Source organism: Chlamydotis macqueenii, chromosome W (genome assembly GCF_036417535.1).
Source record: "Chlamydotis macqueenii isolate bChlMac1 chromosome W, bChlMac1.mat, whole genome shotgun sequence".
Taxonomy (NCBI): domain Eukaryota; kingdom Metazoa; phylum Chordata; class Aves; order Otidiformes; family Otididae; genus Chlamydotis; species Chlamydotis macqueenii.
Window position 1 is genome coordinate 48,025,566 of NC_141592.1, and position 144,179 is coordinate 48,169,744.

A 144,179-nucleotide genomic window follows, 5' to 3' on the forward strand; every position below is an offset into this window, starting at 1 on the left:
GAAGACATGGATAGCATACGTCATGATATTTTTGCAGAATCTAGCAGTCATTGATTTTTTGTTATTAGTGCATGGACATGGATGTGAAGATTTTGAAGGTATGTGTTGCATGAATGTTTCTGATCACTCTAAGTCGATACAATATCAGTTGGCAGAGTTATGATGCAACATGCATGCAATACAAGTGGAAAGCAGGTTAACAGACTGGTTGAAATCCTTGGGGGTCACAGGCTGGCTAAAAGATTTGATAGTTTATGGGTTGGTATTATTGATGGGTTTGCTGTTGACACTGATGATTTTGGGGTGTATTTTAAAATGCTTTGTGAAAGCTATGGAACATATGATGAAAGTGGGTCTGGATTGTTCAAAACAAAAAGGGGGATTTGTTGGATACCTGGAGTACCAGGGGCACTTAGTGAACAATCCAGACCGAATGGAATTGTTATGTTTGTGAGCAGCAGGCCTCAAGGACATCACTGAAGCTGCTTGTGAGAAAGTACTGAAGCTGCCTGTAAGAAAGTACTGAAGCCACCTGTGAGAAAATAATGAGGCCGCCTGTGAGAAAGTAATGAAGCTTCCTGTGAGAAAGTAAACGAAGCAACCTTGAGAAGAAGGAAAACAGCTGGCATACGTGACTGGGGGGGGCTGAACATGAAGCAGGGTGCAGGTGGAGAGAGCCGTGCGCGTGAACATAGAGACTTAACGAATCATATTTTAGCTAGGAGCGCGTGCATGATATAGTTAACCAATTAGTAGAGAGCTTGCGCATGATACGGAATTAGAAGGGCTATATTAACCGGGATGTATCAACAATAAATTGGCATTTGCTTGATCATATTGGTCATCAGCAGTGTCCGTTACTTCCGCGTCAACAGACAGCTGTTTATTCTCCTCCGTCTCCACAGTGGCTATACCAAAAGCCAACTGGTACCCTTTTGGTTCTTTAAAATATCCACTCCTGAGGTAATCTATGCCAAGAATGCATGGAGCATCTGGGCCAGTCACTATGGGGTGCTTTTGCCACTCATTCCCATTCAGACTCGCTTCGGCCTCCAGTGCAGTCAGCTGTTGGGATCCTCCTGTCACTCCAGAAATGCAAATGGGTTTTGCCCCTTTATAGCTTGATGGCATCAAGGTACACTGTGCACCGGTGTCTACTAGAGCTTTATACTTTAGTGGGTCTGATGTGCCAGGCCATTGTATCCATACAGTCCAGTAAACTCAGTTGTCCTTCTCCTCCGCCTGGCTGGAGGCAGGGCCCCTCTAGTCCTGCTTATAATATTTTCTATTCACTTTCTGTGAATATGAATCAGAAGTCCCTTCCATAGGATCAGAGGTGAGATCAGCCCTTCTACGCTGTCTGGGGAACTGCCCACTGAAGACTGGAGTAGCAGTTTTCCTCGAAGAACCTCCCTTTGCAATTTTTTTACCTTGCAACTCACGTACCCATGCCTCTAGGGCCAAGGTTTTCCATCCCACCTCCTCATATCCTCTCCTCGGTCATGCAAGGTAAACCACAGGGTACCTCAACGTGTGTACTGTCTCCCTTGAGCAGCAGCAGGAGGAGGAGGTCATCTTCTAATAGCTGAGATATTGGTCCGTGCAGGTAGGGAAGTAAGACCTATCCTCTTTGATTTTCTGAAACCCCTTGGATAGATTTTCAAACAGTTTTTCAAACAGGCTTTTGGATTTTTCAGTCAGTCTTTCCACAGTTGAGACACAGACCTGTAGGGTGCAAGAGATATTGTCTTCATATTGGCAGAGTTGGTTAGCTACTGCATGAACCAGTGGTGCCTCATCATGCCAATGAGTCGGCATACGAGGATGGTGCGCTCTGTACAAACTTCCGCCACGTGGGTCAGGTACATGCAATTTCATCTGGATCTACGGATGTCTGCGAGTCATAAAGGTTACAATAAATCAGCTCCTGAACAGCTAATTCCCTCAGAAACTGGATACCTCTCTCCATGGTGGTCCACTTGCTTGGGTGGCACATGATATCTTCCTTAAAGAAATACCTGTCCCTCACGCCTGACAGGAGTCGCCTCCAGAGAATGTGAGCTTCTGACTCTCTTCCAATCACCCTGTCAATGGCTGCTTCCCTAGACAGGGATCCCAGCTGCCTGGCTTCCCTGCCTTCTAATTCCAGGCTTCTAGCCCCACTGTCCCAGCATCGGAGCAACCAGGTGACAAGTTGCTCACCTTGATTACAACTGAAATCTTTTCGCATATCTCACAGCACACTCAGGGATAGGGATCGGGTGACTGCCTCTGCTTCTGCCTCTCCCTGTTCTTGTGATGTCCCTGGTTCATCACCATCTTTCACTATGCAAACTGATTTATTTTTGTGTATTTCTTCTGTACAGGGACAACTGATACCGATGTGAGTTGGTTTTTTTTTTGTTTCTCTTTGGTACTGCTTGCCGAGGTTTGAGTAGCCACAGTGCCTGTTGTGGGGGTTGAAGCAATTGTAGTGCCTGTGGCAGGGATAGGGGTAGTGTTGGATACCTGGAGTACCAGGGGCACTTAGTGAACAATCCAGACCGAATGGAATTGTTATGTTTGTGAGCAGCAGGCCTCAAGGACATCACTGAAGCCGCTTGTGAGAAAGTACTGAAGCTGCCTGTAAGAAAGTACTGAAGCCACCTGTGAGAAAATAATGAGGCCGCCTGTGAGAAAGTAATGAAGCTTCCTGTGAGAAAGTAAACGAAGCAACCTTGAGAAGAAGGAAAACAGCTGGCATACGTGACTGGGGGCTGAACATGAAGCAGGGTGCAGGTGGAGAGAGCCGTGCGCGTGAACATAGAGACTTAACGAATCATATTTTAGCTAGGAGCGTGTGCATTAACCAATTAGTAGAGAGCTTGCGCATGATACGGAATTAGAAGGGCTATATTAACCGGGATGTATCAACAATAAACTGGCATTTGCTTGATCATATTGGTCATCAGCAGTGTCCGTTACTTCCGCGTCAACAGGTGGCACCCGAACAGGGACCCTCAGATCGGCGTTGGACATCCCGACGGAACCGAAATAGGAAAAGAAGAGGGGGCGGAAGCCGGTCGAAGGCGAGTGCTGCCCCGGCACTCGGGAAGTTGCTATAGCGCAAAAAGGTACAAAAGGTACGGAGGGAATCTCGTCTTGGCCAGGCGAGCGGTCGGGGAGGAGATGGGGTCCACACTGACCAAAGAGGAGTCAGCAGTGGTTAAGCTCCTCCAACATATGCTCTCTATGAGAGGACTGAGTTATGACTCGGCCGTCCTAGAAGTTTTGCTGCAGTGGGCAAAGAAAAGGGAATTAATCTCCACAGTTGATGATGCTTTTGAACTCCCGACATGGGAAAATATAGGAAAAGAACTGTGGGATGAAATAAGTAAGGGCTCAAAGGAGGCGATCAAACTCTCCACCGTGTGGAGGCTAATTAACGAAACATTGATAAGCATGAAAGCCAAGCATTCAGTTGCCACATCTGCTTTTGCGGCCTTAACTCCAGCCGACGGGTTCACCTCCGCTACTAGCATGCTGTTCTCGGGTTTAACGAGCCCTGCCGCCGCCCCAGCTCGTGCTGAGGGTGGGGGGGTTCGAGCCCCAGCAAGGACTCCAGGAAATGCAGCCACAGCCCCTATAACTATAGATATGTGGGCACCAGAGGGAAAAACTGCCAAAGGCTTTTCACCACCATCAGATGTACCACTGCCAGGCACCCCGCCACGCTGCGCCAGTGCAGGCTCAGTCACGAGCCTTTTCGCCGGCGCCAACAGCTCCGGTTTATCCCCCGTTACCACCTTCTTCCCTGCCACCACGGCGTGAGGAAGAGGGGGATGAACATTCATCCGGCTTGAAGGATGCACAGCTGCAAGAGACACTAAAAAGGCTGGAAGCCCTAGAGGTTCACCTAGAAGCGTCGCTGGGAAACTTGTCAACTCCTTCGCCTGTGCCACATCGAGACCTGCCAGCATCCAACCTATTCGTTCCGAACGGACCATCGGGTGAGATCAGTCTTTTTGCACCTTTGCAAGGGACGCCGGCGGGAGGGGCCGGGGATTTGAATCCGATAGTGCAGTGGAAAGAGGTGATTCGAGATGCTTTGATAGAAGGAGAGCCTTTTCCCATGGCATTTCCAGTTGTGACTGATAATACTGGGAAAAGTGTGTTGAAAACATTAGACTGGAAAATATTGAAGGAACCTAAAAGTGCAGTTACTCAGTATGGGCTAAAATCATCATATACTCAGTCTGTGTTGCAGCATATTTTTTTTGTCACCGTTGTTAGCTCCTTATGATATTAGAATGAATGTCCAGATGCTTTTGCTACTGTCACAGCAGCTGCAGTTTTTTCAGTACTGGCAGACTGCTTGTGATAGGGCAGCTGCAACGCCTCGACAACAGGGTGATCCATTATTCGGGGTGCAAACTCAAATGCTGATGGGAGCGGGACCCTACACACGATCTGATTGGCAAGCGCAATTTGCTACTGAAGTGTTACAACTGGGCCAAGATTTGGCTTATAGAGCGCTTGCTAGTGTGCACGATGAAAAGTCCAGACCTGCCTTTACGTCAGTAAGGCAAGGTCCCACAGAACCACATGGGAAATTTATTGATCGGTTGCACACTGCAATTATGGCTCACCCTGATCTGGATGATGACATGAAAGCAAAGTTCTTAGATATGCTTGCCTTGAATAATGCTAATGAAAAAACTAAGAGAGCCCTTAGTGTGCTGCCAAAAGGATCTAGTACAGGGCAACTGCTGGAAGCTGCCAAGCGAATGTTAGAACAAGAAAAGGCTACAGTCATGGCTGCTGCTGTAGGTGCAGCAGTTAAACCGTTGATATCAATAAAGCGGCGCGTGATTAACTGTCTGTAACCCCCATTCCCTCTTCCCGCCCCCCCGCCCCCCATCCCTGTCCCGCTCAGGGGGCAGGGGAGGGAGGTGGAGATGGTGTTAAGCCTGGGAAGAGGGAGGGGTGGGGGGAGGTTGTCTTGTTCCTTTTTTCCTTATCCTGCTTTGGTTTTAGTGATGGTCTGTTTTGCTTGTAGCGGTGGCTTTAAGGATCCCTCCCTATTCTTGTCTTAAACCTCGGGTTTTACTTTTCTTTTCTCCTATATGCCCGGGGCCACAGCCGCCGCCAGGCGCCCCCACCCCCCCGCCCCTGACATGGTTAACAGATACTCCTGTCTGAGTTGAGCTTTGTATAAGTGGAAGGACCGTTCCCTCTTATAACACGGGGGAAGGGATACGCTTATGTCTTTACAGGAGCAGTAAACAAGTGGATCCCTGTCTGTATCATCTGCGGGTATTTCAGAACATGTTTGGTTGACCTGCCAGATACCGGTAGGACGGCAACTCTGTGTAAAACAGCAGCAGCCACGAGTGCTGAGTGCTAAAACTACAAAAGATGGAACTTTTTGGGATCAGTAAAGATGGACTTTGCCTATTTTTTTTAACTATTCAAGAGCTAATGTTTCTAGAGGGGTAATGATTGTAAATGCTTTAAGATTTATACATTGCAACGACACAGCATGACGTAATCATGCGAGCACATATCAAAATCCAGACAGCATAAAAGACCTAAACGAAGCATACATAGCATTGAATCTGGTTGCCAAGATAATACAGAGTTTTGGAAACTAAGTAAAATTATTGCTGCTTCAGTCTTTACACCTGGTGTGGCAAGTGCCTAGGCGTTAACTACGCTAAATAAATTGGACTGCTGGCTTGCTAAGCAAATAAATACAACTGCATCAGCACTATTAACGCTGTTAACTGATGTAGATTCTATATACTATGCTACTTTACAAAACAGAACCGCTGTTAGCCTGCAGAGCACATATTTTGACAGGCCTTGTTGCATGTGCTGGCCACGCATGCAGCAACGTCTAGTCAGGCCTTGTTGTATGCGCTGGCCACGCATGCAGCAACACCTAGTCAGTACTCTTTCACTGAATCTGCTGAGGGGATAAACAGAGGTGGCTCGGAGCTGGGGGGGAGAGGACGGACCCAGAGCACACTTTATTTACAACAGGGGACGCCCTGAAGGTGCTGCGCCTGCCTCCCTTCTCTGCTCTGACCCGGCTGATAATCATCCTCTTGCTCAGCGGTGTCTTTGGCGTAGTTGGGTTAGTAACAGAATAGATCAGCAATAGATTTTTTTTATTATTAGCACAAAATCATGATTGTCAGGATTTTGATGGGCTTTGCTGCATGAATCTGTCTGATCATTCGGAATCTATTCACAAAAGTATTCAAAACTTGCAAAAAGGAGTACAAAAACAGCAACAAAGTGATGGTTTTGATATATTCAGAAATCTTTTGGTGACTTGATATAAGCTTGTTACTAATAGCTGTAGGATGCTTATTCATTCCTTCTATATATGTATTTTGATCTATATTCTGTGTCTTAAAATGTGTGCAGACTTTAATAGATAAAGCGTTGAAACAAGCCTCTTCTCATAAACAAAGAAGGGGGAGATGTGGTATTTCGCTGAGCCAGTATGGTATCAGTGAAAGCACACCGACCTTGGGGGAGGAATGCAATCATGCTCTCAGGAAGAAAGCCATGGAATGAGAAGAGAAGCTTTAAGATACAAAGCATTGTTAGCAGAATTTATGGCTTGTTTCAACAGAGGCCTGCAGAAAACTAGTAATTGCTCTTGTAGATAAGAAAGTTACTGGAGTTGTTATATCTATAATAGTAGAAAAATGTTATAGTAGAAAATTACTAGAAGGTAGCGAAACGTAGCTTTGTTTCGTAATCATGAATATGTATAACGTGTGATCAGTAATTTTATTAACTAAGCTTGTGTGTGGCATAACTGGGTGGTTGCTGTCCTTGGTTAAAATCAGAATTGTGATACTAGGCATCATACTAGGCATAATCATTAACATACCATGCTTGCAAAAAATGATTAACAACTCAATACAGACAATCTGGCTAAAAAAAAAACCAAACCAAAACAAAACAAAAAAAAAAAAACCCCAAACAACCATGAACCTAGTTGATATTGTAGTAAAATAAGGTCAGGAGTACCAAAAAGGGCTGTAGGAGGACCATGTTATTTTGGAAAATTGATAGTGTTTACTCCATCTATGAGAACATTATGGAATCATACGCGAGCAAGAAGATCACTAAAAGTATTGACTCCCCATTGTGACAGCAATTTAACCCTGTTGGGTACAGCTGAGCGGATAGCATTATCTTTATTTGTTCCCTGGGCAGCAACTGCAAAAACTTTAGCTAACTTAAATAAATTAGCTTGTTGGGCACAAAAGCAAATGAATTTGACCTCTAGCATGTTATCAGGATTATTAGAAGACATGGATAGCATACGTCATGATATTTTTGCAGAATCTAGCAGTCATTGATTTTTTGTTATTAGTGCATGGACATGGATGTGAAGATTTTGAAGGTATGTGTTGCATGAATGTTTCTGATCACTCTAAGTCGATACAATATCAGTTGGCAGAGTTATGATGCAACATGCATGCAATACAAGTGGAAAGCAGGTTAACAGACTGGTTGAAATCCTTGGGGGTCACAGGCTGGCTAAAAGATTTGATAGTTTATGGGTTGGTATTATTGATGGGTTTGCTGTTGACACTGATGATTTTGGGGTGTATTTTAAAATGCTTTGTGAAAGCTATGGAACATATGATGAAAGTGGGTCTGGATTGTTCAAAACAAAAAGGGGGATTTGTTGGATACCTGGAGTACCAGGGGCACTTAGTGAACAATCCAGACCGAATGGAATTGTTATGTTTGTGAGCAGCAGGCCTCAAGGACATCACTGAAGCTGCTTGTGAGAAAGTACTGAAGCTGCCTGTAAGAAAGTACTGAAGCCACCTGTGAGAAAATAATGAGGCCGCCTGTGAGAAAGTAATGAAGCTTCCTGTGAGAAAGTAAACGAAGCAACCTTGAGAAGAAGGAAAACAGCTGGCATACGTGACTGGGGGGGGCTGAACATGAAGCAGGGTGCAGGTGGAGAGAGCCGTGCGCGTGAACATAGAGACTTAACGAATCATATTTTAGCTAGGAGCGCGTGCATGATATAGTTAACCAATTAGTAGAGAGCTTGCGCATGATACGGAATTAGAAGGGCTATATTAACCGGGATGTATCAACAATAAATTGGCATTTGCTTGATCATATTGGTCATCAGCAGTGTCCGTTACTTCCGCGTCAACAGACAGCTGTTTATTCTCCTCCGTCTCCACAGTGGCTATACCAAAAGCCAACTGGTAGCCTTTTGGTTCTTTAAAATATCCACTCCTGAGGTAATCTATGCCAAGAATGCATGGAGCATCTGGGCCAGTCACTATGGGGTGCTTTTGCCACTCATTCCCATTCAGACTCGCTTCGGCCTCCAGTGCAGTCAGCTGTTGGGATCCTCCTGTCACTCCAGAAATGCAAATGGGTTTTGCCCCTTTATAGCTTGATGGCATCAAGGTACACTGTGCACCGGTGTCTACTAGAGCTTTATACTTTAGTGGGTCTGATGTGCCAGGCCATTGTATCCATACAGTCCAGTAAACTCAGTTGTCCTTCTCCTCCGCCTGGCTGGAGGCAGGGCCCCTCTAGTCCTGCTTATAATATTTTCTATTCACTTTCTGTGAATATGAATCAGAAGTCCCTTCCATAGGATCAGAGGTGAGATCAGCCCTTCTACGCTGTCTGGGGAACTGCCCACTGAAGACTGGAGTAGCAGTTTTCCTCGAAGAACCTCCCTTTGCAATTTTTTTACCTTGCAACTCACGTACCCATGCCTCTAGGGCCAAGGTTTTCCATCCCACCTCCTCATATCCTCTCCTCGGTCATGCAAGGTAAACCACAGGGTACCTCAACGTGTGTACTGTCTCCCTTGAGCAGCAGCAGGAGGAGGAGGTCATCTTCTAATAGCTGAGATATTGGTCCGTGCAGGTAGGGAAGTAAGACCTATCCTCTTTGATTTTCTGAAACCCCTTGGATAGATTTTCAAACAGTTTTTCAAACAGGCTTTTGGATTTTTCAGTCAGTCTTTCCACAGTTGAGACACAGACCTGTAGGGTGCAAGAGATATTGTCTTCATATTGGCAGAGTTGGTTAGCTACTGCATGAACCAGTGGTGCCTCATCATGCCAATGAGTCGGCATACGAGGATGGTGCGCTCTGTACAAACTTCCGCCACGTGGGTCAGGTACATGCAATTTCATCTGGATCTACGGATGTCTGCGAGTCATAAAGGTTACAATAAATCAGCTCCTGAACAGCTAATTCCCTCAGAAACTGGATACCTCTCTCCATGGTGGTCCACTTGCTTGGGTGGCACATGATATCTTCCTTAAAGAAATACCTGTCCCTCACGCCTGACAGGAGTCGCCTCCAGAGAATGTGAGCTTCTGACTCTCTTCCAATCACCCTGTCAATGGCTGCTTCCCTAGACAGGGATCCCAGCTGCCTGGCTTCCCTGCCTTCTAATTCCAGGCTTCTAGCCCCACTGTCCCAGCATCGGAGCAACCAGGTGACAAGTTGCTCACCTTGATTACAACTGAAATCTTTTCGCATATCTCACAGCACACTCAGGGATAGGGATCGGGTGACTGCCTCTGCTTCTGCCTCTCCCTGTTCTTGTGATGTCCCTGGTTCATCACCATCTTTCACTATGCAAACTGATTTATTTTTGTGTATTTCTTCTGTACAGGGACAACTGATACCGATGTGAGTTGGTTTTTTTTTTGTTTCTCTTTGGTACTGCTTGCCGAGGTTTGAGTAGCCACAGTGCCTGTTGTGGGGGTTGAAGCAATTGTAGTGCCTGTGGCAGGGATAGGGGTAGTGTTGGATACCTGGAGTACCAGGGGCACTTAGTGAACAATCCAGACCGAATGGAATTGTTATGTTTGTGAGCAGCAGGCCTCAAGGACATCACTGAAGCCGCTTGTGAGAAAGTACTGAAGCTGCCTGTAAGAAAGTACTGAAGCCACCTGTGAGAAAATAATGAGGCCGCCTGTGAGAAAGTAATGAAGCTTCCTGTGAGAAAGTAAACGAAGCAACCTTGAGAAGAAGGAAAACAGCTGGCATACGTGACTGGGGGCTGAACATGAAGCAGGGTGCAGGTGGAGAGAGCCGTGCGCGTGAACATAGAGACTTAACGAATCATATTTTAGCTAGGAGCGCGTGCATGATATAGTTAACCAATTAGTAGAGAGCTTGCCCATGATACGGAATTAGAAGGGCTATATTAACCGGGATGTATCAACAATAAACTGGCATTTGCTTGATCATATTGGTCGTCAGCAGTGTCCGTTACTTCCGCGTCAACAGGTGGCGCCCGAACAGGGACCCTCAGAGAGGGTACAGGGACCCTCAGATCGGTGTTGGACATCCCGACGGAACCGAAGAAGGAAAGAAGAAAAGAGGGGGCGGAAGCCGGTCGAAGTCAAGTGCTGCCCCAGCACTCGGGAAGTCGCTATAGCGCAAAAAGGTACAAAAGGTACGGAGGAAATCTCATCTTGGCCAGGCGAGCGGCCGAGGAGGAGATGGGGTCCACACTGACCAAAGAGGAATCAGCAGTGGTTAAGCTCCTCCAACATATGCTCTCTATGAGAGGACTGAGTTATGACTCGGCCGTCCTAGAAGCTTTGCTGCAGTGGGCAAAGAAAAGGGAATTAATCTCCACAGTTGATGATGCTTTTGACCTCCCGACATGGGAAAAGATAGGAAAAGAGCTGTGGGATGAAGTAAGTAAAGGATCAAAGGAGGCGATCAAACTCTCCACCGTGTGGAGGCTAATTAACGAAACATTGATAAGCATGAAAGCCAAGCGTTCAGTTGTCGCGTCTGCTTTCGCGGCCTTAACTCCAGCCGGCGGGTCCACCTCCGCTACCAGCATGCTGTTCTCGGGTTTAACGAGCCCTGCCGCCGCCCCAGCTCGTGCTGAGGGTGGCGGGGTTCGAGCCCCAGCAAGGACTCCAGGAAATGCAGCCACAGCCCCTATAACTATAGATATGTGGGCACCAGAGGGAAAAACTGCCAAAGGCTTTTCACCACCATCAGATGTACCACCGCCAGGCACCCCGCCACACTGCGCCAGTGCAGGCTCAGAGTCACGAGCCTTTTTGCCGGCACCAACAGCTCCGGTTTATCCCCCGTTACCACCTTCTTCCCTGCCACCACGGCGTGAGGAAGAGGGGGATGAACATTCATCCGGCTTGAAGGATGCACAGCTGCAAGAGACACTAAAAAGGCTAGAAGCCCTAGAGGTTCGCCTAGAAGCGTCGCTGGGAAACTTGTCAACTCCTTGCCACATCGAGACCTGCCAGCATCCAACCTATTCGTTCCGAACGGACCATCGGGTGAGATCAGTCTTTTTGCACCTTTGCAAGGGACGCCGGCGGGAGGGGCCGGGGTTTTGAATCCGATAGTGCAGTGGAAAGAGGTGATTCGAGATGCTTTGATAGAAGGAGAGCCTTTTCCCATGGCATTTCCAGTTGTGACCAATAATACTGGGAGAAGTGTGTGGCAAGCATTAGACTGGAAAATATTGAAGGAAGCTAGAAGTGCAGTGCTAAAATCATCATATACTCAATCTGTGTTGCAGCATATTTTTTTGTCACAGTTGTTAGCTCCTTATGATATTAGAATTATTGTCCAGATGCTTTTGCTACCGTTGCAGCAGCTGCAGTTCTTTCAGTACTGGCAGGCTGCTTGTGATAGGGCAGCTGCAACGCCTCGACAACAGGGTGATCCATTATTCGGGGTGCAAACTCAAATGCTGATGGGAGCGGGACCCTACACACGATCTGATTGGCAAGCGTAATTTGCTACTGAAGTGTTACAACTGGGCCAAGATTTGGCTTATAGAGCGCTTGCTAGGGTGTACAATGAAAAGTCCGGACCTGCCTTTACGTCAGTAAGGCAAGGTCCCACAGAACCATATGGGAAATTTATTGATCGGTTGCACACCGCAATTATGGCTCACCCTGATCTGGATGATGACATGAAAGCAAAGTTCTTAGATATGCTTGCCTTTAATAATGCTAATGATAAAAAAAAAAAAAAAAAAAAAAAAAAAAAAAAACCACCAAAAAACCAAAACCCAAACAACCATGAACCTAGTTGATATTGTAGTAAAATAAGGTCAGGAATACCAAAAAGGGCTATAGGAGGACCATGTTATTTTGGAAAATTGATAGTGTTTGCTCCATCTATGAGAACATTATGGAATCATACTCGAGCAAGAAGGTCACTAAAAGTATTGACTCCCCATTGTGACGGCAATTTAACCCTGTTGGGTACAGCTGAGCGGATAGGATTATCTTTATTTGTTCCTTGGGCAGCAACTGCAAAAACTTTAGCTAACTTAAATAAATTAGCTTGTTGGGCACAAAAGCAAATGAATTTAACCTCTAGCATGTTATCAGGATTATTAGAAGACATGGATAGCATGCGTCATGATATTTTTGCAGAATCTAGCAGCCATTTATTTTTTGTTATTAGCGCATGGACATGGATGTGAAGATTTTGAAGGTATGTGTTGCATGAATGTTTCTGATCACTCTAAGTCGATACGCTATCAGTTGGCAGAGTTATGACGCAACATGCATGCAATACAAGTGGAAAGCAGACTGGTTGAAATCCTTGGGGAGTCACAGGCTGGCTAAAAGATTTGATAGTTTATGGGTTGGTATTATTGACGGGTTTGCTGTTGACACTGATGATTTTGGGGTATATTTTAAAATGCTTTGTGAAAGCTATGGAACGTATGATGAAAGTGGGTCTGGATTGTTCAAAACAAAAAGGGGGATTTGTTGGATACCTGGAGTACCAGGGGCACTTAGTGAACAATCCAGACCGAATGGAATTGTTATGTTTGTGAGCAGCAGGCCTCAAGGACATCACTGAAGCCACTTGTGAGAAAGTACTGAAGCCACCTGTGAGAAAATAATGAGGCCGCCTGTGAGAAAGTAATGAAGCTTCCTGTGAGAAAGTAAACGAAGCAACCTTGAGAAGAAGGAAAACAGCTGGCATACGTGACTGGGGGCTGAACATGAAGCAGGGTGCAGGCAGAGAGAGCCGTGTGTGTGAACATAGAGACTTAACGAATCATATTTTAGCTAGGAGCGCGTGCATGATATAGTTAACCAATTAGTAGAGAGCTTGCCCATGATGTTACCGAAATCCGGAATAAAACTCCTTAACAGCAACGAGAAGTTAAGAAGCAGGCACTTCTTTATTGCAGCGCTGGGCGCACGGGGGATCGCTCCACCTAGCGTGCACACCCATTTGATCAACAGCACGGGTTAAATACACATTAATTATACATATTCATTAAATTCCAAGAAATAATATGCATAAACATAAATTTTCTGAGAAACCATTACATCATTTCCCTACCCACTCGCGCATGCCCAGTCTTTTGAGTCGAGGGTCTTTTGGTGGTCTTGGTGGTCGTCAAAACGCCCCCTCCTCGAATTCGCTGGTCAAACTCCTCCTTGAAATCTCCATATCTGGTCTTGAGAACAGGTCGCGGTGCTGCTTGATTTTCCTGGCTCCAAAGTGATGGCTCAGGGCCTATTTCTGCAGGTGGTGTTTGGGGGTGTTTGGGACTTACCATTGTATTAAAGATATGCTAGGCTAGCTTCTAACAAATGCGTATTATAAGATCTCTAGGGTCCCACTCCCTCTAAGGACAAATAGATTTCATATAAAATTTAACCTATGTGACTACAGTTCTACAGTTAGCAAGAATCACCTCATACTGATATTTAATTTTCAACATTTATGTCATGTAACATTTCCCCCCTTTGAGACTTATTTAATTTTTTTCAATAAGTCTCATTTACTTATAACTAATCTCCATAATCAGTAAAACAAAAAGTATTATTAACATTACTACTAAAATTCCTTTGATAGATTTCATTATTTTTGATATGATTTTGTCTAATTCATTAAAAATGAGAGACTGTTAACTTTAAATGACATGTTTCTTTAGAAATCCATTGTTTCTGTTTTGGAGGCTGTGCTTCTTGACTCTCAAATAATGAATCCAAGAATCAATATCTTCAAATTTAGGGGCTGTATATATTGCTAGAAGCACCTGATATGGTTCTTTCCATTCTTATTGAAGAGTTTCTGATTCCCAAATTTTCAGGTACACGTAATCTCCTGGTTAAAATGATGAACTGGGGAATCTAAAGAAAGAGGCTCTGTGGCAGTTCCATATCCATATCAGAGTTCTTCCAAGGGATATCAAATACAATTCCATTTCATTATCCCCAGAAACAGTCACATTTTGAATAAGGGTTAGAGTCTGATAAGATTTTCCATACATTAACATATGGACTAATTTTAGTCCTAGATCTGGATTGAATCTTGATTCTCGGAAGTGCTTAAGGAAGAGCATGAGGCCATTTTAAAGATATTTTCTGACAAATTTTACTTGTCTATTAGATTGTGGCCTTCAAGGAGTGTGTAAATTCAATTTGATTCCCAGAATTTTCCTCAATATTTGAATAATTTCAGACACAAAATGAGGACCTCTATTTGATTATATTCTTTTGGGGATTCCAAACCATGATATTATTTCTTTTAACATATTTTTAGCCACTTCTCTTGCCTATTGGTGCGACAGGAAAAAATCTTTTGGCCATATTTACTAATACCAATAGATATCTATATCCATTTTGTTGTGGCAATTCTGAAAAATCAATCTGCCAATAATTTTCAGGCAAGTTTCCCATATATATGGTTCCTGGGGGTGGTTATTTAATATTTCTCGGGTTAATCTTTAAACAAGTTTCACACTTTTTGTTACTGATTTTATTAGCTTTATCATCCTAACACTAATCACCTGTCTTCTTAAATCACTGATCATTGCCTCTGTTTCCCAATGAATTTTTCTATGCTTTTAGCTTTGATTGTGGTGAGACCACAACTTGATTTTTAGGACTAATGATCATTTTTCATATTTATTTGAATTGATTTAGCTAATTCCAAATCAACCTTACTGTAATTTGGGGTTTGTTGTTCAAATTTCACTTCTTTAACTAGTATTATTGTCATGATGCCTTTTTCTGCTCTCTTCTTTGCCTTTTTATTGACTAATTTATTTCCAATATTCACTGGGAAATTCCCAAATTGGTGGGCTTTGCAGTGCATTATTGCAACTTCTTTGGGTTTCTGCACCACTTGGAGCAATTGCAGAATTTCTTCTTGGTGTTTCATGGATGTTCCTTGTGCTGTCAGCATTCCTCTTTCTTTCCATGTGGCTCCATGGGCATGTACTACTCCAAAAGCATACTTTAAATCAGTCCATATATTCACTTTTTATGTTCTGTCCATTTTAGGGCTTTTATGAGGGCTAGTTATCAATTCCGCCTTTTGTGCTGAGGTGTTCACTGAGAGCGGCTTTGCATCAATAACAGAGTTTGTTATTGTTATTGCATATCCAGCCAATCTTCTTCCATTTCTCACGAGGCTGCTTCCATCAGTACATATCTCGAATTCTGGGTCAGGTATGTTCACTCTTCTGTTACTTCTGCTGGAATAAACTTGTTTGATGGTCTGTAGACAGTCATGACTTAGAACTTCTTCTTATATTGAACTTAAAAAGATGGCAGGATTTATTGTTGTAGTTGTTTTTGATTTGACATCATCTTGTTCCAACAGGACAATGTGATGTTTGAGCATCCTGCTTGGGGATAACCAGTGTCCTCCTTTCTGTTCCAGAACAGAAAGTACCATATGCAGTACATAAGCTGTTCTTGGGTGTCCCGTTGTCAGCTTACAAGCTTCTTAAGTCAGGAGGACAGTTGCTGCTACAGCCCATAGACAACCTGGTCATCCTTAGCTAACATTGTCCAATTGTTTGGAGAAATAACCAACCGGTCTTCTTCATTCTCCATTTTTCTGAGAAAGGATTCTTCTGAGGGCCGAATGTTGTCTTTCATGAACAAACGGTTCAAAGAGTTTGGTTAAATCAGGCAACCCTAGAGCAGGAGTGAACATCAGAGCTACCTTTACATTCTGGAATGCCTTTCGAGCTTCAGGTTCTCACACAAGGGGTCCCTCCTTCAATTCCTTTAATCCACAGGTGACACCAGCCAGCCATTCCCAGAAATGTTCGCAGCTCCTTAGCTCCTTTTGGCTCCGGCATTTGGCAAATTGCCTCTTTTCTCTCATTTCCAAGTTGTCTTTGTCCCTGTGTGATTTCAAATCCCAAATACATGACAGTCTCTTTTCCAATCTGTGCTTTCTTCTTGGAAAATCTGTTATCACTTTGGCCCAAGAAATTTAGCAGGTTAGTAGTCAAGTTGAAATATTCTTCTCTGGTTTCTGTGGCTATTAAAATATCATCTACATATTGCAACACCAGTCTTTCAGGATAAATTATTTTGCATGTTTCTAATTCCTTAGCCAATTGATTTCCAAAGATCATTGGGCTATTTTTAAATCCTTGAGGTAGCACTGCCCAGGTGAGCTGAGTCTTCTGCCCAGTTGTGGGATTTTGCAGTTCAAAGGCAAAATATGCCTGACTATTTTTGTCAAGGGGAATACAGAAAAAGGCATCCTATAAGTTCAATACAGTGAACCACTTGTGATTTTCTTTTAAAGCTGTCAACAAGGATACAGGTTTGCCACTAAGGGGTGAATATCTTGAACTATTAAATTTATTGCTATTAAAATCTTGTACTAACCTATATTCCTCACTTTCTGGCTTTTTCACAGGTAAAATGGGAGTATTGAATTCTGATTCACATTCGACTAATAGTCGATATTTTTTTTAAAAATTTTCAATCATTTTCTCAAGACCTCTTCTAGCTTCTAATTTTAAAGGGTACTGGTTTTGTCTTACCAGTTTGGTGCTCTCCTTTAGAAAAATCTTTACCGGTTCTGCTGCTTTTGAATGTCCGGGAACTTCGCCAGCCCACACCAAAGGGTTACTGCATTGTCCACTTCTTGAGGGATTTCATATGGCTCTGAAGTTGTCTGCAACATAAAAATTCTTGCCTCTCTGGCTTTTGATTAGGGTATATTTAATTGAATGTCACAGTTTTAAAAATTAATTTGTGCTTTCAATTTGCTCAATAAATCTCTCCCCAATAAGGCAACAGGACACTCTGGTATATATAAAAATTGGCCAGTTCCCCATTTTTACCCACCTTAAAGTTAAGGATTGAATGAAAAATTTATTTTCAGCTTTCCCTGTGGCACCAATTTTGTCTACATGCTTTTTACTCAATTTTCTTCTACCAGTACTTAAAATGAATAGCTCCAGTATCAAAATAGAAAATCCATGGTTTGGGTCCCCAGCTGGATTGTAACCAGGGGTTCTGCTGGGGAATTCTCCCCCAGTCCTCTTTGCACCTCTGACACAGGCATCTGCTGTGCTGCCAGTTTTTTGTTTCTTTTTCAGAATAAGGACATTCATTTTTCCAGTGCCACCATGCTTCACACTTTGCACACTGATATTCCCAATCTCTCTCCTATTGCAGTTATTTTATCCATTCCTCTACCACACCCCGATCTCATCCCCGGTTTGTTCCCCTACTGCTTGTCAAAGTGGTAGGGGGGGCAAGGCTTGAGCCGCTCCTTGTTCTATCTGGTCTTGTCAGCTTCCAGTTCTCCCTGCAATAGGACTGAAACCCTCATAATTCAACTGTCCCACTCTACAGCTCCCACCAGGGGTTCGGTGTTCTGGCCCCTTTTTCTACTGTTTCATTTGTTAAACCTGCATCAACACTTCCAGACCACACATAAAGATAATACAGAAATTTAACACAGAAATTTAACACATGAATTCTATGTTTTCCTCTTCAGTTCCACATTTTAAACATCACTTTCTATACTACAAGCCAGGATCTTTTCAACCTTTTTCCTTTTTTTTTTTTTTTTTTGTTTTTTTTTTTTTATGCCAAAACCATCGGATCCTTGGGGACGTATCTGCAATCTTTCTGCCACTTGGGATGATTTCCCAAAGTAAAGAACAAATCAACATCGGGGACCACATCTCACTTTCCTTCCCTTCTACAAGATAACATCAACTGTAAAATATTGTATCAATTTTTTTTTCTAGTTACTGGGTCTCCCCTTATATCCTCCCAATGTTTAAGAACACATCCCAGTGGAGACTTCATTAATATTTCCCCTACCATTGAGGTAGACATAGAAGATATGTGTTTTCCCATATTTTACAAAGGAGTTTTTGGTACCAAAAAGACAATAACACTGTTCTACAAACAAAGTCAATCCCGTCACCAAGAAAAGTTTAAAACCCCAAATGCAATACTGTATATCATTCAAGTCCCGTACACTGCAACACATGCATACAGCCTTAAAAAAACCAAACCAAAACAAAACAAAAACGCACTGAAGCAACAATTACCAGCTTGTAAATCACTTCTAAAACACCCTGGGGCCCCTTTCCAAGCTATGTACAAATCTTACCAATACTCCCCATACTCTTACTCTTAAACAATTTAGACTAAATGCCAAATACCAGATAAATGCAAATGACAATTGTCCCAAATACAAAAACCAAACAAATGCAAATGACAGTTGTCCCAAATACACAAATGTCCAACCCAGCAATAGCTTTCGCTTATGACTTACGGGCAGACGCCTAGGCTTCCAAACCAAACGGGTACCCTCTAAGCCCCAACCCTGCGAAGCTTTCGCCGCGCCTTACGGGCAGGCTATCCAGAGCAGACAGATTTCAAAGAAGAAGTGCCTTACCCTTTTCTCCAGGGAACGTTGCGAGGAGCTTTGTGAGTCGAGAGCGATGGGTCTCCCCGAGAATACCTCGGTGCCGGCTGGAGTTCGATCAACACTCGATCTCGTTCAGTCTCACTCGCAAGGTCCCATCTGGGTCGCCAAAACTGTTACCGAAATCCGGAATAAAACTCCTTAACAGCAACGAGAAGTTAAGAAGCAGGCACTTCTTTATTGCAGCGCTGGGCGCACGGGGGATCGCTCCACCTAGCGTGCACACCCATTTGATCAACAGCACGGGTTAAATACACATTAATTATACATATTCATTAAATTCCAAGAAATAATATGCATAAACATAAATTTTCTGAGAAACCATTACATCATTTCCCTACCCACTCGCGCATGCCCAGTCTTTTGAGTCGAGGGTCTTTTGGTGGTCTTGGTGGTCGTCAAAACGCCCCCTCCTCGAATTCGCTGGTCAAACTCCTCCTTGAAATCTCCATATCTGGTCTTGAGAACAGGTCGCGGTGCTGCTTGATTTTCCTGGCTCCAAAGTGATGGCTCAGGGCCTATTTCTGCAGGTGGTGTTTGGGGGTGTTTGGGACTTACCACTGTATTAAAGATATGCTAGGCTAGCTTCTAACAAATGCGTATTATAAGATCTCTAGGGTCCCACTCCCTCTAAGGACAAATAGATTTCGTATAAAACTTAACCTATGTGACTACAGTTCTACAGTTAGCAAGAATCACCTCATACTGATATTTAATTTTCAACATTTATGTCATGTAACAATGATACGGAATTAGAAGGGCTATATTAACCGGGATGTATCAACAATAAATTGGCATTTGCTTGATCATATTGGTCGTCAGCAGTGTCCGTTACTTCCGCGTCAACAGGGTAGCCACAGTGTCTGTAGCAGGAATTGGAGTATCCACAGTGCCTGCTGCCAGGGTTATGGCAGCCACAGTATTCTTAAATAGTTGTTTAAACTTAATCAAGATCAAGATCTGAGGTAGCTGCAAGAGACCTGCAACGTGAACACGGTGGTTGGAGTATCCCAAGGATATTCAAAATTCTCAAAAGCTGTTGAAATTAGCTTGACAAAGAGGGAGAAGCTGTAAACACTGTTCACCCCTGTGGCTTGGCTTCTCAGACTAAAACAAGAGGTATAATTCCAAACAACACACACGAGATGGCTCCTGAAATACCCAGATGGAGCTGCCACTGCCACTTCACTCTGCCTGCCACTCGCTGCCACTGAATACAAGTACAAAACCAGTTCCTTTACCAGTGATCTCACCAAACCAGCCAGTGCCACGTAGCACAGCAGAACAATACTTTAATCCAACACACGGAATTGATAAACTGTATGTAAGCATCAGCAAACAGCATATACGGTAAGCAGGTGTAAAAGACTGTGTCAAAGATTTGTCTCAACATTGTTGAAACAGCAGGCCACCGGAGCAATGGCTTCCCGTTATCTTGCAAGGCAACTCCTGTTGTCTTGCAAACCTGAATGCAGAGCTGGTTCCGAGAAATCTAGCCCTAGCCCCCGGCATGCGCCCAGAGATACATATCACCTGGTAATGGGCATGTATATCGCCTGGTAATGGATCACCCGCTAATGGGCATGCATATCACCGCCAGGTGAGGGGTGCGGCTAGGAAAACCAGCTCTCGAAATACAATGAAAACAACCAACATAAAAAGGGACATTTTTGGACTTAGACTGAGACACTTATTCGAGACTTAGACTTCTTCTACACTTCACTTCATTCAACGGAATACACATCCACGGAACCGACATCGAGACAACCAACACCAGACGGATCGTTCCCCCATCGAGCGAACTGAACTGTCGGGACGCCGCAGCTCCGTGGTGGTAGCTATTACAACCGAAACTCTTTTCCCTCTTTCCTTCCTTTCTCTTCCATTTACAAACTTCTTATCGGGTTAATAAAGCTACCTGGCACTTGACTCCGTTTTGAGTTTTAATTCTGTTCCCGAGAATACGAACTAAACCACGCTCCGGTGTGTGAGAGGTCGGTCCAGCCTCCCCTAGCCTCCCAGACTCGTCTGAGGTCGGCTAGAACGCAAGGGGGCCTTCCTCTCATCCGAAATCGGAACGTGACATTATTTAATTGGCGTAGTCGGCAGGATTCTCGGAGAAACAGAAAGTGTCCAGTTGCTTTATTAGAGACTCGTGTGTGTGTGTGTGTGTGTGTGTGTGTGACTGAGACGTACACTGGTACGAAGCGAGTGCTGAGTCTGGATCCGCGGTTCTGTTTGTCCACGAGGAAAACAGCCGGAGAAGGACGAAGTGATAGAATTGAGCGAAAGACAAGTCTCTTTCGTGAGAAACTTGAAAGGTGTGTCCTCCTGAGAGTGTGTGGGGGGGAATTGTGGTAAAAAAATTGTGGTGCGGCCCTCTCAGGATGAAATAACCCCCCTTTTTGAGCTTTTGTGAAATTTGAAAGGTGTGTCCTCCTGAGAGTGTGGGGGGGAATTGTGGTAAAATTGTGGTGTGGCCCTCTCAGGACGAAATAACCCCTCTTTTGTGAGATGGGTGTTTGCAAATCTGCAAATGTTTGTGATGAGATCCCCACAACGGTATTGAATGGGGATTTAGAGAAATTGGATGACCTTTTGGAAAAATATCATGCTCGCCCATCCCTTCAAGGGCGAGAATGGGCGAAAAACCATACCACAGAGTATAGTGGATAGGATCGTGGTATTGCAGAAGGACTCTAAACTTTGGCCCAGGAAGGGAAAAGCTATAATTTGTGCCGTTTTAGGGGCAAGCCTGGCAGCAGCTATAGAAGATAGGAGGCAGAGATTGTGTCAAGATAATGCCGTGATAGACTCTTTGAAACTGGCAGTTGAGTCATTACAGGAACAATTAAACGAGACCAAGCAGTTGTTGGAGGAGGAGAAACACCGGAATGTTTTGCTGAAAGAAACATTGAAGAAAGAATTGTGGAGAGAAAATGACTCATGTGGAGAGGTGGAGTTGAAGTTAGAAGATAAGGGGATCAGGCAAATCTACCCTCAGGGGGACTTGCAAAAGGCAAAAGAAATTGTAGAGAACCCTCCTCACATGTATCCCCTAGTTAAAACTGAGTATGTGTATGAGGGAGAAACCGATAACCATCCCCAAGTTGTTACTAAAGAGGTTCCGTTTACAGCAACTGAATTGGCAAAATTAAGGAAGGATTTTGCAAGGACTCCAAAGGAATTGGAAACAGAGTATGTCTGGAAAGTGTCGTTGTTGGGGGGGACGGAATCTTGTTGTCAGAAAAGGAAGCAGAAGGATATTGGGGTCCGGGTGTATTTTTAACTACCGGCAATTATCGGGCCCCGTGGTCTTTGACACAGAGGGCAGCATATTGGGCTGGGGGGCTGAACCCTTTGGAGAGGGGAGAGCCCCTAGCCATCACGGGCACAGTGGATCAACTGGTGGAGAGTGTGCAGAAGGCTGCTTGTTTGCAAATGATGTATGATAGAGAGCTCAAACCTAACCAGGGCTCTCCAATGATGATGCCTGTGGATCCCGAACGGATGACTCCTCTAATTCGAGGACTTCCTGATTCCCTGAAACCCATTGGGATCCAGCTACAGGGGAAGATACAAAGTACCCCTGTGGCAGACAGACTTACCGGTGCTCTGGAGGGAACAGTGACCCCTGACCATAGAAGGACAGGGAGGAAAGTGTGGACATGGGGAGAAGTAGCCCAAGAACTCATAAATTTTGGGAGGAAATACGGTCCTGTTGTTGGATTCGGGCAAAAAAACCGAAACCAGAGCTGTAAGAGCCATAGAAAAAGGTGAAGGGTGGCCAGCACTGGTCAAGAGAAGTCACGATTCTAAGTTGGTCCGACTTGCTGATCCTGGGAGAGGGAGACCCCTCAGCCGTCAGGAATGGTGGCAACTGGGACTCCAGACAGGTATTCCCTGAGATTTAATGGATGGGCTTCCAACACAGAAATTGGAGAAACTTGTACAAACATGGTTGGGGCAAAAAGTCAATTTTGGAACAACCCCTAGTGCCCCACCATGGATAGACCTTGGGGAAGAAACTGATGCAGAAAAGAAGGTGGATGTTTATAAAACAACTCACCTTAAATGTGAGAGGGGATTTGTTGATTACAGTGGCTGTAGGGCCACAGAAAAGAACAGTAACCTTTGTGGTTAACACAGGAGCACAAGTCACCACACTGATGCATATTGCGGCGGAGCAATGTGGAATTTTGACTTTGTCAAAACAAGCAACAACTCCCCCCAACCCGCCTCTCGATTGCTTTTTTTTTTTTTTTTTTTTTTTTCTCCTATTCTATTCCTCTTTCTCTCACCCAAGAAGCAAGTTCTGTTTTGTAGGAGGAAGAAAGCACCAGACCAGAACCCGACATTCCTGCAGAGGAAGTGATAAAACCTATCAGTGAAGACGTCTCCCTTTAGGAGACTATAATACAACCTACTTGCAACACCCACAGACTGCAGCTGGACCGTTTGCTGGAGGGGTCAGAGCCAGAAAAGGACATTACTGGATCTGTGGACACACTGCCTACAAAATAGTACCAGCAAACTGGTCAGGGGTTTGTTATATTGGAATTATCCGGCCTCTTATTTTTCCTGCTTCCAGAAGCAGAGAGTCTCCAATTAGGAGTGAAACTGTATGATAATTTGGGTGATGAAGGTGTTGCACGCAATAAGCGAGCTATCGAGATTGACATAGGTGGAATACAAAAATGGGGGAAAAATGAGTGGCCTCCTGAGAGGATAATACAGCATTATGGGCCAGCCACTTGGAATCCTACTGAATTGTTAACAGGGGCTCGGGAACCAATTTATAACCTGAACCGCATAATTCGCTTCCAGGCAGTTTTGGAAATCATTACCAACAAAACTGCCGATGCTATAGATCTCTTGAATCGAGAGATGCGCACTGCGATCTTGCAACACCACATGGTTTTGGATTATTTTTTGGCTGAAGAGGGAGGAGTATGTGGGAAGTTAAATATTTCTAATTGTTGTTTAAAAATAAGGGATGTAGGTGAGGTGGTTCTACAACTAACCTCAGATATCAGAAAACTAGCCCATGTCCCCACTCAGACATGGAATGGCTGGGATGGTGATTTGTGGTCCTGGCTACCAGGAACACTATGGATGAAACGACTTTTATTTTATTTGCTATGTGGGTTAGCAGCCTTAATGTTTTTGCCTTGTATTATACCGTGCCTAATTCAATTAATCCAAAGCGTGGTGACTCGCATGCAAGCGGTCACTGTGACTTCACCTGATGGGGTTAAACATATCAGATTTGTACGGCAAACCAAACACGTAACTGTTAGAATCATATAACTTTGCCACTTTTAACTTTTCTGCTTGCTATAGAGACTATCGGCTTTTGTCAGCGAGACCGCGTGGCAGTTTTCACCCCCCACCCCTTTTTTTCCCGCCTTTGCTTACAGATCCATCATAGATGTGAACAAGAGACTCTTGAATGAACTGCAAAACTGAACTTTATTGTAAAACATATATTAACTAGATTAACAACCACTAACAACACACAAGAACTGTGAAAACAGCTTATGCACAACAATCATAGTAGTAACAGTAAATCAGAGAACCTAACAGAAAAATAAAACCAATAATTGCAGCCCCTAACAGCAAACACATTAACACCCACAGATACCCCCAATCGACCTCCTCGGCGCCTTTGCCGTGGGCAGCACCAGCTCCCTCTCCCTCAGTCCCTGCAGCAGGTATCATGAAGCTGGAAGTGGAACAACAAAAGGAAAACCTTAACAATCACGAAAGTTAAGGGGAACCTCTTGAAATTAATGATACCAACCTCACTGATCGCCTTGTGTGGTGATCAGGCGCTTGACTAGGTCTCTCCCCTTCACCGAGCAGCGACATCTTATTAGTGACATCCTAATGATAAGAGAACATTACACCACCATAGCCAAGCAACAGGAAAAGTAAAGGAATAAAGGAAAGGAGAAAACGCTACCGCTGGCGCATCCGCTGACATCTTGAAAAATGGGTGTTGGTGACTCCTGCTGCTCAGGTGGTGTGCGTGTGCGTGGCACCTCGCAGTTGCCCCTTTTATAAATTCCAAGTCTGGGATTGCGCACGTGCACTCCCTCCCTTGGAAAGATCTAGAAACAGATCTCGGGGCTCGTATATGCAGTTCCTTCTTCCAGAGGATATTGGTATTGAAGCGGGAATCCTGGGTAGTAGTAGTCTGGCTTGCCCTCAAGCCCACAACTCCAACCTGGCGCAGGCGCAGTCACCCCATTTTTGGAAAAACACTGCCCTGCCCCCGTGGAGCCTATCTCAGCCATGCCACAACTGGCAGAGAATGGCTCCAGATAATTTTCCAATTGATGACATATAAAACTCAAAAGTGGTCTATATGACGGATAGACCTCTCCCCAAAAACCGTATTGGTTCCCACCCCACCTTTTGAAGGCAAACCTGGAAACTTACCTAAAACTTTTTTTTTTTTAGGAAAATATTGGGACTCACGAGGTGGGAAAAATATTATTGATATTTAAATCTATGGTTTTGATGATTACTATAGTCATGGTTAATCTATTAATCTTTATTTGTGTTACATGTATGATTTTGAATAGGTTATTTGACATCATTGGATCTGTGAACACCATATCCACAAATTGCTATATGTGACCTGGATTAAGGTATGTTACCTTGGGGTGGTCGATATTAAAAATGAAGAAACCCCTCAACGTATCATACAACAATATAAACCCATTTTGTGGCAATATATTATAAGCATGACTAAGTCACTTCACCCCCCCTTTCCCTCTTCTTTTTTTTTTTTCCTTTTCCCCCTTCAACCTTGGTGAGCGATGCTGAGCCACGGGGTGGTGATAGAGACTGAAAAGGTTAATTAATGTCTCAACATCGCTAGACGATGGAAAGATATGAGATCTTGGTTGTTTGTTTGTTTGTTTTGTTTTGGTTAGTTTTTGGTTTTTTTTTTTGGAACCACCATGGGTCCACGGGGTGATATAAAATTGACAGCAAATTTACAGTGTCATTGTTTATTGACTGTGCTCTGAGTTGGAGGCAGGGAAATCCATTTTCCTGGGTATCCAGACCCCCAGTTCCGGTGGACCAGAATTCCACAGCCACAAGCTCCACAAGGACTTGGTTGCCAGCCTCACCAAAAAGCAAAAACTGAACTGTTTTGTCAAAGAAAAAAATTGTTGCAAAAATGAACAAAATGCTTAATATTTTCATGGTGCTTTATCTTGGGGCATTTATGATGTGGTGCATTGCTATAGTTTTGTTGGTTTATCTTTGTTTACCTTGTGATTGTCCTTGTAAACAATTACTTGCTTCTTCTGATCCCCAGAGCCATAAGCCTCAAACTTGGCCTGGGACAAATTTTCAGTTGTGTAAGATAAATGTTGATATGTTAATGTTCTGGTTTTGTCATTTATTTAGATAAGATATTGTTAATTAAATCGACGTATATTTATATCTCTTTGTACACTAACTGATAAACAATAATGTTCAGAATTGTGTATATATGTTTTTTTTTCTTTTCTTTTATTCTTCTTCTCTTTTTTACTATTTTCTTTCTCCTTTCGTCTATCATTTATGCCACCACGGAACTCCGTCCCTGAGGCAACAATGTTGAGCCCACGGGGCGGTGTAAAAGACTGTGTCAAAGATTTGTCTCAACATTGTTGAAACAGCAGGCCACCGGAGCAATGGCTTCCCGTTATCTTGCAAGGCAACTCCTGTTGTCTTGCAAGGCAACTCCTGTTGTCTTGCAAACCTGAATGCAGAGCTGGTTCCGAGAAATCTAGCCCTAGCCCCCGGCATGCGCCCAGAGATACATATCACCTGGTAATGGGCATGCATATCGCCTGGTAATGGATCACCCGCTAATGGGCATGCATATCACCGCCAGGTGAGGGGTGCGGCTAGGAAAACCAGCTCTCGAAATACAATGAAAACAACCAACATAAAAAGGGACATTTTTGGACTTAGACTGAGACACTTATTCGAGACTTAGACTTCTTCTACACTTCACTTCATTCAACGGAATACACATCCACGGAACCGACATCGAGACAACCAACACCAGACGGATCGTTCCCCCATCGAGCGAACTGAACTGTCGGGACGCCGCAGCTCCGTGGTGGTAGCTATTACAACCGAAACTCTTTTCCCTCTTTCCTTCCTTTCTCTTCCATTTACAAACTTCTTATCGGGTTAATAAAGCTACCTGGCACTTGACTCCGTTTTGAGTTTTAATTCTGTTCCCGAGAATACGAACAAAACCACGCTCCGGTGTGTGAGAGGTCGGTCCAGCTGCCCCTAGCCTCCCAGACTTGTCTGAGGTCGGCTAGAACGCAAGGGGGCCTTCCTCTCATCCGAAATCTGAACGTGACAGCAGGGTGCTGCCCAATACAGCTCTAAAAACAGCTGTGAGAACAAATAAAACAACATTGTGGCCAGTGATGACCAAATTGGCTTTCTGAATGCTTATAAGAAATCTTTTTTTAACACACTGTATTCAAACCTGTCCTTATCTCAACCCCTCGGGCCTAACTGGGGGCTTGGAACTTGGACCCTCAGATTGAAGTCTGACGATCGCCTGACTGATCCAGTGAGGTCCCTTCATGCCCCACGTTGGGCACTGAAAAGACTGAGATGGTTTAGCCCGAGTCACTGCACAGTTTCTTGCTCACCCTCCCCCTCCCCAGCGGGATGGGGAAGAGAATTGAGAAGAAAGGAAAACTCGTGGGTTGAGATGAAGACAGTTTGCTAGTACAGCAAAGGAAAACTACAATAATAACATGTTGGGGGCGACGAATATCAGAAGCCTCTGGGACTGAGAAATAAGGGACTTTCTAAGAGAAGCAAAATCGAGGACACCTGGTGGTGGTTAGAGGAACTATGGGTATAAAAGCATGGAAACGGTAACAATAGTCAGGTCTCTGCCTAGCATGCAGTAGAGTTTGAGACTGCTCCAAGTGACTGTAATTACGCTTTAACAACTGGACTATGCTCTAAACAACTAAGCACCGACAATAACAGAATATAAGGATACTAAAATATACAAAATGAATAATGCATGATTTCTCACCACCCAATGCCCAGCCCAAGCAGCGATCATGGAAATGAAAAACCAAGCACCAAGCAAGGGGGTGTGAGGGAGATGCTCTCCTGACCAACCCCCAGTTATATACTGAGCATGACATATATGGCATGGAATACTTTCTTTGGCCAGTTTAGGTTAACTGTTCTGGCTATATCCCTCAGCTTCCTGTACCTGCACATTAGCAAGACTTGGAAAGCCAGACAGTGTCCTTGGTCTCATTAGCAACAACTCATACCATCAGGGTGTTTTATCAACTTTCTTTGCATATGAAATCCCATACTAAATGAAAAACACCAGCTACTGAGAGGAAAATTAGCTTAATTTCAGCTGACATCAGGAAAGTAACTTGGGAAATCAGTCCTTCCTCCAGATTATTATTGCTAATGTTACTGTCTTTCTAAAAAAAAATGGAAATGCTTATTTTGAAAATTAAGTAAATAAAATGATAAACACTTATCCAAATTAGATATGATAAAAGTATAAGCAGATATTGCCAGGAGAGAGTGATAGTGCTAACCTCTCTTGGTGCTAATGTGCAATAGTAACATCTGCCCTACTAATGTAAGGGAGGAAGAGTAGTCCAGCATCAGTGAAATAAAATAGGTTATTCTGTGAGCAGTAACTAATGGCTGTGGTTCCTTCTTCCCTATTAGTCTGTGTTCTTTATCACAGCATATAATAAATTCCTACCTACTCCTGCTTCAAAATAGGCAGTATTTCCAGTTCTCCTTGTGGCCTCTAGGCTCACCACATCCACCTTAGTGTTCCCAAGGTCTTGTGGTCCCCTTACCTTTTTGAAGAAGCAGGAGGCAACATGTGCTTTGCACGATTCTGAAGCTGACAGGGCGATAGACTGGGAAGCTGCTGGTGTAACCACTGCATTCTGGCAGCGCTTCCTTCCTTAGAGGCATTGATTACAGTTTTGCAAGACTCGATTTTTCATATGAGTTGTAGGAATATATGTTAACTATCTGTGGCTGTTAATTTTTGTCTGAGAGGTATGAGAGTTCTAAAAGTTAATGATTTGATTGTTTGGAGGTGGAAAAAATGGAGCAGGAAGAAAGTGGAGGAGTAAACTGACAGGTTGTAGTGAGACAATACAATATTATAAACTTAGTTTTCATGGGAAATCAGACTAAAATAGGTTACATTCAATGTGCTAAGTACATTAAAGTTTCAATACAATTTTATTTTTCCAGTTCTAGTGATTGTTACAAGTTACAAAAATGATGTATAATATTTATGATGAGTTAACCTAGTAGTGATTGCAATAAAATCCTTTATGTTTTCTCTGATCTTGGAAATATTTACAGTATAGTTTTCCTTACTTAAAGGATGTCAGCAAATAAAGGAAAACTGAAGTCCATCGTTTCCAATTCTGCATGTGGTAGCTCCTTTGAGTATGAAAGTCCTCAGATTCTAATTCATGGTCCATTAAGTCCTAGGATAATGGCCAAAGCTGTAAACATACCACTCACTTGCATTGACATGTCTTATTCCTTACAATTGAGCTGATAATATGGGAGAGTTTGAGATCTGCTGCTCTCACTGAATACTGCTTACATAGCAATAAAGGATATCAGAAATGTTTTGCAAGAAATAATATTGGCACTGTTTATCAGAGGGTAACTACTGGGAGGAATCAATGTAAGAGTTGTGAATAAAATTTCTGGTGAAGAGGCTGCATTCTGAGGTGTAGAAATGTGACAAACATTACTCACCATGCTACATCAGGAGCCTCTGCTAGGCCCTGGATTAGAGAGTTTTACTGCATTTGCAATAAGCCTCTGACTCTTTCTTTTGTTCATTATGTTCTAAAATAGTTCCAAGTCAGCACAAGGGTATTTTTAAAAATCTCGTATAATATTTACATTCTGAAATTAATTTTTACTAATTTATATCTGCTTCTCCCAGACTGGCAGAAAAATATGAGACTGTATTTCTTATTTGCTTTTACTTACTCAGCTAAAATACCTTAAAATACATTTGTATATATCTTATCTTTTACAAGAGCTAACTCAGATTTTTCCCTTAGCAGTTTATCCCATGGCACCTTTCCAGCTGTGGGAAGAATGTACAGATACAGAAATCACATTATATTGGAAACATTGAAACAAAGGAATTGAACACTTTTGTCAGACTGAAGTGCTCCAACTCTGTGGGAAAGTAGAACTGGTATGAAACCTGGATTTCATACACAAAAGCATAGAAAATATCTTTTTGACTTGAGATTAAAAAATAATTCCCCAGCAATATGAATACACTCTAAATCTTGTGAGCATGTTGATGTGTCTATTTTCCGGATTTTTTTGCTCCCAAGCTCTACACTGATGTTGTGGTTTAATCCCAGTCAGCAACCAAGTATGACAGAGCCGGGGGGGGGAGTGAGGGGGGGTGAGGGAGTGATAAATCAACATTCTGCACATACCAAATCCCATACTAAATCCAAAACACACCAGCTACTCAGAAGACAATAATACAGTTTGATCATGTAGTCCACATGGGCAGCCATTGCTGGCACTAATTCATATTCACAATAATAATAGAATCATATAACACATAGAATGGTTAGGGTTGGAAGGGACCTTCAAAGGTCATCTAGTCCAACCCCCCTGCAAGGAGCAGGGACATCTCCAACTAGATCAGATTGCTCAGAGCCCCGTCCAACCTGGCCTTGAATGTTTCCAGGGATGGGGCAACCTGTGCCAGTGTTCTACCACCCTCATTGTAAAAAAATTTATTCTTGATGTCCAGTCTGAATCTACCTCCTTCTATTTTGAAACCATTACCCCTTGTCCTGTCTCAACAGGCCCTGCTGAAGAGTTTCTCCTCATCTTTCTTATCAGCCCCCTTTAGGTACTGGAAGGCTGCTATAAGATCTCCCTGGAGCCTCCTCTTCTCCAGGCTGAACAGCCCCAACTCTCTCAGCCTGTCCTCATAAGAGAGGGGCTCCAGCCCTCTTATCATCTTTGTGGCCTCCTCTGGACTCACTCCAACTGGTCCATGTCCTGATGTTGGGGGCTCCAGAACTGGACACAATACTCCAGGTGGGGTCTCACAAGAGCAGAGTAGAGGGGCAGAATCACCTCCCTCAACCTGCTGGCCACGTTCCTCTTGATGCAGCCCAGGATGCGGTTGGCCTTCTGGGCCTCAAGGGCGCATTGCCTGCTCATGTTAAGCTTCTCATCCACCAGCACTCCCAAGTCCTTCTCCTCAGGGCTGCTCTCAATCCATTCTCCGCCCAGCCTGTATTTGTGCCTGGGATTGCCATGACCCAGATGCAGGACCTTGCACTTGGCCTGGTTGAACTTCATGAGGTTGGCACAGGCCCACCTCTCCAGCCTGTCAAAGTCCCTTTGGATGGCATCCCTTCCCTCCAGCGTGTCGACTGCACCACACAGCTTGGTGTCATCGGCAAACTTGCTGAGGGTGCACTCTATCCCACTGTCCATGTTGCTGACAAAGATGTTGAGCAGGGCCAGGCCGAGTACCAACCAATGAGGAACGCCACTCGTCACCAATCTCTGTTTGGACATTGAGCCGTTGACCACCACTCTCTGAGTGTGACCATCCGTCAAATCCATGTCTCTCTGGTTTAGAGAGAAGGATGTCATGCAGGACAGTGTCAAATGCCTTGCACAAATCCAGGTAGATAACATCAGTTGCTCATCCCTTGTCCACCAATGCTGTAACCCTGTTAGGTGGCCTGAAGGCCACCAAATTAGTCAGGCACCATCTGCCCTTAGTGAAGCCATGTTGGCCGTCACCAATCACCTCCTTGTATCCCATGTGTATTAGCATAGTTTCCAGAAGGATTTGCTCCATGACCTTGCCAGTCACAGAGGTCAGACTGACTGGCCTGTAGTTTGTCCTGGTTCTGGCTAGGATAGAGTTAATATTCACCTGAGCTGGGAGGAGAATGGGAGCTGGTGGCCCCTATGGCTGGGGCACCCAGCTGGGATAGGTTACTAATTAGGTCACAGCTGGGATAAGTTTACCCAAATCAGCCCAAGGGCCATTCCATCCCATGTGACATCATGCTCAGTATATAGGTGAGGAGGGGGCTGAGGAGAGTCTTTTGCTACTTAGAAAGAAAGTGGTTGTTGACATTTGTTGTAAGCTATTGTACTGTATTTGTTTTCTGTCTCTGTTTTGTTTTCTTCTGTTATTGCTCTTAATTTTTTTTTGTTTGTTTCATCTCAACCCACAGGTTTTTGCAGCCTTTTGGTTACCAATTCTGCCCTCTGTCCCATTGGAGGGTAGGGTGAGCGAGAGAGAGACTGTAGGGCTAAACTATGACAAGTTGTAGTACTACAGTTGTAACTACTGGCTTGTAGTTATAATTGTGGCTAAAATATATGATGTGACTGGTTTGCATATGTGGCTATGTCCTCTGCTGGATGGTTTCTGAGATTTGTTGAAGTATATGAAAATATTTATGGGCCTTATAAATGCTGTTAGCTATTGCTAATCTTTATTTTTCATAGGTTTTATGATTCATATACTTACACACAAATAGCGGAGAGGTGTGTTGAAGGCTTTTTTTAATATTAGTCCAGGAGCTTTCTGTGTGCTGTTGACTGTACTTGATGGTAATGTGTCTGATTTTTAGTGAGGCAACCCCAGAACAGTTTTTCTTCCCATCCTTTTCTGCATCCTTGAAGATTATGTCAGTAGACTCTTGTCTTTTTCTATCTCTTTTGTAAACAGTGAGGTTGATTGACTCTTTGCATACTTACTGTGGTTTCTCTGTAGCCCTTTTCTTATGAGGGTAGCTTGTCTCTAGCATGTTAAAAGGCATTATGAAGATCAGGAGCAAGCTGTGTTCTGTCTTAAGTATTGCCCAAGAGCTGTTTGATCAAATGGCTGCTGCAGTTGACCATTGCAGGAGACTGTTTAGAGGAGATGCTTAAAAGCATGCTCACTTTTTTACTCTTGCCAGAACTCATCCTGTCTCTTAGGAGGGAGGGGGGAAAAGGTTGGGGAAAAAATGGAAAGAAGAGGCAGCTGTAGATGCTGTGCATATGTCTAGAACAGCATCCTACTTACATGAACTAAGAGATCCAGATTGAGTGAGGATAAGGTCTCAGTAAATTCCCTCCTTGATGTAAAAAGTAGTTATCTGACAGATTGTGAATGACTCCTACTCAAACAGTTACACAGAGCTGGCTTGCAGACCTCTTTTTGGATCTCCCAGTCTTTGGATCTTGTGCATATCTCTCTTTTTTTTTTCCTTCTTTTTTCTTTCTTTCTTTCTTTTTTTTTTATTGTTCCATGATTATCTTTTCCAAGTCAAGCTTAACTGGCTTAGGATCTAGAGGAAGAACTATCTTTTTCAGACAAAAGCCTCTTTCTCATGAAGCCAAACAGCTCTGTTCTGTTTTTCTGTCTTGCAGCACAACAGTTGAGACACACATCTCCCAGCATCACCCTGGGTGGACTGCAGCCATGCAACAAATACACAGCTAGAGTACACTGGGGCAGCTAAGCATTTCTGGAGGTGGAGTGAATGGAGCGAAGTTGGAACCATTAGAACAAAGGAAGCAAGTATGTCCAGCCTATTGAGGGAAGCTTGAAGGATGTTTAACAGAGGTCTGTTGCATGCATAAAAGTAGAAGCATACTAAGTAAACTTTAAGAAGGTGTATTCTTAACTCTCATCCTACACACCAGTCTGCCATTTCATCCAATGCAGGCCATGGGAAATCCAGATGACTGGGAGGATGGACAGTGTTCTGTGAAGGCTGGAGGAACTGTGCAGAGATGGGAATAAGGACCTGGGAACTGCAAGGAAAACAAGATTTTTCTAGGGAAGCGAACCAGGAATTCAGAAAAAAGAATGAAGGGAGCAAGAAGTTAAAGGATAATGTTTTGGCAAGATGTGGGTGTGATGGGGAAAGAGAGACTTGGGGGACTGAATTTCTTCAAGCTAGAGGAAGCAATTAAACAGTTCATCCTTTCTGCACCTAGAGCATCTTTGTTTTGCTGTATTTATTGCAGCTCCATCAGGGAAAATGAACATCTGGGGAGAAATTATACTAGTTCTAGGTGGGGGGTGTAATGTCACCTTGTTCTGGAAGGTGAGACATGGGAACAGGAATGGAAGCAAAACCCTTCATAAAGGAGCTGGAAACTACTCCCATGCTCTTCAAGTTGTTTGTGTGCACTTACAGTAATTTGGTATGGAAATGTTTTTTAATAATCTGAGACAAATATTATATACAACATATTTCAGAGTGTATGTAGCTGCATAATGGTTTGCTGTCCTGGCATTGCAGACATGTATACTTGTGTTTTTCTAAGTATTTTAACAAGACAAATCCCATTACTGAGATTTCTGCATTTGCATTTCAACCAGTATATGTATGCAAACAAGTGTTTATATTGTTACAGAAATAATACATCAAGGTAGTTATCTTAAGTTCTAATTGCTGTTCTCATAGTTTTTCAGCAATATTTAGTAAGTAATTGGTGTCTACTCACATAATTTTTTTTTTCCCAGCAGGCACCAAGTTTTCGAGCAAATAGAAGTATATTATATGAAGTTACCTGGGAAAAAGTAGAAGACGGCTCTAAGCCTGAACACATCTCCTTGTACTATTATGGACTGATGAAAAGGATTTCCATTGGTAACCATCCCTACAGAGTCACTACAGAGCCAATATCATGGCAAAGAACAATGTTAAATATTCACTTCCTTCAGTGTTGATCATCCCTGAAGGTACAGGTAACAGTAGGAGTATTTTCAGTTAAACTTAGATTTCTGTTATGAGAATTTTGGTTTCACATACTTTAAGAGAAGTGATAATTTATCATCTTGGGGGAATAAATTAACCTGGCCTGTTAACTCAAATCACTGCTATTTGGAAATTATTACTGTACTATTGCCTATAGGGTGATACCTGTATGTATATCAAGCTTAAATGCCTTGATCCATCCCTTGCAACAGAGAGTTTTTCCACAGAGAGTCTCTGCAGAGCAAAACACATTTAACCTTAAATTAGGGCCTCAGACCTGTGGCAAGTGCCATGAAGGTTCAGTCAATGCCTTGCAGGGAACTTTTGTATGTGATTAGGCTCTTGTGACTTTGTTTACGACTCCAGACTTCTGCAGTTGCATTCTTTTTATGAATATATAGTAATAATTGCTGGATATTTTTTGAACTGTCAGGTTTCAGCATACTAAGATCAGCTTTCAGCATGAGAAAGAGTCCATATTGACAGCCAACATGGCTTCACTAAGGGCAAATCATGCCTGACCAATTTGGCGGCCTTCTATGATGGGATGACGGCATTGGTGGATGAGGGACGAGCAATGGATATCATCTACCTGGACTTGTGCAAGGCATTTGACACTGTCCCACATGACATCCTTCTCTCTAAACTGGAGAGGCATGGGTTTGATGGATGGACCACTCAGTGGATAAGGAGTTGGCTGGATGGCCGCACTCAGAGAGTGGTGGTTAACGGCTCAATGTCCATGTGGAGACTGGTCACGAGTGGCATCCCTCAGGGGTCCGTGTTGGGCCCGGCCCTGTTCAACATCTTTGTCAGTGACATGGACAGTGGGATAGAGTGCACCCTCAGCAAGTCTGCCAGTGACACCAAGCTGTGTGGTGCTGTCGACACGCTGGAAGGGAGGGATGCCATCCAGAGGGACCTTGACAGGCTGGAGAGGTGGGCCCATGCAAACCTCATGAAGTTCAACCAGGCCAAGTGCAAGGTCCTGCACCTGGGTCAGGGCAATCCCAGGCACAAATACAGGCTGGGTGGAGAATGGATTGAGAGCAGCCCTGAGGAGAGGGACTTGGGAGTGCTGGTGGATGAGAAGCTCAACATGAGCAGGCAATGCGCCCTTGCGGCCCAAAAGGCCAGCCGCATCCTGGGCTGCATCAAGATGAGTGTGTCCAGTAGGTTGAGGGAGGTGATTCTCCCCCTCTACTCTGTCCTGGTGAGACCCCACCTGGAGTACTGTGTCCAGTTCTGGAGCCCCCAACACAAGAAGAGTTGGGGCTGTTCAGCCTGGAGAAGAGGAGGCTCTGGGGAGACCTTATAGCAGTCTTCCAGTACCTCAAGGGGGCCTACAGGAAAGATGGGGAGAGGCTGTTCAGTAGGGCCTGTTGTGACAGGGCAAGGGGTAATGGTTTTAAAATAGAGGGAGGTAGGTAAGAAACTTTTTCCTAATATCTGACACTGAGGGTTATGGAGCACTGGCCCAGGTTGCCCAGAGAGGTGGTGAATGCCCCATCCCTGGAAACATTCAAGGCCAGGTTGGATGAGGCTCTGAGCAACCTGATCTGGTTGGAGATGTCCCTGCTCCTTGCAGGGGGGTTGGACTAGATGATCTTTGAAGGTTCCTTCCAACCCTAACAATTCTATCATTCTATATATCTGATAGTGAAGGAACATAGCTGTTAACACAATAAAATAGTTTAGCGCTGAAACTATATTGACCTTCATTTATCCATCTGAGGTCTCATGCAGGAAAGTAATAAGACTCTGGTTTTTTCATTCCTAGGCACTGAAAAATAGCTCAGTGGTTCAGAGCTTAAAGAAGAACAGGTTAATGGTACAGACAATGGCATTTTTATTTCCTGGGAGCTCAAACATACATATGACAGTTACATTATCAATTGGTGTAACTTTCCGATCTTGCAGTCTTGTGATTTGCAGTGGAAGAGATTTGGGCCCAACACTTCCAGTGCTCTGATCAATTCAGGTGAAAGCCAAACAATTTTGCTTTCTGATGTCTATGCAGCAATCTTTTATGCTGTGGGCATTAATTGAATTTAGGAAAGAAATCCTATGGAATATTGAAGTCTGTGCAGTGCAAGTATAATTCTTCAAAAGCATGGGGCATCATGTTTTGCCTAGCAGATGAACTAGACACCACAAATATGCCAGCACCATTAAGCCTTGGAAGTCAGCATAGTATTTTAGCAAAACCTCTTCTGAGTAGCTTGTAGTAACATCTTGAAGGAGAGTAGTGAAGTTAACGAAGGAGTTAAAAATCTTTTAGCAGGAGAGATGCAACATGGAATGCTGCCTTATCTGTAACACTGATCAGAAGTTTAGATTTGGGCAATTTAACACCTGCTGTGCAGTGAGAGATTTAGTGCTCCAAGTGTGCCAGAAAGAATGTGTCTCAGCACCAGTCCTTGATTAGAACCAGTTGTGTGGTTTTTATTCCAGTGGTGGCCATTAGATCTAAATACTTTCTGGCTGTTTGTAAGTTGCTCTGATATACTTCTGCAGCTGCAGGAATATAGCCTTCCTGAAGTCTCTTGAGCTGAGAGTTCACTTTGGAATGAAACATATTTGAACAAAGTTTGACAGAACACATTTCAATATGCAATAAAGAAACTACACCTCAATTCATACAAATGCATGGGAGCCTGCCTTCTCACTGAAGGAAGTGTGGTAACAGCCTTAATGGAGAAAGAAATGCCATCCAGTTCCTCAGTGGGTTGCGCTTGGTTAATGCAAATGGGAGTGGATGTCAGTGAGGATAACATGGAATCCTGATGCATGGATATATGTCTACATTAAATAGCCCAAAAGATGACCTTTGTGCCAGAAATGGAAATGAAATTATTTGCTCTTTGATGCATTCAGAGTCTATTGTGCACTTATCTTGAATGCTCTGGGGCAACAAAATATATTTAAAAAAAAACCCAACCACCCTAAATTCTCTTTTTCAGACAGAATGCATGTGTTCAACTCACATTATGTACACTAAGAATTGGCTTACTCTGTGTCTTCTTCAGTTGCTTTAATAGCACACAAAAAAGATTTCTAATGGATTATAGACCTCTGTAGTAAGTTAAGTGAAAGTAAAACCAAAAGACAAACCATAACCTATTTTTGTAATCAGTTCCACTATTTTCTAGCTGCTTTTGTTCTGGGGGTGAGATACAACTTCTACATCTATGGATCTGTTGCTAATAGATTCTCCTTATTGGAGAAGATGACTGGTTAGTTCAAGGAGCTATGTAACTTGGCCACATATTCAGGGTTTGTGTATTTGCTTAATTAATCTGCTACAGAGGAATTCCACAGCCTTCCTCCTGTAACTAAAAGTCGTAAAACAATGTATGTGGCCTACATGGGGGATGTTTGACTAGTGCAGTGACCAGGTAGAGCCTACATTAATTAAGGTAGCTAAACTAAGCTATGATTAGCAGTCACTGCTTTGTGTATGATGTGGACTGTATGAAGGCCCTGTAAAGTTGATAGGTTTTTTTGGAGAGCTTTAGCTTTGTTCAGCTTTTAAATACAAGTAAGATAAAACCAGAAACACCATGTGGAAATTTAGAAGTTTATCTTCTCACTTAAACATTCTTGAAGAATAATGGCAAGTTTAACTCTTATTTCATTTCTTCTAGCTCCTCTGCTTGACCCAATTGTGGAAAAAGTTGAACTGACTTTTGGTGCAGTAAGACTATCTTGGGATTCTTATCCCACAGATGAGTCACAGTCTGGTTTTGTAGGAGGTTACCGTGTTAATGTATCTTGCAAGATACATAAACATTGCAAGAGGATTGCAATTTTAAAGGATCACTGAAAATCTTTTTAATTTCTTCATTCTTTGATTAGTAAAGTTTCAGAGAAATATTTTTCCTGTTGGCTACATTAAAAAGAGTGACATTTATTATACAGAAATTAACATAACATAATATCATCATTTAGTGGAAAAATTTTGTTTTAATAATCATGTGATTCTGCAGTGATCAGTTTATATTCTGCAGTCTGTTACTGCAAAAAGTGAAAGCATAATCAGAGAATAAATGAAATATTTTGATAGAGTAGGTGATTCTTCTGGCATTACTGTTTAAGACAGGACACTGTCTAAACACAATAGACCATACCATATGATAGTGTACTTTGCTGCAACCTGTGAACTATATTCACCCACTTCTGTCTTACACATTCCTCCACTGTAGGGCATAGCACTGATACACTTGCTGGCCCCAGGTCTGTCTGGGGGTTGCAAAACTAGGAGCATGTCTTTACCCTGGCACACATGGAGCTGCTGCCATTTTTGCTGCTGGTGTTCACTGAACACTAGCACAAGAGGGAGGTGTTTGTACAACTTAACAGCCTATGCTCAAAATATCTGCTGCACAGATCAAAACCCTGGAAAAGTCTTTAAAATAGAGGAACATGGTTCTTTCTTCAAATGTAGTCATATTGAAGTTACTTAAAAAAAACCCAACTCTATATACTGTGATAAATTCCACATAAAATACAGTTTCTGTTGAACATTCTATATGTATGTTTTCCTTCAAATTCTGCTCATTTATATGAAAAAACTAAACTAAAAAAAAACAAGACAATTTTAGAAGTGCTTGAAGTGAACGCTCCCTTTCCTTTACTCTGGACTTCTTTCATTGAATAATTTCTTTGTTTTATGATTCTCCTGTATAGCAGTACTGAAAATAAGTGACTGCATTCCTGACATGCTAGCAGTGGACAATAAGGCTGAAGCCCAGAAAATACATCCATGGAACCAGTTGTCTTCAATGTCAACAGAAGAGATGATGGATTTACCTTAATGAAAATAAAGAGAGAGACTTTACACCCACATCTACACCTCAGACCCAAACTTAATTTGAAAATTTTGCTTATTCTTCTCATCTTGTAGTTGAATCTGACCTCTGTGGTGTATTGACACATGGACTTGACTTATAGAGTAAGCGAGACCCTGTTTATATTTACAGGTGGGTTTTTATACATTTCTCTTCTTAAACATTACCTTCCTTACTTCATTCTTGTCCAATCAACAGTTGTGTCACATACAAGCTTACCCAATAAAATAACTGATCTCACGTTACACATATTCATGATTGCTAAGTGTCCTGGTTTCAGCAGGGATGGAGTTAATTTTCTTCTCAGTAGCCAGTGTGTTTTGGATTTTGTGTGTGAAGAATGTTGATAAAAACACTCTGATGATACAAGTTGTTGTTAATGACACCAAGGACACTGTCTGGCTTTCCAAGTCTCCTTAAGGTCTTGTTTACGTGCAGATGCAGGAAGCTGGGCGAAAGACAGACAGAATAATTGATCCAAACTGGCCAAAGAGAGTATTCCATGCCATAAATGTCATGCTCAGTATATTGAGAGAAGGGGTTAAAGAAACTTTAATAGATATGGCATTTCATACTAATACTAACTAGCTATTGTAAAAACTATCCAAGGGGGGGGGAAGTCTTGCATTCCTCACAAGACAGTTCCTGATAAGAACCGAGGGGCCTTGCTTTGTGCTTTGAACTCTTTATCTGAAGCGAGAAGTCCTGCACCTCCTCACACGGACAGTTCCTGATAAGAACTAAGGGGCCTCCTTCAAGAACCAGCTAAAACCGACCCTGCGGGTTGGACAAGAACCAAAGCATAACCGAGTCTGCGCGAAAACAAAGGGTTACTAGCGGTGACGAAGAGGAGCAGCTCATCTTCATCCCCAGGACCCCCGAGGACCACCACCAAGAGGCACTGCGCAAGCGCAGATGGGGGGAGTTTATGAAAATGACCCCATGGGACTAATTTTAATACGAAGCGGGGATAGATCATGCATATGTATAGGTGAATTGCGAAGCTTCATGTATATGTAACACCTGGTTGTATAAATTCAAAGTGAGGTGCCGCGTCAGGCGTGCACGATTTTGGTGGGACTACCCCCCGTGCTGCCCGGCGCCGAATAAACATACCTACTTTACAATCTTACAGATTGTGGAGTCTGTTTTCCGCACGCCAATATAAGTGGGGGTTGCCCATGGGAGGGGGCATCCTTTTCTGGCATTCTTGTTGGTTATGCATTCGGGCACCCTTGGCACCCTTTTCTTCTCTCTTGCTTGCTGGCATCGTTCCCTCTACCTTGCTAGCTTGCTCTCCCCCCTTTGCTTATTGCTCGGTGTTGTTCCTGTGATCGCTGCTCAGGACGGGCTGCGTCGGTCATCCGGACATTGGGTGGTGAGAAATTGTACATTGTTCATTTTGTATATTTTGTATATATTAATATCCTTACATCCTGTTAGCTTTGTAGTTTTTAGTATTTTTAGTAAACTGTTTTTATCTCAACCCACGAGTTTTCCTTTCTTCCCAATTTCTCTCCCCCATCCCACTGGGTAGGGGGAGGGTGAATAAGAAACTGTGTGGTGATCCAGGCTAAACCACCACACTAAGCAAAACTAAGTTTCACTACTTTCTAGTAATTTTCTACTACAGCATTATTCTACTATTACAGACATAACAACTCCAGCAACTTTCTTATCTCCACAGCCAGTGACTAGTTTTTTGCGAACCTCTGTTGAAACAAGCCATAAATTCTGCTAACCATGTCTTGTATCTTAAGGCTTCCCTTCTCACTGCCATGGTTTTCTTCCAAGGAGCATGATTGTATCCTTCTCCCAAGGTTGGTTTGTTTTCAGCGACACTGTACTGGCTCGAGAAATACCCACAGACCCCCTATCAAATACCAGAGAGACGCTAGAAACAAGCATGTCACAACTGTCAGTAGTGTTGTAACAGCCACACTACTACGTCAGTATTTTTAATGAAGATGCTGCCACATCACCCAGAGAAACAGTTGGCAGAAAGGCAAGTCTGAGATAGATATATTTCACAAACAGCTATGCACTGTCTAGGGAGGAGGCTTTGATGTACTCTCTTCCATTGAGTCCATCCAGTGTTTAGGTCACTGGTGTGGTTTATCCCAAGTCACCACACGGTTTCTCACTCTCCCTCTCCCTCCCCCTCCCCAGCAGGATGGGGGGGAGAGTTGGGAAGAAAGAAAAACTCGTGGGTTGAGATGAAGACTGTTTACTAAAATAGCAAAGGAAAACTACAATGATAACAGCATATAAGGATATTAAAATATACAAAATGAACAATGTACAATTTCTCACCACCCACTGTCCCACTGACCGATACAGCCCGTCCCGAGCAGAAATCACAGAAATGAAACCGAGCAGCAAGCAAAGGAGTGAAAGGGAGCCAGCAAGGTAGAGGGAACGATGCCAGCAAGCAAGCGAGATACTCCCCTCTGCAGGCAACCTCCACTTATATACTAAGCATGATGTTTATGGCATGGCATACTCTCTTTGGCCAGTTTGGGTCAATTATTCTGTCTGTCTTTCACCCAGCTTCCTACATCTGCACATTGGCAAGACCTGGAAAGTCAAACAGTGTCCTTGGTCTCATTAACAACAACGCATATCATCAGGGTGTTTATCAATAGTCTTCACATCTGAAATCCAAAACACACTGGCTACTGAGTGGAAAATTAACTCTATCCCTGTCGAAGCCAGGACAGTTATACAATATAAATAAGAATTTCTGAAACCACAACAACTTCTGTTTTTGACAACGGTTTTCACAAGCCCAACTTCTTTTAATGTTGCAAAGCTGTTGCTTCAGGACTAGTTTAAAAATACTGACTTGTGCACCAGAATGATGTGTACTATGGGTTAATCACAAATTACGGGCATTATGTAAGATTTACAGGTCAATGTTTTGTGGCCTATAATATGTAGAGGGTTATATCACAGCAGTTCCTCATAGCTTGATGCAAAGAACTACTATATTTTGCTGAGGTTAAAATCTTTTTCAGAAAGTAGAGGGACAAGTTAAAGAAGCAGGTAGGTTGTCGCACTCAAGGAGTGTATTTCACTTGCAGTACTCTGTATGTGCTTACTATGTGCTCTGGCCACCCCTAGCCAGTGTGTATTATATAGCTGTGCATGGAACATCACCTGGCTTTGGAGTATGCCTCAAAACAGTAACATTGGGGGAGGGGTGGGGGGTGGTGTACAACCAGATAAGCAGAAACAAGACAGATACATAGGCATATTAATCTCATTTGTGAAGCACATCATATTCAGGCTGCATATCAGCTAGTTCTTACAACACTACATTTGCAAACAAACTTCCTTCAGGTAGTGATAAAAAGCATTGCTAATTGTGATTTCAAAACTCAACAAAGACATTCTTCTCGATACCACACTTTTTGTCTTGCATACAAATTGAGTACCATAGATTTTTATTAGAACTCTCAGAATCCCTACAGTAGGCAGCAGGGAATGTGGCTTTCCATTTTGATTTTTAAAAATTGTATATTTGTAATGAAACAGAACAGTTGTAATTGTATCTGAAAGTCTCATCAGATCAATGTCCATATGTGCAAGGAACCCTTTGGTTTTGCCTAATTATGATGCTGTTCAATACAAGATGAAGAATTATACATGAAATAACTAAGTCTGGAACATTTCACAAATATAAGAGTTCAACTTAGAGCACAGAATAACCAGTTTTCAAAAGGGGAAAAAAAAGTGGTTTTTACAATTTGATCTTCAGCTGAGATAATTTGTTAAAATGCAGTTACTCTTCTTCCCTATGTTTAACTAGCTAGTCACACTTCCTAAAAACTAAGCAGCCATAGACATTTCTGTTTTGATACTGGACCACATCTAGGGTTTATATTGTTGCTTATATATATTATTACAATATTATTGTAATATTGATGAGCTGTGCTGCCGCAGGAAAAAAAAGCAACACAATTTTACATAGACTTTGGCTGAGACAAACATTGACTGCAAACAGAGGGAGAAGTCTTTAGGCAGACAAAGGTCACATTAACAAACATACAAACGCACAGATGACTAATTGTGGTTAGAGGTATCCAGTACTGTGTCCAAGTGTAGGCTGCACACAGATTTACTTGAGAAGTAGAGAAAAAAAAAAGTATGGTCTTCTCTCTCAGCCTTCAGACAGTGGAGTAAGGAAACATGGTTGGTGACATTTAGCTGAAGTGTAGTTTCACAGAGAATAGGGAAGCAAGAGAACATGCTGATGCTATTCAATGGAGACATCCCAGAGAAACTTCTCCCTTTATGTTGCTCTCCTTTGAGTTCTAGTGAATGTGAAAGTCTGTTTTCTTTGTGAGTGCTGAACACTACACTACCTTTACAACTTAGAAAAACATTTTCTTCTCCATAGTGTTTAATCACATCATATGCACTTGTGTAGTTTAAAAGCTTTACTGCTGGAGAAAACTTCAAGCAAGCCATTTTGCCACTACTAAAATAAAACTTCCTAGCTGTGCATTTCAAAAAAAGTTTATTTAAAAGTTTGAAAGGTATCCTAAATCAAGAGTTACATGTCTCCATGTTACAAGGAACTCCGATACAGAAGTCAGTCAAAGAAGTCAGACTATCTCACAAAACATTTTAAATTTCAACATGCTGCAGTTCTTCATGTCAGAGGACAGCTGTAACAAAACAATTTTCCTACATCTGAGCTGCTGTCACTGGGGCTTGGCTGCAGTAATTTAGCCCAGGGAGTAAGTGGATGGAGGTGCATGGGTGGGGGTGATTGTAGCTAGTAGTTCCTTCTTGATGGTGGGGTGAGAAACTTTGGCCTGGTGGGAGTTCCCACCTCAGCTCTGGCAGAGGCAGCTCCCTTGGTCTTTTCCTATGAGATTTTGCACTCATTAAATTTCATTATCTCAAAGCAAGGAAACAGTTTGCTTGGCAGTGTGATGAGAAGTTAGAAGTCCTCTTTATCTATAAATCTTTCTGCTTGCTGGTCCTGACAGGCGGTGTTTCATGAAAATATCTGTGCTTAAAAGCACACAGCCAAACAGAGGATGCCAAGGAGCATAATACCACAGTCAAAGGATACAGTCCAGGCACTAAAACTAGAGATTAGAAAAGGATTTTTGCATGTATAATTTTTTTTAAAAAGACATCTGTCTTACATTAATGGTTAAATGATTTCAAAACTAAAACTGTTTATTTCTGACACTGTTTATAATTTAACTTTCGCATCTGTTGTCAAAATGCTAATACTTAATGTGCAAACATTACATAGTGGAAAATGATTCTCAGTATCAGTACTCTAAATTTTTTAAATTTTAAAATAAAAATTGTGTACAAACTATGAAACTACTTTTATAAGACATCTTACAAAGTATTAATGTAAAATATATTTTTGAACAAAGAAAATGTTTATTTGGAAAGCTTCAAGGTTGTTCTAGTTAATTAATAACTTACAAACATAAATAAAATTCCAACTAATTTCTAGTGCTGACAGGTACATATGAGACTCAAACAACTTTAAGAAGTTTAAGTACATTTTATTAACAATGCTTCCCTTTGATAAGGTTACACTTCAGGAGGCTTTTAATGCCCATAGAGAGGAACTGTACACAATATACCAAAAAAAAAAAATCCCACAAAAAAAATTAAGGCAGGCAATACCATTTTGGGATAAGCCTCTGTTTAAATTATACACAGCTCAATGCAATATTCTTATGGAAAATATATAAATACTTTTCCTTTTTACGTTACAGGTATATAATATAAATCAGATTTCAATGTCTGTTCAGTGACCTACAACCACTAGAACCTAACCTCCAAATATGTAGCAGCGTGTTACTTAAAAAAAAGAAAAAAAAAGACTAAAAAGACTACATAGGACAGGGATAATAAGTCTTGAGATTTTCATTGATCTCTTCCCTCCTCAGAATGATTAATTTGCATCATCTCTTGTAATGCAGTTTTGGGGATGTTGCCAGCCCAGTACTGGAACCATTTTTCAATGAAATCTAGAAGACATCTGCCTTTCCCCCCAAAAACATCGCATCTTGTGCTAAAACACTCTATTCAGTGGCAATATGGCATGTTACGCTTTCTGGCATAAATTACATTTCTCCAATAAAATAGTGTATTTTACAAAGCAATTCAAGCAAAATGTGCAATTTCTGCATGCTGTGGCATTGCAATCCATCTATGTTACAAAAACAGTCCAAAGAAAATCCACACTCTTTACTGAACATACAAATCTGTTGAAAATAAAATGAACCAGGGAACCAGAATCAGGAGTTACACAAAAAACAAGGATTTGGAGTTTTCTAGCGAAATACAAACATGGTTTCTACCGTGTTCTCAAATGTCTTTTACAGTTCTCAGATTTTACTCTCACCTAGTATACCTTTAATAAGCATATGATAATAGAAGTGTAACTGAAAAAAAGTTATGGGACTTGTTTTCAACTGGCTCCACAGCAAAGCCCTGAATACCAGGACTTCTGTGCAGCCCTGCTAGGAGGCAAGCAGAAACCTCAGAGACGCTCTGAAGCCTGGCAAGAATTCTTCCACTGTGATTGCTCAGCTTGAGGTCACACTTACAAAGGTAACACCAGCTTCCCGAATTCAAAAAAGCAAAATACCAAGACCAGGACATAGACTTAAGAAGCAGCAACAACTCTTTCATATCTCACTTGATTATTACCTATTTCTCAAATAGCTATCTTTCTCTTCAGGCACCTAGTAAAGATGCTGTAGGGTTTTTTTCAGCTTCTCACTGCAAATTACAACTCTCTCGTTCAAGACCACTAGATATGTTTTGAAATAAAATTACAAGAATACTAGCAGTATTCTCACTGCTGCCTTTTAAAATGTTTATAAGGGTAGCTTACCTCAGTGTGCCAAGCCACTGTGCCCTAAACTACCAAACACTTTAGCACTTAATTGTGTCTTGAGGATAAAACACCACCACCAACCAATGAGAGTACATTTAGGGTACATGTGTCAGGTCAAATATGAACTGTCAGATGAGGAAAAGTGACTGTTTCAAATACAGCATATGCCAAGGGTCCAACATACAAGCTAGGCACCTAAAAGCCTGACCATCTCCAGCTCCAAGTGACATCCATGACAGCTGGGAGCATTCAGCATCTCTGAATTTCAGACAGCTGAAAAGATCTCTCTCTCTCTGCAAAAGGACACTCACAGCACCCAGCTTTGTTGTCCTCTCCACTCAGTGGAGAGAAACAGGCCCTCAGAGAAGTAATTGGGAGCCCTTTATATAGCTCTCTACCCTTTGGAAAGGGCTATCCCTTTCCATTGACTGTAAAAGCAGACTAAGAAAATTAGCCAGCTAATTTAGTAGACTAAATGCAATTGGTTTTACAGCCAGTCTCGCCTTCCCACAAAGGCTTTTGCCTCAGAGCAGTCTGAGTATTTTGTGTTATCATGTTTAATCAGTTTTCTTTGCCACAGCAACGAAATTGTATTTGTATATAGTGTAAATAAATCCTATGCACTTTACCATTTGTTTGACAGTATCACAAATAGTTATGACTGCAAAAAAATACAAAGCAAGTGGTTGATCAGCTTCCCTTGCTACCCTTTCTAGGGGAAGTGGAAGGATTCTTTGTTAGAGTTAATATAAGTATAATTTTTATTTACTGTTTTCTTTTGAAGTTTTATCATGAAGCAAATAAAACTCCAAAATAAGAACTTTGAAAGGGATATTTCAAAAAAGAAATTGATAGAATTAGAAATTCACAGTTTATAACTAGGGCTATATCAAATTCCTTCAGTAACAGTATCCTTTCATTTGCCAATTAAAATGAGACATGAGCTTAATGTGTAAATATGTAAATTAATTCCAGAAATGTTGTATGTTATGTACAGCACAGACTTTACATCCTTGATGCATACTTGTTGAAATCGACTGACGCTCATACACTTTTAGAAAAAAAGTGTTTTGTAACTAAATTTGCAGCAATAATCTATACATCAAGTTTCTGTTCTCACAGATCCTCACACAAGCAAGTACTTAAGAACACATAAGCATTTCAGGACAGAGAATCTTTCAAAAGTATATTGACGTCTCTTTTGCTTACTTTATTTATAATCAGAGGCCTTCCTATGGCGCTTTCTACATTAAGTGCTATGAATTAAACTGGTAACAAATGAACAAAGGTGTGTGTTTTTAATACAGGTGATAAAATTTGTTTATTTTTCTTTAACTGCAGAAAAATAACATGGAGTTGTTTGATATAACCCTATCTAGTTAATAAAACAAATCTCATACTCTAGCCTGAGGTAGTGTTTGAAACTACTGTACGAGATATGCTAGCTCCATTTTTGGGTGAACTACCTTATTTCCTTTGGAGTTTATACCACTGTTTGGTCTACTGTGATGGACATTTTGGTTTTACAGAAGAATTTATTTCATATGACCATAGAAGTCCAATAGTTACTGGTGTGGTATGTTTTCAGAGCATTTCAAACATGCCTTGACAGAGATATATTATTTGTATCACTGACTATAAAAGAGTTGAATCAGTTTCTTTTTGCTCCTTCTTTCAGTGGGAACTCATGAAAAGATAATATCAGGAACTAAATTTGACTACGAGCAGCAACTTAAGAGATCTGCTTTACTAGAACCTGAGGGCATGCAGTGCACTTAAAGAACTCAGTGAAGCGATAGCTGCAAAGCAGTGCTTATGTGGCAAGATGAAATTTCCAACAAGAGCAAATAAATTCTACATTTCACTGTTAACAGGACTACTTACTGAAATCTCCAATAGTATAGCTAGTAAGAACAGAGTTATGAGCATCAGGATAAGTTTCACTTAAGCATTAATCTGACAATTATTTAAAAAAAAAAATCAAAAAAGTAAATGGATAAAAATACTTTTTACCTTAGTACAGTCCAGCCAAATTATTCACCTATATCAAAATCAAAGGGCAATCCATTCTAATAAAGGTGGCCATGCTACTGTATATATATATTTGCATATATTTATATTACCTTTGTATAAAGGCTTCTGAATCTTTAGATCCATCTTAAATTTATGGGGATTCTTAATTTTTTTTTTAAACTTGCACTTATTAATTTAGAAAACTCACTAGTAACATAAATACAACCATTTCAATCATTAACAGTCACTCCATCATGTAATTTTTGCAAGAAGTCTCAAATACCAATATAAAATTATAAGTTACTGTTGCTTCAAAATTTGCTACTTAAGGCTTTTCACTACAATTATTAGTACTATCTGATGCTTGATCACTAATCCATTGAAAATTTAAAACATCCTTTTGTTTCTATAAAAGGCTGTTTCCATGGAACTTGGAAAACACTCATATTATGTCTTCTCACAAAAGCAGCAATGATTAAATGTCTTCAAGTATAGTTTATGCAATATTCATTTATCTGATACAAATCATGTTTTAAAGGGTTTTAGTTAAGAGTAAGACCAACATTTATACTATATAAGCACGAGTATAGAAACTGCAGACATATGCATATTATTCAGGGAAAACAATCTGATTTCAGCATTTTAAACAGTTTATTATTTTTAAAAATCAAAGTGTAGTGAAAATCTTTAACTGGTTCAGGTAAGATACACGTATATAAGTTAATGAAGTTGGAGACTGCTAATAAAATTACTTACAGCTATAGCAATATTAAAATAACTTAAAGGAAACCTCATATTCACAGAGGCTTTTCTTTCTGTTTGAAGTTACAAACCTCCAAGTAGTGTTATAAACAGTACAAAAACCAACAGAGAAGGGCTAACATTAACCCCCCTGGTGTCCATGATTACAACCATGGTGTCCATGGCTTCCCATTGCTGACAATGGAATGCACCCTCATCTCTCCAATTCCTGGTATCCAGGGGCTAAAAAGCAAGGCATCATTCTGCTTCTCTGGAACAGAATCAGAAGTCAACATAAAAGACATCGTATTTATTTTTTAATTTACGGTAAAAAATGAAATTAAAACTTGTGGAGGTGTTCAGTGCTCAGCTCTTGCACATACTGGTAATTACTATTATTAAAACTATGGTAATGTCTAATAACTCCCTGAAGGGCTCAAAAGACTGGGACAATAATTGGTTAAGGAAGAAAAAGTTTTCAGTTCAGTCTTCAGGTACCAGTAGCTTCTGGAATGGTCTAGAAAGTGATGCTCCAAAGCTTTTTATCCAGTCAGAGGTTGTTTGAGGATTTCAGAAAGTCTATATGCAATGCACTGCACAAGACAGAGGTCAAGATTCAGCTAATGTATCAATTACTGGCTGTTTTGTTGGTGTTGCTAAAATAGCTTCTGCCTCTTCGTGCATCTTAAAGAAAAAAAACAGTAGTAGTATTAATGTCATCAAAAATTTTACTAGAAAGACATCATAAAATGGTTTCCTTTAAGACATATCTGAAAGCATTCAGAACATGAAACATGCACCCAGTTGTCACATTTTGGTGCATTCAGTGCATCTGAACTCTCCACTTACTTGTAAGAACTGTACATCTTGAAAGAGCTCCTGAATGAACCTTCGAGATGGAAGTCGAAACGTACAATGTGCTAACAAGTAGGACACCTCAGAGTAAAGGCATATGTCATCAAATGCTTGGGGATATTTCTCCTTAATTCTGATCAACAGGAAAAACAAAATTTTTAAAGTCTTCAACAGATTTCCACCATATTTTTGAAAACTGTTCAATTAAATTTTGACTGTCATCATTAACAAAATAGAACTCTTCAGTAATAGGCATACATACTAGATCTGATGAAGCAAGAAAATGAGAACAGACAGCATTATTTTGTACCAAACTGGAAGAAATTCATATTAATAAGATGAAACAGAATATATAATTTTAAAGTTGTACAGAATCTCTAAGATCATCTAATCTTAAAATAATAGATGTAGAACAGTATATCAAAGAACAGGCACCCACACGTACAGCAGCAATAAAAAAATACAAAAAGCTAACTTAGTTACCTGTAAACATTTTAAAAACTAAAATGAGTATTTCTGCGTTTTCTTTTAGCAGCTGTATGTCAGTTTCCAACATCACTAGCCCAGAAACCTACATTTTTTTTAACATCCGATCCCTGGATTTATATTTCTATATTTTAACATGAGTTTTTCTATGAATTAATTTCAGTAGCTGTACTCTTGCTTAAAGCAGATTTGTGTTTCTCAATAAGTTACTTTCAGATTGTTATTCTGGTTATCCCACATATATTATTTGGCACAAATAACAAGAAAAAAAATATCATTTCTTTTTTAAAGATGCATGACATACTGGGTATGTAATGAAACATCACTACAGTTGAATTATTGATTTGAAAAATAATGGGGAATAGTAAGAAATTAAAAACAGAACAGATATTAAAAGGAAAATTCTTTGCTTAGCTTTTACATTACATTCAATCATCCCAAGCAGCCCACAATAATAACTGCTTGACAATTTTTTGAGAAGTCAGAAATAAGGTCAATCGCCATCTCAGAGATCTTAGAAAATACATACAACTAAATGTTGCTAAAACATCTGAAGTGTATTTAACTTACGTCAGGAGTCCAGTTTCATGGCCCTTAGTTCCTACTGAACTACTCAAATTGATTACTAAACGTAAGACTTCTTTCCGCAGAAGTATTTTGCACACTGGTGTATCATCTGGGATTGATTTTACTCCTGGAAAAACAAATTCAACAGTATGGAGTTTAAGCAGAATAGTCTTTGACTGTGCTAATCTTATGCCACATAAGTCTGTTTTAGCATTACACACACCCCCACGTATTTACGTATGTATTCTGAACTACAAACAAATAGTCCTATCAAAAATAAAGCAAACAAAAATATTATTTTCATGAATTTTAACATGAAAATATTTTGAAAAGATAAAGTAGCATTTCATAAATGCTGTGTGACATTTCAAAAAAAAAATCTTGAGAGATTCAATTACAGTGCTGTCTCTATCACTAAATCATGTTGCAAACTGGGCGATTACCTTCTCTGTTTGTATTAGATACTGGCAAAGTTAGCAACCAGCTACTTCATAAGAAGTGATGATAATTCAAAGTGTAAACAAGCCTAAAAAAAGAAATGTCTTTTTCCTTACAAAAATTCAATGGTGTTTTTTTTTTTTTTTTTTTTTTTAAAAGACTGGGGTTTTTTGGGGTTTGTTTGTTTGGTTGGTTGGGGTTTTTTTTTTGGTTTTTTTTTTTTTAAAACTAACAACACTGTGAGGGAAAAATGTAATCAATTTGATTGTAATGTTGGATACAGAGCTGCATTTACATTACCTGCAAAAATGCCATATAGCTAAAGCGGAACAGTTTGGAAGTATGCCATCTGCCATACTCACTGATAATGCAACTACCTTCCTGGACAATGATTAGGGGATTCAAAGAGGGTTTTTTGTTGTTGTTTGTTTAAATAAGCATTATTTTGTTGCAGTATATATAAATAAAATAATATTTTTGCACAATACCTAAAAAATACTTTAACAGTTATAGTCTATAATAATCAAAAGGTTTTCAAACTTACCTAGTACAAGCTCTGTACTTGTGGTGCTGCTAGCTGAACCATGGGATACTGCATCACTACAGCTTGAAATTCCAGAAAATTTGGAGGAATGCACATCTGAGCGATTGTGTATGGTCTGCCCACACCAGTCAGTATACAGAAGGTCTGAAAAATCTGAGAAACAAGATGTAGCATCTTTGTTACTCACACTTTCCCTCGCTTCAAATACTTTCCTTATTTTTTAACAGTGTTAAGCATGCAAGACACTGATGCACTATATACAGTAACTATCAGCATATAAACCAGCTGGAAACTAGATGTTTGATTCTAGACAAATTATACTCAAAATGTCTAAAAACTTTTCGTTTTAATTTTCTAATATTTGAGTGAAAATAATCAACTCTTAAGCACTGACAAAAGTCTAGAAAAAAGCCGTAACCACATGTAGAGCTCTTATGTAAAAATAGAGCATAGCTATATCAATAACATAATAAAGATGCTCTTGCATATGCGCACAAGCTTTTTATTTGCACAATTACTGCAGGTCTTGCAGAAAGGGCTCTGACTTCATCAACAGAAACATGTGACAAGTAAGATGCTTCTGGGAGGTTTCACTATTGTTCTGGTTTTATTGGGGGGGGAGCGGCTACGGTGGTAGCTTCTGTAAGGAGCTTCTAGAAGTTGTTTCCCCTTTGTCTGGTGGACACGGCTGGGCCTAGGGTGGATCCGCTGTTGGCCAGGGTCAAGCCAGTTGGTGACAGAATGTTCCCTGATAATGTCGGGTAACTTTAAGTATTTCTCCCTGTCCTTATCTCAAACCTCGAGCCTTTTCTCTTATATTATCTCTCCCTATTCCCTCGGAGGGTGGGAGGAGTGAGAGAGAGACTGCATAGTCTGGTCCCGATTGGGGCTAAACTATGACAACTATCCATAGCCTTTGGCATTTTGGACTGGCACTGTTTAACATGTTCGTCAGCAACACGGACAGTGGGATAGAGTGCACCCTCAGCAAGGTCACCAACAACACCAAGCTGTGTGGTGACATTGACACGCTGGAGGTAAGGGATGCCATCCATAGGGACCTTGACAGGCTGGAGAGGTGGGCCCGTGCCAACCTCAAGGAGTTCAACCAGGCCAAGTGCAAGGTCCTGCACCTGGGTTGGGGCAATCCCAAGCACAAATACAGGCTGGGCGGAGAATGGATTGAGACCAGCCCTGAGGAGAAGGACTTGTGAGTACTAGTGGATGAGAAGCTCAACATGAGCAGGCAATGCGCCCTTGCGGCCCAGAAGGCCAACCGCATCCTGGGCTGCATCAAAAACCTAAAGGTGCACAAGTCCATGGGACCTGATGAGATCCATCCGCGGGTCCTGAGGGAACTGGCGGATGAAGTTGCCAAGCCACTGGCCATCATATTTGAGAAATCGTGGCAGTCTGGTGAGGTCCCCGATGACTGGAAGAGAGGGAACATAACCCCCATTTTTAAAAAGGGGAATAAGGAAGACCCGGGTAACTACAGGCCGGTCAGCCTCACCTCTGTGCCTGGCAAGGTCATGGAGCAGATTCTCCTGGAAACCATGCTAAGGCACATGGAGAGCAAGGAGGTGGTTGGTGACAGCCAACATGGCTTCACCAAGGGCAGATCGTGCCTGACCAATTTGGTGGCCTTCTATGACGGGGTGACGGCATCGGTGGACAAGGGACAAGCAACTGACATTATCTACCTGGACTTGTGCAAAGCTTTTGACACTGTCCCGCATGACATCCTTCTCTCTAAACTAGAGAGACATGGGTTTGATGGACGGACCACTCGGTGGATAAGGAGTTGGCTGGATGGCCGCACTCAGAGAGTGGTGGTCAACGGCTCAATGTCCAAGTGGAGACCAGTCACGAGTGGCGTCCCTCAGGGGTCCGTGCTGGGCCCGGCCCTGTTCAACATCTTTGTCGGCGACATGGACAGTGGGATAGAGTGCACCCTCAGCAAGTTCGCCAATGACACCAAGCTGTGTGGTGCCGTCGACACGTTGGAAGGGAGGGATGCCATCCAGAGGGACCTTGACAGGCTGGAGAGGTGGGCCCGTGCCAACCTGATGAAGTACAACCAGGCCAAGTGCAAGGTCCTGCATCTGGATCATGGCAATCCCAGGCACAAATACAGGCTGGGCGGGGAATGGATCAAGACCAGCCCTGAGGAGAAGGACTTGAAGTGCTGGTGGATGAGAAGCTCAACATGAGCAGGCAATGCACCCTTGCAGCCCAGAAGGCCAACCGCATCCTGGGCTGCATCAAGAGAAGCGTGGCCAGCAGGCTGAGGGAGGTGATTCTGCCCCTCTACTCTGCCCTGGTGAGACCCCACCTGGAGTACTGTGTCCAGTTCTGGAGCCCCCAACACAAGAAGGACATGGATCAGTTGGAGAAGGTCCAGAGGAGGGCCACAAAGATGATAAAAGGGCTGGAGCACCTCTCTTATGAGGACAGGCTGAGAGAGTTGGGGCTGTTCAGCCTGCAGAAGAGGAGGCTCTGGGGAGACCTTATAGCAGTCTTCCAGTACCTCAAGGGGGCCTACAAGAAAGATGGGGAGAGGCTGTTTAGTAGGGTCTGTTGCAATAGGATGAGGGGTAATGGTTTTAAAATAGAGGGGGGTAGATTTAGATTGGAAATTAGGAAAAAAAGTTTTTTACGATGCGAGTTATAGAACACTGGAACAGGTTGCCCAGAAAGGTGGTGGAGGCCCCATCCCTGGAAACATTCAAGGCCAGGCTGGATGAGGCTCTGAGCAACCTGATCTAGTCAGGGATGTCCCTGCTCCTTGCAGGGGGGTTAGACTAGATGACCTTTGAAGGTCCCTTCCAACCCTAACCATTCTATGATTCTATGATTCTAAAAGCAGTGTGGGCAATCAGGTCAAGGGGAGTGATTCTGCCCCTCTGCTCCACTTTCATAAGACCCCACCTGCAGTACTGAGTCCAGCTCTGGAGCCCCCAACATAAGAAGGACATGGACCAGTTGGAGTGAGCCCAGAGGAGGGTCACAAAAAGGATCAGAGGGCTGGAGCACCTCTCTTATGAGGCCAGGCTGAGAGAGTTGGGGCTGCTCAGCCTGGAGAAGAGGAGGCTCTGGGGAGACCTTATAGCAGTCTTCCAGTACCTCAAGGGGGCCTACAGGAAAGATGGGGAGAGGCTGTTCAGTAGGGCCTGTTGTGACAGGACAAGGGGTAATGGTTTTAAAATAGAGGGGGAGTAGATTTAGATCAGATATTAGGAAAAATTTTTTTACAATGAGGGTGGTAGAACGCTGGCACAGGTTGCTCAGAGAGGTGGTGGAGGCCCCATCCCTGGAAACATTCAAGGCCAGGTTGGATGGTGCTCTGAGCAACCTGATCTAGTTGGAGATGTCCCTGCTCCTTGCCGAGGGGGTGGAACTAGATGACCTTCAAAGTTCCCTTTCCAGCCCAAACCATTCTATGATTCTATGACAACAGTCAGTAAGAAAAACAAAACAAAACAAAAACAAAACATCAACATGACAAAAAACCTTACAGATTCAACACTTTTAAAGATTGACACAATTCAATACTTTCATTTGGTTTTTATCACACTTCCCAACAAAGAACACTAACCTGTACTATACGAAGCGTTCACTTTGTTGTTAGGCTGATAACCCACTATTTGAATGCAGACACAGTAAAGGCAGTTCTCATCTGTGTGGTCCTGTAGCCCTGTATCCTCTGTATTTTCTAAAAACTGAGAGGCATCTGAATGGCTGGTATGCATTATTTCTGTGAGACTTATCTGCTGTCGGAGCACCTGAAAAGGACTTTTGACAACATCACTTGTACCTGATGGAAGACCTGTAAATAAGCAATTAGATATCAGAAAAAACAAAACAACACGACCAACAGTTAATAAACCATTATTTTAATTAAATTTCCCCTTTTAAGGCTGGGAAGAGTGTGTGTGTGAAAATCAATCAACTTTTTTTGAATGGTTAAGCTCCCAAGATTTGTTAGCATTTGGGAAATAAACATCCCATTTAAGTCTCGGCTTATCACACATAACAAAACATTGCAAAGGACAGAAACATACTATAAGAAAATACATGGTAAATCCTGACATTATATCAACATTAGTAACAATAATACCCAAGTAACATTAATATGTTACAAATTTTCATAGTATCAAACAAGATTAATACAACAATATACCAGATGTATAAATGACATATGCACCAATAAAAACAGAAACATAATTTTAAAAACTGTAACTTCGTGCCTATAAAAGGATGAAAATAGACTCAACAACACAGGAAACAAGCCAAAAACACTTTAGTGACATGCTCTTCCCTGGGCGAAAAATACCAACAAATACAATTTTGAACAAGCATTACTTTACACTGAAATTTAGTAAACTACAGAAATGCACTTCCAGGAAAGTAATCTTGATATATTGCATTAACAACACAAAAGAAAAAAAAAGTAGAAATCAGTAAGATGTGTCTATTTGGATGTTCAACGTGCTTCTAATAAAGCTCAAGTTAACTAAAAAGCAAGACAACAGCTATCCTATACTATTTTAGGACTAGTATCAATGTTTCTTTTTCATATGTCCTACTGAAAAAATACATAATGATTTCTGACTACTCCGGAGTAAAAAGAAAGCACCTTCCAGAACAAGCCAGGCATTACAGAGCACTTTCAATTTTCTTGTACCATGTTCCATCACCTCCACTGATCAACTGTCACAGAAACATCACAGAACGACAAAAATTTACTTTCTGAAATACACATATAAGACCTTTATCAGATCCTGTAAATTCACATGTAATCAAAGAGGAGTAAAAAATATAACAGCTCAAAACATGTCATACATATTTTATCTTACCTTAAAATTTGTTACTATCTTTAATGCAGTACCACCACCAGTCTTCAATTAACATTAGGTCATACTATAATCTAAGATATGTAGACTTCCCTTCTTAGTTTATTAGAGCTGGATCAAGCTTTGAAGCAACACCACATTATCTTGAACTACATGAAATAGGGAATTAATAGCCCACTATTCAGAATCCAGAACACAGCTCTCAAAAATTAAAAGCTAAAAATAACCCTCTCTGTAAAAAAAAAAAAAAAAAAAAAAATCAACAAATAAAACCCAATACCCAACTACTGTAGTTTAGCCCCACTCAGGACCGAGCTACACAGTCTTTCACTCACTCCCCCCACCCTACAGCAGGACAGGGAGGAGAATTTGTAAAGAAAAGGCAGCAAAAACTCATGGGTTGGGAGAAAACAAAAAATAAATTTAAGAAAAATAACAACAACAACAAAAACATAGAGATGAAAAACAAATATACTGCAATAGCTCACAGCAAATCCCAATGCCCAGCTTCCTCCCAAGTAGCAAGAGGCTCCCCTCAGCACCCTCCTCACCTATATACTGAGCATGATGTCACATGGGATGGAATGGCCCTTGGGCTGATTTGGGTAAACTTACCCCAGCTGTGGGCTAATTACTAACCTAGCCCAGCTGTGTCCCCCAGCCATAGGGGCCACCAGCTCCAGTTCCCCTCCCAGCTCAGGTGAATATTAACTCTATCCTAGCCAGAACCAGGACATTATCCACCTCTTATTCTGCACCATCTACACCATGCCCAGATCCTACACCTTCTTACAAAACATCAGCTTTTTCTGTCTTTGAGATAGATAGCTGTTGCCAAGGCAACAGCTTCGGAGTCGGCACGATCCGCAGCGGCGCAGCGCAGCGCAGCGAGGGGATTCCCGAAGCAGGGAAGCTCAGGGGGGAGCGGAGCGAGGCGCCAGGAGCCCGCAGCTCGCGCGAGAGCGGCTGACGAGACGTGGGCGGAGCCAGGGGGCACCGGCGGTCCGGCCCCTTTCCCCGTATAAAGCAGGGCCTAGGGAGCGCCAGCGACCCGGTGGGCGGCGAACAGGACAGGCAAACAGAGCGTGGCATGTCAGGAAGGGCGTGGCGCGGCAGTTCGCGCGGCAGTTCGCGCGGCAGTTCGCGCAGGAAGGGCGCGTCAGCGAGGGCGCCGCCCCGGGGCACTGGGTGATTCACGGCTCTCACTTGGTGACTCACCTGGTGATTCACGGCTCTCAGGGCGACATGGTCAACACCCGCCTGAGAACAAAGGCTGCGCCTCCGGCCGGAAGGTCTGCACCGGCACCCCCTGCGGCGGTCGATGCCTCCGTGCAGACGAAGCAGCCGAGGGGGGAGGCTGCGGTGCAGACCTCGGGCTGCAGGCAGTGCCTGGACCCTACTCTCGGGGCAGAGGCAGGCGGCAGCCCTGACTACAGAAGGTGTGCCCAGGTGGAGCAGCTCCTGCGGCAGGTGGCTGAGCTGCAGGAGGCAGTCAGGAGGCTGCGGGACATCAGGGAGGCTGAGAGGGAGCTGGATGCCTGGTTCCAGGCGCAGTCTGCACCGGAACCGCAGCACCCAGTCAACCAACCAACCCCCCCCCCCCCCCCCCCCCCACCTACACACAACATAAGCAATCAGGCAGAAGATGCCAACCAATGGAAAACTGCAAGGATAAAACGCAACAGGAGGAAGAAGAAGCTTCCCCAGAAACCCGAGGTGCCCCTGCAGAACCGCTTTGCTGCTCTGCAGACCGAAGAAGTAAGACCCAGCACCTCGGGGGAGGCACTGGAGCCGTGCGAGGTAGCCCGACCGGCTCGCGTGATTACCAGTGCTTCCAAGAAAAAGAGGCGAGTGGTAGTAGTGGGTGACTCCCTCCTGAGGGGGATGGAGGCACCCATCTGCCGACCTGATCCACTCTCTCGGGAGGTGTGCTGTCTCCTGGGGGCTTGTGTCAGAGATGTTACCAAGAGAATACCTGGCCTCATACGGCCTACAGACTATTATCCATTACTGGTCTTTCATGTGGGGGCCAGCGACACAGATAGCAGCAGCCTGAGAAACATCAAAAGGGATTTCAGGGCTCTGGGTTCAACAGTCAAAGACTCTGGGGCTCAAGTGGTATTCTCCTCTATCCTCCCGGTAGAAGGGCAGGGGCCTGAAAGGGCCAGGCGTATCTGGCAAGTCAACTCATGGCTCAGGGAGTGGTGCTACAGCCAGGGCTTTGGGTATCTTGACCATGGGGCGTGCTTTGAGAAGCCCGGGCTGCTAGGGCCGGATGGCGTACACCTAAACGAGAATGGGAAGAGTGTGCTTGGACGTAGGCTTGCCAGACTTGTCCGGAGGGCTTTAAACTAGTGTTGCTGGGGGAGGGGGAGCACAGTTCAGCCCACGGCTATCGGCATGGCGCCAGTGCCAGCACCAAGCGCCCAGAAGTCAGGGAAGGATTGCAGGTAGCTGCAAATAAACCTAATCTGCGATACAAAAGAACACCTGTCACTCCAGCCAGCAAGTCGGTTTTATCGGGGGCCCTACTGAAGTGTTTCTATGCCAACGCACGCAGCATGGGAAATAAACAGGAAGAACTGGAGATGCGTGCACACGAGCAGGGCTACGACCTTGTTGGCATCACGGAGACGTGGTGGGATGACTCTTACAACTGGAGCGTCAACATGGAGGGGTACAGGCTTTTTAGAAAAGACAGGCAGGGGAGACGAGGAGGGGGTGTTGCTCTCTATGTCAGCAACTGGCTGGAGTGCGTGGAGCTCTGCCTGGGGATGGGGGAGGAGCTGACAGAGAGCTTATGGGTTAAGATCAGAGGACAGGGATGGACGGGGGATGTTACGGTGGGGGTCTGTTACAGGCTGCCTGGCCAGGAAGACAGAGCAGATGAAGCGCTCTATAGCCAGATAGGAGCAGCCTCACAGCGGTCACGAGCCCTGGTCCTCATGGGGGACTTCAACCACCCTGACATCTGTTGGAGAGACAACACGGCAGGGCACAGGCAGTCCAGGAGGTTCCTGGAACGCGTGGACGACAACTTCCTCCTGCAGGCGATAGAGGAGCTGACAAGGAGGGGTGCCATGCTGGACCTTGTGCTCACCAACAGGGAGGGGCTGGTGGGGGACGTGAAACTGATGGACAGCCTTGGCTGCAGTGACCATGACGCGGTGGAGTTCAAGATCCATGGGGCGGCAAGGAAACTGCACAGTAAGCTCTCTGCCCTAGATTTCAGGAAGGCGGACTTCGGCCTCTTCAGGAACCTCATGGGCAAAGTGCCATGGGAGGCGGCCCTGGAGGGAAGAGTGGCCCAGGAAAGTTGGTCCATATTTAAGAAGCACCTCCTCCAAGCTCAGCAGAGGAGCATCCTGATGAAGAAAAAGTTGGGCAAAAAGGCCAGGTGGCCAGCGTGGATGAGCAAGGAGCTCCTGGACCAACTGAAAGTGAAGAGGAAAGCCTATAGAGGGTGGAAGCTGGGACAGGTAGCCTGGGAGGACTACCGAGTGACTGTGCGAGCGGCCAGGGATAGGGTGAGGAAGGATAAAGCCCTGATGGAATCGAATCTGGCCAGGGATATAAAAAGTAACAAGAAAGGCTTCTATAGGTGTGTAGGGGACAAAAGAAAATCCAAGGAGAATGTAGGCCCCCTCCGGAAGGTAACGGGTGTCGTGGTTATCCGGGATGTGGAGAAGGCTGAGGTACTCAATGACTTTTTTGCCTCAGTCTTCACTGATAAGAACTCTTGTCTCCCCACCCAAGCTGTGGAAGGCACAGGCAGGGACTACAAGGATGAAGAACCGCCCACAGTGCTCGAAGAGCAGGTTCGAGATCATTTAAGGAACTTGAAGGTGCACAAGTCCATGGGACCTGATGAGATCCATCCGCGGGTCCTGAGGGAACTGGCGGATGAAGTTGCCAAGCCACTGGCCATCATATTTGAGAAATCGTGGCGGTCTGGTGAGGTCCCCGATGACTGGAAGAGAGGAAACATAACCCCCATTTTTAAAAAGGGGAGTAAGGAAGACCCAGGTAACTACAGGCCAGTCAGCCTCACCTCTGTGCCTGGCAAGGTCATGGAGCAGATTCTCCTGGAAACCATGCTAAGGCACATGGAGAGCAAGGAGGTGGTTGGTGACAGCCAACATGGCTTCACCAAGGGCAGATTGTGCCTGACCAATTTGGTGGCCTTTTATGACGGGGTGACAGCATCGGTGGACAAGGGACGGGCAACGGATATCATCTACCTGGACTTGTGCAAGGCATTTGACACTGTCCTGCACGACATCCTTCTCTCTAAACTAGAGAGGCATGGGTTTGATGGAGGGACCACTCGGTGGATAAGGAGTTGGCTGGATGGCCGCACTCAGAGAGTGGTGGTCAACGGCTCAATGTCCAAGTGGAGACTGGTCACCAGTGGCGTCCCTCAGGGGTCCGTGTTGGGCCCGGCCCTGTTCAACATCTTTGTTGGTGACATGGACAGTGGGATAGAGTGCACCCTCAGCAAGTTCGCTGATGACACCAAGCTGTGTGGTGCCATCGACTTGCTGGAAGGGAGGGATGCCATCCAGAGGGACCTTGACAGGCTGGAGAGGTGGGCCCGTGCCAACCTCATGAAGTTCAACCAGGCCAAGTGCAAGGTCCTGCATCTGGGTCATGGCAATCCCAAGCACAAATACAGGCTGGGCGGGGATTGGATCGAGAGCAGCCCTGAGGAGAAAGACCTGGGAGTGTTGGTAGACGAGAGGTTCAACATGAGTGGGCAATGCGCCCTTGCGGCCCAGAAGGCCAACCGCATCCTGGGCTGCATCAAGAGAAGCGTGGCCAGCAGGTCGAGGGAGGTGATTCTGCCCCTCTACTCTGCCCTGGTGAGACCCCACCTGGAGTACTACGTCCAGTTCTGGAGTCCCCAACACAAGAAAGACATGGACCAGTTGGAAAGGGTCCAGAGGAGGGCCACAAAGATGATCAGAGGGCTGGAGCACCTCTCCTATGAGGACAGGCTGAGAGAGTTGGGGCTGTTCAGCCTGGAGAAGAGGAGGCTCCGGGGAGACTTGATAGCGGTCTTCCAATACCTCAAGGGGGCCTACAGGAAAGATGGGGAGAAGCTGTTCAGTAGGGCCTGTTGTGATAGAACAAGGGGTAATGGGTTTAAATTAGAAGGAGGTAGGTTTAGATTAGATATGAGAAAAAAGTTTTTTACAATGAGAGTTGTAGAGCACTGGAACAGGTTGCCCAGAGAGGTGGTGGATGCCCCATCCCTGGAATCGTTCAAGGCCAGGCTGGATGAGGCTCTGAGCAACCTGACCTAGTCAGGGATGTCCCTGCTTCTTGCAGGGGGGTTGGACTAGATGACCGCTGAAGGTCCCTTCCAACTCTAACTATTCTATGATTCTATATATATATATATAGATAGATAGATAGATACATACAGATACCATCTCCTCAGTCTATGGGCCATCCCTCCAAAATGTCTGTTGAGTTCATTTAGTCCATGACTTTGGGCTCCATCTGTCATAACAGTCTCTCAGGGCAGGAGGGATGACACAGTGCTTGCTCAGTTGGTGTACCTGGTGCAACTGGTTTATCATGTTCATGGTCTGCAGGTTGAAGATCTCACTCTCAAGTTGCTTGGCACTAGTTGCTAAAGCCAGTTCTGGTTCCATCACTGTTGCATTTTGCTCTGTTTTATCTAAGTTCATTCTTTGTTGATCTAGGTGATTTTTACTATAATACCTTTGATATGACATGTAACAGCTAGAGAAGTAATGACATACAGTATTATATAGTAATTAACATCATACAGTTCAAAGTATTGGCTTTTTTCACCTAAAATCAGATCTCCTTGAGGTACACATCAGACTTCTCCATCCTCACGCATCACCCGCCAAGTACACCCAGGTCCCTGAGTGAAAGCAATCCCATGCATGAGTTTGCCTTTGCCCTAGGGAGGAATAACCCAAACTGTTTTCCCCAACATATTCCTTACATGCACCACAGGGACTTTATCCCCTTCTACAATACATAGAAGTTCTGATTGGGCAGGGCCAGCTCGATTCCTGGATCCCCAAATGTTAACTAACCAGGTTGGCTTTTGCTAAATGTGTATCCCAGTGTTTGAAGGTTCCACCACCCATTGCTCTCAGTGTAGTTTTCAGCAGTCCATTGTACCGTTCAATCTTTCCAGAGGCTGGTGCGTGACAGGGGATGTGATATACCCACTCAATGCCGTGCTCTTTGGCCCAGGGATCTAAGAGGTTGTTTCAGAAATGAGTACCATTGTCAAACTAAATTCTATCTGGAGTTCTCAAGGCCCAGGATAGCATTCCAGGCACTGATAGGGAGCACAGGATATGTTTCCAGCCATCCAGTAGTTGCTTCCACCATTGTAAGCACATGGCGCTTGCCTTGGCAAGTTTGTGAGAGTGTAATATAAATATGGAGAGGCCTGCTAAATTTATTATATTTCAGCCATCACCCTCCATACCACAGAGGCTTTAACCACTTGGCTTGCTTAATTGCAGCGCATGTTTCACATTCATGGATAACCTGTGCAATAGTGTCCATGGTCAAGTCCACCCCTTGCCTTGATCACGAGCCCATTTGTATGTTGTCTCTCTTCCCTGATGGCCTGAGGTATCATGGGCCCACCGAGCTAAAAATAATTCACCCTTGTGCTGCCAGTCCAGATCCACCTGAGCCACTTGAATCTTAGCAGCCTGATCCACTTGCTGGTTGTTTTGATGTTCTTCAGTGGCTCGACTCTTGGGTATGTGGGCATCTATGTGACATTCTTTTACAACCAGTTTCTCTAACCGGGCAGCAATATCTTGCCACAATGTGGCAGCCCAGATGGGTTTGCCTCTGCGCTGCCAGTTGCTCTGTTTCCATTGCTTTAACCATCCCCACAGAGCATTTGCCACCATCCATGAGTCAGTGTAGAGATAGAGTACAGGGCATTTTTCTCATTCAGTGATGTTTAAAGCCAGCTGGATGGCTTTCACCTCTGCAAACTGACTTGATTCACTGTGGTGGTAGCAACTGGCACCTGTTGTTCTTCAACCTTCAGCAACCCCACAATGGAAGGATCCTCTGACAGACCAGACAAGGTAGACAACTGTATGATTTCCTCCATCTCCAAAGCACCTACACCCAAAGCCCACCAGTACCTTTTTGGGTCCTTGAAATATCCACTCCTGAGGTAATCCATACCAAGAATGCATGGAGCATCTGGGCCAGTCACAATGGGCTGCTTTTGCCACTCATTCCCAGTCAGACTCACTTCTGCCTCCAATACACTCAGCTGTTGGGATCCTCCTGTCACTCCAGAAATACAAATGGGTTCTGCCCCTTTATAGCTTGATGGCATCAAGGTACATTGTGCACCAGTATCTACTAGAGGTTTATACTCTTGTGGGTCTGACACAGCAAGCCATCAGACCCACGCTGTCCAATAAACTCAGTTGTCCCTCTCCTCCACCTGGCTGGAGACAGGGCCTCTCTAATCCTGGCCACAGTATTCATTGTTCATTTCTTTTAAATATGCATCAGAGGTCCCTTTGAGAGGTCAGAAGTAAGGCTATTCCTTCTACTCTGCCTATTGGAGACTGGAGCAGCAGCTTTCCAGGGAGAACGTCTATTTGCAATTGTTTTTCCCCACAGCTCACGTACCCATGTCTCTAGGGCCAATGTAGGTTTCCCATCCCACTTCCTCATGTCCTCTCCTTGGTCACACAAGGTACACCACAGGGTACCCTGCCACATGTACCATCTCTCGAGTGGGGAAATGTTTACTTCTAATAGCTGAAATAGTGGCCTGTACCAGTGGGGAATGGGACGTATCCTCTTTGAATTGCTGGAACTCCCGGGACAGTTTCTCCACAGCCGAGACACAGGCCCATAGGGACAAGGACAGACTTTCTTCATACTGACAGAGTTGCCCAGCCAGTTCATCCTCTGTTTGTTCCTCTCTGTCTTTCCAGGTCATAACTGCCAATGAGTTGGCATCTGACAATCATGCACTACAAACGAACTTCTGCCACATTGGTCGTGTGCACATGACTTCATCTGGATCCTCGGATAACTGCTCATTGTCCAGTTCATCATAAATGACCTCCAGCACAGCTAATTCCCTCAGGTACTGGATGCCCCTCTCCAGGGTGGCCCACTTGCCTGGGTGACATATTACAGCCTCCTTGAAAGGATACCTTTCCTCCACACCTGACAGGAGTCCCTTCCAGAGGCTGAGAGCTGGTGTCCCTTTTCCCATTGCTTTGTCAATTCCCCCTTCTCTAGAAAGGGATCCCAGCTGCCTAGCTTCTCTGCCCTCTAATTCCAGGCTACTGGCCCCATTATCCCAGCACCAGAGCAGCCAGCTGACTATGTGCTCACCTGGATGATGGCTGAAATCTTTTCATATGTCTTGCAGCTCACTCAGGGATAGAGATCAGGTGGTTACTGTCTCATTTATGAGTTCTTCCTCTGAGGAAGAGGAAGGGTCCACCTGCTGAGCTCTTCCTTGGGGTAAAGCAGGTAATTCTTCCTCTTCCTGTCTTTGTCATGGCCCTGCTTCAGAGCAGTCTGCCTCCTCACTGACAGGGCAGTATGCTGCTTCCTCCTGCTCCCTCTTAGGAGAAATTTCTTCATCCCTTACCATACAACCTGACTTCTGCTTCTGAGTTTTCTTGCATACAGGGACAACTGACACCAGCACAGGTTCATTCTCTGATTCAGCTGCAGTGCCTGTTGCTGGGGTTTGAGTAAGCTACAGTGCAGGTCAGTCTGTTTTCCCTTTCTTTCTCTTGAGGGGGCTGCATAACATTGAGCAGTGTTTGGTAGATACTGGCCAGGGCCCAGCACAGTAAGTTGTGCCTCTTTAGAGTAGCCACAACAATTTTTTTCTTCAAATATTCTGTTACTTTATCAGGATACTCTAGTTGATCAGGACTAAAATTCCAAACCATGGGAGGTGAAAAGTTTTCTAGATACCTGCCCATGTTCTCCCACATGCCATGCCACACATGACTATCTCGCCTCAGGGCAGATCTCTGGAGGATATTCCTAAAAAGTGGTTTTGTAACCCTGAACAAGGCTTGGCACGCATTCAAGAGACACAGCAATAACATCACACTGCCTTGAATATCCCCCAGATATTCAAAGTTCTCAAAAAGTGTTGTAACTGCCCTGAAGGTGAAAGAGTGGGGGAAATCATCCGCATACAGATACCAACTTATCTTTAAGGCCATTGATGTTACCATATAAATTGATATTGTATAGTACAAGAAAATGATAATTCTCATCATTTCTCCCTGAAGTGATAAACAGCATCACCAGGAACATGTAGTACATATAACAGCATAGACAACACAACAACATGACCAACCATTGCAACATCATGACCAGCAATTAATAACCTATACAATAAGTGCATATAAACAAATTTGTTTCAAGCCACTCAAGTCGGATCTGTGGTTATCTCAACCCTTCGTGTCCCACATTGGGTGCCAAAATAACTGTTGTAGTTTAGCCCAGCTAAGGACCAAGCTACAGTGTCTTACTCACTCCCCCCACCTCCAGTGGGACAGAGAGGAGAATTGGTAAAGAAAAGGCAGCAAAAACTCATGGGTTGGGAGAAAACAAAAAATAAATTTAAGAGAAATAACAGAAGAAAACAAAACAGAGATGGAAAACAAAAATAATACAAGAGCTCACAGCAAATCCCAATGCCCAGCTTCCTCCCAAGTAGCAGGAGGCTCCCCTCACCACCCTCCTCACCTATATACTGAGCATGATGTCACATGGGATGGAATGGCCCTTGGGCTGATTTGGGTAAACTTACCCCAGCTGTAAGCTAATAAGTAACCTAGCCCAGCTGTGTCCCCCAGCCACAGGGGCCACCAGCTCCCCTTCTCCTCTCAGCTCAGGTGAGTGTTAACTCTATCCTAGCCAGAACCAGGACACCCACCCCATACAAACGTTCAGAAGAGGAACAAAACCAATACCTCCTGTATCAGGTGCAAAGACCCTAGCTCCACAGTCATCAAATGCAGGTGTGGTTTTCTTCTGGAAATATGGAGTTTCCTTTATCTGGAATATTCAAGTGAAAGTTAAAATTAGCACAGGTGATAATTATATACAAAGGGAAAATAGATATTTTTTAATGAGGAAATAAAATGTTGTCAATTTTTTACTTCAGGGAAAAGATCTAATTGGAGGAGAAAATTAAGTATGGGCTCCTGAGTAGTAAAGAAAAGCCAATGAGAAAAACATACATTTGTGAATGAACATTTATTAAGCAAGGCTTATGAACAGTAAATTGTAAAACATATTGGTGACAGACTGTAAGGAAACCACTGACTCAGAAGTGGCTATTAATGATCTGTCCACAAGCACTCTACAACACTGGAGATCTCAGGAAAGTAGAGCAAAACCACCCAGGACATCCAAAACGTTGTCTGTAAGATGTTGCGGACTCAAGACATGTCTCAACTCTACAAAAAGAGTCGAGAGAAAAGAAGTGAGGCAACATAAACATGCCATAAAGGCTGTGGAGAAGAGAGAAATAAAATAGTCATTTCATAAAGGGGAAATAGAAGCAGGTATGATGGAAAAATCTTGCCTTTGCTCTAGCTTTAGTAATTTTTTTTGAGATTATTAAGAAAATAATTTGGGTTTGAAAGGCAAAGACTAAGTAAACTAAAGATAAGGAAGCCACTGATTTACCTTTGACATAGACCATGTCCTCTTTTTGATAATTAGGTAACAGAATATTAAACATTGTGATGCATCAGTTTGTTAGATGGGAATGTGTTTTAACTAAGTAGAGAGAGGAAGGCAATTGATAAGACACTTAAGATTATCTGTTTTAACTAAAGAAATATATCTGTGAGGTTAAGTAAAGACTATAATTTAATGCTATGATGATAGATATACAAATAAAGTAATATTAAATCAACATCACAGTAGCAGAAATCATGGTAGCAGGAAGTTTACTGTGGGATTATGCACATCATTTATGGTTGACCAATGAACATATCAATTAGTTTGCTAAAGAGATATTAACAAGTGTCCACAGACTATGCCAATTTTAGTATAAAAGCTAGCTGTCAGCTAAAAATCTTATGACAGGATATTTATGCTACCACTGTTTAACACACTTCTAACCTAGTCTGTCATTATTTGCCTAATAATACAAAACAGACTAGCACTTTTCTGTAAACAGGGTTAGAAAAATTCTTGTTTTCCAAAATGCATTTCTTGGAAGTACTACATACTGTTTTCCTCATTTCTGTTTATCTAATCTATTCTGATGATAATGCAACACCTAATGGATTCATTTGCATTTTCATACTGGAAGGTAGTTATCACATACATACCTGAAATATTTCATTGATATCCACTGGGAGAGCAAGGCCAATGTAATCATCAGAGCTACCATATGTAGCATTAGAAACCATGGAGCGAACAGAGGAGGAACGCTGAAGCGTGTTTTGGTTAATAGGACTTAATAAATCTTCTTTATCTAACGAAGCATAACTTAAAGCTTTCATGAATCTGTAACATTGAAATAATAAATCACAATCTTGGTAAATCTCTCATTCTGGCACATTACAAGTAAGAAGGGCTGCTGACACAAAGACTATCCTCATCTTCCCATTGTAGAACCCAGAGCTTGTTACTCTGTGAAGTTACAGCTATAAACTTACCGCTTTTGTTCTGTCTCATGTTGTATTGCATGGTTTGACAGTTCCCCGGGTAAAAATTTGTGATTCTTTTTTTTTTTTTTTTTAAAAGTCCTGGGATAGGGACTTGAAAGATAGCCAAGGTTTCCAACCCTTTAAAAACATTAATTTTCTCCAACTTACTAGGCTTTGAAGATTTACAGCCCAGACACAGTCAGTAAAAATTTAGGCTTTTCAACTGCTAACGCAGAGCTTGAGCCTGCTAGGTACCAGAGATGCGAGCAAGAAACATTTTTTTCCTGTATTCGAAAGGAGTCACCCACTGGGTCACCCAAGCCTGGAAGAAGAATTTGCTCAACATGAACAAAGAACAAACTTGAACCTGCACAGTGAGCAGAGCTTATTGTGACAAGCAGCCTGAAGAACAAAGAAAGAAAAAGGTTGGGAAAGAGACAGGAGAGAAGAGGCTGAAGAACACTTTCTCAGTGCTGATCAGAGTCCTGATGATGGATATTTCTCATTTGGCCATCTCTCATTGAAGATAAAAACCTATGAATGCTTTCTGCTAATCAACCTAAGTAGATGGTCTATGCAGTGGATTAAAGCTTCCTAGTAAAAAGAGACACTCCTCAGAAACAGTAAATTTTTAGAATCATAGAATGGTTAGGGTTGGAAGGGACCTTCAAAGGTCATCTAGTCCAACCCCCCTGCAAGGAGCAGGGACATCCCCAACTAGATCAGGTTGCTCAGAGCCTCATCCAGCCTGGCCTTGAACATTTCCAGGGATGGGGCTTCCACCACCTCTCTGGGCAACCTGGGCCAGTGTTCTACAACTCGCATTGTAAAAAACTTTTTCCTAATATCCAATCTAAATCTACCCCCCTCTATTTTAAAACCATTACCCCTCGTCCTATCACAACAGGCCCTACTGAACAGCCTCTCCCCATCTTTCTTGTAGGCCCCCTTGAGGTATTGGAAGACTGCTATCAGGTCTCCCCGGAGCCTCCTCTTCTCCAGGCTGAATAGCCCCAACTCTCTCAGCCTGGCCTCATAAGAGAGGTGCTCCAGCCCTCTTATCATCTTCGTGGCCCTCCTCTGGACCTTCTCCAACTGATCCATGTCCTTCTTGTGTTGGGGGCTCCAGAACTGGACACAGTACTCCAGGTGGGGTCTCACCAGGGCAGAGTAGAGGGGCAGAATCACCTCCCTCAGCCTGCTGGCCACACTCATCTTGATGCAGCCCAGGATGAGGTTGGCCTTCTGGGCTGCAAGGGTGCATTGCCTGCTCATATTGAGCTTCTCATCCACCAGCACTTCAAGTCCTTCTCCTCAGGGCTGCTCTCAATCCATTCCCTGCCCAGCCTGTATTTGTGCCTGGGATTGCCATGACCCAGGTGCAGGACCTTGCACTTGGCCTGGTTGAACTTCATCAGGTTGGCACAGGCCCACCTCTCCAGCCTGTCAAGGTCCCTCTGGATGGCATCCCTCCCTTCCAGCATGTCGACGGCACCACACAACTTGGTGTCATCGGCAAACTTGCTGAGGGTGCACTCTATCCCACTGTCCATGTCACCAACAAAGATGTTGAACAGGGCCGGGCCCAACACGGACCCCTGAGGGATGCCACTCGTGACCGGTCTGCACGTAGACATTGAGCCACTGACCACCACTCTCTGAGTGCGGCCACCCAGCCAACTCCTTATCCACCGAGTGGTCCGTCCATCAAACCCATGTCTCTCCAGTTTAGAGAGAAGGATGTCATGCGGGACAGTGTCAAAAGCTTTGCACAAGTCCAGGTAGATGATATCCGTTGCTCGTCCCTTGTCCACCGATGCCGTCACTCCGTCATAGAAGGCCACCAAATTGGTCAAGCACGATCTGCCCTTGGTGAAGCCATATTGGCTGTCACCAACCACAATATTTTAATAATTTTATTATAACTTAATATTTTATTATATTACTGCAAGTTATTATACATTGGAGGTTAAGTACAGTGAACATTTTATTTCTTGAGCTGAACTTTCTGCCTTGGAAATAATTTTCTATTTTTTTTTTTGTTTTAGATGGGCAATTAAAATGTCTTCTAATCCATAACAGCTTAACAGATTTATACAGAGATAAAAATAAATTGTTATGGTTTGACCACGTGTTGTTCAAGACATTATTATGCAATGGGAATGTGCAGAACACAGATTATAGGACATCAACAGTTTTCTTGCTACTAATTCTGACCAATGCTAATTACAGTAGCAGTGGACTTGCAGTAAAACTCAAGCCATACTTCAAAACCCAGAGTTACCAATTGCATTAGTTATGTCATAATTAAGCATTCTATAATTACTCTCAATATAAAGATATATGTATTAATCCTAAACATTTGTCCCTGCGTCTCCTGGAAAAGCTGACAGATATATCATTAGTAGTGATAAACACTGATAAGTTTTCATGAAATCATGTCTGCAGGATTTGAGACATGTACCTTAACATTTTTGGTTGGTCTTTAGAGACAGAGATGGAAAATTTAGCCTCACAAAATAATTTGTGCAAAGAAATAAGCTTTTCAACCTTTTGAACCAATGGAACAACTAGAAACATCACTGAAGTCAAATCACAGCTGCTACTTGCTATGAACACTTGAATTTGTGCATGAAGCATGAATCAAAGAAAATTTTCTAGAGACTGACAGAAGAACGGCCTTAGAAGACAAAAAAAAGGACAGAATATTTATTTCCAACTTATTACTTAAACAGCAGTTAAAGACAATATTTAGCTGGAAGTAGTAACATACTCTGAAATTAAGAGGACCACAATTATTCAGTGGGGATACTCAGATGTAACTAGTAAGAAAAATATATACTAGTTTGACATAGCCTTTCTAATCAATTATATCAGTAACCAAGACAATCTTTCGTAACACATACATCTGCAATTTTTTAACCTTCTCAGAGATACGAGCACTCCAGTCATTTCAGTTCAATGTTAAACAGGTCAGCTCAAATCCTCGCACCTAACCACTGACATTAAGACATCATGAACAGATAAGCACCAGGAATGCTGTTAGTATTACACTGTATGTTGAGTCTCAGGATCAAAGTCCACTGCAGCAAGACTGCTTTTCATATCAAGGGCATGACTGCAAGGAACAGTACAGCATGACTACAACCACAACAGAATCTGTACTGCTACTGAAATGACACTGATTTGTTCCTGCATTAGCACAGGAAACCAGAGACAGAGCAAGGAGCAGTACCTTCTGATTTCCAGGATGGTGCAGCTTAATTACTAAATCATCCCTAATTTAATCAGCACACTCAGTCTAGTTCTAACTTGATTGAACAAAGGGAACAAAACTTATCTTTTATGGCATCTTTGCAGAATCATGTGAAAATTTAAAGAAATTCATGTTGCTCTTAATAGGAAGGAAACTAGTACTAATAAACAGGCACTATAGACACTCAACTGGGTATGTGGATTGAAATTCAAGGACCAGGCATTTGCTCTTCTTTGCAGTAAGGAAGAGACTAATGTGTTGATAACTTCTCCCCTTTCTCTCATGTGACACAGGATATTTAGGTAAAAACAGAGATAGAAAGCATCTCTTCCCTTTCAATAGTAATCTAAAAATCCAATCCACTAGCTAAAAGTTGATTTGAAAGGAAAAGTTTGGTAAGTAGAAGAGCTTTTAAGAGAAAGTAGTTAAGCACTAACTATAGCTGCTGGGAATAGCATCAATGTCATGAGCTAGGTATCTTATATAACTATCCAATTAGTCTTCAGAAGAGCTAATATTACTCAAAAATAAGGATGTGACACTACAATCTAAAAATAAACCCTATGAGTAAAATCTTTGCTCTATTGTAGCTAAGAAGCCAAACTCACATTCATATCAGTGGTACTAGTATCGCACCACTGGACTCAATGCCACAGTGAATACAAATATAGCATATTGACAGGAATCCCTGTCCTAAAACCTCACCAAGTGACATTGAGAATATTCTCTTCTGAAATACAGCTCTGATTGCATGAGCAATTTTGTGTGATTGTAACTTTAGTAACGTTAGCAGTGCAACTGCATTTAAATAATTTAAAAGTTAAACAGGAAGCAAATGTGATAGAAGGAAACATACTCCTTTGTCACTAACAGCATTAAAGGGGCTGAGCACAGCTATGAAAGTTGGTCTTCTCTGACAGCAAAGTCCAGCCTTCTTATTAGCCTATTATTCTCCTAATATTGGTACTGCTTTCAGAAAAGTTATGAATCATTCTGCAACAACTGTCACTTTTAGATTAAGTTGGAAAAAATATAAGAAAGATACTTTTCTTATTTAATTGCTCTTACAGCTTTGAAGTAAGAAACAAGCATATTATAATCTCTTACCGGCTTGGGGTCAGCCGAGAATCCATGCTGCCAGACTTCATGGTAATAGTGTCAGTAAACAGCACGTCCTTTGCTGGAGATGCTAGGGCTTCTGAGTGAGACAATGAAGGATGCATTCTCTGCTGTTGTAAGCGTTTTAGTGTAGCATAGCCAAAGGCATCTCGAGAACTTGCGTAGCTAAAGTTATAGTCCACAAGACTTCTTATTGTAGCAAGAGAAGGAGCCTTAAGAGACTGGGCTCTTCGAGGAAGTGTATGAGAAGACCCTGGTGGTACCAGGGATACAGAGTTGGATTTTGAGAGAGGCAGGTGGTTAGACTGTGGTGTTGAACAGTGACTTGGTTTAACTGTTTTTGTGCTTACCACAGTACTCAAACTTCCGCAGTCAGTATCTACATTTGTAGTGTCCATGCCTACAGTCTCTCTTGAAGGGCTAGAGCTCATTGAGCTTATGCCACTTGTTGTAGTATCTGTATTAAAACTTAAGCTACGACTCTTGAAACGTGTTTGTGTAGTACCATTTCCTATTAGCCTTTCTCTGCTTGTGTTTTCCTGGTGAATTTCATTTCCTAGACCTTTTGGCAGCTTCAGATCATTTTCTCCAATACTTGGGGTATTATCAGTATCTTCCATCTGCTTACTTCCGACAAAAGAAGTTTCTAATCGTAAAGTCTGGATTTTAGGAACTCTGAAAATGGAGTTGAATTCTTCCCCAGCAGGAAAGTCTATGCTACTGGAAAGTTCTGTTACAGTATGATTTTGCCTCAGGCCTGATTTACTGTCAGATGTCAGCTTTCCTCCTTTTGGATCACTGCTACTTCTATGTTTTTTATTAGGTAGAGTAAGAGAGTTTAGGATGTGATTTTTCACAAGTCTGCCAGAAGAAAAAAAAGGAAAGGGACTACGGTCTTTGTCCTTTGAAGGCCCAGGTCTGTCATAAAATATTTGTTCTGCATCTTCAGTAATATCTAAGAAGAATGTACTAGTGGAAGTACTACCAAAACGGTCATCCTCCATTATGAACATACCTGAAATTATATGAGACTGTCACTGAAAATGGACATTTCTTTAAAGTGTATAAACTATGTTGCAAAAAAGTAAGCAATTCTATAAAAGCTAAAATGGGAGACTGTGTGTTTTACCACAATTTTAATTCAACATTATTTCTGCATAACTTAGTACTGTAAATTAAGTATCTTCAGGAGTACCTGAGCTGAAGATCTCATTGCTTCAAAAGAAAAGGCACACGATCTTATTTCAGTGCAAATATCCAGCTACTAGGATTACAACTGATGCACTCTTTTAGTGGTATCTAAATATGGTATATTTCTGGATTTAAATTCCAAATATCAATAACAAAATTAAAATATATTAGATACACAAAATATACAAGAATTTAAATACAGCAATACTGTGTGTATATATATATATATGTGTGTGTGTGTATACAGAGAATATATATTCTAAATATTCCTTTATTCCTTTGAGGACAAACAAGTAAATGTATCTTTATATTTAAAGTATGGAGATTTCTGCAGGGTATTATAGCAAGCTGCCATAACTTGACATGAAAAAACTATTAACTTATTCTAATATTAAAATTTCTTATTTCTATACCAAATGTATATCTAAGACACTGTTCTCTTCCCTCTCACTTGATTATGTCTCTCTGAATGCAAATAACTGTCCCCTGGCTTGCACTCTTCTTTCTTGCAATAGCACCTTTAAATCATTCGCCTGAACCTCATCCTGCCAAAAAGTTGGTAAGAACACCAAATGCTGTTTTGTGGTGGGTTTTTTTTTTGTTGTTGTTGCTTGCTTGTGGTTTTTTGTTGTTACTTACATGAAGGCGTAGATTCACTTTCACTGTTATGCCTAGAACTGGTGGACTCGGAGTTCAAGCTAAGAGTACTGCGTATAGAAGAAAGTTCATTGCAGAGCTGCTCCATGTCATCAGGGACCACTGGCCAAGGCTGTCTACGACTGTGTCTCACTGCATCCCAGTTATGATGCTTCAAAATGTCACATCCTTGTTTAGTTTTGGCTATTAGACCAAGTGTGTAGACACAGGTTCTGTATTTAATGTATATATATAGAAAAAAAGAGCAACAATAAAAGCATCTAATTTAACTAAACTTATTTCTCTCTTGAAAGGAAACAGTTTCAAAACAATTCAGCAGAAACTTCACAAAATTGCCAAATAGGTTTTTATTCCTGATTTTTATTTGTAAATCAATGGAATCTTGAGAAATGCTCTAAAACACCTGAGAACAATACACTACTAAAAGGTAAAAAATAATTATTACAAGAGCCTGATACATAAAGTAGAAAAGTATAATTTTTTTTAAAGGACAAACATTAATGCAGTAGCAGTATTAGGCAAAAGATCACCTATGTTTTATTTAAAGATTCAAAAAAGATACTGAATAAAAATGATGGAATAATAAATTGATTCCAACAGAGATATAAGTAGCAAATATTTTAATTGTTTTTTTTTAAAAAAAGGAAAAAAGTAGTATGTATCTTTTTTCATAGGTTTCATTTGCTTACTGCATGTTCTTTTAGATTTCCTATACAACTCTGAGATTTTATAGGACTGAGATTGATCAATGATCTTTAATAACTGATTTGCAAGTAAGTGGCAAAACTATATTCATCTAAATTAGGTAAGGCTATTTGAAAACCTACTGGAACTACCATCTGTAAATTTTATGTATAAATCAGATACACATACCCTCTAATGGAGAGAACCTCACAATGTTGCGCAAGTGCCATTATATTGGGAATTACATTCTCCTCTTGAAGCAAGTTAAGGCCCCAATTTGATGATCCAATATTGCCCTGGAATAAACCAGTTTGTCAAATAAGTTTTGATTTTGATGTGATCTGCAGCACCTTCAGTGTAAAGCTTTTGACATTTTTGTTTGTTGGTGGTACAGTTTCAAGCCATATATTCTCAAAGCAATTAGAGATTTGAGCACCTTTTTTGGCATTTCCTAGTCATATAAATTAAAAAAAAAGGACTTGGGACACTGTATAATACCTAAAACCAGTCACAGTTAACTACTATGTATTCCTCATTTTACCAATTCTACTGGCCAGCAGTATGATCTTGAATTACTCATTTTACATTCGTCTTAAACAAGCATTTTATTACATACCTACAATATCTTTCAGTAATAGTCACCTTGGACAAATGTTCCAAAATAAACTTTGGGGAAGATAAGAAAGAGGCAGACGAACAGTTGAGGTGGCAAAGCAACTTTAGATGTTTAGCTTTGGATAAGCACAGATAATAAGTTTTCCCCATGTTATTCCAAGTACCAGGGATGCCATGACCATATATATTCACACGCATCAACAGTGGCAGCCAACTTTCTTCCACAAAAACTGAATTAGGAACACCACAGTAAATATATTAAAAATAGACCACAGCAAGTGGTTTTGAACATTTGTACTACTGAACATTGGTTCAATAGTAATACTGTTGCTACATGTAGCAATCTGATCTTTTTATTTGGTTTAAAGCAAACAAACAAACAAAAACCCCAACAGCAAAACACACCCACTCCCATCCCCTAAAAAAACAAACACTCAAAAGAGACAAAGTGACTATTAAAAGACTCAGAACGAAACAGGTGTAGTGAACAATTTTCATCTGAAAGTCCAGTTAAGGTACTTTACACTAACTTGGAAAGTCATATACATTGATAAAAATCCTAAATAATGATTTTAAGGAATTTTGTTTAGTTATTTCAAAATCAAGAGTCATAACAGAACTCTAACAGCTGCAAAAATATTATAAATCTATTACTAACCAAGGCCCAAAGGGCTGCTTTCAGCTGCTTAATTCCTTCCCACTTATCCAGCATTGGGGAATGAACAGTGTAACTTAGATCTGTAACAATATTCTGAAGGAGAAAAACAGAAGAAAAAAAAATATTCAGTTGAAAATTAAAAGGAGATCTCAGTAAAACAGGTTCTCTTGCAGTTTTAATAAAGGTAAAGTGCTAATTTAATGTACCCCTAAAGTAAAATAGTGTTAGTTCTAGCATAATAACCATAAATTAACAGCAATGGTAATGCAGGTAGAAAATTTTGAAATTACCGCTGACTGCATTAGGTTAATTCAGATTTTACAAAGATAACAGATTCATCAGATTAATATGCTACAATATATAAGCTTTGTCTTGAACTTGTCAACCATTATATACAATTAATTACACCATCCTGCAAATCCACATTAAAAGTCAGTTTATTTAAGCAACTATGAATTGGCTTAGGGTTTGTTTTCTTAGCTCTTCAGGATATTAGAAAGAAGATTTTATTCCCTCAACTCCAGGTTTTGTATGCATAAAAGGATAGGTACAGTTTTACTTGTCAATATACAATTCACTCACACACAGACTGAAAAATTATTTCTATTGGTGAGTTGCCTTCCATTCTAAGATTTTGCTAGTAATTTTAAGAAAAACGTTACAAGGTATTTCTCTGATATTTCAGTGGTCAGGAAGGAATTTTACGTGAGACTAGATGGCAAATACTGTCTTCAAAACTTCTTGGCCCCACGTAACTTGAGACTTTCATAATCTACTTATTTTGCAATGACTGCTTAAACGTCATCTCTTTTAAAACATATTTTTAAAAGGTTACAATACTCATTAAAATCTTTCAAGTTATAAACAGTTATTATCCTCACCTGAGACTCCAATAAATGGCATCCTGTTTTATGGTGCACCAGTTGGCCATAAAGGTGAACTGGCAGGTAGACATGTGGTCGCTGTAATCTGGCAGAAAGAGAAATCATATGTTTTCCTAGGAATTCTGAAACTTTCTTTTAAAATAAATTACACTGTAGTGTAATGCAGTGAGTTACTCTTGAGTTTTTTCAGACGAAGAGGATTCTTTTGGAGAGTTTACCTTTGGTTGCTCCAACGAACATAGTTATCACCATCAACAGGTTTGTGATAAGTTGTAAGTGCTTCATTAAGTTGTTCTTCAATCAATTCAACATACTTTAAGTTATATTCCTAAAAGACAACAAAAGGTTGACAAAATACATTTAGGTGGTTAATGTTTTTATAATATGGTACTTTAAGGAATGAACAATTGAAGTGCTCTTTAAAGAAGAGCTGAATTTCTTTATAATTTGAAGGTGAGGCTCACCAAAATTACTGCACTTCATACATGCAATGAGTTTGCAGAGAGTCAACAACTGATTCCATAATTATTGCAGTGAATTTGTTAAAAAAAAGAAAGAAGGAAATACTTCATATCTGACTAAGCCAAATAATCTCAACAGATTGTCATGCATTTCAGTATTCCTAGAAAATTGACAGCTTATAAGTTAGTAAAAAAATTGCCTAAAAGCCAACAGGAACGAGACCAAGCACTTATAATCAATTATAAAAACAAAGTAACATATGAAGAGTTTTATTCTAGTCACGACAATGATGCACTTTTCTTACTTTTCTTAATGGGTTTTGCGTTCCTATTTACTTCCTAACAGCATAAGCTAATTCTATCTTCATGAGCTCTAGATTTAACTTTAATTAGCAACAACTAATACCAATTGTTCTCAGGGTACCCAGCCCAAAGAGCTGGAAGACAGAGACAGGAAGCAGAATGAAGCCCCCGTAATCCAAGGGGAAATGGCTAGCGACCTGCTACACCACTTAGACATAAAGAACTCTATAGGGCCGGATGAGATCTGCCCAAGGGTAGCGAGGGAGCTGGCGGAAGTGCTCATCAAGCCACTCTCCATCATTTATCAGCAGTCCTGGCTAACCAGGGAGGGCCCAGCTGACTGGAGGTTAGCAAATGTGACACCCATCTACAAGAAGGGCCAGAAGGAGAATCTGGAGAACTACAGGCCTGTCAGTCTGTCCTTGGTGCCGGGGAAGGTTATGGAGCAGATCATCTTGCATGCCATCACATGGCATGTACAGGACAACCAGGAGATCAGGCCCAGTCAGCATGGGTTTATGAAAGGCAGGTCTTGCTTGACCAATCTGATCTCCTTCTATGACAAGATGACCTGCTTAATGGATGTAGGAAAGGCTGTGGATGTTGTCTACCTGGACTTCAGTAAAGCCTTTGACACTGTCTCCCATAGCATTGTCCTAGAGAAATTGGCAGCTCATGGCTTGGACAGGTGTACTCTGCACTGTGTTAAAAACTGGCTGGATGGCCAAGCCCAGAGAGTTGTGGTGAATGGAGATAAATCCAGTTGGCAGCTGGTCACAAGTAGCGTTCCCCAAGGCTCAGTATTGGGGCCAGTCTTATTTAATATCTTTATCAATGACCTGGGTGAGGAGATTGAGTGCACCCCCAGTAAGTTTGCAGACAACACCAAGTTGGGCAGGAGCGTCGATCTACTCGAGGGTAGGAAGGCTCTGCAGAGGGACCAGGACAGGCTGGATTGATGGGCCGAGGTGAACTGTATGAGGTTCAACAAGGCCAAGTGCCGGGCCCTGCACTTGGGTCACAACAACCCCATGCAACGCTACAGGCTTGGGGAAGAGTGGCTGGAAAGCTGCCTGGCAGAAAGGGACCTGGGGGTGCTGGTCGACAGCTGGCTGAACATGAGCCAGCAGCGTGCCCAGGTGGGCAAGAAGGCCAACAGCATCCTGGCCTGCATCAGGAAGAGTGTGGCCAGCAGGAGTAGGGAAGTGACCATGCCCCTGTACTCGGCACTGGTGAGGCCGCACCTCAAATACTGTGTTCAGTTTTGGGCCCCTCAGTACAAGAAGGACGTTGAGTTGCTGGAGTGCATCCAGAGAAGAGCAGTGAAGCTGGTGAAGGGTCTGGAGCACAAGTCTTATGAGGAGTGGCTGAGGGAACTGAGATTGCTTAGTCTGGAGAAGAGCAGGCTGAGGGGAGACCTCATTGCTCTCTACAGCTACCTGAAAGGAGGTTGTAGGGAGGCAGGTGTTGGTCTCTTCTTCCAAGTAACAAGTGATAGGGCAAGAGGAAACAGCTTCAAGTTGTAGCAGGGGAGGTTTAGATTGGATAGTAGGAAAAATATCTTCACCAAAAGGGTTGTCAAGCATTGGAACAGGCTGCCCAGGGAAGCAGTTGAGTAACCATCCCTGGAGGTATTTAAAAGATGTGTAGACGTGGAGCTTAGGGACATCGGTTTAGTGGTGGACTTAGTAGTGTTAAGCTAACAGTTGGACTTGATGACATTAAGTGCCTTTTCCAATCTAAGTGGTTCTATGATTCTATAACCAGAGGTGACAGGCATCTTGAAAAGTAGTATTCCTTTCCACACTTCTCTAGATAAAACCTTACACAACAACCTATTTTGAAAAGTCAGTAAGTCACTACAGTCCTGAAATATTTTCTGGAATATCAAAATTATATAAAAGGTCTGAGTAAATCAAAAGCACACATTTTAAGAGCAGCTATGGAACTCTTAAGTCCCTGTCAGCCTTTTTCAGCAAAATCATAAGTCACTGGGGGGGGGGAAGTATTGGTATTAGCAATAGAGATATATGAATGTACACTATTTTTAATAATCTTTGACCTTCTAAACCTGTGTATTCATACCCTTGCTCCTCCTAATTTCAAGTGAATGCACACATTTATTCTTAGTATTACCTTTTGCCACTTTTCCATTTGTTTTGTTACATAACCTCTTTCATTTAGATATGAAAATCCTTTTGGAATGGACAGAAATCTGTAAAGTAACATCAGACAGTCAGTACTCCATTTAAATCATATGATTTGAATAAAGATAAACACTTATTGTTTCCACAGTGTAAGGTCAAACAGCATATTCAACGTTTACCTTAGGAGCAGAAGCAAACCTTTGTCTCCAAGGTGAGAAAGAGCTGGTTTCATTTGGATAAGGGCATGAAGATTGGCCTAAAATAATTTAAAATGCATAAAGAATATACAGGCACTATATAATTCTGAAAAGTATAACAATTACAACAGTCTGCCAGCAATGAGGCAGTAAGTTTTTTTTACAAAAAGAAGTATGAAACAGCACTAACCTCATCCTAATATTATCCACTTGAAGTACTGTCACTAATATATATCCCCTTTACAAAAAGTGTAACGATCGAAATAGCTGAATTATTCTGAATTAATATTTAAAAGTAATCACAATCCAAAAGTTCACTTTTTTTTGGTCATTAATACTGCAGTATTTTCAGTAAGGGGTCTATAAACTATTATGAAGTCCATCAATGACAATCAAGAAAGGAAATAATCAGTAGCTTCTTGCATACTTTTACTTTACTACTGGGGGAGAGGGTGGGGAACAGTTTACAGAGTAGTATACCAAAAAGAAGTTGAATATGGAAAGAACGCTCACCTTGTCTTCACATGCCTCATCTAGAATATCAAGTGCCTCAGAAGAAATAGTTTTATTTTTATCATGTAACTGGGTCACCAATAACTCAATCCCCCAGTTGCTGAAGAACTCTACATTTGCTCTCAGTAATACTCTTAAGTGTTTTGTTGCATACAGCCTACAGCTCTGCAAAAGTAAGGAAAATACTTTTTTGAATGGAAGAAAAATAGATGATGTAATTAATGATTTATCACTTTAAAAATACATTTCAATTACAATATTTTATAGCAAGTAACTGCAATGCATTAAAGTAACCTTAATGCATTAAAACTACAGTCTACTTGAAAGATATATCTATCTTATTCAAAAGGGAAATTTGAATCTGAGATGACAAATAATCTGGTCACTGCAAGTCTCCTTGGAAAGCCCTTATCAATTACTCATTCACTGTGATGGTACCACACAAATTCATCAGGACATGCAGGAGAAATACCTTGTAAATGACCAGTGCAATTGCATATGCTTTCATGTATGTAATGTTTTGAAAAATACTTTAACAAGCAAATCTTAGAACTTCTTGGGAATTTATTTCCCAAAAGTATCTGATCTTCAAAGCTCCTCAGAAAACCTTCTAATATAAAATTCTTATCTTCTGTAATAAGACAGTTTCCCAACACTTAGTTTACTACTATGAATTTCTTTAAATGACAGGAATGAAGTACCTTGTCAGTTCCTGTACTGCTGTTCAAAACTTGCTGAATAAACATTATAAACTGATTAACATAAATTTAATTAGAAAAATTACATGCAAAATAGAAACAAACAGGCTTAATCTACAAGAATTTGTTCTGGACTAAGCATAGAACAACCCTGACAGTGTACGCTTACTGGGAAAGGAGTTATCTTTACTTAGACAAGTATAGTTATAAAAGACAAAATCAGGTGCCCATATCTTTCTTCAGGTCTTCAGTCCTTACACCTTTAAGGCTATGATAGCTATAACCAAATAAATTTCCTATATGTTAAAATCTAAATTATCTGTGTTGGGATGCATGTGAATATCTGTACTCTAAGAGATAGGTGAGTTGGTCCCAGTTGGACAGCACTACCTTGGTTAACAGTATCTTCTGTTTTTTTTTTTTTTTTTTTTTTCTCCAGAAATACTTGGCAAGCAGGACTTGAAAGAAAATGGGAGTAAGAAATGTGAATGTCCACAGTTCATTTCAAAAACCTTGTCTCATTATTTCAACTTCAAGTATCATGTGCACATTTCTATTTGTTCAATACAGAGGCTTATTTTTTGGAGGGGAAGTGAGAACGACATAACAAAAGTACCAAGAATGACTGTGTCAACAGTGATTCACAACTCTGATCTAGGCTGCACAACCATTTTGAAATGGCTTGCATCTCATTAGTGGTATGCCTTGTATGTGGAATAGATGACAAGCAGCATACTTATTAAAAATGAGAACGAAAGCTATTATGCCAAAATGATCACTTGATCTAGATGTTAAGCCTACAGAATAACACAATAATGTGAAACCAGAATTCAGTGTCATGTAGTTCAAGTGTTAAAATTTGTCTATAAAGAATCATTGTTACTGCTATAACTATACTGAATGGGATACAGAGAACAAAAGATAATAATCTTCACTTCCTGAAATACTTCCTGAACATGAATTAATTTATCCAGATAGCTAGTGCAGAAATAGCACAAATTTTATTTTCTGTTTGAAGAAGGAAAAGATGAAGCAAAATCCTGGAATGTTTTTACTTTTGATGGGAACCGAAAGGAAAACCAGCATAAAGGATATCTGAGGAAACAGGCATTCCTCACTTTCCCCCAAGCATGAACTACATGAAAACAAAGCCCTGTACTATATCTGTCAGAAGATTCTTACTTTTAATAGTAAAGGTTTTTGTGACCCAAGTGATGATGCAAGTCAGAGGTCGCTAAGCTCAGCTGATTACATACAGCTCAGCATAGATGCCAGTAGATATAGGATAAATCAACCTCTTAGCCACCCATGAAGATAAAAGGTTATGAACTGCAACACTCGGGGACGTACTGGCTACACTGCTGCTTCTACCATGAGCTGACAGAAAGGCAGCTGAGGTAGTATTGATTTGCTTCAGCATGAATGATCAAAGCGCATCTGGAAGTAGGTTAAGATGTGCTTCTGTTTCATTGATCTGCAAAGATATTGCTCTGTAAATGTTTTTGTTGCATAGTCACCCCCCAAAAAAGCTACTCTCCCCTTCTAACGCTAAGCTGACTAGAGAAATTACTTTTCCTTGTTCAAGACACTCATTAACAAATGGCTAACAGACCTGCTTCACAGCTCTGGATAGCTGTAAAAGATGTATGAGGCTATTAACCTCAGTTAACCCCATGAAAAAGAGCATCTTCAGCTCTTGAAATAAACAGATACTAAAAATAAGTATTTCATTAAAAAACATCAAGGAATTAAAATTTCTGAAGGGAAGAAGCATTACTGGAGGTGGTCTTTCTCCCTTACAAAACACAGCTTTTTAGAAGTTATGCCCAATTCCACACATTGTTATTGCTTTTAAACATAATTTAGAAGCCAGAGGCATCATACAGAATCAAAAATCACAATTTGTCTTCTGGATTCTGAATAAATACAAACCATTCCATAGGCATTTGCTTACTACACAGGCTCCACTCATCCTACCAGGTCCTCATCAGAAGTCCTTGAAAAGGAAAGGTGGAAGGGCTTGCAAGTGCCTTATTTGAATTGAACTGCATGTTCATTTTTAATCTTAGGATTCACTTGTCCAAGGTGCCAGAATTTCAGTTCTGGTAATATTAAAAAATATATTCTCCCTATGGGATAGAGTGGTATAAACTGCACCAAGTTTCAATTTTTCCCTATCACGCTTGCTAAATACAAAGGAGTAAATCTTTGTTTGCTGTTGACAATGTTGCTGTTTCAGAATTCTAGATCATAAACCCCAGAAAATGGCAGATACCTTCCCCTAACATCTAAGCAGATGTACTTCCAAATTACAATTTGTCCTCAAAATCTCATCAGTTCAGTTTCCACCATAAGAATGTATGCAGCTGGGCACATGTAAAACAGGAAAATAATTTCTTAAGGAAGGAAATAAGTTTTATTTAAGTATGAAATCATCAGGGGTTGATCATAGAATCATTAAGGTTGGAAGAGACCTCCAAGATCATCAAGTCCAACCATCAACCTAACACCACCATGCCTACTATACTATGTCCCAAAGTGCCACATCTACATGTTCTTTGAATACCTCCAAGGATGGTGACTCCACCACTTCCCTGGGCAGCCTGTTTTTTTTTTTTCTGAAGAAATTTTTCCTACTATCCAATCTAAACCTCCCCTGCTACAACTTGAAGCTGTTTCCTCTTGCCCTATCACTTGTTACTTGGAAGAAGAGACCAACACCTGCCTCCCTACAACCTCCTTTCAGGTAGCTGTAGAGAGCAATGAGGTCTCCCCTCAGCCTGCTCTTCTCCAGACTAAGCAATTTCAGTTCCCTCAGCCACTCCTCATAAGACTTGTGCTCCAGACCCTTCACCAGCTTCACTGCTCTTCTCTGGATGCACTCCAGCAACTCAACGTCCTTCTTGTACTGAGGGGCCCAAAACTGAACACAGTATTTGAGGTGCGGCCTCACCAGTGCCGAGTACAGGGGCATGGTCACTTCCCTACTCCTGCTGGCCACACTCTTCCTGATGCAGGCCAGGATGCTGTTGGCCTTCTTGCCCACCTGGGCACGCTGCTGGCTCATGTTCAGCCAGCTGTCGACCAGCACCCCCAGGTCCCTTTCTGCCAGGCAGCTTTCCAGCCACTCTTCCCCAAGCCTGTAGCGTTGCATGGGGTTGTTGTGACCCAAGTGCAGGGCCCGGCACTTGGCCTTGTTGAACCTCATACAGTTCACCTCGGCCCATCAATCCAGCCTGTCCTGGTCCCTCTACAGAGCCTTCCTACCCTCGAGCAGATCGACACTCAAATTGATCAACACTTATTGATGCAAATGTAGATCCATTTCTCCTGGCTGAGACAGTCCATTCTATTTGTGCTTTTCTTTTAGACCAAAAATACAAAATATTTCCTTATGAATTTCAAGCAAGTCAACTAATTCAGGAAACAAAACGCTCTGAAGTGGTTTTATCCATCCCTCTGTGTTCAATACATGCCACAAAGGAAGTCAGGTTCTATTTAAGTGGTTCAAACAGTAAATTTACCTTCTTTTCTAGTATCCTGATAGCACAAGATTCATTTACATTTGTGATGAACAAATAAGATTTTATTTTTAAATATTCCTTAAATGTGTTATCATAAATACTTTAAAAAAAAATAATTGAAGGGATTCTCATGGTACTGCAGAGTACAAAAATCAGCTTTCTCCAAGGAGTTCCACCTCAACATCTGTCAAGGTTTGGCATTAAATACTCATGGTAGTACCAGTGAAGCCTATTAAAATTCAGATAATGATCTCTAATCCTTTACACAATCCCAAACAGACCAGAACTGAAATGGGTAAACCTGGGGGCTTGTCACTGTTTAACCCTGGCCAGCAACTAAGCACCACAAAGCACTCACGCACTTCCCCCCTGGTGGGATGGGGAGAATTGGAAGGGTATAAGTGAGAAAACTCATGGGTTGAGATAAAAACAGTTTAATAATTAAAAAGAAATTAAAAAAAAAAAAAAAGGAAAAGAGAAAAAACAACAGAGAGGAAAATAAAATACAAGTGATGCAAAAGAAAACAATTGCTCACCACCGACTGATGCTCAGCCGGTACTCAAGCAGCAGACCCCCCACCAACCTCCCTCCCAGTTTTATTGCTGAGCACGAATATCCCTTTGGTCAGTTGGGATCAGCTGTCCCAGCTGTTTTCCCTCCCAACTTCTTGTGCATCCCCCAACCTACTTGCTAGTGGGGCGGTGTGAGAAGCAGAAAAGGCCTTCATGCTGTGGAAGCACTGCTCAGCAGTAACTAAAACATCCCTGTGTTATCAACACTGTTTCCAGCACAAATCCAAAACATAGCCCCATAAAATCTACTATGAAGAAAATTAACCGTATCCCAGCCAAAATCAGTACAGGGCTCTACAAGCTTTCTTAATTTCTAAGGTGCCAGAGAGTGACGTCTATCCTCCTCACATCCGAAGTACAAGAAGTGTTTACTACCCATTGTTCATTAAACTGAACTAGAAATAGTGTCACAGCAGTGGCTCTCAACTGCTTTCTGGCTTTGTATATGCTTGGGACAATATGTTCAGACAGTATCTGCACCCCACTTCAAGTCAGTCTGCTTATAGCTAGTGATACCTGTATCAGAGTTGTATATATTCTGTCTTGTGTGTGTCCCATCCTCCCCTCTCCAATTAAAAAAAAAAAAAAAAGTCAGTCTTTATAGAATGTTTGGAAGATGATCAACCCATTCCTACTTACATAAAGCTTCTGCTGTAAGTACTGAATGCTTGAAAGTGTTTGGAAAAATCTCTCTCAAAACAGAATTTAAGTCCTCATACCTTAGATATCAGGATCAATAAATCTTTCCCAAAATCTAAACCACAAAACACTAATTCATAATAAAGTGCCTAAAATTATCTGTGGAATTGTATACCTCATTGAGAAGACTGTGACAGCATGCCTAGACTTTTTTCCTAATTGTTAACTAGCTGCCTTTCGAATAAACTGAAATGCTGGAGTGCTCTTCCCCCTTGTACAGCCTCTTTTTATGAAGGAAAAATAGCCGGGAAGTGGTGGAGGGGGCCAGTACCCATTGACATAAAATTTCAACAGAAATAGCTAAATGAAGTTCCACTGTCTAAACTGCTCTTAACCAGCAGTTATTTAACAGGAGCTTAGAAGTCTAATAAATATACAGGCATGTGTCCTCACAACATATGAATTTCTATTTCCTTGCTCAGACGAGGCATAAAACACCTTTGAAGAAAGGATATCAAAGTCATAACTTCTTTGAAAGATTACTTAAAAATCAGTCAGTAGAGAGTCTTACCCTCTTCTTTCAATGAGGCATTCCTTCAACCCCAACTATCTTTCTTACTTTCAGACTACTCTCTCTACCTATAAGAATCATCACATCTTTGCTAGTCTCAGAGAAATATCCTTAATTTCTTTCTTTCCCTCACCTCTTCCTAAATATGAGATATTTAAAGCTAGTGTCTACCTTATTCCCTCTTGTATCCACTCTAGAGTATACTCTGCTTTGTCCAAGCGACAGAGAAATAGCTCTCCCTGAAGTACTACTGAAAGTTCTTTCCTAGTTAGATTTCAACTTAGTAACTGTCATTTCCCTGACATTAACACCTGCTTGTCTACTATATTACACCTGATTGATTTATCTTTTCTTAAAGGCTCAACAGCTTCCTTTCGTAAGTCTGCATCTTATTTCCACTAACCTTTGATTCAGAAGTACAAATCCCAATGCCTATTTTCTGAACCATCTCCTTGTTCCAGGATCTATAGCTTCTACTCAATTCCACCACAGTAATCTCAATCATTAACAAAACGGTATCTATCACTGGAAGGTTAATCTGTTTATTACTGCGAGAAATACACATTTTTGTTTGTGAAAACAATGCCTTCACCATTGATTTAGGATGTCCACTGACCTAAACAATAATGTTATATTTGGTTTATGCGTTTAAAGACTTGAATCCCCTTCATACATGAGAGAAACATCTGTTTGAATGACTTAATTTCCTGAGCACAAATATAATATCAGGTGTGAAGTTCACAGCAAATTCAAAAGCTATATGAGTAGGAGTTTCTTTTCTCTAAATACAAAAATAAAAACATTTCTGCATATATGTTACCTTAAAAATAAAGTCACACACCTTGAATAACAAAATAAACATCTAATGGAAAGAACAATGGAACATGAGTTGAATCCAACTTACATCAGTAGCTGCTGTCAGGATTTTAGAAAGAATGACTCTTGATAACCCATCTCTGCTGTAATCCAAACTAGAAACAATCAATTTTAACAAGTGATCCTGGTTCTTCAAAGAACAAAGATTAAGAAGACTAGGGGGGGAGGGGGAAGAGAATAAAAATTAGTATTTGAACCCACTCAAACCCACTCATTTATTCAATCAATAAACTTAAGTACTCTGAATTAGATTTTCAGTTCTATAAATGCAGAACACCACAAAGTAAGGTCTCATATGAAATTGAGTGACTTTAAACTATTACAGTTGTTAGAGTCAAAGGGAGACCAAATAATGCACTAAACTGCAAGGGAAAAAAAAAATCAAATCAATGTTTTTTATAATTGCTATGTAACAGTTTTGTCAGTATACTTGGATTGGTGACTATGAGTACACAAATAAACGTTAATGAAGCTCTGTGAACAATTCCATATTGTAAAACATTCTGTGTATACAGCTTGCCATAAGGTTAGTTCTATTAATTGTCTAGATTTTATTGTAAATTAAGTGTTCTGTAGCCAATAAAAGATTTGCATTCTAATAAGCAATGAAAACAACTTAAAAAACCACAGTACATAAAAACAACAGAATTTTCTCTTAAAATTTACTGTATTTGAAACAAACTTGCCACTGACCAAATTACTCCCAAAGGAAGGGTCATAGCTTAGCCCCGCTCAGGACCAAGCTATGCAGGTGCTCACTCACTCACTCTCCCCACCCTCCGGGGGAACGGGAAAGAGTGTGAAAAAAAAAATGGAGAAAAAGTCTCAAGGTTTGAGATAAGGACAAGGAGAGATCATTCAAGTTAGCATTATGGGCAAAACTAATTCAATTTATTAACAATAAAAACCAAAGCAAGATAATGCAAAAGAAAAAAACCCCAGATCTTAAGAACAACTTCCCCCCACTCCTCCCCTCTTCCCAGGCTTAATTTAGACTTAATTCCAGACTATCTTCCCACCCACCCCCTCCTCCTGATGAGCATTGGAGGGATAGGGAAATGGGGGTTACGGTCAGTTCATCACACATTGTTTCTGCTGCTCCTTCCTCCTCGGGGGAAGAACTCCTCACATCCCTCCCCTCCCCTCCTTTATGAAACTGCTCCGGCATGGGTCATTTTCCATGGGGTGCAGTCCCTCTGGAATGGCTGCCCCAGCACAGGCCCTCCACGAGCCACAGCCTCCTTCGGGCATCCACCTGCCCCAACATGGGGTCCTCCATGGGCTGCAGGTGGATCTCTGCTCCTCTGTGGACCTCCATGGGCTGCAGGGGGACAGCCTGCTCCACCATGGTCTTTACCACAGGCTGCAGGGGCATCTTGGCCAGGAGCAGCATTACTGCTCCCCCTCCTTCTTCACTGACCTTGGCATTCGCAGCTGTTCCTCCAACAATAATTTCTTCACAATCAGGCTCAGGCAGACGCCTCTTATGTTCTCTTCACATATCCTATCCTCTCCTCTCTTCTCTCGGCCGGGCCAGGCCCAGGCCCAGGCCCAGACAGCCACCCGGCAGAAGGCCAAAGGGTGAGGAGCAACCAGGCCAGCAAGGCTCGCACTTCTGTTTTATTTTCCCCTTCTTAATTACATTATTACACAGGGATTATCACCATCACCAATTGGCTCGGCCCTGTCCAGCTGTGGGTCCGCCCTGGAGCCGGCAGGCTCCATGGGACAAAGGGGAAAGCTTTTAGCAGAAGCTGCCACTGTACCCCCCCCCCTTCCGTTGAGCTACACAAACTCAACACAGGATGGCAAGTTTATTTGTACCTGAACAAAGTTTTGAACTCCACTGCTTCACTCAAATATATTGGACTGAAGTTTAGGTACAACATGCATCATCACATTTCACACACAGTATGATACCTACCAGTTTGTTGGTGGGTTTTTTGTGCCCCCCACCTCCTCCTCTTTTTTTCTTTTAAAAAAAAACATTTCAATACAGTTATCATCCTTCCTGATACTGATTTCTGTCAGATAGTTGTGGACAGGAAAAAGTAAACTGTTTTGTAACACAATCACCCATATCTGTTCAGTAAGACAGACTAAAAGTTTTATTACAAACTAAAAGAGTTCTTAAAATAAACACCCAGAATCTCCCACAACTAAGGATCTTTACTTGAAAACAAATCAAAATAATTTAAAAATTTTTAGCTTTATAGATGGTAGTCCTCATGCACAGTTTATAAGTTTTGCAACAATTATACCTGTAAGCACAATTCAAACAGAATAAAAACACTCACCATTGAAACACATTACATTTTTCAAGCATTTTCACTCCATGAGGGTGACAAGAGAGTGTACCAAAAACAAGAAAGTAGTGCTGGCTAAGGGTATTTAGTAACCCATTATTTTGAAAACCACGGTCAGGTTTCATTCCCGATGAAGAGTTGAGCCAATTTACAATATCTTCAATCAATTCCTCCAGGTAACCTTGTCCATCCTAACAAAACAAAGAGTAATAGCATTTACTAGTAACAGAACTGGGTCTCCTTTACTGAAATCCATCATTTAAAATTTCTTAAAAGGTACAAACACAATACAGATACAAAATAGAAATGCTGTTTGGCAAACACAATTCAGACTAAAGAAAAAGGTTCAAGTCAAATAAAAAGAGTTTAGCTTGGAGACATCTTAGGACCAATTATATTCTTTCCAAGAAAAGAATTGTTCAATGGCATTTTCCTCTGGCCTGAGGCATAAGTCTTCAGTGAACAAGAAGAAAGGAGGCAGAGAAACAAAGGATATATACAGGAAAAAAAAACCTCAAAAAAAAACCCAAACACCCCCCCAACAGAAAGAAAACTCACATTTAATAAAGTTGTATTTAATAAAACTCCTACTTAAACACAATCATCTCCCCAGTGTCTTATCTGGACAATTCAAGATTTTAAGTTATATTTCTTAATGATGCTGATCATTTTAGGTTTAATGCACAAAGTCTACAGAAGTCTTTACTAATATTAAGGGTTTTTTTCCTCTAAGTAGCATACAGCAGCACTACTCATTCTATCTCAAGTCTTATAGCTGAAAATTTCCTACCTCTTCTGATTCAAGAAGAAATTCAGTAAATTGACAACCCACCACAGTGAGCTGCTTAGCCTTGGCATAGTCCAGATCCAGGTTGGCATACAGTTTACTGCTAGGCTTGTAAAAATATAGCAATCTCCTTACAAACCTATGGAAAGTAAAAAAGTTTGTTATTTTTCAATAAGACAAGGACAGTCTCATATTACAAAATGATGCTGGTATAAAAGATATTTTATCACTAAATTAGCTTATTGGCAATACATTTCCAAAAGTTATTAAACAGAACAGGTATCTGTAAATGAGTCCATCCAGACACAATTTCAGAGATGCAGTTGTACTATTTGTTATAAAGTTTTCTATGCCATGACTTAAAAGAAGCAAAGGAACTCAAAATCTCTATGCTCTTAGAAGCTATAGTTTCCTTCGCATTCTCATGCTTATAAGTTATTCTGCTGTAATTTATCCTGTGGTGAGTTTCAAAGACTATACTATCTAGACTTACAAAGAGTAAAAAAGGAGTCTGTCTTAATGTTTATGTGACATGACTTTTCTTTAGCTATAATAGTTAACATTACTGTGAAAAAAATATTTTATGTTCTGCCAGAAAATGGCCATATTTATTCAGCAACAGTATTTTCATTCACTTAAGCATTTCTTAAGCATAACACAGTGATTGCAAATACAGACTCTTACTCAGACTTTCTGAAACCATGGTGAGCAATATAGCTTGAATATTGCATTGCAGGAATATATCTTCAAAGAGTTTCCTCCCATCAGTTCTTAGTAAAAAAAAACAAACACATTTGTGCTTTAAAAGAACACAATGTTCTGCCTGAAGGTAGATGTGTGTCATAGTTCAGCCCCCACCGGGACCAGATTATGCAGTCTCTCTCTCCCCAGCCATAGGGGCCACCAGCTCCAGTTCTCCACCCAGCTCAGGTGAATATTAACTCTATCCTGGCCAGAACCAGGACAATATGTCAAGCATTAAGAAAGTGTAACTAAAGCACTGTCTTTAGTTAAAACAGTGAGAGTAAGCCACTACCCCAACTCCAAACACAGGATCAATTATAAAGGAAATCTGAGGGCTTCTTAAAATTTTGTCAAATGAAGTGTATTTTATTCTGGGTTATTAGCAATATATTATATATACACATATTTATATGTGAGAGTATATATACACATATATACTTAAGTATGTATATATGTATGTATATACATGTACATGTGTATATACACACCGCATTAACTGTATCTCAAGGAAATTAAGGGATCTATATCAAAAATATTTTGAATTTCACTTTAACAGCCATAAGATCATCACAAAAATACTAACAGTAAAAGAAAAAATATAACCAACTTATGGAAGGACAGATAAATTTACTTTACACTTCAAAAACAAAGTGGCTGAAAATGTTTATGATCAGCATTGAAACTAGAGAGATTTGGGGGTTAATTAATTATAATTAAACAAGAACAACAGAATTTTAAAGCCATTAAAGCACCCACAATCCTGTAGAAAGGATCAATCAACTGCAGAAGTTTTACAGAAACTCAATTCTAGATTTTCTCAATTTATTTAGAATTAAATTATTTAGGCACTGAACAACGCTTGAGTGCAGCACAAAATCAGGGAACAGGAACACTGTCCCAGGTAGGTAGGTAGAGGAGCAGATGTGAGTGTCACAGCCAGGACTGCAGATTTTCCTTTAGAGAAGCAACATTATAAAGCACCAGATTTGGTAAATAATCCTTTACCACAAAGTATAGTTTAGGGAAGGGGGGGAGGATATCAGAAAAAAAAACAAACCCCAAACAAACAAACAAAACCACAAATGCAAAATTAAATTATGACTATGATTACAATGGGTCTATCACTTATGCTGGGAACACTATATAAAAGTTGGCTGATTACTTTTTAGTAAAAAATTGAAATGATGCAGTGTGAGCCTTTCAAGATAAGTTTTAGCTTTAGGTTTTTCCTCAAATTCATGTAGAAGTAGCTTTCCATGCCTACAAATACAGAACTATTCTTTAGAGTAGTTCTTTCTGAAATGTATGTTAAAAGTGACATCCAAGAACTAATTAGTAACACTATTACCACACATGCACAAAAGTAATAAAAATGCCTTCATGCCAATAGACATGAAAGGAATCAGAGCTGTACCGATTGTCTTCAAATCACAAATGCTTCCCCCTTGCCATTAATAGCAGCTAGAAATAATTTCCTCTTGGTTTTCGATGAAAGCTATAACTATATAACTGTACAACTGTAGACCTCTTCTGTCAAAATTTTTCAAGTGCTGACATGAAACACTAATGTATGACATATCAAAGAGGTAATACTTTAAGGTTTAAAATTAAATAGAGCATTTGCAAAGCTGATATGATTCTTGTTTAGGAAATATATATATAAAGTATCTGTGCACAGAAAAGAAACCACTAAAGCTTAAAGATTTGTTTATTTAAAGCAAATATTGCAATCTAATTACCTAAATTTTCATCTTTGCTGCTTATCTACATATTAAGTTTTAGAAACGTGACACATCAAGGAACAGTTTATTGCAACATTAAAATCCAGTTTTTCCAAATTTCTTTCTTCAAAAGAAGTCCATGTAATTTTTACATACCTGTGCAATTGTTCATCCTTATAGTTCCTTAGATTTACATTTGGCCACTAGAAAAAATAGTAAATATAGCATTATATGAAACTTGTACATCAGTCCTTGATTAGTCACTAAAATGTACTCATTTCTATTATGGTTCTATTCATCTAATATAATTAGAAGTCTAAGTTTTCTTGCATCTAACGTTACCTATAAAATAATATCTTATTTTATTGAAAAGCCCACATTCTTGCTCCAAGAACTGTTCTATTATTTTCTAGAGAAGGACAGGGAATGTTAGGTGCATGCTATGTGCATAAGTCCATAATTCTAATGAAAAATAGCAAAATATGACATGCTAATGAAAAACAAACAATTTTGCTCAGTTTCTTTTCTGCAAATAGCAAACATTTTTATATGCATAACAGGGAAATCGGGTTTTGTTGTTTTCACTATTAATCCTATTTGTTTTAACAATAATCATTTTTCTGTTATAGCTCACTTAAATACTGCTTATAAAATGGTATTTAAACTCCTCTGTTGATACTTTGTAAGATGTTTTAAAAAGGATCACACAAAGTTATAATACTCTCTTCTGGACCTATCCTTTCTTCATATTATATTTTCCTCTGTTTTTACAGTTTGTTGTCTCTATGGTTTTAGATTTATTTTTGTGGCTACTAGTATCTTCTTGTAAGGGATGGAAAAAAGTGCATCAAACATTTTTCTTTCCTAAGTGATACAGAATCATAGAATGGTTAGGGTTGGAAAGGACCTTCAAAGGTCATCTAGTCCAACCCCCCTGCAAGGAGCAGGGACATCTCCAACCAGATCAGGTTGCTCAGAGCCCCATCCAGCCTGGCCTTGAACATTTCCAGGGATGGGGCATCCACCACCTCTCTGGGCAACCTGTGCCAGTGCTCTAAAACCCTCACCCTCATTGTAAAAAATTTACAATTTTACATTGTAAAAAATATAGTTCTACATTTCCAATTTGTATGCTAGTATTAAGACATACAGTGCACTACTTAATGAAAACTAACTACACTAGTAACATTGAATCCACAGTGCCAGATTAAGTATGAAGCTCTACTGTTAACACAGTCTCAATTCTTCCATCCTAACCACTGCCACTTTTGCTGCTATTATAGCAGCTTAGACAGCAAGTTGAGCAATTAAAAAAAGGCAGTAAGGGACCATGTGATATGCAAGTAGTGAGGTGGTAAGAAAGCTGATGCTCCACAGCTGTGAGGTTGTGACTGAGACAGGAGGGAGATGAGTAGCCACATGAGATGTTGAAGCCCAAACACTGGAATCTGGATCCTGCTGATTCAGGGACTAAAGATGGACCACTCTGATAAACTGCACAACACCAGTGTAAGCTAAGATAATGTTAACAGGAACAGAAGTGGTTAGACTTTAACTGGAAAACACAGGAACTTCTCATTCTAAAAGATGGAAGTCCCTGATTTTAAGACATTTAGAACTGGTCAACAGAATACTAGAGAATATACTGCAGATGAGGACTGAGATAGCAGGAAAACTGACAGTTTGACCTAAATTTCAGGGGAGGAAAAAACCAAACAAACCCAAAACAAAAAACCACCCCAAAATCTTATTTGTCAACTACATAGAACTTCTATTGTTAAAGTACTATACAGACTAATTAAAAAGTGAGATTCTGAAGAATGGTTTCTTTATATCATCTTTAATACTGAATCAAAGGTAAAAATATCTATGATTAATAATCATAGATGCCTAGTAGCGTTACAGTAAAAAGTCTGTAAAGAGTGGAATTCAGTGGAGCAAAGTTACTATCATATACCTATTCAGGTCTTTCTACCAAGCAGATTCTTGCTCTCTCAAGTTTATTAGTCCCTGGAAAAAAATGGGGGGAAATATTTGGGGGGGGAGGCGGGGGGAAAGTGGGCTTATTTTAATATAATCTTGATTATATCTGTCACCATTAATCTTATTTTGTACTTCTGCCATCTATATAACAACACAGTAAAGATGACAGTAAGATAAGATAAGAAAATGTTACTTAGGGATAACAATGGAAGGATGGCTTTGATGCACAGAATGACAGGATCTATTCTGGCTCTAAGATTATACCAAGTACTCAGTCACAAAGTTTTCTTAGTCAAAGAAAGTCCTCTGCTTAAAAAAAAGAGGCAGTCTCTTAATAGCTGTACATTCAATATATTTAAGATAATGCCCTGCCTGACAGAGATATTTCCTGCATTTTGTGAAAACAAATTAATTTTGTAATAAACTTGATGCTATGGGACTATATGTATACTACTGAAGTTTTTGTATGTGGCTCAGTCTAAGTATCTGTAGCTTGATCTGTAATCCACCTACAGCTTTAAACTTCAGCACATCCTATATATTAAAACAAAATCTACTATGAAACTGAACAAGGCAGTATCCCTATGTAGTTTGAATTGAAGTCTAAAGTACTAGCAACTTTAAAGTGACTATATCTCTACCATAGTTCAGCCCCGATCGGGACCAGACTACGCAGTCTCTCTCTCACTCCCCCCACCCTCTGAGAGAACAGGGGGAGATGATATAAGGAAAATGGCTCGAGGTTTGAGATAAGGACAGGGAGAAATCCTTAAAGTTACCATCACGGGCAAAACAGACTCGACTTGGGGAAAACTATTCATTTATTTCTAAAACTAGCAGGAGAATGAGACAGGGAACAAGATAACCTCCCCCCACCCCTCCCTCTTCCCAGGCTTAACATTATCTCTACTACCTTCTCCCCTCCCTGAGCGGCACAGGGGGGAAGAGGGAAATGGGGGTTATGGTCAGTTCATCACGTGTTGTTTCATGCAGCTGATCATGGTTGGGGGAAGAGCTCCTTGCATTCCTCCCCTGCTCCTTCATGGAGTCCCTCCCACAGGCCACAGTCCTTCGTGGGTCATCTCTTCCACAGGGTGCAGTCCCTCTAGAACAGCTGTCCCAGCAGGCCCTCCACAGGCCGCAGCCTCCTTCAGGCCTCCACCTGCTCCTGCGTGGGGTCCTCCACAGGCTGCAGGTGAATCTCTGCCCCTCCATGGGCTGCATGGGGACAACCTGCTCCACCATGGTCATCACCACAGACTGCAGGGGAATCTTGGCCAGGAGCCGCATTACTCCTCCCCCTCCTTCTTCACTGACCTTGGCATCTGCAGCCATTCCTCACAACAGGCTGGTAGATGTCTCTTAGGATCCTTTTTACATCTTATTCACTTCTCATCTCCTCTCCACTTCTTGCAGCTGGGCCGGGCCAAGTTGGGCCCAGTCTGCTGCCCAGCAGGAGGCCAGAGGGTGAGGCCTGCAAGGCCCACAAGGCTCATGCCTCCCCCTCTCTGCCCCTGCTCAGCTGCTTCACATCTTCTTCCTTTTTTTTTTTTTCCCCCCTTCTCTTTTCTCTCCTGTTTTCCCCTTCTTAAATATGTTATCACAGAGGCATTATCAGGGAACATTCTGCTACCAATTGGCTCTGCCTTGGCCAGCAGCGGGTCCGCCCTAGGCCTGGCTGAGTCCACTGAACAAAGGGGAGCGACTTCTAGCAGTTTCCTACAGAAGCTACCACCTTAGCCCCCCCCCCCCCCCCCCAAACAAAACCAGAACAATCTCATTCTATAAAGTCTATTTCTATACAAATACACTTAAACAAAATTTAATATATGCTTATTAAGAAACTTCTGATTTTAATTGTGTATTTTTATATATAGTTTAAGAGTTGTATACAAAGAGACTATATCAGCACTGATTAAACCCATGAGATTCAAGTTTTCTGAAATAAAATAGATTATGTGATATAGTATGGAATTGATATTAGAAAGTCAAAGCTCACATGAGAAATGAAAACTTCCCCCCCCAAATAATTTCATAAAAATAGTATCACACCCTTTTTATGCTCACCTTCAGTATGGTCCCTATCAGATTCCAATTCCACTCGAGGTTCTCTTTATGATTGAGAACTTGGCTGTCTCGAAGATTCATTACAAGTGCTTCTTCTGTATCCTGGAATACAGACATAAAAAACTACAGTAAGTTTCCTTGCATCATGTCTTTTCACATGATATACTTATTATTCATATAATAATCATTAGAAGGGCTATGCTCCACAGTATTTTCATTTAAAGAGATCTAAGTCTCCAAAATACAAAAATCAAATTCAGTTTTGAAAAAAAATCAATAATAGTAATACCTTTAAAATAAAGATATCTTTCTGCACACGGTACTGATCCCTTTTTCGGTGGGTTGAGATTGCTGTCTGAATAATATGATCTAAATAGAGGCTGTAAGGTTTAGGTCCTCTTTTCTTCATCTCGTGAAAACGTTTTAAGCAGTTGAGTGCGGCACTTGCCCGTCTAATAGAAAAAATACCATAATCAGTATTTGACAACTGTTATTCAACTAAAGAGCGCCTCTACTATACCTTGAGTTAAATAAATATAGCTCAAGAAAGATTTTACCAGCAGTTCCAAAGCCAATTAAAAAAAATAATTTTCTTTATATAAGATTTCATACTTCCATATCCCTCATTCTTGTACTGAAATTATACAGAAAATTATCTTTCAAAATTTCTAGTACCGAAGAATGAGCCTTACTGATAACTTTCTTCTACTCTGCAATTAGTGGTACCTTTCAGAGTTCACAGAAGTTTAAAGTCTATAAAGTACTGTGAGATGTCACAGTAGATCAACGTTCTACAGTGAAGTTGAGATGGCTAGCTTCAACTTTGACTAACAAAGTATTTATTGTAAATTATCTTGCCCTCCCCAGAAGGTGGCAGGAGCATCAGTAGCATATTTCCTAATCTTTATATCTAAACAGCTCAGCAACAACATGTAAAAAGTTATCCAGGAAAAGATAGGAAATAATAAAAATTACATTTAACATGGGCAGAAACCGTTAATTGCAAAATAATGGTAGCAGAAAAAAAAATTGCTTAGCAAATAAAATAAGGAAGTCTAAAAAATGAGGAGCTAAGTCTACCTTTCTTCCCCATAAACAAAAAATTCTCATAGGGTCGGAGAGTGGGGTTTTTTTTGTATTCTCTTCAAACAAACAAATACCTGTGAATTTGGTCACCTACCTAAATATCACATAAATTTAATCTGTAACAGGGCTTACAGTTTTTCAGAGTATGAAACAACGCAGAGTGGTGCCCAAAACCAAGATCCCCATATATAACAAATACTACATCTACGAAATCACTTTCTTCCAACAAAACCAGGACTTCTTACTACTCTATCAGGTATGTCCACAAATGCCCAAAAGCAAAAAACTGCAAGTAATCCACAAACATATCCCTTCTACTCTTCATCCTTCCTCTCCTCCCACAGCTTTGATCAAGTGGAATATCCTGTGAAGGAGTTTCAGATATGCTTTTTTGAAAAATAACTGTTTTTTCACATATAAACGTCATCTTAGTGACATGTAGGAAACCTTCAAAACTAAAAATCAGAAAAGCATTAAGTCTCTGGGAAGCACTATACAAGCAGCATTTATCATTTCACAGCAGCAGTTTGAAAAGATTCTGCAATTTATCACTGACAACACAACAAAAGACAAAATACAAAGTTATGATACATTTATCAGAATACTGATCTGAAAAACCAGATCAGGAATGGGAAGAGGAATTAAGAAAAACATTTTCTATGATATACTATTAGAAAAAAAATTCCAACACACTCAATTTAAATGTTCTTCTACAAAGAAATGCAAGTAAGACCACTGAGTTATAGAAACACATTTTAAAGACAATGGAATCTATAAAATTATTTGACTTCTTTCCTCAAGAGGTTTAAATTGTGTGAAGTACCCAGGAGATAGTATTTTATGACAGAGCAATTCAGAGGTTAAGTTGCAAGATTAGTAGATGTGTAGAGAAATTCTAAAAAATAAAGAAAATAAAAAAGCCCACAGGTTTTTAAAGTTTCAACATTCAGGTATTTCTCATTCAAAGAGGAACAGAAACTTTCTATAAACATTTGTTTCAAGTCAGATGCCTAAATATACCTCATTTGATTATATGAGTGCCAAACAGTTCCTAATGCTGCTTAACATGTCACTGCAGAATGCTACACCAAGTTGTTTAAAATTTCTGTTCGTAGTCTTATATTTAAATGGAAATGAAATGAACTGAAAAAAATTATCAGTGCAAACTTGAAACAAATGCACCAGAAAGTTTTAACATCATTACTATTATTACAATGACCATTTGCTTCTGAAGAAACAAAGGTTTAAAAAACAGTCCCATACCAATATTACGGTTTTTGCTCTTGTTCACACTAACAATGATTCACTGATTTGGTCTATTACTATTTAATTAGCTATAAACACACACAAAAATTGGTACAGGCTTTTTTTAGTTTGGAAAGTTTAACTGTATCAAAATGCCAAAAAAAAGATGTGTGAAACAACGGAACACATATCAGACGGTGCTTGGTCAAACAGTGCCTTAGAGTTCAATTCTGTGTAAAATAAATAAATAAGTCTTGCAATCTATGCAAAAGTGTTCTGAAATTTACTATCAAAATTTTCTTTCCAAGTTTCTGAATTTCTAAATTGTTCCAAAAGTGTGATCTATTTACACACTGGAAACTATTTCCCTAGTAAGTGTCACAGAGCATTTTTATATTCTATTTTTCTTTTAAATAAAGACAGCAGTGGTTTCATCCATCAGAAAACTCATAATGTAGATTTTCACTCAACTGCAGGGGGAAAAGGAGATGTACGTATTTTTGCTTTTAAGTGTAGCTTAGAATCCTTACAGTCTTTTCTCTTTCATGATGTCAAAAGATGCTGCCATATTCATTAGCGTTGGTAAGCAGTGCAGGTGATGGCTGTGAGAATGAGGAAGGATTGTGTTTGCCTAAACAACAGAAGACTAGTTAGAATAACTTATAACATCATTTTCAGCCATCTCTTTAGGATCAGCATTTGAAGAATCTACCACTTTTCACAAGACTTTCACAAATGCACGATAACAAAACTACCTTTTGCATAATGTCAGAGTAATAATTACACATACCATTTTGAATATTTGATCGAATTAATAAATCTGAAATACAACTGACAATAACTTAAAACAATTTTAGGACTCAGAGCCTTCTTCTGAAGCCTTCTCATTTGTATTTTTTGCATTGGTGGTTTTTAAAGTTGTAAAATGCAAAAACATGCAAAGCATCAGATATCCTTATGTCATGTGTATAAAAGTACTAAAAATTCTAAAATCAGAAACACAATTTAAGCTAATGATGTTCATTCAATACTTTTGACTACCAATGATTCTGCACAAAAAAAATTATCTGATAAATAAGCATAACTTCATAAGTTACTAGACATTTAATGGCTTTTATTTTAGGAAAATTTGCATAGTTGTGCAAACACTTTTCAAAACTAAAGAATAATGAAGATATCTTTAGAAAAATAAAAAAATACCGTATACTTTGCAGCATACTCAAAGATCAGTGCATCTAATCATTCCCATTCAAAAGTATTCCAGAAATCATGAAAAATAGCATACGTTAACAGATTCCTCTTTTTAAACTACATGTCTGTCTGAACAGTCAAAAAACTACGCCAATTATTTAAAGGGGAGGAGGGGGGGAATCACTAAAGAGACTAAAGAACAGATTTGTTGTGGTTGTGACCCATGCTGCTGAGCTGACCTGTTGTAAATCACTATAGTAATAAGCAATCCTATAACTGCAGATTGTGATCTTGTTTTTTTGAGCATTAAGGACAGGCCAATCCCATACCAGTAAAATGAGACTGCAGTCTGAAGACTGTAGTTATCAGACTATGTCTGATAACTCATATTCAAATTTTTGTAAGACAAAGTTGTATTTCATGATTTTACTGTCTCCTATAAAGTAGTTCATTTGGAAAAAAAAAGATAAAAAAACAAACCACAAGAAAACTGATCAAAAAGTGATCTGCTGCATACGCTTCTTGTCATCAAGAAAGGCCATGAAAAAGAAAGAACTGTTTTGCAAGAAAGGTAAATCATATCACTTCACATATGACTAACAGCTTCTCAACAGGCTGAAAGGTAGCACTGGAGTGTATATGAAAACAATATCATCTCTATACTAAAATAATTTAGGTTAAGTTCTGCTCTTCAAGCAGGTTTATTTTGATTGGTTGGTTTTGGTCTGGAGTAGGCTAAAGCAACCTGAGCAAGACAAATACAGTAGTGCCGTGATAGATGGTTATAAGCCCTTCAGGACAGATAGGCAGGGCAAGTGAGGCAGGGGTTGGATTGTATGGCACTTGCAGTTAGCGATGACACTGTTTAGAGAGCCTCTGGGTAAGCATTAAGAGAAAAGGAAATAAAGTGAACGTTGTTGTGGGAGTCTACTGTCGACCACCCAGCCAGGACGACGATACCGATGAATTATCCTACAAGGAATTAAGGGTTATCTCTAGAACAGCAGCCCCTGTCCTTATGGGTGGATCTTAACTTCCCAGATATCAGCTGGGAATATCATACAGCAGACACAAACAGGTCCAGGAAATTCCTCAAGCACACTGAAGATAACTTCTTGGTGCAGGTACTAAGGGAGTCAACTAGGAAAGGTGCCCTCCTAGATGATTTGTTTGTAAACAGAGAGAGGCTCATGGGCGAAGTGGTGATTGGTGACTGTCTTGGTCACAGTGACCACAAAGTAGTTGAGTTTCAAATCGTTGGTGATAGGAGAAAAACTGATGGCAAAACTTTGACCCTGGATATGGGAAGAGCAGACTCTGGGCTGCTGAAGGAGCTAGTTAGTAAAGTCCCCTGGGAATCTGCTTTTGAAAGTATTGGGGTCCATGAATGCTGGTCACTTTTTAAGAACCATCTCTTTAAGAGCATCAGAGCAAGCAATTCCAAGGCACTGGAAGTCAAGTAAGCAGGGCAGAAGGCCGACTTGGCTGAGCAGGGATCATCTAGAACTTAGGTGGAAAAGGAAAGTGTACAGACATTGGAAGCAAGAACAGGTGACACAAGTGGACTAAAGAGATGCTGTTTGCTACTGTAGGGAGAAAATTTGTGCAACCAAAGCTCAATTAGAGCTCAAGTTGGCCAGCACTGTGAAGGATAACAAAAAGGGCTTTTTAAAATACGTTAACAACAAAAGGAGACTCAGAGATAACATTGGTCCATTATTTGATGTGGTTAGTCACCTCACAAATAGGAATGTAGACAAAGCAGAGATGTTTAACATTGCCTTCGCTTCTGTCTTCAACACCGATGATGGGCCCTGGGACCCCCAGAGCCCTGTGTTGCAAGACCATGACTCAGGGGATGATCAACTCCCAGTCAACTCTGAACTTGTCCGAGACTTGCTGCTCCAGCTGGATGCATATAAATTTATGGGGTCTGATGAGATTCATTCCAGGGTACTGAAAGAACTGGCCAATGTCATCACGGAACCTGTCTCCATTATTTTTCAATGGTCTTGGGAGTCTGGAGAGGTCCCAGTTGACTGGAAGCTGGCAAATGTTGTCCCAATTTTCAAGAAGGGTAAGAAGGAAGCCCCTGGTAATTACAAGCCTGTCAGTCTCACTTCAGTGTCTGGTGAAATCATGGAGAACGTTATTCTGGGAGTTATTGAAAAACACTTGAAAGACAAGGCAATCATTGGTCATAGCCAGCACAGATTCATGAGGAGAAAGTCCTGCTTAACCAACTTAATTTCCTTTTATGACAAGGTCACTCATCTGATTCACCAAGGGAAGCCAGTAGATGTGGGGGTTTCGGATTTCAGCAAAGCTTTTGATACTGTCTCTCACAGTATCCTCCTGGACAAAATGTCCAGCACACAACTAGACAAGTCCATAATATATTGGGTGATTGACTGGCTGATGGGTCAGGCTCAAAGGCTTTTAAATAAATGGGGTTATATCAGGCTGGCAGTCAGTCACCAGTGGGGTTCCTCAGGGCTCAATTTCAGGGCCAGTGCTCTTTAATGTTTTTATAAATGATCTGGATGCAGGAGTCAAATGTACATTAAGTTTGCTGATGATACTAAATTAGGAGGCACTGTGGACTCCCTCAAGGGTAGAGGGGCCTTACAGAGAGATCGGGATAGACTAGAGAGCTGAGCAATCACCAACTGCATGAAATTTAACAAGAGCAAGTGCCAGATTCTGTACCTGGGATGGGGTAATCCTGGTTATACATACAAATTGGGGGACAAGAGGCTGGAGAGCAGTTCTATGGAAAGAGATCTGGGGGTTTGGGCGGATGGCAAGTTGAATATGAGTCCAACAGTGTGCCCTGGCAGCCAAAAGGGCCAACTGTGTCCTGGGGTGCATCGAGCAATCGAGCACAGCATATAGTCAGTTGGTCAAGGGAGGTGATTGTCCCACTCTACACTGCACTGAGTGCAGTTTTGGGCGAGCGTGTCCAGAGGAGGGCGACCAAGATGGTGAAACGCCTCGAGGGCAAGACTTATGAGGAGTGGCTGAGGTCACTTGGTTTGTTCAACTTGGAGAAGAGAAGGCTGAGGGGTGACCTCATTGCAGTGTACAACTTCCTCAAGGAGGGCAGCAAAGGGGGAGGTGCTGATCTCCTCTCTCTGGTGACCAGCGATAGGACACAAGGAAATGTAATGAAGCTGCATCAGGGGAAGTTCAGATTGGACATGAGGAAAAGGTTCTTCACCGAGAGGGTGGTCGGTCACTGGAACAGGCTCCCCAGGTAAAGTGGTCACGGCACCCAAGCCTGTCAGAGTTCAAAGAGCATCTGGATGATGCTCTTAGTCATATGGCTTAGTTTTAGGTAGTCCTGCGAGGAGCAGGGAGTTGGACTCTATGATCTTTGAGTTCCTTCCAACTCGAGATATTGTATGATTCTATTAATAAATTTAATATTGCCTCTCATGTCTAGCTGTTGAAATAAGTATAAATCCTGTCATTGTAAAGACTTTAATCTTGTTGTGATACAGCATGATGGAAAAAAAAGAAGCTACTGTAAGAGAGATTTTAAGGAGAGGGAAAAGGAATGAAGCAAGGTCCCTTCAGCTTCTCCGCAGCAGTAGCTACCAACAGCAGTGCTGAAAGAGCACTCCATCAAGTTGTAGTTGCTTGAATGAGTAATATATAAAGTGCACAAGCCACATCAAGCTGAACATGAAAAAGTGTTTTGTCTGCCTAGCCTGCGAGGCAGAAAGCTAAACACACTGCCACAGAGCTACCATCATTTTAGGAAAAGCAAAAAGCATCAATAGTCCTTTTCCCTAACACAGTAACCAGTGAGTGAGTTTGCAGGACTCCAGCTTAAAAATACAACTGGTTACTGAGGATTATCCCTGGAGCAGAAGCCCTAGCACTTTCAGTACATTCCAAATCACCTTCCTATCTATTCATGCTGGTTTTAATATATGAAGTGCCATATGCTGTAATTTAAAGTAATCCATTACCTCGATGAAAAGTGGATGTTCCAAATTTGTAACATAAATTCAAAGCTATAGTAGGAAATATCTATTTATAATGAGCTACTAATATTACTTATTCTCAGCAAAAAGTCTTACTTACCATGTGCAAAAGTTCTCCTAAAAGGATAGTTGCTCTAACAGATACATAGCCATCACTACTTGTGATCACTTCAACCAGACCCTTCAAAAAAGTTAAAAAATTACATGTATTTAAATAATATATTTAATATAATCTTATTTTAATGTTTATAGAAAAAATGTAGAAAGCATCTATTTAAACTTCAAGTCATTAGTTACCTCTAGAAGTCCATTAGTAATAAAAGCTGAAAGCACTAAAGCCAAATAATTATCCATGAGATCAGGCCTAAGGAGAAAAAAGCATGGAAATGGTTTAAGAAAGTACATTTCTTATTGTGTCTGCAAGAAGACAACAAATATTTTTGTGAACAACAACAGAAAACTAAAAGCAGCATTTAGACTGAGTTTGCAAAATGCTCACCTTGACCTGGCTCGATGTGGTAGTATAGTTTTAGCTTCAGCAGCTACAAAGCCATCAGAAAGTCTCCAGCAGTCCTGAAACCTGCTTGGATCTATAAAAATTATTTTAATAGTTGTCAGTATGCAAATAATAGTTCTTAATAACTGTTATTTCAGGTTTAAAATTATATAAAATTTTGTCAGAGGGGATCTCTAATGATTTATTTACTTATAAGCACAGAACAAGGATTAGTCTTAATTATACAACTGCATGACAAAGACATTTATAACCAGAGTTTGAAGAGGAGAATTGCTGGAACATTAAAAGTTGAGACTTGCGCCTTTAGGGCTCATACTTTTGCACTGTGAGACAAAGCAGAAGATACTCTTAGGTTTACAAACAAGTAATTCTAAAGATAAAAATACTAACTTTGCTAAATATATAGACATGAAAATGCATACACTTGCCATAGGAAAAGTAAAAGTCTGCAGAAGTGCAGCGGAGATAGCTAGCAGATAAACAATACGTGGAAAAGACCCTTTTTCATAACTTCTGTAACGTTCACCAACACTTCTACATTACTAATGCTTCTAACACTTCAAAGAAGTCTAAATTGTAGTAACGTATTTACCACAATCTTCTGTGTAAATGCTCCACTACTGCTCTTGTATGAAACACAACTGATACATAGTAAGGATGTCAAAAGAAAGTTAGACTTCTAGTAGCTTGATCAACACTAAACAGTTGATAGAAGAGTTTTAAACAGAACTTCAGAACACTCAATGAATTCAGTGATGAAACAGTTAAGACTGACATAATTTACAATACAGAGGAAACAGTGAAGGGTTCAAATTTGTAGAAGAGCTTAATAGAAAGAATTTTTATGTGAACCAATACTAAAATACTTACCTACACTGAGAAGTGCCTCAATAAAGTCTTCTACAACAACAGGGAGAGGAAGGCGAAATATATCATAAAGAACCTCAAGCAGACCTTGCTACCAAAAAAAGGCAGAAGTTTTATAGATTTACAAAAAAAAAATGGACTTTTTGTTCACTATTAACATTGAACTTGAGATTTCTAGAGTGTGCTAAAATTGGTGTCTTCATTTCAGGGTTTATTTTAGGATAACACGCTTATATTCATATTCTTAATGAATCTGGAGAAGAGAAGAAAGGAAAGGGCTTGCTTACGTTAAAAGTGTGCCTGATTGTCACTTCAAATTCTACAGAAGCTCAGGCTACTTGGATTACACTTTTTTAGAACAGTAAGTGCTGCCACCATCAACTTCTTCATTTAGCAGGTAACTGCGAAGAAACATTTTTATTTATCTCAGATTCAATGCTTTAAACTCATAACTGCTGCTACTGTGCATTTGCTTTGACTTGTGGCCAGAGTAAAAATTAATTTATGCACTTTCTCTCCTCCATTCCCTCCCCTCAGACATACAGGGTGTGATTCCATTCTCATTTTATGTATAAGGAGCTGAAACAGAAAAAGCAAGCAACTTGTTTAAGATCACACAGGAATTTTATGATGGAATTATAGACTTAGACTTGGGAGTCAAATAAACTCAAGGCTAGTGGCCTCATAACTAGAGTCTGCGTTTAAACCACTAAACTGATAAAATCATTAAAATTTTAAATGTTAATTAAAACATCCAATATTATTCCTATATCAGTACTCAATATTTACCCGTATTTCCATATTTGGTATACAAAGTACCCCAATAAGAGACTGAATCCCAGAATTTCCAGGTTTGCACAGACTGATAATACCTAGAAAACATTAAATACATAATAATATTCCATCACCAAACAAAAAAAAAAGCATTAGACACATTCTTAAATTTGATTTCCAGTTTGAGTGCAAGCACAGATGATAAAAATTACTAATCAGAAACATTTTTCACCTTTATAATGTCATCTCCTTTCTAATCAAGGTTTAAACAAAGCTTTCTAATCACAAAACTTTGTTTCTTCATTAAAAACTATAACTACTTTTACCCTTTCTACAAAGAGCATTTTCAAATTATCTGCAAAATCAACATTTACATGGAAGAAATGGCAGAAAGAAAAGAAAAAATTGTCAATAAAGAATAAATCTTAAACCTGAAAGATTTGCATCATCTTGGCAGAACTGTGAACAGTTTCTAGGTGAATTCTAAATAGTGCATTTAAATATACTTGGAATATTCTCTGTGCACCATTTTTAATCATCTTTTCCCAAATGACAAATGTTCATCTCCAGAATTTTCATCGAATCATAGAATTGTAAGGGACCTTTAAAGGTCATCTAGTCCAACCCCCCTGCAACAAGCAGGGACATCCCCAACTAGATCAGGTTGCTCAGAGCCTCATCCAACCTGGCCTTGAATGTTTCCAGGGATGGGGCATCCACCACCCCTCTGGGCAACCTGTGCCAGTGTTCCACCACCCTCAGCATAAACAATTTCTTCCTTCTTTTCAACACAGTTGATTTTACTTTGCAGAAAATCTTTTATAATTTGGTTTTTTTACACTATATTTTTACTCAATTAGTTTAATATTTCAATATTAATAGGGCAAACCCTCAAATTGTTTATAAATGTTACCAAATACCTCACAAAGCTAATGATTACACTAATTATCAGCCTCAAATCACATGCAATCTCTTCATTCAAAATGTGCTGAAAAAACCTTGCTCATTTCTCTTCATACATCACAGAATAAATTGAAACTTACATGCTATCCAGAAAACAAGCAATTTTCTCCAAAAGGCAACTTGAAATGAACAAAAAGCAGCCAAGTTTGCACATCTTTTCATCTTATATATTATAAAATAAATTCAAATCTTCATTCATTAAAAATTACTAAAAGATTAAAAGTATCACCTACTCATCTATTTATTTTCACTAATACAAATTTAATGATATGTGCGTTATATGAACTTGAAGAAAGTCCTCAAGTTCAAAACTTCCATGTCACAAAAACTTATGACAAGAACATGTGGTCACATACACATTAATGGCATTTAAATACACTCCCCAGTGCACCTCAGAGGCCTTTTTCTTTTCTTTTCTCAAGAGTGGGGAAAGCCTGTGGTGGGTTGACCCTGGCTGGATGCCAGGGGCTTACCAAAGCTGCTCACCATCTCCTCCCCCTCAGCAGCACAGGGGGATAGGGAATGGGGATTGCAGTCAGTTCATCACATGTCACCTCTGCTACTCCTTCCTCCTCAGGAGGAGGACTCCTCACACTCTTCCCCTACTGCAGCATGGGGCCCTTCCCATGGGAGACAATCCTCCACAAACTTCTCTAATGTGAGTCCTTCCAATAGGCTGCAGTTCTTCATGAACTGCTCCAGAGTGGGTCCTTCCCACAGGGTGCAGTCCTTCAGGAACAGACTGCTCCATCATGGGTCTCCCATAGGGTCACAAGTCCTGTCAGCAAACCTGCTCCAGCCTGGGCTTCCCATGGGGTCACAGCCTCCTTCAGGGCACATCCACCTGCTCTGGTGTGGGGTCCTCCACGGGCTGCAGGTGGATCTCTGCTCCTCCATGGACCTCCATGAGCTGCAGGGGAATCTCTGCTCCAGTGCCTGAAGCACCTCCTCCCCCTCCTTCTTCACTGACCTTGGTGTCTGCATAGTTGTCTCTCTCACACATTCTCATTCCTCTCTTCCAGCTGCTGTTGCGCAGCAGTTTCCCCCCCCCCCCCCCCCCCCTTCTTAAGTTTATTATCACAGAGGTGCTACCACTGTTGCCGATTGGCTCACCTTTGGTCAGCAGCGGGTTTGTCTTGGAGCCAGCTGGTATTGGCTCTATCAGACATAGGGGAAGCTTCTAGCATCTTCTGACAGAAGCCACCCCTGCAGCCCCCTGCTACCAAAAACTTGCCACACAAACCCAATACATGGCCACATCTCAACTGCAATGCAGGAACAGATTTGGGTGCATGAAGTTATTGCTGCATGCCCCAATTTCAACTCTAAGGACATGATCATACATGAGGATAAGACAGTAATTAGCTCTAAAGAATAATCCAGTCTGAAGAATAAGGAGAGGAGAACAGTAGAACAAAGTAGACAGTACAGAAAGAGTAAAAAAACAAAACACAAAACAAAAAAAAAATGCCCAAAAAGCTGTAACAAAAACCAAAACAAAACCAAAGACACTCCCAAGTCCGTTTTTGCTACATGTCCTTTGTGAAGACTGACAGTGTAAGGACATTTTTGTACTAAAAACTGTTAAGATGTTAGTCTCCAACATAATAAGTAATATTTAAAAAAAAAAAAAAAAAAAAAGGAAGAACATATAATAGTGAAAGTACCATGACAAGTAACATATTCCAAGACAGTTCTGCCCCAATCAGGACCAGACTACACAGTCTCTCTCTCACTCCCCCCACCCTCCAAGAGAATAGGGAGAGATAATATAAGAAAAAAGGCTAGAGGTTTGAGATAAGGACAGGGAGAAATCCTTAAAGTTACCGTTACAGGCAAAACAGACTTGACTTGGGGAAAACTATTCATTTATTACTACAAACAGAAGGATAATGAGAAAGAGAACAAGATAACCTCCCCCAACCCCTCCCTCTTCCCAAGCTTAAAATTATCTCTACTACCTGCCCCCCTCCCCGAGCAGCACAGGGGGGAAGAGGGAATGGGGGTTGCAGTCAGTTGTTTTACACCGCTACTTCATGGTCGGGGGAAGAACTCCTCACATTCCTCCCCTGCTCTGTTGTGGGGTCCCACCCATACACCACAGTCCTTTGTGAAACTGCTCCGGCGTGGGTCATCTCTTCCACGGAGTGCAGTCCCTCCAGAACAGCTGCCCCAGTGAGCCCTCCATGGGCCACAGCCTCCTTCAGGCATCCACCTCCCCCGGTGTGGGGTCCTTCACGGGCTCCAAGTGGATCTCTGCTCCTCCGTGGACCTCCAAGGGCTGCAGGGGGACAACCTGCTCCACCATGGTCATCACCACAGGCTGCAGGGGAACCTTGGCCAGGAGCCACATTACTCCTCACCCTCCTTCTGAACTGACCTTGGCATCTGCAGCTGTTTCTTTCACAAGAAAAGTTCTTCACAACAGGCTGGCAGATGCCTCTCAGGATCTCTTCACATCATCCATCTCCTCTCCTCTCCACTTCTTGCAGCTGGGCCGGGCCGAGTCGGGCCCAGTCGGCCGCCTGGCGAGAGGCCAGAGGGTGAGGCCTGCAAGGCCCATGAGGCCTGCGCCTCCCCCTCTGCGCCTCTGCCCCCACTCAGCTTCTTCACATCTTCTCTCTTTTTTTTTTTTTTTTCCCTGTTTTCCCCTTCTTAAATACGTTATCGCAGAGGCATTATCAGGGAACATTCTGCTACCAATCGGCTCGGCCTTGGCCAGCAGCAGCTCTGCCCTAGGCCCGGCCGAGTCCACTGAACAAAGGGCAGCGACTTCTAGCAGTTTCCTACAGAAGCTACCACCTTAGGCCCCCCCCCCCCCCCCCTAAACAAAACCACAACAACTGAGCATGATGTCAGATGGGATGGAATAGCCTTTTGGCTAATTTGGGTAAATTAACCCCAGCTGTTAGCTAATTAGTTAATTATCCCAGCTGGGTGCCCCAGCCATAGGGGCCACCAGCTCCAGTTCTCCACCCAGCTCAGGTGAATATTAACTCTATCCTAGCCGGAACCAGGACAATTGTTTCAATTGTTGCTTCAGTCACTTGAACTTTTCAGGCTTATGCTATTTTTTCTAAGTGTCTGAGTTAAGGAAGATGCAGCAACGCTCCTATCAGAAACTGCTTCAACTTTCCAAGCTTCCTCCCCAAGCAAGTGAAAACACGTGAGAAGCTTTTGAAGGATACCTGGGTGTTAAATAAGGCTTACTGATCATTTTCAGAACATTAAAAAATAAAGCAAATAGTCTTACAAAGCGAAAAGCCTTTTTATACAGTCTGAATCAGTACAGCCTGTAAAAATCCTAACCAAAATTTTGGTAAATGGTCACATCAACTGATCTAGTGTGTTTGCAAGACACTGTCTTTACTAAAATAACAGGCAGTCCCTGAGGCAATATCTTCATGTTAGATATTGTAATATTGCAGAGAAACGATTTAGAAAAATGCAAAAACCTACTTTTTTGATTTAGAAATGTCTTCTACATGAAAAATCCAAAACTATGTCCGAACTGCAATTTATCTTCAACTATAGCACTTGGTAACAGCAGGTGCTAATTAAACTATTCTGTTGATATCTCTTCACATAGACAAATAGGCAGAACAATCTCAAAGGCAAATTCTTATGATATAATGTTATTTTCAACATCCTCTCAACCCATCAAATGTCAAGAAGTACCATCAAGGTACAACTTATAAGGCATTCTATACTAAAAAAAAAAAAAAAAAAAAAAAAAGCTGTGTCTGGTGAGTAGGAGTTAGTCAAAGTATGTATGAGTCCTTCATTTTAACAATATCAAAACACATCTTTGTACCATTGTAGGAAGGTATTGATAGAAATTAGACAGATCAAGAGAGACAGATTCTGCTTAAATTAAATAAACCACTCTTTTACACAAGAAAGTAAAATTCACCTTCCAATCATCCAACTTCAAACAAACAAAAAAATCTTACCTGCCCATGATCGAAATGCTGCCACTATTCCCATTTTACTAGCTAGGAACCGTGCTTCTCTGTCCTCTCTGTCATTAAAATAACAAATGTCACAATACATAGTTAATTACTGTAAAACAAACAGTGTTACTAACATAGCAAGTAAAAAGTAGTTAACTGAAATTTTAGATGGAGACAAAATCCAGAGTAAGAAAAATATGTTACATACATACGTGAGTATATATATGTATGAAATGTGTACACACACAGAGGTTAGAATTTTTCAAGTATTGTTACTTTTCCTTTTTCAGTGCAGGTTCCACAGTAGGAGGATCACATCAAAAGTAAACACCTATATTTGGTCGGATGATTCACTCTGAAGCCTCCACTGACAGTAAGACTACAGCAAGGGCCACTTGGACAGCGATTCAGATATGCAGTCCTAAGTATCTATTGCCATTTGATAATAATAATTAAAAAAATTAAAAATGCTGAATTATTCAAGTAGGAAGCAATGTCAGGAGGTCTCTAGTCCAAACTCCTGCACAAAGAAGTTGTTCGCTCTGAGACCAGACCAGGTTATATGCAGGGCTTTATCCAGTTGGGTCTTCGAAACTCTCAAGGATGAAGACCATATGACCTCTCTGGACAGTCTGTTCCAACACTTGAATGGCCTCATAGAATTTTTTTTTTTTTTTTCCCTCCCTTGATATCAAGTTGGAACCTCTCCTTTCCATTTCTGAGCCTGACCATACAACCATCAAACATAAAACTAGCTCAAATGCAAACTCATCATTGCAGATGTTTAAAGCTAGATAAAAGAAATTCATATCTGAAGTTAAAAAAAAAAAAAAAACAAAAAAAAAAGAAAATATAAGATTGCAATATTTTTTTAAGTAAAAGAAATATAATAGGGAGAAGGGAAGAAGGGTAAAACTAATTTTCCCTTTTAAATGTGAAATGCTTCACAATATTTTAGGAAGTTGCATTCTAATCTGCTATCATATTCAACTTCAAATAGTTTAATATTAGCTAATTGTTTTTATTTTGTCACTTTGTAAAGAAAAACAGTTTGATTCCAGTACCACGAACAAAACTGGTAGCATAAGTAGCAGCGCTAACACTTACTTGAGTTGTCCTTCTGCTGTGTCTGGATTATGCCTGTAGTGAAAATCTGTGTAAGGAGCTAAGATTCGCTAAACAAAAGAAAGACATGCATTATTTTCACATGAGAAGAGTTAACAGGGCCTGCCCTTTCCTGAGTCCCACTCCAATCTGTCATGTTATTCCTGCTTTATAAATCATTAAGCTCTTAGCTTAAAATGTTGCATTTAAACATTTTGGACTAATAGAGAGGGTGAAAACTGAAGTGAAAATTAAACATTTTAATTAGTAATACAATGTTTAACTTTTGTCACTAAACAAGTAAAACTGAACCCACCTCTAACTCTACATCTGCTCGCACATACTGTCGGGTCTTTGGATGATTAATGAGGTGCAAAATTGTAGTTATCAAAGCCTCATTTATCCGGCTTAGCTGACAATCAATCACATTTTTCAATATTGTACTTAAACCACCCCGAAGAGCCACCACCTCAGGATTCTGAAGTGCTAAACAAAGAAAAACACATTACTTCCAGCCAGTGACAGGAAAGAAAACATTTCAGGACTTCAAATACAACAAACTTGTAATCTGTTTAGTACATATTGCTTTCTCTTCCCAAACACTGCTGACATTAGCAATAAATTGAGATTTTTGATTAATTTATCATCAACAAAAATACTGGTCAGTCACCACTGTGCAGCAATTTCCCAGCTTATTTCCAACCAAGTTTCCATACAGTAGTGTCTGGATTTCCCTGCAAAAAGGTTTTGTACTTCACTGGACTGACATGGATAAAATATTTCTACTATAATATAAACGAGCAACAGATTGTTTAGTTCTTTAAAACAGAAAATCCTGAAAATGTTGTTGAAGTTATTTCTCATTGATTGATACAAAACTGAAAAAAACTTTAAAAGCAGCACCCACATACAAGTATAGGAAGTTAATATAAATCACCGTCCAGAGAGCCTTTACATGGACACAAATACTGACTTCCAGAAGCCAGCTAACCACAGTATCCACTGTAAAAATTTTTAAAGGAAAATGTTTTGTAGTTCTCTAAACACTTGTACATTTGTCAGCATCTCATGTATGGAATTTTCCCTACTTCCAATCCATTAGTTTTAGAAATATCAACTGCAGCAGGGAAACGTTTCTAAGGTAACACAAAAATTGGCAAGTCTTAAAGGAAAGTACAGTACCTGAAATCTTCAGGTACTTCACTTAAAAGATTTTGGGGTTTAAGTTAAAGCAATTTTGTTTTATATCAAACTAATGACTAAAATATATGAAATGGACATTAAGAACATTTAACATCTGATTCATTAGTTATTAAACAAATACCCCTAATTATTTGAATACAGTCTATTTAATATGAACTCACAGAAGAGAACCTCTTAGAAGACTGATGACAACCACATCAAGAGTATTCTTAATTAGTTTTCAGTTATCTTACCTAGTTCACAGATAATGGCTATACATGCTCGAACCATTCTGTCTCTTTCTTGAAGACCATCATTTCCAACTGCTATCAAAGAATTAGTAATAGAACCAGGGAACAATGAAGCATTCACAGTGATCATCTGCCAAAAGTAAAATAAGTCCTCTGGTTTCTTCATAATATTTCTCTAAATATACTCACAGATTCACTAGCATTTTGTTTCCTAGATACTACCAGACCACTCCATATATTACTTGGTTGTATCCTGCAAATCCTCAAAACACTTTCTTTTGTTCTTTAAATTCTTCATTCATCAATTTACCATTTTCTTCCTGATACAGCTTTTTATTTTTATATTATTTTATTATAATAAGAAAGAGTAAAAAAAACCCGAGTGCTGCAGAGAGAACTACCACTACCTTCTTCAGATTTTTTTCCAGTAATTTCTTTATCAACAGAGAACACTAACCAATAACATAGAGTAGATTACAAACTCTTCTAGAAGATTCATTCATACTGCACCAGATATCTGTCTTCAATACCCATTCAACTTTTTAATTAGCCAAGACTAAGCTCTCTTGTTTTGTAGATAGATCCTTAGGCTGCTGCAGACTACAAAAAAAGGACAGTCAACAAAAGAAGCTGATATAGTATTTGGAAGACAACTGTCAGTAACACCCCAATATTCTCTTGTATAGTACCAGATCTTCTTAAAACTGCAGCGTAATACAACTTCATCATAAGTTATAAAGCTATATGTCACAAACACACACACTTTAAACATGTTAAACTTAAAAAGGTTTGTTCTGGTTTTGTTTAGTGAAGGGGGGCCTAAGGTGGTAGCTTCTGTAGGAAACTGCTAGAAGTTGCTCCCCTTTGTTCAGTGGACTCAGTATTGTAACCACCATAGACTATGTCTTATCATATATCTGAGAAGAGAACTACAAATAACAGCAACCTCTATGGATAAAGCAATAAGACTAGAAGCATTCCCTTCAACTGATTATTACAGCGATCGCAATTTGCTTCGTTTCTCAAATGGCAGAAAATCTCCCATCCTAGATTTACAGATGCTTAAACACACTATACAATAAAATTAAATCATTAGATGAAACATAATAATATGGTTTTTATATCCTTGCATTCATCATTTGATTATTTTTTCACAAATCTTGTCCAGTTTGATCTCTATCAAAGGAAAATTAGCAGGATTTTTCTAACCCACTCAAGATTCTCAGAGGTAAGAGATTAAAATCAAAACAAGTCTCAGCACTACCCCTCCTTCTCTCTTTTGAATTATCAGCTATAATTTCTTCTCACATGATTAAGTAAGATAAGATATTAGAGACTATGTGAACAAAAACTGCTGATGAAGAAAACTTGGAGTCAGCACAGCTGACTGGCATAGCTAATAAGACCATATATAGTTAGATTTTACCTTTCTGACTAATCGAAGTGCTTGTGTTCTTTCTACTTCATTACTCTGCTGTATGTCAATACACCTAAAATAAATTTAAAAACATGTTTTGTTTATAACAGTTAAGGTGAAAGTTATTGTCGTTAACATCTCACATTAATATTTATGCAACTGAATAAACAGAAGAATATTATGACTGATTGTTTAAAAATTCTGCCTTTTAGCAAGCATACTCATTATGATTGGTCAATTAGCTTCATTTTATATTTTTCCAGTTATCTTCATTATAATTAAATCACTAGAATGTTCTCAAATATACAGTGACAAGGCATAAGGGCTTCAACAAATATTTTCTGAGCTAGCTGCACTCGTCATTTCCAAAGAAACTAAACAAAGTATTTGTAATGTTTCACATCAAGTTTTGTGCATGTTGTCAGATCAGAAAAGTCCTTTTGCTCCAACAAAATTAAACAACACAGTAAAATTTACTATGTGTGTATATTTATAAACAAAACCACACATATATATCAGTATATATTCTTCTGTTGTGTCACAAGTTAAACTTAGATTACAAATTCTTGGGCTTGAACTACTTTTTCCCCTGATTTGGTACTAGAGGCTCCAAAGCACTACGATAATACAAAAAATCAGAACAACTCCCATAAAACAACTTAATACATGAAAATTACTGAGGTTTCAATTTTCTAATAGCATCACAGATTAATTTATGATTGATGGCATTTACGATTCAAAACCATCTATAATTTATCTAATTTTTAATTACTCATAGTATATCATATTTTAGGACAGCATTTTATTTGGATTAGCTGGTATGATCTATTATCCTTCTATTTTTAATGAGGAACATTATTCACATTGAAGAAAAATTACTTTTATAAAGCTACATATCAAAAATGTATGAGGATATGAAAACACCTTTTCTCACCTGTCTCAACCATGAAAAAATAAGTGATTCACAATTATACAATTTACGACAAGGAAGGAAGGGAAAATTACCTGGCTATCAAGTAATCCACTTTCAACTTCAGCACCTTCTGGAGAATACTGGAGTCTTGAATGAGATAGCGGAGGGCTCGCAATCCTGCTGCTCGCACCTCTTTTGCTTCATTTAGTAAAGCTAACCGCAAACTACAATGAAGACAATAAAGGGAACAAACAATTATTTAGCAGCAGGTAAACTTCACCATCTGATGTGCAGCTACTACCTACTCATTTAAAATAAAAAGTTTGATTTTTAAATAGAAATATTCTGCATTAATTTTCTGTCTTTCAGATATTCACCTATACAGCCTAAAATGCAAACCTTAACCCTGACAGTAGATGTAGACAATATATTAACCTGAAAAAGCCACAAACAATTTTTTTTTTTTTAAAGAATAGTTTGTACATCCCTGAAATGATATATGGCCAAGGCTTATATACAACTTGTTATTTGACAAAACAGCTGAGCACAATATTAGTCCTGAAAAGGTATTCTGTATTTGTTACAATTTTCAAGAAAATTAACAGGTATTTCCTCCTCTGTTAGACTGTCAATCCATAAGCATGATTCCTCAAAACCATGTCTTGACACCTAACAGAGAAAAATTTGCACCTTAAGTAATTATATGCACCGCTCACTAAAGATGTTATAGCACCAATATGTTCACATGAAATATCAGAGTCATAACTTAAGCAGCCCCACACAGTACAGATTTCTACAATGTTTTAGGAGGATTATTTTAGCAGACATCTAAGAATGTAAATACTTCAGCCAGTGAGACTGAATTTCAACCTATACAAATTGATTCTTTTTTTTCCCCTTCTCTTATTCTAGGATGGTCATGCATGGTAATCAGCTATTCCAAGGCCAAAATCTTCCAAATCTTTCTGCAAATCAGCCAGCCTGCGTAAAAGTCACTATAACAGTGTTGTGGTTTTGTTTAGTGAGGGGGGGCCTAAGGTGGTAGCCTCTGTAGGAAACTGCTAGAAGTTGCTCCCCTTTGTTCAGTGGACTCAGCTGGGCCTAGGGCGGAACCGCTGCTGGCCAAGGCAGAGCTGATTGGCAGCAGAATGTTCCCTGATAAGGCCTCTGTGATAACATATTTAAGAAGGGGAAAACAAGAAAAAAAAAAAAAAAAAGAGAAAAGAGAAGATGTGAAGAAGCTGAGTGGAGGCAGAGGCACAGAGGGGGAGGCGCGGGCCTTGTAGGCCTCACCCTCTGGCCCCTTGCCAGGCGGCCGACTGGGCCTGGCCCGACCTGGCTGCAAGAAGTGGAGAAGAGATGACATGGATGATGTGAAGAGATTCTGAGAAGCATCTGCCAGCCTGTTGTGAAGAACTTTTCTTGTGAAAGGAACAGCTGCAGATGCCAAGGTCAGCTCAGAAGGAGGGGGAGGAGTAATGTGGCTCCTGGCCAAGGTTCCCCTGCAGCCTGTGGTGAAGACCATGGTGGAGCAGGTTGTCCCCCTGCAGCCCATGGAGGTCCACGGAGGAGCAGAGATCCACTTGGAGCCCGTGAAGGACCCCACACCGGGGGAGGTGGATGCCTGAAGGAGGCTGTGGCCCATGGAGGGCCCGCTGGGACAGCTGTTCTGGAGAGACTGCACCCCATGGAAGAAATGACCCATGCCGGAGCAGTTCCACAAAGGACTGTGGCGTATGGGTGGGACCCCACAACAGAGCAGGGGAGGAATGTGAGGAGTTCTTCCCCTGACCATGAAGCAGCGGCGTAAAACAACGCGAGAGGAACTGACTGCAACCCCCATTCCCTCTTCCCCCCTGTGCTGCTCGGTGGGGGGGAAGGTAGTAGAGATAATGTTAAGCCTGGGAAGAGGGGTGGGGGAGGTTATCTTGTTCCCTTTCTCATTATCCTGCTTTGGTTTTAGTAATAAATGAATAGTTTTCCCGAAGTCGAGTCTGTTTTGCCCATAATAGTAACTTTAAGGATTTCTCCCTGGCCTTATCTCAAACCTCGAGCTGTTTTTCTTATATTATTTCCCCCTGTTCTCTCGGAGGGTGGGGGGAGTGAGAGAGACTGCGTAGTCTGGTCCCGATCGGGGCTGAACTATGACAAACAGGAACCTACTTCCAGGCAATGTCTAGACAAAGTAGAAAGGCTGCAATACTATATGCAAATAAAGATGATTATTACTCTCAGCACCAAGTAGGGAATTACTTCAGGAAGACCATCAGTGCTGTAATATCAAATATGATTCTTCACATAAAAAGAGTGCCACTAATTGTCTGTCTGTATTTAATTTAAGTTGAGCTAGAAGCAAATAAGAAAGCTGAACTAGGAGAGATTTATTTCCAAGTCACTCAAGAAAAGCAGACAGAAGGAAAGACTCTTCAACTGTGTTGAGTAGATAATAGGAATTCTTAAGATCACAAATCACGTTTACTTTATAGTGCTGCAGATTTGCAGAGATGGAAGTCTGAGGGATGAGCACATGAGACTCAGTTGTTCTTAGTGATATTTTTCTATTTGGACTTCTACCTCACAATTTGCAGTTGGTTTGGATATGCCAGTTTAAGACACTAAAATGGAATTTCCTTTCAGGACAGAAGTTACCCGTTACTCATGAAAACAGTGTCATTGCTATCCATAACATTTCTTATTAGGACAGCCAAATACTGAATCTGGATATTATTTTTCCCTCTGTATTTAAGAGGAAAATGTCTTGAATGGCAGAACAAAACAATCTTTAGACATATAGTATCTTAAAAGCAATTAATAGTTTGAAAGCTTGTTCTACAATTCACAACAGGAGGATATTCTTAATTTGTAGACAGAAGTTCATTTAGAATTGGCAACACTGAAACCACAAAGGACGTTACCATGAGATCCAACACCCAAAAGCAGAAGGGACCAAAAAGGGGATGTATCAATATATTTAAATAGTGAGAATGCAAAGAAAAAAAATAGCTAGCCAGAAAAACGTAGCCCTAAAATAAAGGCCATAAAAATCTATAAAGGTCCAATGAAAGCAATAGCATAGAAGTGTACAAGGCTGAACAAAAATCTCGCCATTAAAAACAAAAATTAAACAAAAAAAAATCCCACCAGTCAATGACTGAACTGCAAAAACCTGAGAGCATGTAGCATGAGCAAAAAGAAAGACCTGACCTCATAAAGCCAATTAAGATATGCTACAGCAGACAAAAAAAAAATATGTAAGAAAACCTACACACGTGTGTCTATGTGTCTGCATGTTTTAACTTCTCAACTGTACCACAAACAGAAATCAAAGAATCATAGAATGGTTAGGGGTGGAAGGGACCTTCAAAAGTCATCTAGTCCAACCCCCCTGCAAGGAGCAGGGACATCCCCAACCAGATCAGGTCACTCAAAGCCTCATCCAACCTGGCCTTGAACGTTTCCAGGGATGGGGCCTCCACCACCTTTCTGGGCAACCTGTTCCAGTGTTCTATAACTCGCATCGTAAAAAACTTTTTTCCTAATTTCTAATCTAAATCTACCCCCCTCTATTTTAAAACCATTACCCCTCATCCTATTGCAACAGGCCCTACTGAACAGCCTTTCCCCATCTTTCTTGTAGGCCCCCTTGAGGTACTGGAAGACCGCTATCAGGTCTCCCCGGAGCCTCCTCTTCTCCAGGCTGAACAGCCCCAACTCTCTCAGCCTGTCCTCACAAGAGAGGTGCTCCAGCCCTTTTAGCATCTTTGTGGCCCTCCTCTGGACCTTCTCCAACTGGTCCATGTCCTTCTTGTGTTGGGGGCTCCAGAACTGGACACAGTACTCCAGGTGGGGTCTCACCAGGGCAGAGTAGAGGGGGAGAATCACCTCCCTCGAACTGCTGGCCACACTCCTCTTGATGCAGCCCAGGATGCGGTTGGCCTTCTGGGCCGCAAGGGCGCATTGCTGGCTCATGTTAAGCTTCTCATCCACCAGCACTCCCAAGTCCCTCTCCTCAGGGCTGCTCTCAATCCATTCCCTGCCCAGCCTGTATTTGTGCCTGGGATTGCCATGACCCAGGTGCAGGACCTTGCACTTGGCCTGGTTGAACTTCATGAGGTTGGCACGGGCCCACCTCTCCAGCCTGTCCAGGTCCCTCTGGATGGCATCCCTCCCTTCCAGCGTGTCGACGGCACCACACAGCTTGGTGTCATCGGCGAACTTGCTGAGGGTGCACTCTATCCCACTGTCCATGTCGCCGACAAAGATGTTGAACAGGGCCGGGCCCAGCACGGACCCCTGAGGGACGCCACTCGTGACCGGTCTCCACATGGACACTGAGCCGTTGACCACCACTCTCTGAGTGCGGCCATCCAGCCAACTCCTTATCCACCGAGTGGTCCCTCCATCAAACCCATGTCTCTCTAGTTTAGAGAGAAGGATGTCATGCGGGACAGTGTCAAAAGCTTTGCAGAAGTCCAGGTAGATGATGTCTGTTGCTTGTCCCTTGTCCACCGATGCTGTCACCCCGTCATAGAAGGCCACCAAATTGGTCAGGCACAATCTGCCCTTGGTGAAGCCATGTTGGCTGTCACCAACCACCTCCTTGCTCTCCATGTGCCTTAGCATGGTTTCCAGGAGAATCTGCTCCGTGACCTTGCCAGGCACAGAGGTGAGGCTGACCAGCCTGTAGTTGCCCACGTCTTCCTTATTCCCCTTTTTAAAAATTGGGGTTATGTTCCCTCTCTTCCAGTCATTGGGGACCTCACCAGACCGCCACGACTTCTCAAATACGATAGCCAGTGGCTTGGCAACTTCATCCGCCAGTTCCCTCAGGACCTGCGGATGGATCTCATCAGTTCCCATGGACTTGTGCACCTTCAGGTTCCTCAGATGATCCCAAACCTGCTCTTCGAGTACAATGGGCGGTTCTTCCTTCTCGCAGTCCCTGCTTGCACCTTCTACAGCTTGGGCGGTGGGACAGGAACTCTTATTGGTGAAGACTGAGGCAAAAAAGTCATTGAGTACCTCAGCCTTCTCCATGTCCCGGGTAACCAGGACACCAGTTCCCTTCCGGAGGGGACCTACATTTTCCCTGGACTTTCTTTTGTCCCCTACATACCTATAAAAGCTCTTCTTGTTGCATTTTATATCCCTGGCCAGATTCAGTTCTGCCAGGGCTTTGGCCTTCCTTACCTTATCCCTGGCCACTCGCGCAGCCTCTTTGTAGACCTCCCAGGCTACCTGTCTCCGTTTCCACCCTCTATAGGCTTCCTTCTTTACTTTCAGTTGGTCCAGGAGCTCCTTGCTCATCCACGCCGGCCTCCTGGCCTTTTTGCCCGACTTGTTTTTCATCGGGATGCACCTCTGCTGAGCTTGGAGGAGGTGCTCCTTGAATACAGACCAACTTTCCTGGGCCCCTCTTCCCTCCAGGGCCGCCTCCCATGGCACTTGGCCCATCAGGTCCCTGAAGAGGCCAAAGTCCACCTTCTTGAAGTCTAGGGCAGAGAGCTTGCCATGTAGTTTCCTTGCTGCCCCGTGGATCTTGAACTCCACCGTGTCATGGTCGCTGCAGCCAAGGCTGTCCTTTAGTTTCACATCCCCCACCAGCCCCTCCCTGTTGGTGAGCACAAGGTCGAGCATGGCACCCCTCCTTGTCGGCTCCTCTATCGCCTGCAGGAGGAAGTTGTCGTCCACATCGCTAGCATCATATTATAAATGGTAGCGGCCAAGATGGAGAAAAGGCGATAAACAGGTCTACACAAAAAGGATTCCGAAGTGCATCCAGAAGACTACTTATCATCTTAAAACCAAACTCATTAGTCATGTGAAGCACCCAGAAGAGTTTACACAAACTGTATTCTGCCAATCTTTTGAAAGATTTAAAGGAGTTAAGGCATAAAGTGTTGCTGAAGATTGCATTAAGGGATATAAAGAGGTTATAGTGTGATGAAAAGTAGTTTCACAAATCAAAATCTGAAAAGATTAATTCAAAGAGTGGAGTTGAATGGAAGATTTTTATCCTAACAATTTTTTGTCCTGATTTTTATCCAGTTAAGTACTATGTTCAAAATATCCTTCTGTAGACACTATTCAATATACAATTCATGATTTGGAAAAAGGAATGGGGGGGAGGGGGTGAATATAGAGGACATTGTTTCGATTAATAAGAATAGGATGGGGTCATGAGAAACTTAAAGGGGACTTAAAAAGCATCTGTATGCATAGTTAACAAGATGGTGAAGAAAATTCAAGATCGTTACAGGTGAGTTAACGCACATCAAGAAAAAATATGTTATAAACCCATACTACATGATTCTAAAACAGCCACTGGATCAAGAAAGTGATTTTGACATGTGCACTCCATGTGCATCTGTGTCTGAAAGAGCCAGAAAGACATCATGATTGTGTAAGGGAAAAAGTAAGTACAATACGACTTGCCCCAATATCACTGCAGAAATCAAAAGAACTTCCTAAGACAGCATTAAGGCTGATAAAATCTTAACTGATAAAAGTCTTAAATGATAAAAACTCCAGAAGAACTAACAAAGGATGGAATAAGAAAGTATATTCATTATCTATCTCAGGATCAATTTTTTTACCTTTTTCTAAACCATCTAATTTACCAGCTACAGCAAGATAACAATAGTTTTGATAAAACTCTGTTTGATTCAGTCACGTAATTGTGAAAATTCTGAATTTTGCTTTTATGGCCAAAGCCTCTTGGCACATTACTAAAAGACCTCTGTTGTGGTTTTGTTAGTGAGGGGGGGCCTAAGGTGGTAGCTTCTGTAGGAAACTGCTAGAAGTCACTCCCCTTTGTTCAGTGGACTCGGCCAGGCCTAGGGCGGACCCACTGCTGGCCAAGGCCGACCCAATTGGTAGCAGAATGTTCCCTGATAACGCCTCTGCGATAACATATTTAAGAAGGGGAAAACAGAAAAAAAAGGAAGAGAAGATGTGAAGAAGCTGAGCAGGGGCAGAGGCACAGAGGGGGAGGCGCAGGCCTCATGGGCCTTGCAGGCCTCACCCTCTGGCCTCTTGCCAGGCGGCTGACTGGGCCCGACTCGGCCCAGCCTGGCTGCAAGAAGTGGAGAGGAGAGGAGATGGATGATGTGAAGAGATCCTGAGAGCCATCTGCCTGCCTGTTGTGAATATTTTTTCTTGTGAGAGGAACGGCTGCAGACGCCAAGGTCAGTTCAGAAGGAGGGGGAGGAGTAATGCGGCTCCTGGCCAAGATTCCCCTGCAGCCTGTGGTGATGACCATGGTGGAGCAGGTTGTCCCCCTGCAGCCCATGGAGGTCCACGGAGGAGCAGAGATCCACTTGGAGCCCGTGGAGGACCTCACATTGGGGCAGGCAGATGACCCACGCTGGAGCAGTTTCACAAAGGACTGTGGCGTATGGGTGGGACCCCACAACGGAGCAGGGGAGGAATGTGAGGAGTTCTTCCCCCGACCATGAAGCAGCGGCGTAAAACAATGTGAGAGGAACTGACCGCAACCCCCATTCCCTCTTCACCCCCCCCCCTGTGCCGCTCAGGGAGGGGAAGGTAGTAGAGATAATGTTAAGCTTGGGAAGAGGGAGGGGTGGAGGGAGGTTATCTTGTTCTCTGTCTCATTATCCTGCTGTTTGTAGTAATAAATTGATAGCTTTCCCCAAGTCAAGTCTGTTTTGCCTGTAGCGGTAACTTTAAGGATTTTCTCCCTGTCCTTATCTCAAACCTCGAGCCGTTTTTCTTACATTATCTCTCCTTATTTTCTCGGAGGGTGGGGGGAGTGAGAGAGAGACTGCATAGTCTGGTCCCGATCGGGGCTGAACTACGACAACCTCAAAATTTTTTGAGGCCTGCCAACACTCCATTTTCTTTGTGGCTCAAGGCTTCCACTTAGCTGTCAATGATATGGTTCTCTGGGAATCAGCAAGACCCATTCACACTGGGAATGACAACAAAATGTGTCACTACTATCTCCATCTGTTGGCAGGAAGAAACTATAATCAGGGACCTGGACTAACAAAACACTAAGAAGAGAAGGAGTTCTAAAAATCAGATTTTTAACTTGAGAATAACTGCAATTATTGCAGACTACTATTACAGACAATTGCAGGCTGAAGATAAATGTCTTCAGTTTGAGTTTGGGTAAATATTCTATCAAGGTTTGTGCTGGTTTTGTATAGCTAGGGTGAGAGGGGCCCTGCGGTGGCAGCTTCTGTGAGAAGCTGCTAGAAGTTTTCCCTTTGTCTGGTGGAAAAAAAAAGAAGAAGAAGTACAAGAAGAGAAGGGGAGGCATGAGTCTTGTAAGCCTTGTGGTCCTCACCTTCTGGCCTCCCACCAGGAGGCTGTCTGGGCCTGACCGAGCCCAGATGGCCCAGCCCAGCTGAGAGAAGTGGAGAGAGGAGATGTGAAGAGAACCTGAGAAACGTCTGCCTGAGCCTGATTGTGAAGAATTTCTTGTGAGAGGAACGGCTGCAGATGCCAAGGTCAGTGAAGAAGGAGGGGGAGCAGTAATGCTGCTCCTGGCCAAGATTCCCCTGCAGCCCAAGGTGAAGATCATGGTGAAGCCGGTTGTCCCCCTGCAGCCCATGGAGGCCCACGGAGGAGCAGAGATCCACCTGCAGCCTGTGGAGGACCTCACACTGGGGCAGGCGGATGCCTGAAGGAGGCTGCAGCAGCCATTCCAGAGGGATTACACCCCGTGGAAAAGGACCCATGCTGGAGCAGTTCTGAAGGACTGCAGCCCATGGGAGGGACCTCACGATGGAGCAGGGGAGGAATGTGAGGCAGAAAACAAGGTGTGATGAACTGACCATAACCTCCATTCCCTGTTTTCCCCTGTTCCACTCAGGGTGGGGTGGGAAGGAGGTAGAGAGAATTTGAAATGTAATTAACCCTGGGAAAGAGGGGAGCAGTGGGGGAAGTTCTCTTTGTTCTCTCTCATTATTCTGCTTTGGTTTTTTATTAATAATAAACTGAAATAGTTTTCCCCAAGTCGAGTCCGTTTTGCTCATAACAGTAACTTTAATGATCTCTCCCTGTCCTTATCTCAAATCTTGAGCCTTTTTTGTTATATTATCTCTCCCTATTCTCTTGGAGGTTGGGGAGAGTGAGAGACTGCGTAGCTTGGTCCTGAGCAGGGCTAAACTACAACAAGGTTACTGATCCCAAAACCTAGAACTTTACAGGAAATCTACAATTAATCACTAAATCATTAATTCCCTTATAGTTTAGTGCTTTAAGGTTAGCCATTCATACTTCACAAATGCAGAAAAGTCACACAGTATTTTTTTGCATCCAACTAATTTTTCTTGTTATCAAAGAAAAATAAGTTTGTTCTGTAGAACAAAAAAGTTTCCCTATGGAAATTAAAATAACATTGAGAACATCAGCAGAACAAATTACAGAACTTGCATGATATTTCTGAAGAAATATATGTACTTAGCCTACCTCAAGGTCATTTCCTAAATTAATAAATTTAAAAGTTCAGTATTTGCTATACAGCTACTCTGGGTAACTTGCAAAATAATCTGCAAACAGAATACTACTGCAGATTGGCTATAAATCCATAGGGTAATTTTTTGACAATTACTTTAAAAGTCTGTATTTCACAAAAACAATCCATCTAATAAATATTTCTGAAGAACCACCAACCAGCACAATTATCATAGAATCATAGAATCATTAAGGTTGGAAGAGACCTCCAAGATCATCAAGACCAACTGTCAACCTAACACCACCATGCCTACTAAAACACGGCCTTAAGTGCCACATCTACACGTTCTTTGAACGCCTCCAGGGATGGTGACTCCACCACTTCCCTGGGCAGCCTGTTCCAGTGCCTGATCACTCTTTCAGTAAAGAAGTGTTTCCTAATATCCAACCTAAACCTCCCCTGCCACAACGTGAGGCTGTTTCCTCTTGTCCTATCACTTGTTACTTGGGAGAAGAGACCAACACCCACCTCCCTACAACCTCCTTTCAGGTAGTTGTAGAGAGTTGTTGGAATCTCAGTTCCCTCAGCCACTCCTCATAAGACACGTGCTCCAGACCCTTCACCAGCTTCCTTGCCCTTCTCTGGACGCACTCCAGCAACTCAACGTCCTTCTTGTACTGAGGGGCCCAAAACTGAACACAGTATTTGAGGTGCAGCCTCACCAGTGCCGAGTACAGGGGCATGGTCACTTCCCTACTCCTGCTGGCCACACTCTTCCTGATGCAGGCCAGGATGCTGTTGGCCTTCTTGGCCACCTGGGCACACTGCTAGCTCATGTTCAGCCAGCTGTTGACCAGCTGTAGTAGTTCAGCCCTGATCGGGACTAGACTACGCAGTCTCTCTCTCACTCCCCCCACCCTCCGAGAGAACAGGGAGAGAAAATATAAGGAAAAACGGCTCGAGGTTTGAGATAAGGACGGGGAGAAATCCTTAAAGTTACCGTCACAGGCAAAACAGACTCGACTTGGGGAAAACTATTCATTTATTACTAGAAACAGCAGGATAATGAGACAGAGAACAAGATAACCTTCCCCAACCCCTCCCTCTTCCCAGGCTTAACATTATCTCTACTACCTTCCCCCGCCGAGCAGCACAGGGGGGAAGAGGGAATGGGGGTTGCAGTCAGTTCATCATGCGTTGTTTTACGCCGCTGCTTCATGGTCAGGGGAAGAACTCACATTCCTCCCCTGCTCTGTTGTGGGGTCCCACCCATACACCACAGCCCTTCGTGAAACTGCTCCGGCGTGGGTCATCTCTTCCACGGAGTGTAATAGTCTAGTCTCTCCAGAACAGCTGTCCCAGCGGGCCCTCCATGGGCCACAGCCTCCTTCAGGCATCCACCTCCCCCGGTGTGGGGTCCTTCACGGGCTCCAAGTGGATCTCTCCTCCTCCGTGGACCTCCATGGGCTGCAGGGGGACAACCTGCTCCACCATGGTCGTCACCACAGGCTGCAGGGGAATCTTGGCCAGGAGCCGCATTACTCCTCCCCCTCCTTCTGAACTGACCTTGGCGTCTGCAGCTTTTTCTCTCACCAGAAAAGTTCTTCACAACAGGCTGGCAGATGCCTCTCAGGATCTCGTCACATCATCCAGCTCATCTCCTCTCCACTTCTTGCAGCCGGGTTGGACCGAGTCAGGCCCAGTCAGCCGCCTGGCAAGAGGCCAGAGGGTGAGGCCTGCAAGGCCCATGAGGCCTGCGCCTCTGCCCCTGCTCAGCTTCTTCACATCTTCTCTTCTCCCTTTTTTTCCTGTTTTCCCCTTCTTAAATATGTTATCACAGAGGCATTATCAGGGAACATTCTGCTACCAATTGGCTCGGCCTTGGCCAGCAGCGGGTCCGCCCTAGGCCTGGCCGAGTCCACTGAACAAAGGGGAGCGACTTCTAGCAGTTTCCTACAGAAGCTACCACCTTAGGCCCACCCTCACTAAACAAAACCACAACACCAGCACCCCCAGGTCCCTTTCTGCCAGGCAGCTTTCCAGCCACTCTTCCCCAAGCCTGTAGCGTTGCATGGGGTTGTTGTGACCCAAGTGCAGGACCCGGCACTTGCCCTTGTTGAACCTCATACAGTTCACCTCGGCCCATTGGTCCAGCCTGTCCAGATTCCTCTGCAGAGCCTTCCTACCCTCGAGCAGGTCAACACTCCTGCCCAGTTTGGTGTCATCTGCAAACTTACTGAGGGTGTACTCAATCCCCTCATCCAGATCATTGCTAAAGATATTAAACAAGACTGGCTGTCCCCTCACTAAATACAACCACGACATTGGCCCAAGTACCATGCCCTGGGGAACACTGCTTGTGACCAGCCACCAACTGGATTTAACTCTGTTCACTACAACTCTCTGGGCTCAGTCATCCAGTCAGTTTTTAACCCATCACAGGGTACTCCTGTCCAAGCCATGAGCTGCCAGGAGAATGCTGTGGGAGATAGTGTCAAAGGCTTTGCTAAAGTCCAGGTAGATCACATGCACAGCCTTTCCCTCATCCACTAAGGGGGTCACCTAGTCATAGAAGGAGATCAGGTTGGTCAAGCAGGACCTGCCCTTCAGGAACCCAGGCCTGATCCCCTGGTTGTCCTGCACATGCCAGGTGAGCACACTCAAGATGATCTGCTCCATAATCTTCCCCGGTATCGGGGTCAGGCTGACAGGCCTGTAGTTCCCCGGATCATCCTTCTGGCCCTTCTTGTAGATGGAGGTCACCTTGGCAAGCCTCCAGTCATCTGGGACCTCCCTGATTAACCAGCACTGCTTATATATGATGGAGAGTGGCTTGGCAAGCTCCTCCGCCAGCTCCCTCAGTACCCCTGGGTGGATCCCACCCGGCCCCATAGACTTGTGTGTGTCCAAGTGGTACAGCAGGTCAAAAACTGCTTCCTCCTGGATTGTGGGGGTTTCATTCTCCTCTCTGTCCCAGTCTTCCAGCTCAGGGGGCTGAACACCCTGGGCATAACTGGTCTGACTATTAAAGACTGAAGCAAAGAAGGCAATAAGTACCTCAGCCTTTTCCTCATCCTTGGTGACAATGTTCCCCCCCTCCCCACATCCAATAAAGGGTGGAGCAAAATACAGATTAAAAAAAAACACTTATTAGCATTTTTTAGCTCTAGCAATCAGTTCTATTTAAGAAAACAACTGAAAATATTTCCACAAGAAAAAGTACACAAGTTTTCCCAAAATTTTACTTAGAGAGTGACTGGCTTTTCTAAACATTCTTTCTTAAGTCAGATAAGTAAATTCAAAGAACACTAAATCATATTAAATATCAGATCTTAGTTGTTTCTGTCACCAATGCTAAGCCTCAGGACAAGTTTACCAATGTCTGTGCAAGAACACAGAAGTTCTGAAAATAATCATGTAGCTACTTTTGACTGTTAGAGAAGGCAACAAAATATAGGAAAATTCCCCTGAAAGTACAGACACAGGTGTAACCAGTTCGTAGGATTCCTATGCACAAAGTTCACCCAACATATGATATTTAAAAGCACAACAGTATTTATTGCTCTATTATAGCCTTGCATAAGCAGTTACCAGCATAAGCAGTTACAGTTCCTAGCATAAGCAGTTACCAGCGTATGGTTTTCCCTTTGTGAGAGTCTTACCAACCCAACTAAGCCGGAGACACCGCCAAGCACGAGGATGATGATCAGCGGGGTCAGAGCAGAGAAGGGAGGTAGGCGCAGCACCTTCAGGGCGGCCCCTGTTGTTAATAGAGTGTGCTCTGGGTCCTTTCTCTCTCCCTCTGCTCTGAGCCGCCTCTGTTTATCCCCTCAGCAGATTCAGTGGAAGAGTACTGACCAGGTGTTGATGCACGCGTGGCCAGCACATGCAGCAAGGCCTGCCAAGTACGTGCCCTGCTGGCTAACAGCGGTTCCCGGATAGCAGCAACATACTGCTCAATAACAACCCTCCTAGCTCCCCTCTCTGAGATAACAACCCTCCTAGCTCCCCTCTCCAAGGTCGCATTCTCACAGCTGTGTGCAGCTTGTAATTTCCCACAGTGGCCCTACACAGACCATCACTGAAATCCCTCACACAACAGGGTGTTTCAGTAGCAAGGAAAGTGATGCTACAAAGATATATATTCACACCAAATTAACATAAAAAGTTTATCTTTAAATCCTGGTTCTACATCAAGATTATACTCTAAATTCTGTAAGAGCACTTTTTTAGTAAAAGTGCTTTCTGCAAGTACTGAGATATTTAGAGGTATTTTTTATGTTTTTGAGGAACATAATAAAGAAATCAGCGCTAGCTTGGGGGGAGTTTTCCCTCTCTTTCCCTGAAAGCATAGAATGTATTTGATTTTGCTCAGTAAAATATTTGTAAAGTGTATATATTTGCATTATGAAATTTCAAACACATTAGAACTACAAAATACTAGCTCAAAAGCACAAATAAAATTTATTTAATTGCACCTAGAACAATTAAAGTACCCTAGTATTGCTCTAGTGCTCCTCACTACTTACCATATTATGATGCTGTCATACGTAAAACCTAGCTTTTCTTCAGCATGGCCAGTTTTACAAAGAAGCTGAAAATAAAAGAAAACATCTATTACTTATAAGTCTTCAAAAATTATTATATAAAACTGAAAATTTCTGGCAATGCTTTCAAAGAAAGCTGAGGAATTTCATTCATGGCAAGGGGAAACTTACCAACTTCAGACCTCCCTGAGAATTTCTGCTGTCAGTATTTTATGCCTATATACACCAGACACACACAAATCTGTGGCCTCTCATAGTAGACAAAAGCTTGCACAATTGCGTAAGCTGTCTACTGGTCAATTTTTCAACTCCAGATTGCTCCTCTTGCTGCCTTTAAGCTCTGTTCAGAAAAGCCATTAGTTGTGCAATAGGTAACCTGAGCAGAGGTGAAAAAGACCAAAGTCAAAGGACATCTCTCCCTCTCTCGATCCTTTGCTTGCTGCTTGCTTTTGTTTCCGTGATCGCTGCTCAGGATGGGCTGTATCAGTCATTGGGACATCGGGTGGTGCATTGTTCGTTTTGTATATTTTAGTACCCCTATACTTTGTTATTATTGTAATTTTCCTTTGTTATCCTAGAAAACTGTTTTCATGTCAACCCACAAGTTTTCCTTTCAAAACAATTTTCTCAACCATCCCACTGGGGAGTGAGCGAGAAACTGTGTGGTGACTAGGGCTAAATCACAACAAACCTTATCTGTCCGTCTTATCACAAGACTGAAGATTTACAAGCGCAGTTTTTACATCTAAAACCAATCTCAAAAGGAGCAATCTAGTGTTTGCCTATGTTTTAGCCTCTGAGAACAGGAAAAAGGTCTCTTCTATAAGAAGAGCTGATGCTGTTCTTCTTTACAAGAGCTGTAAAGAAATTTATAGTCAACTAATTTACTACCCCTAGCTAAAATTATAAAATACTTGAACAGCACACCCAAACCCCAAAGCACTTTTCCAAGTACTTCCAAAATATCAAATGACTAATACCGATTACAATAGCTTTGCACTTTGTCCTTTTGAAAGAGGTTCAGTTTTGCATTCAGTTCTGAACCAAGGCAGTACTAACAGTTTCTCCTCAGTGAGGAATTCAGGAAGTGTTTGTGCCAACTAGTGAATACCACTGCCCTAAAATTGTTAAAATACATCAAACTCTGTGCCACAGAATCATAGAATGGTTAGAGTTGGAAGGGACCTTCAAAGGTCATCTAGTCCAACCCCCTGCAAGGAGCAGGGACATCTCCAACTAGATCAGGTTGCTCAGAGCCTCATCCAACCTGGCCTTGAACATTTCCAGGGATGGGGCATCCACTACCTTTCTGGGCAACCTGGGCCAGTGCTCTACAACCCTCAACATAAAAAATTTTCTCCTAATATCTAATCTGAATCTACCTCCCTCTGTTTTAAAACCATTACTCCTCGTCCTGTCGCAACAGGCCCTGCTGAAGAGTCTCTCCCTATCTTTCCTGTAGGCCCCCTTGAGGTACTGGAACAGCTATCAGGTCTCCCCGGAGCCTCCTCTTCTCCAGGCTGAATAGCCCCAACTCTCTCAGCCTGTCCTCATAAGACAGGTGCTCCAGCCCTCTTATCATCTTCGTGGCCCTCCTCTGGACCTTCTCCAACTGGTCCATGTCCTTCTTGTGTTGGGGGCTCCAGAACTGGACACAGTACTCCAGGTGGGGTCTCACCAGGGCAGAGTAGAGGGGCAGAATCACCTCCCTCAACCTGCTGGCCACAATCCTCTTGATGCAGCCCAGGATGCGGTTGGCCTTCTGGGCCGCAAGGGCGCATTGCCTGCTCATGTTGAGCTTCTCGTCCACCAGCACTCCCAAGTCCTTCTCCTCAGGGCTGGTCTCAATCCATTCCCTGCCCAGCCTGTATTTGTGCCTGGGATTGCCATGACCCAGGTGCAGGACCTTGCACTTGGCCTGGTTGAACTTCATGAGGTTGGCACGGGCCCACCTCTCCAGCCTGTCAAGGTCCCTCTGGATGGCATCCCTCCCTTCCAGCGTGTCGACGGCACCACACAGCTTGGTGTCATCGACGAACTTGCTGAGGGTGCACTCTATCCCACTGTCCATGTCGCCGACAAAGATGTTGAACAGGGCCGGGCCCAGCACGGACCCCTGAGGGACGCCACTCGTGACCGGTCTCCACATGGACATTGAGCCGTTGACCACCACTCTCTGAGTGCGCCCATCCAGCCAACTCCTTATCCACCGAGTGGTCCCTCCATCAAACCCATGTCTCTCCAGTGTAGAGAGAAGGATGTCATGTGGGACAGTGTCAAAAGCTTTGCACAAGTCCAGGTAGATGATATCTGTTGCTCGTCCCTTGTCCACTGATGCTGTCAACCCATCACAGAAGGCCACCAAATTGGTCTGGCACAATCTGCCCTTGGTGAAGCCATGTTGGCTGTCACCAACCACCTCCTTGCTCTCCATGTGCCTTAGCATGGTTTCCAGGAGAATCTGCTTCATGACCTTGCCAGGCACAGAGGTGAGGCTGACCGGCCTGTAGTTGCCCGGGTCCTCCTTCTTCCCCTTTTCAAAAATGGAAGTTATTTTTCTCCTTTTCCAGTCATCAGGAATCTCACCAGACCGCCACAACTTCTCAAATACAATGGCCAGCAACTTGGCAACTTCATCCGCCAGTTCCCTCAGGACCATGGATGCATCTCATCAGGTCCCATGGACTTGTGCACCTTTAAGTTCCTCAGATGATCCCGAACCTGCTCTTCGAGTACAGTGGGCAGTTCTTCATCCTCCCAGTCCCTGCTTGTGCCTTCCACAGCTTGGGTAGTGTAACTAGAGCCCTTATCAGAGAAGACTGAAAAAAAAAGTCATGATGCACCTCAGCCTTCTCCATGTCCCAGGTAACCAGGTCACCCCTTTTGGAAGGAAAGAGGGGGCCTACATCCTCCCTGGACCTCCTTTTGTCCCCTACATATCTATAGAAGCCTTTCTTGTTGCTTTTGACATCCCTGGCCAGATTCAGTTCTGCCAGGGCTTTGGCCTTCCTCACCTGATCCCTGGCCACTCGCGCAGCCTCTTTGTAGTCCTCCCAGGCTCCCTGTCTGCACTTCCACCCTCTATAGGCCTCCTTTTTTACTTTCAGTTGGTCCAGGAGCTCCTTGCTCATCCACGCCGGCCTCCTGGCCTTTTTGCCTGACTTGGTCTTCATCGGGATGCACTGCTGCTGAGCTTGGAGGAGGTGATCCTTGAATATTAACCAGCTTTCCTTGGCCCCTCTTCCTTCCAGGGCCACATCCCATGGCACTTTGGCCATCAGGTCCCTGAAGAGGCCCAAGTCTGCCCTCCTGATGTCCAGGGCAGAGAGCTTGCCATGTAGTTTCCTTGCTGCCCCGTGGATCTTGAACTCCACTGTGTCGTTGTCGCAGCAGCCAAGGCTGTCTTTCAGTTTCACATCCCCCACCAGTCCCTCCCTGTTGGTGAGAACAAGGTCGAGCATGGCACCCCTCCTCATTGGCTCCTCTGTCACTTGCATGAGGAAGTTGTTGTCCACGCATTCCAGGAACCTCCTGGACTGCCTGTGCCCTGCCGTGTTGTTCCTCCAACAGATGTCAGGGTGGTTGAAATGTCCCATGAGGACCAGGGCTTGTGACCATGAGGCTACTCCTATCTGCCTGTAGAGCGCTTCGTCTGCTCTGTCTTCCTGGCCAGGTGGCCTGTAGCAGACCCCCACTGTAATGTCCCCTGTTCCTGCTCTTCTTCTAATCCTGACCCATAAGCTCTCTGTCAGCTCCTCCTCCATCCCCAGGCGGAGCTCCACGCACTCCATCTGGTTGCTGACATAGAGGGTGACACCCCCTCCTCATCTCCCCTGCCTGTCCTTCCTAAAAAGCCTATACCCCTCCATCTCAACGCACCAGTTGTAGGAGTCGTCCCACCACATCACATGTTCATGTTCTGTTCCAAGTGCAAGATTCTGCACATGGGTCACTGCAACCCCTCGAATCAATACAGGCTGGGGGATGAAGGGATTGAGAGCAGCCCTGTGGAGAAGGACTTGGGGTACTGGTGGACGAGAAGCTGGACGTCAGCTGGCAATGTGTGCTCACAGCCCAGAAAGCCAACTGTATCCCGGGCTGCGTAAGAAGAAGTGTGGCTAGTAGGTTCAGGGAGGTGATTCTGCCCCTCATGCTGGTGAAACCTCACCTGGCGTACTGCGTCCAGCTCTGGAGTACTCAGTACAAGAAAGACATGGACCTGTTGGAACAGGTCCAGAGGATGACCTTAAACATGATCAGGGTGCTGGAGCATCTCTCCTATGAGAACAGGCTGAGAGAGTTGGGGCTGTTCAGCCTGGAGAAGAGGAGGCTCTGGGGAGACCTTACTACAGCCTTCCAGTACCTCAAGGGGGCCTACAAGAAAGATGGGGACAAACATTTTAACAGGGCAAGGGGTAATGGTTTTAAAACAGAAGGAGGCAGATTCAAACTAGATATTAGGAAAAAATTTTTTACACTGATGGTGGTGGAACACTGGAACAGGTTGCCCAGAGAGGTGGTGGATGCCCCATCCCTGGAAACATCCAAGGCCAGGTTGGATGAGGCTCTGGGCAACCTGATCAAGTTGGAGATGTCCCTGCTCCTTGCAGGGGGGTTGGACTAGATGACCTTTAGAGGTCCCTTCCAACCCCAAATATTGTATGATTCTATGATTCATTGTATGTATTTACCACTAACAATAAAAAATTTATAATAAACTAAATGAACAGTTAAATTAAGGCTACTCTAACTTGAAATATTTCATGTGTTCCGTGCTCGTGTTCTACTGTTCGCCTCCACCTGAAAAATCAGCATACTGCACAGCAACTCTGCTTTGAAGTAAACCTATTTTATTAGCATGAAGATTTCAATTCAAACACTTAAGTTTATGCTCAACGAGTACAAATTCTTCCAAGGATCATACTACATTTGTGGGTTCTGTTTTTTTTTTTTTTTAAAGAGTACAATTATTTTTCCTATTGTGAGAAAAATGCATAGCAGTAATGCTGAAATCCAAAATTGTTAATTAGATAATTATTAAATTGGCCTGGATCAGCTCCATATTTGGGCTCAAATAATCTAAATTAGTTGAAATATTTGGGATTTTGCATTTTTAACAGTGGCTATAATCAAAGATGATTATAAAACATAAAGTTATTATGTAATCTATTTTCCCCCACCTTTCAAATTTAAGTGATTATAATACTAGGCAGTTGCATGCATTACCTGGTTATGACAGTATGTAACTTCCTAGCATCAATCTATTTTTATGCCATGTTCTTGGACTGCCTAAGGCCACCACTGCTGCTTCAGCATTTCTATTGACAAGTTATGGACTCTAAAAATTGGCTGACAGTGTGATAAAACAGTGAGTAAACACAGTTCCTTGTTCAGTTTCACACAAGTACATCAATATTTGTTTAGGCTCATCATTTATATATCTAAACCTTTCCCCATCATTCCACCCCAGACACAAATGAGAAATCTTAATGTAACCTACCAGATTATCTTCAACAGTCTTTTTTTCCTACTTAAAAAACCCAAAATTATAATTCTGATGTAGGAAAAAAAAAAAAACAAAACACCAAAACAAAACAAAACCCCAACTGTTTCTGAGAAAGTTGCTATTGTGTGGAACACAAGTGCCTTTTTGAAGCGAGTCTTCTGTCATCGCACTTACCATGCTTTGGTTTGCATATTGAGCAGTCATGAGAAAAAACTAAAGCAGAGAATGCATTCCAGGAACTCACCTAACCTGCTACAATTGTTAAAGGGCATTCAGTTCACAGGACTAACTCTAGTCTAGTCCTCATGTAACCACTCCTTACCAAATACATACAGTGTGGATATTAGACCCTTAATACCAACTATTTTCCTCTGTATAGGTACTCCCATTATACACACCCTCACTGATGTAGAAAGAAACTTGACCTTATCTTGAAACTCAAACAGTCATGTAACCTGGCAACCTGACACAGCTGTGTGGATACAAATTTCTGAATGCAATGATATAATCAAAGTGTGTGATTGTATCTGTGCATACATGTGAGACATCTCACAGAAAATGAGATAAAATTAGCTGAAAAAAAGTAAATACAAGATTAGCTACTGTAGCTATTAGGTTATTCTCATTCCAACAGGCCACCATTACTTATTGGCTTTATTTACAATTTACAGATGTTAGTGTGCTTACAGGACTTCCAGTTAGAAAATAATTTAAAAGATGGACAGCAATTCAAAACATTTCAGTGATTTGAAAGGAGTGCCGAAATTGGATGAGAAAACTCTATTAAATAAAGGGAACAGCATATCATATAATTCAGGGTACCACATGTTAAGAGAGACAGAAAAGTTGAAAGGAGTCCAGCACAGAAATACAAGATGTCCAGAAAACATTCAGAATGTCAAATACAAAAACAAATTTCGAAAGTAAAGCAAGATCTGCAAGTTACAGCAATCTATAAACTAAATGAGTTAGTGTGATGTTGTTTTCAAAAAAAAAGGAAATTTTACCATTAGAAATATTAATAGGATTGCATTATGTTTGAGATTAAAAGATCTCTTTTTCCATTTCACAGGTTGCTCTCAAAACGGCATAAAGAACAAAATCTTGAGCACCACATTTTAAGAGCAGAAAAACTGGAAAAAGTGTAGCAAAAAAATGTACAAGGCAGCTCATCTCAATGCTTTAGGCATTTGCTCAGTTATAAATAAATGTCTGGTTTTAAATATATTTAAGGGAAAACTTTGCCCCTTTCTTCTCATTTCAACTTCAAACAACATTAAGCAGGTCAACAATTCTGGTCCAAATGCAGTGATGTTTGTAGATGACTGAATTCCTGACAAAGCCAACTATAACTGTCATGTTTTTGACTTTAACATTTAACAATTAATATACATATCATTGTAGTATAAGCTTGAAGGCAAGCAGTACCAGAATACTAAAAATCTGCTTTTGGCTACACATTGCTATATTTTACTAAAATGACAATGGATTATCATATCATGTAAATGTCTGTAGTTATGCAAATATACTTATTTTTACATATATATTTTCTAGAAAGTGTATATATTTATATATTCACAAAATACATTTTTATATATTTTAAAATATATACACACAGAGTATATCTTGCTTGTTAAAACTGCCTATAATTCAATTCTAAAATTCAAAATTTTTTATATAATGGTAAATGAATGGGAATAGCACAGAATTTTTGAGTGGATGATTTAATACTAGGACAAAATGATACTTATGCTAGGCCAGACAGTGACTAACTTACAGTGAAGTGGGGTTGGTTTTTTTTCCTTTGGTTTTTTTTTTTTTTTTAAAATGTTTATTGTCAGCTATGAGTTTTTCATGCTACTTGAATGAGTCATAGCAATACGAGTAACACATCATGTCTTGGAAACAGTAGCTCAAAACAACAAAACCACAGGAGGTCAACAGCATATACAAGTTGAGTGCACACTGAGATCATTCAAATTTATATTTAACAGAACAATCTCAGCAATTAATAGGTAAAAGTATGATATTATTCCAAGTGTCTAAAGTGTAATTATTATACTGTAATTATGGAAATACTGTTTGAACAATTACTGGTAATATTTATGAGGAGACTACTTAGTAGATCCTAGTCTTAAGAGAAGCCCTTACTGAAACTGTGTCCCCTGGATTTAGACTCATTAGCTCTCCATGTTTATTCCACAGTTGAATGCCACTAAGCAGATATTCCATTCTTATGCGCTACATATTTCTTCATGAGGTATCAAGTTTTGCCCATAGTAGTGTATAGCTATTTGGATGAAGGTTACAGTCAGTCAATATTATATTCAGATTCTAAGATACTTGAGTCTTGCAAAGGACAGTCAAGACCCTAAAATGAGAACAGAAGCAGAACAAGAAACGATGCAAAGAACTATGAATTAGACAGACACCAAATCCGAGAGCCTCTGTAGCCCCAAAATCAATCCATATCCTAGTGAAATTAAGCAGCATGGTCAAAAGCTAACAAATATATAAAGCAGAGTAGTAGAGCCTCATTAAATAATGATGGAATTAGTTTTGAGCAGATTGAAAATATCATTTTCCATATCACTGATGCTATTCAATAGCTAGGGTCAAGCTAAAATGAATTAAGTTTCATTTTGTCCTTAAAAGAAGTACCTTTCTTTTTTGAATGAAAAATAAAATTCCCTATAACAATATCTGTGGATCTTTTTTTTTCTGTTCAGTATTTAAATATGCTTTTAGGTTTGAAAAGGTATGAAGGATCTCTCAGAAGCTAACAGTGGAATAAACCTTCTATAATAAAAAGATTCTAAATGAATACTTCAAATTCAAAATATATTTTCCACTAGGTAAATGTAATCGTACAGTTCCTTCTGGTTTTCAGTAATTTATCACCCCACCAAACACAGACCACAGAACTGTTCCAAACACAAAGGAGACAATGCAATACAATTTGCAATTTTTATTCTATTTTCATAACTGCATTTACAGTTCAAACAAAAATAGGAAACATTTCCAAAACCAAATCTACAACTTATACATTTATAAAACAGATATTCCAGGGAGATTAATATAAGAACAAGCGTTAAACATCAAATAGAGTTGGATTATTCCTTTATACAGAGTCACTCTGATTCAGAATCAAGACCAGGTTATGAACTACAGTCTCTCTGTCTTCAAAAATCATATTTAATTTCAGCAAGTTGCTTTTCAGAAATTTATCAATTCTTGCCAGTTCAATTTATGAAAAGCTTCCTTGTGTTTTTGTACGTATTTTCCAATTTTATCACCAGGTAAGTATAAGGAACAAATTATTCAAATATGGAATTATTCAATTTTTCAAAACTAACTTTAAAATATTTGGTTCATCCTTTATCTTATGCATATTTACTAATTTACCACAATCTTAGGTGCTTAACATCTGTAGTAGTAAAATCAACACTGTTTTAAGATCCATACTTTCAAATATTGACTTTTCACTATGATCATGCATCTGCAAACTTAATCTGTCTCTAATTTTAAGGCAACTAGAGAATTTGGAAGCACTTATAAATGTAAGTTTCCAAGTCAGGACAAGAAGGAAATACAGCTACACATCAACCTTTTCTAGCAGAAAATGGGCTTTCCTGAACTACAGTTTGGAATTTCAGTAACAGCAGCAGCATTTTGTCAATGGTGGATATCTGACAGACTCACAGATACAATAAAGCAATGATCCAAAGAAAATATTTCAGTATAAATAAGTTTAGTTCCTCAGTGAATGCTATGTACCTACATGTGTTCTCAATCAACTCAGAAAATGGAGCATTTACAGATTTGTTATTGTATTACATATTTGTTACTGTACAGTGACTAGGGCTAAACCACAGCAGCTATTTATGAACTAGAAAATAAATTTATTTGCTATCGCAATTTTGTTCTCGGTACTCACCCTCCTCCTAACTGAAACTCATACACTAACACTGAAGTGTTCAATTTTACAAGGAGTGCTTTCAACAGCCAAGAAGCATGCCTACGTCAAAGATTATGATGCATCCTTCTCATATCGATTGGTCCCCCAAATCTGCCCTTGAGACAATCTCAAGTGAAAGAATAAGGATAAGGTAAGAAAGGCCAAAGCCCTGGCAGAACTGAATCTGGCCAGGGATATAAAATGCAACAAGAAGAGCTTTTATAGGTACATAGGGGACAAAAGAAAGTCCAGGGAAAATGTAGGCCACCTCCAGAAGGGAACTGGTGTCCTGGTTACCCGGGACATGGAGAAGGCTGAGGTACTCAATGACTTTTTTGCCTCAGTCTTCACCGACAAGAGCTCTTGTCCCACCACCCAAGCTGTGGAAGGCACAAACAGGGACTGCCAGGATGAAGAACCGCCCATTGTACTCGAAGAGCAGGTTCGGGATCATCTGAGGAACCTGAAGGTGCACAAGTCTATGGGACCTGATGAGATCCATCCGCAGGTCCTGAGGGAACTGGCGGATGAAGTTGCCAAGCCACTGGCTATCGTATTTGAGAAGTCGTGGCAGTCTGGTGAGGTCCCCAATGACTGGAAGAGAGGGAACATAACCCCCATTTTTAAAAAGGGGAACAAGGAAGATATGGGCAACTACAGGCCGGTCAGCCTCACCTCTGTGCCTGGCAAAGTCACGGAGCAGATTCTCCTGGAAACCATGCTAAGGCACATGGAGAGCAAGGAGGTGGTTGGTGACAGCCAACATGGCTTCACCAAGGGCAGATCGTGCCTAACCAATTTGGTGGCCTTCTATGACAGGGTGACAGCATCGGTGGACAAGGGACGAGCAACTGACATTATCTACCTGGACTTGTGCAAAGCATTTGACACTGTCCCACATGACATCCTTCTCTCTAAACTAGAGAGACATGGGTTTGATGGACGGACCACTCGGTGGATAAGGAGTTGGCTGGATGGCCACACTCAGAGAGTGGTGGTCAACGGCTCAATGTCTACGCGCAGACCGGTCACGAGTGGCGTCCCTCAGGGGTCCGTGCTGGGCCCGGCCCTGTTCAACATCTTTGTCGGCGACATGGACAGTGGGATAGAGTGCACCCTCAGCAAGTTCGCCGACGACACCAAGTTGTGTGGTGCCGTCGACACGCTGGAAGGGAGGGATGCCATCCAGAGGGACCTGGACAGGCTGGAGAGGTGGGCCCGTGCCAACCTCATGAAGTTCAACCAGGCCAAGTGCAAGGTCCTGCACCTGGGTCATGGCAATCCCAGGCACAAATACAGGCTGGGCAGGGAATGGATTGAGACCAGCCCTGAGGAGAAGGACTTGGGAGTGCTGGTGGATGAGAAGCTCAACATGAGCAGGCAATGCACCCTTGCGGCCCAGAAGGCCAACCTCATCCTGGGCTGCATCAAGAGAAGCGTGGCCAGCAGGTCAAGGGAGGTGATTCTCCCCCTCTACTCTGCCCTGGTGAGACCCCACCTGGAGTACTGTGTCCAGTTCTGGAGCCCCCAACACAAGAAGGACATGGATCAGTTGGAGAAGGTCCAGAGGAGGGCCACGAAGATGATAAAAGGGCTGGAGCACCTCTCTTATGAGGACAGGCTGAGAGAGTTGGGGCTGTTCAGCCTGGAGAAGAGGAGGCTCCGGGGAGACCTGATAGCGGTCTTCCAGTATCTCAAGGGGGCCTACAAGAAAGATGGGGAGAGGCTGTTCAGTAGGGCCTGTTGTGACAAGACAAGGAGTAATGTTTTTAAAACAGAGGGGGGTAGATTTAGATTGGAAATTAGGAAAAAAATTTTTACAATGCGAGTTATAGAACACTGGAACAGGTTGCCCAGAAAGGTGGTGGAAGCCCCATCACTGGAAACGTTCAAGGCCAGGCTGGATGAGGCTCTGAGCAACCTGATCTAGTTGGGGATGTCCCTGCTCCTTGCAGGGGGGTTGGACTAGATGACTTTTGAAGGTCCCTTCAACCCTAACCATTCTATGATTCTATGATTCTAATAATTGCTCAAAACTGTCAAGCAGCTTCCCAGTTATCTTACTCAATGTTATCAGCTCATCTACAACAGTAACTAAAACCTTACTTTCCCCACAAAATTCTCCACTACTAACTTGTTTTCTTGGCTACTGCTAATTGCAGGATTCATCCTCTGTCACAGAAACTTGGGTTTCATCTTCAGGCATGCCACCTTATCTGTGGTGCTCCATCAGACAGGTGTATCAGTCCATCCATTTGGGTAACCCTCACACTGAAGTTCCAATGTCTCCTAGCTCATTGACTGCAATGCACCTTTCCCTTGGAACGTTGGTCCAGCCACAACCATTCAGTATGCTGCAATAAACATTCCTTTCGTAATTATCTGCTGACATCCCATCAGTCCTCTCTGCTGCTCTCCATGTGTTCCTCCTCTACCAAAAAAAATGGTACTTGCTCTCCTTCTGAAGGCCTTTCATGGTCTCTTTCTTCAGACCACCATCTCTCATTCTGCAGCAAGTTTTTAATTCTTGCTTCCTGTCAGCTCACATCAGCTTCCAACGTATCTGTCATACTTTCAGGCAAGTACCTTTCACATCCCTATGATTTGGAAGCTTGTATTTGGAAAAAGCATCTAAAAAATCAGCAATACAGACCATTTCTAGGAATTGTCCCTTTAAATCTTTTTCACCATGAAACCTGCAATGAGAGTTGACATTTGCTGTTCTGTTAGTGCCCAAACCACTGCATATCATGCTCATCGATAGTCCTCTCCCTCACCATACTTTGTCAATTTACATCCAGAGTTTGGCATCTCACATTTTTTATTCAATTCTGTGGAGCAGGAATCAATCTTTAGCTCTATCTGTGCAACTTAACCCATGAATTGAGAGATAATTCAGGCTTCTAATCACTTATATACTACAAAAATTCAGCCAGTAGGACATGTAGACAAACTTCAGCATAATCCTGCATTCACATATTTACTTGTCCTTATTTGCTCCTTTCCTCTCTTCCAAGTACTGTTCCATGATATTAAGCTATTTCATGAATCTCCCAGCCAACACCTGATGGAGTACATGTAAGATATTTTGCTCATATGATCACTTGTTCTGGCACCATCTGAGCTCTTACCTTAGTAAAATTATTCAAGTGACCTAGTTTTCTCATATTTGAAATGCCTTGTAACTTGGCCACATTTTGGAGAATCTCTCTCATATTATCACATGGTTCTGCAAAAGAAAACAGGTTATTAGTAGATATAGTTAAAAAAATAAAAAATCTAAACATGCATTCAACACACAATTTTCTCCTGGTCTTAATTAAGGATGCAGATTATTTTCCCTCAAGAAGCATCGATCTGATTTACGCCTAGAACCAAAACCAGGCATACCTGAGTTCTCTAGAATAAATGCTAAAGTCTATGGAGGAGAGAAACTCCTATTTTAAAGCATATTTCAATCAATATCTTAGATTTACAGTTGACAAAGAAATCAATTTAGTATCTGAAACTCCAATCCTAGCATCTCATAACTGAACAGCTTTATCCTTAAATCCCTTGTAATTTAAAGACAAGAAGTAAACTTAAAGACAGCAGTAAAAGGATAGCATGTTACTGTCA

General features: G+C 41.7%; 3 protein-coding genes across 3 annotated transcripts; 2 read left to right on the forward strand and 1 right to left on the reverse strand.

Annotated features, from left to right (window-relative positions):
- The first annotated feature begins 21,252 nt into the window (after positions 1-21,252).
- On the forward strand, positions 21,253-23,145 carry LOC147596767 (uncharacterized). Its single transcript, XM_086769637.1, is given in 5 exon segments — positions 21,253-21,395; positions 21,397-21,956; positions 21,959-22,464; positions 22,466-22,687; positions 23,065-23,145. Coding segments are annotated over 5 exon segments (1,512 nt in total).
- Positions 23,146-25,108: 1,963 nt separating this feature from the next.
- On the forward strand, positions 25,109-37,812 carry LOC147596768 (oncostatin-M-specific receptor subunit beta-like). Its single transcript, XM_086769640.1, is given in 8 exon segments — positions 25,109-25,136; positions 33,232-33,310; positions 33,312-33,382; positions 33,835-33,914; positions 34,337-34,483; positions 34,486-34,561; positions 36,352-36,552; positions 37,724-37,812. Coding segments are annotated over 8 exon segments (771 nt in total).
- Positions 37,813-49,614: 11,802 nt separating this feature from the next.
- Positions 49,615-113,434, reverse strand: LOC147596769 (rapamycin-insensitive companion of mTOR-like). The gene is made up of 30 exons (XM_086769517.1): positions 113,367-113,434; positions 112,260-112,327; positions 107,359-107,441; positions 106,573-106,660; positions 105,685-105,775; positions 105,483-105,549; positions 105,286-105,366; positions 100,533-100,633; positions 97,961-98,123; positions 97,672-97,773; positions 93,778-93,824; positions 91,160-91,295; positions 90,361-90,560; positions 88,092-88,218; positions 81,183-81,347; positions 80,652-80,728; positions 80,462-80,540; positions 77,780-77,889; positions 77,559-77,646; positions 76,678-76,770; positions 75,594-75,700; positions 74,703-74,932; positions 72,861-73,887; positions 68,177-68,354; positions 66,803-66,887; positions 55,550-55,666; positions 51,952-52,104; positions 50,973-51,096; positions 49,911-50,049; positions 49,615-49,745 (listed from the first exon to the last, which is right to left on the reverse strand). Exons 2-30 carry the CDS (start codon positions 112,291-112,293, stop codon positions 49,671-49,673), a joined length of 4,167 nt encoding a protein of 1,388 aa, XP_086625643.1. The 5' UTR covers positions 112,294-112,327; positions 113,367-113,434; the 3' UTR covers positions 49,615-49,670.
- Between the last annotated feature and the right edge of the window lie 30,745 nt (positions 113,435-144,179).

Bases quoted from the DNA above. Each gene is read 5' to 3' on its own strand.
- LOC147596769 (XM_086769517.1), bottom strand. From the start codon at position 112,293: ATGGGAATAGTGGCAGCATTTCGATCATGGGCAG. The intron at 91,296-93,777 runs GTATGTAAAAAT...TACTTTCCATAG, and splicing joins AAGGATGAACAATTGCACAG to GTTTGTAAGGAGATTGCTAT. The intron at 66,888-68,176 runs GTATGTATGTGA...TGAATATTCCAG, and splicing joins ATATCAATGAAATATTTCAG to ATAAAGGAAACTCCATATTT.